At 40.3% G+C, this 134111-nt stretch overlaps 5 protein-coding genes across 13 annotated transcripts; 2 read left to right on the top strand and 3 right to left on the bottom strand.

Moving 5' to 3' along the window:
• Positions 1-1799: 1799 nt before the first annotated feature.
• Positions 1800-18574, top strand: rcor2 (REST corepressor 2). Its single transcript, XM_042512534.1, has 14 exons — positions 1800-1999; positions 5933-6058; positions 9776-9832; positions 10926-11006; positions 11328-11380; positions 11532-11693; positions 11806-11930; positions 12911-12977; positions 13261-13500; positions 13890-13967; positions 14285-14342; positions 16052-16119; positions 16414-16575; positions 17856-18574. The coding sequence occupies exons 2-14, from the start codon at positions 5935-5937 to the stop codon at positions 18201-18203; spliced, it is 1623 nt and encodes a 540-aa protein (XP_042368468.1). The 5' UTR covers positions 1800-1999; positions 5933-5934; the 3' UTR covers positions 18204-18574.
• Positions 18575-26410: 7836 nt separating this feature from the next.
• On the bottom strand, positions 26411-90374 carry mark2b (MAP/microtubule affinity-regulating kinase 2b). 9 transcript variants are annotated; one of them, XM_042511954.1, is made up of 22 exons: positions 89478-90374; positions 89055-89115; positions 66719-66886; positions 64839-64892; positions 63046-63094; positions 62749-62814; positions 62277-62347; positions 60937-60993; positions 59107-59343; positions 57929-58048; positions 56759-56861; positions 56453-56565; positions 55987-56061; positions 55597-55654; positions 54392-54540; positions 52416-52510; positions 47309-47452; positions 39122-39388; positions 35229-35255; positions 31123-31161; positions 30315-30424; positions 26411-28873 (listed from the first exon to the last, which is right to left on the bottom strand). In XM_042511954.1, the coding sequence occupies exons 2-22, from the start codon at positions 89103-89105 to the stop codon at positions 28524-28526; spliced, it is 2403 nt and encodes an 800-aa protein (XP_042367888.1). In that variant the 5' UTR covers positions 89106-89115; positions 89478-90374; the 3' UTR covers positions 26411-28523. The 9 variants fall into 9 exon arrangements, with proteins under 9 accessions (XP_042367888.1, XP_042367890.1, XP_042367893.1 ...); XM_042511956.1 differs by lacking the exon at positions 89478-90374 and having other exon boundaries at positions 31123-31158; positions 89055-89471; XM_042511959.1 differs by lacking the exon at positions 89478-90374 and having other exon boundaries at positions 56023-56061; positions 89055-89471.
• Positions 90375-97500: 7126 nt separating this feature from the next.
• Positions 97501-103765, bottom strand: LOC121962310 (kelch repeat-containing protein). Its single transcript, XM_042512547.1, has 13 exons — positions 103567-103765; positions 103082-103243; positions 102042-102123; positions 101684-101740; positions 100891-101122; positions 100688-100786; positions 99873-100004; positions 99580-99767; positions 99159-99355; positions 98965-99059; positions 98729-98783; positions 98352-98449; positions 97501-97888 (listed from the first exon to the last, which is right to left on the bottom strand). The coding sequence occupies exons 1-13, from the start codon at positions 103626-103628 to the stop codon at positions 97647-97649; spliced, it is 1701 nt and encodes a 566-aa protein (XP_042368481.1). The 5' UTR covers positions 103629-103765; the 3' UTR covers positions 97501-97646.
• A 4919-nt stretch (positions 103766-108684) lies between these two features.
• Positions 108685-114765, top strand: cct7 (chaperonin containing TCP1, subunit 7 (eta)). Its single transcript, XM_042512163.1, has 12 exons — positions 108685-108751; positions 110488-110571; positions 110686-110755; positions 110845-110951; positions 111049-111227; positions 111361-111532; positions 112179-112343; positions 112458-112646; positions 112901-112998; positions 113097-113229; positions 113609-113815; positions 113920-114765. Exons 1-12 carry the CDS (start codon positions 108746-108748, stop codon positions 114145-114147), a joined length of 1638 nt encoding a protein of 545 aa, XP_042368097.1. The 5' UTR covers positions 108685-108745; the 3' UTR covers positions 114148-114765.
• Positions 114766-115348: 583 nt separating this feature from the next.
• On the bottom strand, positions 115349-130014 carry hspa12b (heat shock protein 12B). Its single transcript, XM_042512191.1, has 14 exons — positions 129707-130014; positions 128295-128358; positions 127732-127814; positions 127095-127219; positions 126818-127004; positions 126417-126521; positions 126044-126160; positions 124855-125032; positions 121418-121504; positions 120002-120106; positions 119672-119930; positions 119480-119583; positions 117887-118077; positions 115349-117814 (listed from the first exon to the last, which is right to left on the bottom strand). Exons 2-14 carry the CDS (start codon positions 128338-128340, stop codon positions 117338-117340), a joined length of 2064 nt encoding a protein of 687 aa, XP_042368125.1. The 5' UTR covers positions 128341-128358; positions 129707-130014; the 3' UTR covers positions 115349-117337.
• Between the last annotated feature and the right edge of the window lie 4097 nt (positions 130015-134111).

The following is a 134111-nucleotide window of genomic DNA, read 5'->3' as shown; positions in this document are numbered from 1 at the left end:
TCACACATCCACCTGTGCACCCATACGTGCACACAGATGGACGCACGCACACACACACAGAGAAAGAGAAAGGGGGGTGGCGAGAGAGAGAGAACTATTTTAATTTTTCGACATTTTGAATAAAAAAAAAAATATATACCAAGTAAATTTGGCCTAATTATCTGAGTCATTGTCAGTTCACGCACAAAGTCACGCACGCTCACTCACTCGCTCACACGCGCTAGGTTCAATTGTACCCTACTCTCGTGCCCTTTTCTCCACCATGCATACATCAGTACAAGTCTGGACAGCCTGCCTCAGCACAGAGATGCACAGCTGACGAATCCCTCCGCCGACACACTGGCAAGTAGTCCCTAATTTATGGGATTTTGATAGATGGCAGATTAAGAGTCAGTAACACCTACTGTTTGTGCACATATAACAGCGCCCCCTTATTTTTTCTGTTTGAACGAAATTAACTAGAGATAAAAATCATGGTGTAAATTCACAATAGGTAGGGTGAATACTGGTAAAGTGGGACAAAGGATAAAGTGGGACAGTTAAGATTATTCATTTTTATCTTTACGTGTATAAACTTCCATTTCTAGAAATCAACACTGATTTCATCATACACTAGTATCTGATAGAAAAAACTTATTTGGCTATGTCATCATTTTAAGGGTGTGGCACACCATATTCAACAACTTCAAAGTGAACAGCCTTGGTATCGAGGGCTTTGAGGTGAATAATGTTAATTATATATATATATATATATATATATATTTTTTTAATTGATCGATAGTTTGTAAATGTTATACATTTTGTTATTTGATGTTATTGTGAATCAGAATTTTTCTTCTCTCTTTATGTGTTCCTTAAAAAATAAAAAAGTGATATGATAATTGTGTTAAATTAAATAAATATGTTTTACCTGTCCAAAGTTGCCAATAAAAGTGTCTCAATTTGCCTGGAAAATTGTGGTTTGAGGTGACTGTGTGTTTGAGGAAGAGTCATCCATCCTGTGTTTAAGCTTTTATGCTCCATGTCGCTGGAAAATGTTACCTAATGACATTAGAAGTGCCCCAACAGTGTAATTGTTTAAAGTTAAGACATTCCCTTTCAGCTGTGCATTCCAGTAGTCTGGTTTGACTGTTTAATTTTATTTTATTGGTTTTAACTTAGGTAAAACTTTTACTTTTACCAATTTATTGGTTTTATTCTATTTTTAGATCTTTTGTTAATTATAATTAATATGTATAATCCTCTTTTAATTATATAATTTAAGTATTTAGTTTGTTTAATTTTTACATTTTCTATTAGTTCTGATTGACATGTTTTTTTGTATCTCGTATTGCTTAGTCTTCATCTTAATTATTATTATTTTATGAGTTTTTTTTTATTCTAATTGATTTGATTCACTTTTATGGTCAGTTGACGGCTTTGTTATGTGCCAGCAACACATACCTTGCACTTTGTGCTTCCACCTGGAATCAGTTGTGCCATATAAATAAAGTTATTTCTCCATCATAACTGAAAATGATACAGAAGGTACATTCTTAGAAAGTGTCCCACTTTACCAGTATTCACTGTAGTTATAAAAGCTTATTTTTTTCCCAAAGCACATCAGTTAAACATGCAGGTGAATAAATCACTCCATCGTGCCAAATTACACGTTTAGCGACAAAATCAAGAATTAAGAGTAGGCTACAGTTAATAGTTTCACTGGACTATTTTTTGTCAATCCAACCGGCTGGTTGGTTGGGAGAGGCGAACGCATCGGGGCGGATGTCCACCTCACTTTTCCCCGGGTGTTGTCCGCCTCCCCGGCACACACTCACGGCTGCTTCCATCTCTCCATGCAGTTCACTTCATTGTACTGACTGTGCTCATCAATTAGGCGAGAATTAAGCCGTTTTAGATGCAATAATTGTCTTCCGGATCTTCGTAGTGGACTGCAAACCGGCGGACAGAGGCGCAGATAAGTTTTGAGTGCGAGAAAGCGGACAGAAGCGAAACACAGGTACAGTGTGACTGTTATCTCGACTTCCAACTATTAACGTTACTAATGTAACGCGAGGGGTACTAGCCGCAAGCTAACAGGCTAACGTTAGCATCCCAACGACCAACTAGACTTCAGAGAGCACTTTGGAGAGGAGGGAAATGTCGCCTGATATTTATTGTTCCAGAAATTACTCAAGACCGCCCAAACTGCTACCGATTGCAGCTAAACGTCCCGAAAGAGACCGACAACTTGAGTTATAATAATTCAGGGAACGAGTTTTTTTTTTTTTTTTTTTTTTTTTTTTACTCGGTGCCAGCAGCAGACAGTAGCGTCAGTAGTAGTAACAGCAACGTAAGCGTGGGGAAAACAAAAGGACTTCAAAGTCTGACACACATCTCAGATGACTGTTTAGGAAAGATAGGAACATATTGATTTAGCTAGCAATAGTGGCTCCGATAAAGCACCGGGTGTATATCTATCAACTCATGTCTTTTGTTTCATAAGTAATCTATAGAAAAAACAAGGTTTAATAGATTGTAAAATTATACTTAAAAATGAGTCCCTATACTAATAATATGAGTGTACCATTACTTAAATACAAAAAACAACTACAAGGTCACTTTACACTTAGTACTGAGATCCATGAGCACATTATTAGTAACTTTAGGAATGCTATTGTCAATATGAATCAACAATGATGCACCATTAAAGGTTGAACAAGGCTACAAGTTTAGACTTATCATGTATAGTACTGTGCATACGTCTAAGACCACCATAGATTCGTTGTTTTGCCAAAGTTGTGTATATATATATATATATATATATATATATATATATATATATATATATATATATATATATACACATACATATATGTACATTGTCTGTTTATTTAAGATACAAACAAACATGTGCAATGCATTAACATATTAACATACCAAAAAATATTCCCTGTGTGCACTAGTTGTGTCTTGGCAAAGAGAAATAAATGAGTATGATCATAATAACCTCACTAAGGTAGCAAAGTTTAAGATGGCCTTAGACTTTTGCACAGTACTGTAGACCGAATTAAATATAGACTTAAACTCGATTAACAATGTTTAGCGGTACTTTGTATGGGTTGGTTTTGTATAGCATGATCATGATCGTGTCAGATTTCCACACTTTGAAAGTCAATGAGCAAAAAGTTGCTTTGTAGTAATAAGAGGTTGTGAAAATGAATTACTAAGCATACGCATGTGGTTGAGCAATCCGTATTACTACAAATAGACTCTGCCTAGCCGAGTTAGCAGTTATGTATTATAGCTCTTGCAGAGCCTGCCGGTGATCGAGGCTATCGTGGCGGTGTCTGAGGCTACCATAACCCCCTGAAACTCTCTGAAAGTGAACCCGAGGCGGGATTATACATCTAAACCCCAATTGTTGATGTAGCTTTAGCGATTTCACAAAGTGAAATCCATCGAGATAAGTAGATAGAAGTATGTATGCGTTTGGATGATGTGCAGTGAAGTTGCATAGGACAGCTGTTGTAGTCTTGGGGGGCCACCGGGAGCCGCGATAGACAAAGACCCCCAGAGAGCCTCAGACACTTGTATTGTCTAGCAGAGTTTAGTAGATGCGATTGAATCTCTCGGGTTGCAAAGAGTGCCCCTCACCCTATGCAGAAGCATAACAGCTCATGTTTAATGTGCAGAGTGAGAGATTTAAGTAAACCTCGCCTGTCTGTCCTATAACTCCGCCCGTGCTTTGTTCTGGTCGTAGTTCAAGTTAGGCAACAGGAGCTGAAGTTGCTGATGTGATCGGTGAAAGAAAGCAACACTAAGCGTTAAAGAGTGCACACACTTGGTGTTAATACTGCGATCGATGTGTGATATCGGGCTTTGTTTGTGCTCGCGTGTCGTTTGTAGCCGCCCTGTGTTTGTGTACGAGCAGGGAGTGAAGTTGGGTTACTTTCTGCTGCGGAGCCGTGTCCTGAGCTGACCGTCTAGTCTTTTGTGCTGCTGTGAGACTCGCTGGCCCGGAGATACAGAGAGATACACAGGGAGAGAAAACTAGGCTTGGCCACGTAATGATATAGCTCTGATGGTTGATGACACTATAAACGAGTGTCCCCCTCGTGCACAAGGGCTCTCATGTTATCCGTGGCACGTTTTTAGCACGTTGTTTTTCACATGCTGCCACTTGTCAGCTGTGCTGTTGGATTTCCTTAGCATGCAGAAAGAGGAGTATGTGTACATGGTTTGTTAGAGATTGTGACACGATTTTTGTGATACATATTACATCGCAGACTGGAAAATGATGTCAGGCTAAAAATAGGGCATCATATTTTGACATCTTGATGGTGAAATTGAATATGCATAGGCGGAGTATGAGGTCAGAACAGGACAAAAGCAGGCTCAGTTTTGTGTCTTTTTCACCTGTACAAAAACGTCAAGGACTGCAACTAATTATAATTTTTATTAATCTAATGTGTTGTTGCTCAAAGTGCAGCCCACAGGCCACTCAGTCACCAAAACTTTGAGCACCCCTGATCTTATGATTGATCTCTCAATTAATCGGTCTACAAAGAAAATAGTGAAAATGATCATCATCATTTACATACAGCCCAAGTTAACATATTCAGACCTTAAACTTTGTTCAAGCAGCAGTCAAAAATCTAAATACATAGCCTAGAGTTTGTGGTCATAAAAGACAAAGCAAATGAACATTTTTTAGTTAAAGAATTATGTGATTGAGTAATCTATTATTATCAATTCTAATAACCTTTGGTATTTTTTACTATGTCAACAGTTTAGGTTGCTCTGCTACTCTTAATTGTGTTGTACGGCTGCCTGAAGCAATACTCTGATTTGATATGTCAGGAAAGTGTTTCTTGAGCTGCAGATTATACTCTCAGTTTATTGTTCGATCATAAGGTTTATAAAATGTCAGAAAATAGCAAAGGATGGTCAGCCAAATCCAAACGGGACACCTTCTAAAATTCTTTAAAATATTCAGTTCACTTTCACAAAACAAAAAAAACCCAGCAAATTTTAACAATTAAGAAGCAGAAATCGGGATATGATTGACATTTTTACTTGAAAAATGTCTTAAATTATTAATTGTTTAAATCGATGCACCTTGCCCTTCTGCCAGATCGATACCACCGATACTGACATGCAGCCATTTTACTAACCTTGTTAACTGGATTGTATGTTGGCCACAACATGACTGATTCACATAAATTAAAGTTTCTTTATTAGTGTCATTATAAAATGAAGTGTTTCTGCAGTAACATTCACTCAGTTGTGGCGCTGCAGATTTTGGTACTACAGATTTTGGTGCCACAATATAAACACTGGCGTCCTGCTACCTTACATAAAAATAATTTTGAGTATGACAGTGAAGTATACGGACAGTTGATTTGGGTACTAAACAGCCCTCTGTTTGTGGGTTGTGCCCCCATGACATAACATTATATTATTAATTAACTGGAGTAATAAAAAAATATCTTAGTCAATCAGATTGTGTCTGTCAGAACTAAAACATGAGCCTAAATCCAGCAATAAATCAAAGACGGATATTAGCCAAGAAATAGTGAAAAATTATATGCATTGCAGAGATACCAATTTATATCTGCGGAGTGATAATGAGAGATAACGGAGTTGTTGAGAGGGAATGAGTCGTCATTCAGTAAACCAGTGTTTGGAAAATAAACTCAGCTCAAGGGAACATAACAGGATAGCTTCCAAAGTAGCAGCATAAGGTGCTGTTCTACTTTATAAGAGTGAATTGGGTTTTACAGGGTTTCAATTGAAAACAAACAGCAGCCAACGCGCTAATAAAAAACGACTCAAGTGACACTTTATGGGGGACTGAATCATACTTGAGACAGAAACGTTTTTTTTTGTTAATGAATGGTGACGTATAAGTTTTGGAATTTCATTTTCTGGGTCTGCGTGTTTGTTGCAGCCATGCCCTCAGTGATGGAGCGCTCAGGGGCCGGTGTCCTGTCCAGGAGCAGAGCCAAGACTGTAACCAACGGCAACAGCCAACCACACTCTGAGGAGGAGAGCAGCGATGAAGAGCATGCCCATGGTAGACACACACACACACATCACACTGAAGTATTATCTACTGACTTCATCTGCATTCAATTCTCTGGCTAAGTTTTGGGGGATGATCGAGCTATTTAATGTGTGGGATTGCATGTGTAAAGTGTGCTTACAGTAAACACGCATCTCCATTGTACAGATACATCATGCCAGCTGTTCCAGTTGCATTCATTACATTGCTGCAGTGGTTCTTTCGTCCCTGCACACTGCTCTCCTCTGTGCTCCCCTCCGTCTCTCCTCCACCCCCTTCCCACTCTCTTCCATCCTTGTTATCCTCTGCCCACATACACATTTTCCTCCTCCATTCTCTCCTTTACACTCTGACTTACTGATGATCTTTCTTTTTCAAACGTTATCTCACTAAGCTCGTGGATTAAAGATGTCATATTAGTTAAAACAGTTTAAAGGGATAGGTCGCATATTTTCAACCATCGTTGTATCTAAACGTTGATACTCCACCAGATGACGTAAATTATTTCATTTGCTGGAGTTTCTCTGGCTCTCCGGGCTGTTGCTGGAACTGCAGGCTGTACGGCCACATTTTCGTATGGCACGCCAACCTATGCCAGCGTCACCACATACTCAAAGGACACAGAGCCGAGCAAGAGACACACCCGCCCTTCTCTCTGTCTCCTCAACACAGACCAAAATCCGATCAAACGGTAAAACTAGGCAGTGCTTATAGAATATAATTCAAGATTATTCTACTGCACTGCCAATTTCTGGCCTAAAATGTTTTCAGAAATTTATTTTAATGCCCTGGTTAGCCATGATGGTGAGAGTTTGTGAACAGGAAGCGTGCGCCACACTGCTACAGAGGAAAAAAACTGTGATCAGACAGAAAAACTGAGTAGCGCTGATCAAATATAAACCAAAATGTTGTTGCGCATTTTTCTTGCCTCAAATGTTTTCAGAAACATGTTTTAGCTCACCATTCAACTGTGATCATTCAACTGCCACCATCGTTTCACATGGACCATACTACGTTACATAAGGCGCATTGCATTCTGGTAGTTGTAGGTTTTCTACCTCTAGAGCAAAGGCCCCCTCTTTCTCTGTTTTCTCTGGTCATGTAGCACCAATTTCAAAAGTATTTGCATCTTTTTACTGCAGAGACGGCCTTGTTTTATGTGAGGGCCTTCTTTATATCAGTGAAATACTCCTTTAACTGGAATGGTAAGTGAGCGTTCAAAAGGCACTTTACTACCCTGATTCCCCTGTGGATGTAGATCTGAGACTTTGGTCCTCGCCTTGGCCTCCTCCATCACTTTTCAGTCTTCCAGTCAGTCTCCATCCATCTTTCATTTTTTGCCTCCTTTTATGCCCCTTTTTTCCTTTCAACCAATCCTCTTTTTTCTTTACTCATCCTCTTCCCGTCTCCACTCCTTTCTTACCATCTTCTCCAGTTTCTATCATCCCTGTCTCCTCCCTTCCTGTCCCCCGTCCCAGAGGAAACTAATTCTTCTCTTCCTCCTCCTGGTCTCCTTCCTTCCCTGCTTCTCTCATAGTCTCTCCTCACTCGCCGCCTTCTACACTCTTTACCACAGCACTAATTACTTAATGTCTGCCATCCGCTGTCATACTTCCCTCTCTCTTTCCCCCCATCTGTATATCTGTCACTCAGTGATGAACATGCTAAAAAAATTTCCACAATAAAAATATTTTGCATGAAGGTATCTATCATGTTTGTCGAATCTGTTGTTTTTTTCTGCTGTAAAAAGACACAAGTTATATGCTGTGACTGAAAACTTTGTGGTAACCTGATGAAACCAAACGGTTCAGAAACCCAAATGTTTACAACAATTAAGTAAATGGAACAAGCGAAGACTGAAACAGTCAGCAGTTCCTCGCTTTTAAAACCATTCGAACCACAGTAATTTCAATAGTTGATTAAAAACAGTCTCCCTGTGTGTTTCTCACAGGCTGCCAACTTGAAGATTGTTTGCAGTCTTGCAAACTAATTACACATCCCCAGGGTTTCTCACAGTGTTTTATTGTGGGGGGTGCCTCACCTCGCCTGAACTAAAAAGCACTTCTGCTAAAGAGCTTTTTTTTTTTTTAAAGATGTAATATTAGGCTTATTAAGTGTCATGGAAAATAAGCAATGGCACTACTTTACACAGCAAAGGCAGTGTGTTCAAAAGTAGAGACGATTGTTTAAACATCATCTTGTATGACTGCATTAATAGTGAGATGAAATGTGTCAGGATCTGCCTGATTCAGATTGGCTAGCCATTCACTGATTGATCACATCACATGTTCGGTCAGCAGTAATTAATCAGAGAAGCATGTCAACTACAAAAAAAGGTCGAAACAAACAGCCCAATCAGTCTCAGTCAAGTTCTTGGCTGTCCTTGGTTTCACAAATAAACATCAAGACTTGTCAGAGGGTTTTAGCCACCGTTATGCAGTTATCTGGCTTTTGTTATGCACCGTTCATCTGTTTTTAACAACAAAATGAGGCACCACGTGAGCCAGTAATCTGCGTTTAACTGACAGAATTGGGAAGAATGCGTTCAGGTGACTGATGCGCTGACAGGAGTAAAAAAGGAAGTAGTCTGTGTAAGGAGGCAGGAGTGGTTCATTAGTCACAAAATACAGGAAACTGATGTTTGGAAATGTGTAAAACCCAGCATAATTTGAACTGGTTTAATGTACAAATTCATCATGTTCTTTTTCCTAAACATAGCCTACATAACTCTACTTGCCTAAACCTTACTTTTGTTATTTTAAGTTAAGTGTGTAACTTTATTTGTGGGGCGCTAATTTGTTATATATACTAGCTGCTTTAAGTGATATACGAAGCGTTGTATGAGAATTCATTAGTTTTGTGAGTGTTTGGCATATTTGTAAATAGATGTTTTTCTCACAAACTACAAGGACTGAATTAGCTCAGATTAAAGAAGTATTTCACCAATATTAAAAGGGCCCTCACATAAAACTAGGCCTTGTATGCAATAAAAAGATGCAAATACTTTTAAAATTTGTACTATGTCACCAAAGAAGAAAGAGAAAAAGGGTGCTTTTGCTCAAGAGGTAGAAAACATACAACTACCAGAATGCAACACACCTTAGTGCTCCTGCTAGTGAGTAATGGAGCAAAGTCTACCACAGTGAATCTACACAAACTACCCACATTGTTCTGATACAAAACAGGTTGAAAACCTGCGAAGTATCCCTTTAAGTAGGCTGCAACTATTATTTGCTCATGTCAGATATTTAATCAATATCTTGGCAATTACACACCTTGGATCAGGCTCGGTATTGGCACATACACAATGTTAATGGACTCAGATTGGGATCAGGGCCAAAAAAAATATTGATCGAGACATCCCTATTGGATAATGATCGAGATAATACAGTAATCTGTCTCTGAAAAAAAAGAAGTAACCTGGCTGTAAGTCCACTTCTAACAGGCTTTGCTATCACAAATGCAGAGCCTTAATAGAATAAACTATTAGTGAAGCCTGTTAGAGAGCAGAGCATGTACTAAATGGAAGATAATTATCGCACTTAGTTATTTACTCTGACACACCAGAGATGACTCTCCTTCTGTCTTTCCTATTATCTGTCTTCCTCCAATCCAGTCTGTCCTGCTCTGCAACTTTTTGGGAAATGCACGGGAACGCTCGTCCCTCATCCTCCTACAGAAAACTCATGTTGGTCTCGTGTGTGTCTCCCTCTGTCTCTCTCTCTACAGACAGCATGATCAGAGTGGGAGGAGACTACCAGGCTCAGATCCCAGAGTTCAAACCAGGTAAGCTGAGAGAGGAAAGCACAAGAGAAAGGGAGATGACAGAGACGAGTTAAAAAGGGAGATGAATAGAGAGAGAGCGAGGGGGAGACATGGAGGTGAGGAGGAATGTGGATGACATTGAAATGGAGGAAGGAGGGGGAGGCAGATGATGAGAGGAATGAAGGACAAATGACCAGTTAGTGTCGTCCGGTCTCTTCAGGAAATGGAGAGAAAAAATTGCAAAGGTTGTCCGTGTTCAGTAATAGGAATTACAAAAATAGTGACGCTTAACAAAAGAGCGATGCTGCCTCCACACAGAATGGATTGACAGACTTTTTAAAAAATGTGTTCAATAATTCTGCACTAGTAATGACACCGTGCAGTGAAAGGTTTCTTTTGAGGTAGGTGTCAAGTCTTTGTTTAAAAAATAAATGGTCGCTCTGCAATATTCAAACTCTTTATTTAATTAATCATATAGGCTTCATCATTTTTTTCTGTCATTCAGAGCAGTTTGTAGTGATGTTGAACCAGAACAAAGCAAGGTTGTCACCCTGGATTTTGTTTTGTTTGTTTGAATACAATTTAACGAGGAATAAAAAAAAAAAAAAAGTTTTAAGAAATTGAAATTGGGCTTATTAAAACACCAGTACCTTGTTTGAGGAGTGGTAGATGAAAAGTGGCTGAGCGCTGGGAAAACATCATGGATGAAGTTGCTCCACAGCCATCAGATCGCACCAGATGAGGGGAGAAGCAGGGAAAGCAGTCTCTCATTTAACATCTGGATTTTGGCAGGTGTTGAATTCCCAAAGCGGCTGACGTGTCGATCGTTTCCCCCGCTAACAAGGTGGTAGCCAAAGATGGAGCCTAGACAGGAGAAGACATTGAGGGGGAGGAAGAAGGCACATGTTAATATGAAGTTTGCAAAGTAGACGATCAAGTAGATGAGAGGGGAGGGAAAAAAAATGGAGATGAAAGAAAAGGAGGTGGGGGAGAAATAAAAGAGGGATTCAATACGTGTGTGACCTCAAATATTATATGGATTTAACTACTAATTATTTCTATTTAGTGCTAAAAAAGACACTAAAAAAATATCCCTGTGGGTTCTCATTACCAGACAGTCCAACCCGCTACAATGAGAAGGACCAGAGGAGCATGCTGGTCTGGTGTCCCAACAGTCAGCTTTCTGATGCAATGTGTAAGCTCAGCCCACACACACTCACACACACACACACACACACACACACGCTTGCACAAAGCTACCCACCTCACTTTACATTCAACGTTGCAAGCCCAACAGTGTGACCTTCACTTTACCGGTTATATGCTGACAAGAGAATAGCGATTAAAACTTTGATTCTGTGTGTTTTCTTCTGTGCACTCATTTTCTCTGACTCTCTTGCCCTCTTTGTCTTCATCTCTTTCATTCTCTTTATCTATTTTTCTTGCACTGTGTCTTCTCATCTTAAAAGGATATTTCCTCTATTTTTAACCATTTATTTCTCTCTTCATATCCCAGTGGACGAGTACATCCTGATGGCTAAAGAGAAACACGGATACAACATGGAGCAGGTATGATGGACCGCAAATTTACGTACAGCAAACGACATTTTCACACATCAAAATGTATCAGATGAAACACTTTTCTCTTTGTGTCTGTCTCCTCTGACTTACCGCTGTCCCTTCTTGCCTGACCCTGGCTTCGTCCTCTGTCTTCTTTCAGGCTCTGGGCATGTTGTTATGGCACAAGCACGACGTGGAGCGCTCGCTCGCCGACCTGGCCAACTTCACCCCCTTCCCAGACGAGTGGACAGTGGAGGATAAAGTGCTGTTTGAGCAGGCCTTCAGCTTCCACGGCAAGAGCTTCCACCGCATCCAGCAGATGGTGAGAGACTGGGGAGAAAAACACACACACTTGAAAAGAGTATTTAGTAAACAATTCAATGTAATTTTTTGAATTTGACACTCAATTAATTGATTGGCTTGTTTGTGTTTAGCTTCCAGACAAGCTGATCTCCAGCCTGGTGAAGTACTACTACAGCTGGAAGAAGACCAGGACCAGGACCTCCGTCATGGACCGACAGGCCAGGAGGCTGGTCAGCAAGAGAGAGAAAGATGACAGGTAGGAGATCCCATGAAACTTTAATGATCCCCTGAAGGGGAGCGAGACAGGCGGAGAGACGGACAGAATGAATATTGGAGGAAGCAGTGAGCAGGGAGGAAACATGAAGTTGTCAGAAAGTGCTCCTCTGAGAAGTGACATTTACAAAGCTCCGCTGTTAAATGACACTCGATAATCATGTTGTCCCGGGAAACAAAGAGTCCCATCGTGAATAGAAATGAGATACTCTGATATTATTTTGTTTTTAGTTGACATTTTTGAACATATTAGAAATATTTATGATGAAATAGTTTTAATTTATACAAATGGAAGGGACAAAGCTTAACCATGGGTGTGTTAAGTTACTTTCATGCCTCTGTGCTGGCAGTAGCCATGGCATTATGTTTTTAGGTTGTCCGTCCATCCGTCCCATTCTCGTGAAAGCAATATCTCAAGAAAGCCTTGAGGCAATTTCTTAAAATTTGGCACAAATATCTACTTCCACTCAACTATGAACTGATTAAATTTTTGTGTTCAAAGGTCCCAGACCTCATCCGTCTTGTTTTTGTAAATCCAGTATCTCAAGAACACCTTGTGGGAATTTCATCAAATTTGGCACAAACGTCCACTTGGACTCCAGAATGAAGTCTTTGGAAGATGGTGGTCCAAGGTCACTGTGACCTCATTAAAACACGTTTGAAGCCATAACTCAAGAGTTCATACGCCAATTGTGACAAACGTCTGCACAAATATCTAATAGGATATGATGGTAAAGTTCTGATATTTTGTGACATCAAATGGTCAAACGTCATCTTTACTGTGACATCATAATGCTCACCATTATTGGCCATTATTCGACATCATATCTCAGGAACAGAAGGGGAGATATCTGATCAGATACTGAAATGGTGACACCTGTCATAGGGTGCTCACCCTGAAACTGTGCTGCAATTTGACTGACTCAACTGCAAGGCGGTAATTCTGTTTTTCTCTTCTTGTAGTAACGATGAGATTGAGGAAGGAGACCCTGGAAGTGACAGTGACTTTGAGATCGACACTAAAAAAGAGGTGAGTAATAACAAACCCAGCAGTGGTCGTTTGACTCACAGTAAGTGTTTGTGCATGCTTATCTAAGCACATTCTCTGTGTTTTATTAGTTATGACTTGCCTGAGGAGATCAGCCTAGCCAAATCGATGCTTTTTCTATTCTTCAATTTCAACTTCATTTATTATACATAAATGTTATGCCGCCCTCTTGAATTGCTGTCGTAAAAAAAAAAAAGAAGAAGAAAAAAAAGGTCTCATTCTGATAGACGTTTCCGACATTTGTGTGACTTCTCCGTCCACACAGGCCGTGAAACAAAACCCCAACAGCGCCAACCCAGACAAGGCGACCCCCAGTCGCTCTGGGCCGGTGAAGAAAGAAAACATCGGGGCGCAGTACCGCCACCACCCGCTCAGAGCTCGCCGCAGGCCACCCAAAGGCATGCACCTGGAGCAGGCAGACATCATGTCGGTATCAGCCTCCCATGATGCCGGGGTGTTGACTATACGACAGCTGGACGCGCAGTTGGTGTCACTCAAGAGACAGGTATGTATGAGTCATTTCGCTTTACGTGGCATCTTTTGTCAAGTGAACGAGAAAATGCCCTTAAAATAAACTGAGGATCCAAAAGCTCCTCTGGGGGCACTTTTTTGAACAGCAACAGGATTTGAATGACTATAACTATGTATCTGCCAAAAAAGGTGAAAATTTAACACCTCCTCCAGCTTTATGGAGCAATAATATATTAATAAATTGTCGCCTTTTTATGTGACAAATAATGAATTCTGTCCCAGCGAGGAGTTCATTTGTTTGTTACTGTTAGTACGAACATTTCACAAGCAGGTTCCAACAATAGAAAATGAAGATTTGCTCCAAGAAACCATAAACTTACCACACTGTCCCTTCTCTTTCCTCCCCTACACCTTTTCTCTCAGGTTCAGTCCATTAAACAGAACAACAGTAGTCTGAAACAAAGCTTAAGTGAAGGTCTCGACACTTACAAACCTGCTGAGGTAAGTGTTTTTTTGTAAAGCTCTCTTTTTTTTCCCACCCTTACATCCTTCATCTTTCCCCCTCTTTGATTTTTGTTTGCTGCCTGAATTCACTTCTGTTCATCTTTGATCACTCTTCAGTTTGTCCCTCCTCTCCCTCATTTCTTCACCCTGCACTTACCCCCGACTCCCTCCAGATATTATTTCACCCCTTGTGGGACTGAGATTAGTCTTAATCTGCCCTTTTCTGTCTTGCTGTCATTTTCACCCCTCTCTCCTTTTATTTTTTTACCTCCTCCCTCCCTTGTTCTCTAATCTCTCCCCTTCCTCTCTGTCAGCCTGCCCCTAAGATGAACTCTCGTTGGACCACAGAGGAGCAGCTCCTGGCTGTGCAGGGTGAGTTAAGGCTGCAGCATCATCTTCCTCCCCTCTTATGGAGTCACCTCAGGTTAAGGGTGCTCCTCTTTCTACCTCACACTCACAGGCTGAAGTTAGACACATTAATATTCATATTTTTCGACACAGAGAAACTGCCATGTCAGTACTGTAAAAGCACAACACTGACAGACGCAGTCCAGGAGATATCCAGATGAAAATATAACTGAATCAGCCTCTGTGGACAATCCTAAATCTGCTTAATGTGGGAAAGCTAGATAAGTCACATTTACATTTTTAAGTTATCTCTCTGCTGAGGTTGAACTGTATTTCCGTATTATTCCCTCTGTAGTGGGCTCAAATTATCCTAGAATGCAGCATAACTAAGTGTACGAAGGTGGACAAGTACCAGAAGATAAACCAGATAAATGGCTTATTCTGTGACAGAATGATAATTTTACCATCCGACACGTGACCGTAAAATTCCACGTCCGGCTCGTAAGTCTAGCAACTCACTTGCTTCAAGGGAGCCACCTCGCTTCTTTCTCATCTGATGCGTCATACAGATCTGTCACTGTTCACAGTTCAGTGGACAGTTTGCTGCAAGTTTGAGAGCAAAGTGGATAAAACGGGGTCGTTCTTAATGACAAATAACTTTAGCCTCCGTTGTTATTTGCTAACTTCTCATAAAGAAAACAGTTTGTAAAAGGGGCGATTAAATTAACTTTGGGCGAGTAGATTTGTGACCCACCTGCCTGGCAGAGCAAGTGAAACTCATTCATTTTGGCCCCTGCCATTTGCAGGCATTATGTGTTTCTATGTATGTCTCATTATTGTACTGCCCTTCGTAAAATCACGCAGCTGAAATAAAGACGAACTACTGCGGCTCAGATTCCAGCTGTGAGTTAAATTAACTAAAGTAAAGCAGCTACTGTTCCAAATCACTGTCCGCAGCACTTTGTCAATTACAGAGACACTGTTGACTCATACAGGAGCGTTCACGGCTGACGAGGATCTGCATTGTCTGTTGACACAGACGCAGAGCTCTGCATGCCACTACAACCAACAGCCCAAATTGGTGTTAAGTTCTGAATGACCGATGCGAAATCGGACGCATTTTGCTGCGATAAAGTAGGAACTAAGCAGCTGCTGTCAGTGTGCATTTGAGCACAGCGTTTAACCCCCATCAGCTGCAGCTGTGTAAGAGAAAGAAGACACGAATGTGTGCGCATGATCGAGAGTAAAGCAGGACAGGCCGGGGAAAGAGCAGGTGCACTCAGCCAGCCGACCTCAGATGAAGGTTAACAGAAAACGCACGCATCAACAAGCCCGCTCACTACATTCACTCCTCCTGTCTCTCCTCTCACACACGCTGCTCAGAGAGACGCCGTTTCTGTAGCCAGTCAATAGCTGTTGTTGCTGTTTTTTAAACTCTTTTGGAGGGCATGTTAACTACACTGCTTATCAAAGCCACAAACTGTAAAAACAGAAATTATTGCATTTTCTAATTTCTGACAGTTCTTGAACACATCAGAGACACTGAAATTATGTTTAAATAGAGCTTGAATGTTTGAAATTCGCTGGGCAAGTGTGGCATGAAAAAAAAAATTGGGGGGCCCTTGAAAAGTCATGGAAAACTCTTGAAATTGTGTCCATGAAAATGAGTGAGAACCCTGGATTTTGTTGGTTTTTTTTTTCAACTTGTCTCTTTCTTCCTGTCTCCTCTCCAGCTATCCGTCGCTATGGTAAAGACTTCACAGCCATCGCTGAGGTGATCGGGACCAAGACACCAGCTCAGGTGAACCCTCTCAAATCTTCGAGATCCCCTGTGTTATTCTGACCTCAGTCAAACCCTCCATCCATCCAGCTGTTCACTCTCTGTGAGCTGCCCATCAGATTTTCATCTCCTCTCCATCTCCCTCAGCCCTCAGTCTAGATAGGCATTTTAATTTATAGGATAATCACAATCTCCATCATCCCTCCTTTCATTTGTCTACTGACCTCCAGTCTCCGCCTCCGTGTCCTTGAACGCAGCACATCTCTCTGCCATCCCTCACTTTTTTTTCTCTCCCGTCTCCGCTCATCTGTTCAGGTGAGCTCCTTCTTCGTGAGCTACCGGCGAAGGTTCAACCTGGACGAGGTGCTGAGGGAGTGGGCTGCCGAGCAGGTGGCCACCAACAGAGACCAGAGGGACCCCAGGAGGAGCAGCGAGGAGATGACAGCTGCTGCAGATGGAGGAGCCGAGGAGGACGAGGTGAGCCGTGACAGAGGACATAAGGAGCACAATTAGTTATTCACAGTTGCTAATCTTGCAAAGCATCGTTCAGAACAGAACCGTTTAAATCAAGGAAGCTGCCTTAACAAGTCAGTCAAAAGTCTCCCTTCTGCAACACAGAGGGAGCTGATCCAGCCTGAGAAAGGGTTAATGATGCTCTGAAAGTAAGCTGGAGGTGCACAAATCTTCTCAAAAGCAGAGCCAAAGTGAGCGGTTTATCAAGCAAGCAGCATGTTGCAGATGCACGAAGCTTCGTGGGGAAAAACTGAATCTGCATCTCATCATAGGAAGAGGCGTGAAACTTATAAAGGATAAAAACCAGTTAGGAGTAAAAAACTACAGCCTGTCATAATGGAAAAATGGTTTAACTTAGAGGAGGAATGAAAGCTAGAACTCCACATCATGGTTGTAACAGCAGTTTTGAGGCTCATTAGTGCTTAATTGCCATACAACACACGTAGAAGAGTAGAACTTGATAAAAAAGTCTGCGTCATTAACAAGAGCTTCAACTAAATGCTGAATCACAGAGCTCGCGTCTACTGTGGCACATCTTAAAGTGTCTGCTCTTGATGACTGAAATAGATGAAACCACCGCGGCTCCTGAGTATTCTGAACAGAAGGAGCAGGTGGTCGTAATATTTAGTGCTCTGGTGTGTCTTAAGCTGAATGTGTCTCTTCTTCATCACAGCGCCAACATGACATCTGTCTCTGTTCACTTTCCCCTCTTTTTCCTTTAACCCTCTGAGGCCTGGATCGACATCACTTTTCTTTGCGCTGCGTTCAGAAGCCCTCACAAGTTCAAAATATGGGGAAAAAGGCGAAGAGCAACTTGGCAAGAAGTGCTCAGCAAATTGCAAGAAATTACTAGATTTGGAAATGATTTTTTAAAAGTTAAGGAATAATGTCCCCAAAAGCATATTTATTTTAAACAGAATTATTATTTTTAAGCACTTTTTAAGTCATTACCTTTTTTTTTTTACCCTCCCCCTCTTATTTTCTTGGTAATTTCTTCTCTTTTGCAATGTTTTTTTGCTGATTTTTGGTTCATTTCTTCCTAAATATCCCACAGCCTTTGCCTTTTTTAAAAAAAATCAAGCCAATTTGCGCAGGTTTCAAAGGGTTAACTCTCCTCTCTCTACCTTGTCCCTCTTTTTTGTTTTCTCCCAACTGTCTGTCTTCTTATCTCACTTCATCTGCTGTTGTTGCACTGTTTACCCTCCACCTCCTCACCTCCATCTCTGCCTCCTCCCTCCCCTCAGGTCAAAATGGAGGACTCTCCCTCGGATGTCGCCGGCGGCTCCTCACCTCCGTCCTCCACCCAGACTCCCTCCTCCCTTTCCCAGCCTCCTCCGCTGCTGCGCCCCGCGCCTCCCTCGGCTCCGCCCAGCCTGCTCCGTCAGCCTCCTCCTCTGCAGACGCGCCCGCTCCAGAACCGAGCGCCCCACAACCACCCTCCGCCTCCTCTCATCCGGCCCGCCGTGACCACCTCGTCCTCCTCCAGCGGGAGCTCCAGCCTGAGGGCCTCACCTCCCAGCTCCTCCTCTGCTGCAGGGCAGATGCCTCCGTCGCTGGTCGGCCTCAAAGTGGAGCAGCCCAACTCACACTGATACACACACACACACACACACACACACACACACACACACACACAGGAAGAGAAACACACACAAACACACAGAAATTAGCATGCAAGCAAACACACAAACACTCCTCAGAGAAAATTCATTCACCCTGTAACTCCGTCATTCCTAGCCTTTGTTCCCGGGACCATCACATGACCACATGACCACATGACCCACTGAACATGCTCAGGTCCCTACGGTGACATCACAGCTCCCTAAAATACAGGAAGAGTGTGAGGACCGCCCCGCAGGTCCACTTAGTAAGGCAGTGGCCTGAAGCCCCTTTACTGTTAACAAACACCTACCTCCAGACCATCTTCCTCTAACACACACACACACACACACACACACACACACACACAAGCTAGGAACTCAAAACAAACACTACCTGCACACACACAAACACCTCTGCAAAAACAACACAAAAAGAGACACTGGATCATCAAGCTGTTGAAAAAAAAGCCATGACCACCAAGAACGAAACCCACCTGCTCGTTTCCATGGCAACTGCTGAACATCTGGATTGCGGAGGAGTGCGGTTGAACACACACACACACACACACACTAAATATATATATCTATCTATACTGTAGGTTCCACTGGGCAGGTACAAGTCAGCCAAACAACCTTCAGGAAAATCAAATAATGAAAAGACGAGAAGGTCAGAAGGAGAAGAGTTTCCCACACGTGAGCCAAACCTGCTGCTCCTGAGAGGTCACGTAGATTTAGAAAGGAGACGATGTGAAGAAGCCTTTTTCCTACAGCTTTGCTTTAAAACCCTCAGAGGAGCGAGAAAGGTACTTTTGCAAAGAAACAAGGCTTCGTACTGGAAGCTGAGCTATGAGTTTACTGTTATGGCTTTTAATAGTTGAAGCTGTGGGTTCAAAAATGAAAAAAAAGAAAAGAAGAGTCTCTCTCTTCTCTCATAGCCATGTATTATTAGTATTAACTGGAGTGATGTTTTCCCTTTTTTTTGACTAGACTTTTAAAGTGAGCCCTAGGTAGGCAGGTAGTTCTTGTAAGTAGATTAGACAGTGTATACTTTATTATTATGATGATGATTATTGAGTGAGCACTAAGGAGAAAAAGAGCCTTTTTAACACACGTGACTGGACTTTGTCTCACATTTCAAGAAGCCACAGCTTGTTTCTCACTGGCTCGGTGTTGAAGTCCTCACTGCTTTACTGTCTCGTTACTTTGGAGGAATATTTTCAGTCGTCAACCGCTAACACTGGTCGCAGAGGAGAGCAGCTGAACTAAACATTAGCCTCTGAGGAAAACGTGCAGAGGACAGACTTTTAAAGCAGATTTATGTGAGGGGACACCTGACTTTCCTGACCTCTGATACACTGAGAATAAAATGCCATTGCTTTAGACGTTTATTGTAAATTGGCATGTCTTCTACATGTTTGACAGGATAAATAGGAAAACAAAAAAGGAATAAATTGGCACTTTCTTGCTGAAAGTTCAACTAGAACATTGATAGCACTCTTGTGTCTGTGTGATAAATATGAAGCTACAACCAGCAGGCGGCTAACTTAGCTTAGCATACACACTGCTAACGGAAGGAAACTGCTGTCCAAAGGTGCCAAAATGTACCTGCAAACATCTCTGAAGCTCACTAATTATATTTTGTTTAATCCGTACAAATATGTGTGGAAGACTTACAAACTAGATACATTTGAATTAGTAAGCTTTAGAGGTGCTGGTAGGTGAATTGTGTCACTTTTGGATAGAGCTAGGCTAGCCGCTTCCCTCTGTTACCAGTCTTTATGCTAAGCTAAATTAGCCGACTGTAGGCAGTAGTTTCACATTGACCATGCAGACAGGAGAGAGGTTGTTATCTCTAATGATAAAGTGTATTTTGTTACCAAAATATTGTACAAACTCATTCAACATTTGGTTTGTAGAACCAAACTAGCACAGTTTGGTTCAGAGAATTCTAGTTCAGCATTTTGTTTACCAGCATGTCAGATTCATTTCTATATTAACGGATGATAAAATGTGATGACAACTCTGTAAAGCCATCCAAGTTTAGTAACGGCAGCTTTATTTTTGGTAGTTTAAAGTCCTGAGAGAGGTTTTAGAGGTCAAAGTAAATCTGAACAAAGTAAAGGTGAATATTTTAGCTGTCAGAAAATGCTGCTCACAGCCTCTCAGTCCTATCACAGAACTAGTTTTTTGCCTCTAGTCGAAATCGCTGCTTGTGTTCAGGGCTTGTGGTGATATCAGGCACCCTCATGAACAAATGACTGAATGATATTCCGCTGTGGTTATTTGTGATTTCTTTGTAATCGTCATCTGCCCGACTGTCCCCTGCTGAATCTCTCTCCATCGTCTAGCTGCCTGTGTATCACTGCCTTTTCAAGCAGATCTGGGATTTTTTTTTGCGTCTGTTGTGTAAACTGTGTTCAGTGCTTCTCCACTAATTCAGGCCTTGAGATGAACGCGGCACTGAGCAGGAATCAAAGCGGCCCATCACACGTTTGGCTTTAAAGTGGCTTGCCTTTTGACTTTGCTTGGACTCGTTTTCTTACAATAGTTCCTCCAAAAACTGCTTGTGTGTACTGTATGTGAGAAGTTGTTTACATTGTGGAACTGTTTGTGTTTGAAAAATGTTTTTTTTTTTTTTTTTTTTTTTTTTTTTTTAGAATAAAGAAATGACCAAATAACACAGCCTTAAAGCGGTTTATCTACACAGACTATATTGAGGTTTTCTGTGATTTTAGGGTCTGGATCTTATTACGTTGGGATACATTTTAGCTCAACAGCATGAAGGAAACTGTTACCTGTGAGCTTCATGTGCACATCATTCTGGTTTTAAATGCCAAGTCTTGTCAAAACACCATCTGTTGACTCCCAACAGGTTCGGCCACCTGCAGCTCCCACATTCCTGAGCGGGGCTTTACCTGCATACACGGCTTAATGGGATACAGTCATTTTAACACCTTATCATGATTGAAATGCCTTCTCTTCACGGTCAATCGTTTATAGGTTAAAACGTTTTTTTTGCTTTTACTTAACATTGATACGGTAAATGTTGATAAATGGAACTGCACACTTGTTTAGACAGGTTCCCTGTAACCTCGCTGTTACTGCGCAAGTCTGTCTGCTAATGGCTACAGACGCCAGAACGTGAAGGCGTTTAAGGGTTTTTGAGTGACCTGGTATACTTTGATGTTTTTAGGATTTTTTAGCGATGTTTATGATATTTTGAATTACATACTACAGTATGAAGTTTTTTTTCTAGTTTTTGAGTGACATACTATAATATGTTTTTGATTTTTTTTTATAAATGACACACCATACTATGACATTTTTTAAAATTTTTTGAGTGACATACTATACTTTGATGTTTTTATGATTTTTTAGAGACATACTATATTATGGGTTTTTTTTTTAACTTCTTTTAAGCGATGTAGTATAGTATGTATTTTTTTTTTCAAGTTTTTGAGTGACATACTATAGTATGATGTTTTTATGATTATTTAAGTTCCATACTCCTCTATGTGGGGTTTTTCTTTTCTTTTTCTTTGCAACATACTATACTAAGGCCCTTTTTATTATATTTTGAGTCATACTATAGTATGACATTTTTATGATTTTTTAAATACCATACTATAGTCTGATATTTGAGTTTTTGAGTGATATAGTATGACTTTAAATGATTTTTTTTGCAGCATGCTATACTATGAAGTTTTCATGACTTTTTTTTGAGCAGCCATAGAATACTATGAAGTTTTTTAGGACTTTTTTTGGCGGCATACTAATTATGTGATGTTTTTAGGACTTTTTGAGTGACATACTATAGTATGACATTTTTTACACTTTTGGGTGACATACTATAGTATGACATTTTTTTATTATTTTTTGAGCGCCATAGTATACTTTGATGTTCTTGGGATTTTTTGGCAGCATATGATACAATGACATTTTTGATATTTTGAGTGACATACTATACTATGATAATTTTTGATTCTTTTAAGCGACATAATATAGTGTGATGTTTTGTCGAGTTTTTGAGTGAGATACTATAGTATGATGTTTATATGATTATTTAAGCACCATACTCTACTATGACAAATTGTTGGGTTTTTTTAAAATGATTTTTTAAATGCCATACTATAGTATGCTATTTTTGAGTTTTTGAGTGATACACTTTAGTATGAATTTTTTTTTAGGATTTTTTGAGTGACATACTATACTTTGATGTTTTTATGATTTTTTAGAGACATACTATATTATGGGTTTTTTTTTAACTTCTTTTAAGCGACGTAGTATAGTATGTTTTTTTTTCAAGTTTTTGAGTGACATACTATAGTATGATGTTTTTATGATTATTTAAGTTCCATACTCCTCTATGTGGGGTTTTTCTTTTCTTTTTCTTTGCAACATACTATACTATGACGTTTTTAATTATATTTTGAGTCATACTATAGTATGACATTTTTATGATTTTTTAAATACCATACTATAGTCTGATATTTGAGTTTTTGAGTGATATACTATAGTATGACTTTAAATGATTTTTTTTGCAGCATGCTATACTATGAAGTTTTCATGACTTTTTTTGAGCACCATAGAACTACTGTGATGTTTTTAGGATTTTTTGGCGGCATACTATATTATGACATTTTTTACACTTTTTGAGTGACATACTATAGTATGACATTTTTTACACTTTTTGGGTGACATACTATAGTATGACATTTTTTATTATTTTTTGAGCGCCATAGTATACTATGATGTTCTTGGGATTTTTTGGCAGCATATGATACAATGACATTTTTGATATTTTGAGTGACATACTATACTATGATAATTTTTGATTCTTTTAAGCGACATAATATAGTGTGATGTTTTGTCGAGTTTTTGAGTGAGATACTATAGTATGATGTTTATATGATTATTTAAGCACCATACTCTACTATGACAAATTGTTGGGTTTTTTTAAAATGATTTTTTTAAATGCCATACTATAGTATGCTATTTTTGAGTTTTTGAGTGATACACTATAGTATGACTTTTTTTTTTTAGGATTTTTTGAGTTACATACTATAGTATGCTGTTTTAATGATTTTTTAAATGCCATACTGTAGTATGATATCTTTACCACACATGTTGGTAATTAGATGAATTGCAAATTTGTTAATTTGCATAACTACAGTTAAATAATGGCAGCTAATTTTGTGGCTCGCTCTTTTAGCGGTACACTAGAATCTAGTTTTATTATTTTAGTTTGGATTGTACTACATATTATATACTATATTATGCCTATTGCAAAATAAAGTTTGTCTCCACTGGGAACTTGGAGCTGACAGGCAGTGAAGTGGAGGGTATACACAGTCATACAGGGTGCACCCACCAATCAGCCATGTGAATATACACCCACTGTCTCCTTGGTAACGTCTCTTTACGCAAAAGTAGCAAAACAAAAATGCAGAAATACTCTGTCACAAGTAACAGTGCTGCATTTTAATTTGAATTTAAAAGTATTACCATCAACATATACTTTAAAGCAGCAAAAATAAAAGTACTCTTTATGCAGAATGTGGCCATTTTTTGGAATTATATATACATATATATATATATATATATATAATTATTGATGCATGATGTGTTCATACTTAAATGTTGCAGCTGGTAAAAAGGGGGGAGGGGGACTTTAATTAGTTTATATTGCTCAATTTGTATCAATTACACCATAATTTCTTAGTTGATTATAAATTATATTAATAATCACAATCTGTAAAGTAAAAGTACAATATTTGCCTCCAAGATGGAGTGGAGTAGAAGTACAAAGTGGCATCAAATGGAAATGCTCAAGTTAAGTACAATACTACAGTAAAGCAAGGCTCTCACAATTTTAGACAGAATTTAAAAACTTTTCCATGACTTTTCAAGTACCCAAATGTATTTATTTTTCCTTGCTATACTTGCCAAGCGTTCTTTCAAACATATCAGTCTTTTGAAACATTATGTCAGCTAGCTGCCATTCATAAAGGGGGAGACGAAAACAGGTGAAGGAAATTAAGAAACACTGTCAAAATTGACAGCTACTGAAAATAAATTTGCCATTATGTTACATGGACATTATGCAAAGAAAGAAATACTGTAACAATTTCATTACACACAGCAAAAATCAACGAGTTTCCCAAAACTTTCAATGGTTTTTGCAAATTACATGACACTATAAGACCTTCTGCTGTGGTTACTTGGTGGCTCAGCAGGTGATTAACCTTTTTTACAGCAGAGATTTTAACATGTCACAGTAGGAAAAGCAAAGCTAAATATTCAGTAAAATTAATGATACCTGCATTCATCTTAAAGCTCTGGCATTATCCATGCTGGCTCACTGGGACACTTCTGAACTGAGCCATCGTTAATGTTATCAGTGTCACCTGTGCTTTTCCCAAAATGTTTGCTCTGAAGAGAGTCCATCCAGCCGTGGATGTTGAGTAAAATGAATTCAAACATACATTGCTTTTATGCTGCAGAACAACAAACATCCTGCACAGGAAGTGCTGTCAGAAACGATCATTAAAAAAAAAGATATACTTACATGTAAGTGGAGCAGCGCTCCTTTGATCCTCACGAAAACTTCATGCACACCTGAAAGTGACCCACTTGTAATTTCCACACAGACTTACACACCTGCACAGGAAACAGTAAGTTAACGCCCCCTTCTGCTGATGTGGAGCATCATTTGTGTCTCAAAAAAAAAAAAAAGAATTTGGACCAGCAGCATGTTTTTAACTTTATGCTGAATCTGAAAATCATTTTTTACAGCCTTTGAGCTCCTGAAAAAAATACTGTGGTGAAAGCTGTTGCAGCAATTCATAAGTTCCAGATATTCAAGCAGTTATATTCAATAATAATAATGTTTATATTCATAATATCTTAATATTCATTAGTATTAATAGTAATAATCATAATATTCAAGCAGATAATCTTTTTTCTCTAAAGGGTGTTAAACTGATACTTAAAGGGACAGTTCACCCCCAAATCAAAAGACAATGCACAAACTTTGTTGTGAGCAGTTTTATTTTGAAATTATTTTCTTTATACCAAACTACGTCTGCAAATCGTTTCACCGCACAGGAGAAAGTGTGCATCTACTAACAGCTCACATTAATGTTTTTATTTTGCTCTGTCACAAGCATGAGCCGCTATGAGTAGATGCACGTCGCCCTCTGTGCAACGATACAGTCGGTGGGTGTAGATCGGAAGAAAGAAAATAGTTCTAACATAAAACTTCTCACAACAAAGATTGCGGATTATTTTGAGCATCTGGGTCATGATTTCTAGATAGACACATTGCTGTTGAATTTTTCACGTTTTTTTGCTGCAGTGCTGCATTGAGTGAGTTTAAAACAAATATTTAAAAACATGCTGAGCTTGTGAGAAAACCCTGATTTGTTGGGACTGTTGGGCACAGCGGGGATGTTATAAAGAAGGGAACAACCGTTGACTTCCACTGACCCTGCTGAAGCAAAGCACTGATTCTCCGCGACACTTCAGGACTGCGTTCAATCACAACTTTGAGGCCAACATGGAAAAGAAGAGCTCAAAAACTCTGAACATCATCACATCCCTGAAACCCTCAGACAGACATGATGAGAGCTACTAAACAGACGTCGCTATGAAACTTTGCCAAGAGCATCCAGTCATCTCATTTCTCTTTCTTTTGGCATCATGTATTTCAGAGTCAGACTATCATTATATCATTGTTTTTATTACTATCATTGTAATTTTTCATCATTTCATCTTTGCACAAAAAAAACAAACAAATAATACATTTTTTCAGGAGTTGATCACCCCTCCCAACCCCCAAACCCACCACTACAGTTACAGTTTGCTCAAAACACATTTAAAATCAATGTAAATTACAGCAATGTAAAACAAAAAAATAATGTAAAATAAAATCAACCCTGAAAGAGATAATATAACAGCAACAGCCAGAATAATAATTAGAATCCAATACCCAGCACCTTAATACAATGATCAACTTTTAAAAGAAAAAAATCTGACGTATTAAAAACTGAAAGTAAAATAATAAAAACGACAGTGTGTCATTGTGAGAGAAAGAACAGAAAAAGTGTTAAGTTACAACCAGCTGACGGGACCCGGCGTTGTCCCCATCGCCACCTTTCTTTAACCCCCGCGTGTGCGTGTGTGTGTGTGTGTGTGTGTTTGTGTTTCTTCTGCTTCGACAAACTGGAGCGTCGACGTAAAAGTGAGAGAAAGGAAGTGACGTCTTCTGGTTTTGAACGTGAACTCTGATATGAGAACGTTTTGGCGAAGAAGTCTTTTCTCTCTGCTTCAAGCCATTCTGGACCGATAAGGCCTTTAAAAAGAACAGACAGATGAAAAACAAAAGAAAAAATGGCCGAAAATGAACGAGCAGTAGTCGTCACCACCACCACCAACATCTTTAAATACACCGATAACTGCTGTCTGCGCTCGGGGCTGGGGTTTAATGCGATACACTGTGTTAAATGTGTGTGTTAAAGGTGCACTACACCGAAAAGGCAGCAATGATATGATCCGACGTGACCCTTCACACCCCCCGTCCACCCTCCCCTCCCGACCCGAAAAAATCCAAATCTGTACAAACCCAAAAATTTCCAACGACACAAAAATATATTATCAAATCAAAAGTAGAAGAAGAAAATAATTCACCATTCGTTGTCGTCGTTGTCGATTCTTCCTTTTTTTTCTTCCTTTTTTTTCTCTTTTTTTTTTCCAGTGATCTTTTTATAATACACTCACACACACACATACTGTTTGTTACATACTCCAAAGACACCGTTTTTGTGTGTTTGCTCTTTGGGAACACGTGTAGCAGAGTGGGGATGGTGAGTGGGTGAGGGGGGAGGGGAGGGGGGGTAAGAAATGCGTCGGTTCAGGGTTGACATTCTGGATATGAAGGCGTGATGCCAACCGAAGTGATACCAACATAAAAAATAAAAAGTACAAATAAAATCATTCGAGCATTTATGTGCTGACAACAAAAAAAAAACCCAAATTTAAATCTACAAAGAAAGGCAACGTAAAATCCATCGACAACAACCCCCCGTCTACGAACTGTCCTTCCCTCCCCAGTTTGCCTCTCTTTTCCAGTGCACAACTCTTTTAAAAAAGCCATAAAAGAAGAAGAAACTAAAAATTTTCAAAAATAACAAAAGTACGGATTTGAAGGGAAGCCCGAAACAATCGACACCGAGTCTGACTGGACTCCTCGGACTTGAACTAAAAATGAGGAACAAAAAGGGAGTGAAGAGGCGAAACAGATGGATGTGTTTGTGCTGAGTTCAGTTTGAAATTAGAGGGAGAGGCGGTGGTGTGTGTGTGTGTGTGTGTGTGTGTGTGTGTGTGTGTGTGTGTGAGAAGGGAAGGGAAGGCGGTGAAAGGATGGATCAAGTGGATTTTTTAAAGTTCATTTTGGGGCAGGAGGGGAGGTTTTGGGTGGGCAGGTGGAGAGGGTCCTTTAACCAACAACAGCAGAGTTCCTCCATCCAAAGTCCATCTCAAAGTGTGTGTGTGTGTGTGTGTGTGTGTGTGTGTGTAAGAGTGTGTGTGAGTGTGTGTGAGTGTGTGAGAGTGTGTGAGAGAGTCAGTGGGCTTCAGTGACCAATAGTCCTGGCTCAGTTGGAGTCCATTCAGTTTTGGAGGAGATCAGATTCAATCAAAACTCCGTTTGAGTTTTCCAGCAAAAGTAAGGCTCCGCACTTCCCGTCAATCATCGCCACTTGTTAGAGATTCAGAGAGAAAGGTTTTTTTTTCAGCCATTGCTCCGCTCTGTGTGTCCTCCCTCCCACCCAAAAAACACCTGGCAGCAGAGCCGTGCAGAAAAACTGAATAAATAGCAGGAAGAAGTGACAGGAGTGGTCAAAGTGATCAAAGTGTGACTACTAAAAAACAGAGAGCAGATCGGACATGCAGAAGAGTGGAACGTCTAAGTAGAACGTGACAAATAAAAAAAAAAAAAACAGCAGGGAAGAGAGAAGACCTCGGTCTATAAGTACTTCACAACTCAGCTCAGAGTTTCTAGTGGCAGGGCCTCGTGAACTTAAGGAACAAAACTTCTAGAAAAGAAACGTTTTCTAGTCTCAGAGAACCAATAGCCCTACGTCAGACCTTTGTCCAGATAACAATCGTGTTATTTTTAAAGTGATCCCGCCCTTCAGCTTACCTTCTGACCTCCACAGTTCCCCGCCCCGCTTACAGCATCTTCATCCTCACTCCCTTCACCCTCCCTCCTCCAACCTCCTAATCTCATCTCTCCTCGCTGCTCCTCCGCACTCACAGTTTGAGCTCGTTGGCAATCTTTGAGGCAATGTTCTTGAAGGCGATGGACGTGCCTGAGATCCGTTTGAAGCGCACGCCGTTGAGGGAGAGCCGCGGCAGCTTGCACACCTCCATCTCCCACTGGACGAAGTCGTCGCGCGCCGGGTTGCCCGACACACACAGCAGCATGTAGCGCTCGCGCAGCTCGTACTCGCAGCTGTTGGAGTCGAGCACCTTGCGGATCTCGCGCATCATCTCCATGGGCTCCATGGACGACGTGGTCTTCATGGACCAGGTGAAACGCAGCGAGCGAGGCTTGGCTGAGTCCTTCTGGCTTCCGATAGCCGGAGGGGTGCCGGTGCCACCTGAGGGGGGAGGAGAGGAGAGACAGAGTGGTGAGAGGGAGAGAAATGAGAGTAATGAAGAGACGAGAGAGGGAAACAACTGATAGATCCGATAAGAGATGAAAAATTACAGAGCGGATGCGAGAGCCCGAGAGTCATGAGAGGACGTGACAGAAGACAGGAAAAGAGAATTAAGTGACGAGGACAACGATGGGAGACGAAAGCAAAAAAAGAAGAATGAAAAATGATACATATGAAAGCCCTTTAAAACAACAGCTTGGGGACATTTGATGTGACGTGTTCGCCTGACATCACTACATCAAATCACAAATGTCGACAGACTACTGCGCACAGAGATGAGCTGTGATGGTGGAGCATCAATACGTCATATAGCACAAAAAGTTTCACTTTTAGCTGCAGCCGTTTCAGTCGTACTCCAAAATGCCTCAGTGGCGGTCCTCTTTACTAAGCTGGGTTCATGCTTGCCTTAGCGTGCCTGATGCAAGGCAGCCAAAAATGAGGTCATCACGAATTTTGCATGAAGTGCAACATCAATTTTCTTGGGTTGTGTTCAGGCGCCTTTCTCAAATTGGTTTTGAAAAATGGGTAAAGGGCGATGACCAACCTGGCAAGAATGCCACAAGAATTGCAAGAAATTAGAAAACGATAAGAAGAAAATTACCTTAAAATAGTTTTAGATGGGAGGATTATTGGAAACGTAATGTAAGGGGACAATGTTCAGAAAATTTTTATTCTAAATATAATACTTGTATCATTATAGTTACGTTACAAAAAAAAAAACACTTTCAGCACATTTTAGGTCATTTTCTAGTTTGACTGACTTTTTTAACGCTTATTTTATAGGTCATTTCTTTTCAAATATCTTGTTTAGTTGCTCACTGCCTTCTCCCCATGGTTTTGAAAGACATCAAAACAATTTGCTCAGGCTTCAGAGGGTTAATATTGCACTTTGAACAGAATCCTTTAATGTTGTTAATAGTTAAGTCTCTCTCTACCTGTGAAAGGTCAGTCTATCAAACTCCACAACAGACACTCAGCTGGCCTGAACTCTCTGTCAGAGGTCCCAAAATTTGAATGAGGATAAGACACGGGTCCTTATCATCGGTCCTGAGTGTTTAAAAGACCCTGCAGCCGTCTCAAATTTTTAACTCAAGCCAAGTTTGATAGTGATTATTTAGGTGTCATGCTTGATTCTTGGATCTCTCTGCTCCATGGTTAGACATACTTTATGTCAAAGTGCTGAGAAATGGTTCCATTTGCACTACTCTCACCTGAAGTTGCAATAAAGAACCATACTGTTTTGCAATATTAACCACAGTAACAAGATTGTTATTAAATTGGAATATTTGGAAAATTCAGTTGTCATCATGTAATGTCCTATCACTGACCTGTTTATGCTTCCATTGACAAAATTGAAAAATAGTAATAAAACCCATCATACCAGTGTTACCAGATCCTGGTGAGGAGTTGTTCTCATCGTTGTTGGAAGAGGAGGAGAGAACACCGCCAGACGTCTTCTCTGACTTGTCCACCGTGCTGCTCAGCATAGACCTGGGTGAGGGATGGGAGGGTGGAGGAGAAGCAGAAAGGTGGGGGAAGACAAGAAGAGAAGAAGGACAGATAAAGAGATGAGAGGACAGGGTAGGAGGAGACAGAGCAGGGGGAAGGGAGGATGAGGAAGAAAGAAGAAGTGTGAATTGAGAGAATTATTTAAAAGTAGAGACAAAAAAGGAGGAGGAGGGAGAAATGGAGTGATTGAGAGGAAGAGGGAGATGATGAGGTCGTGGAAATGAATGAAGACAAAGCAAAAAAAAAAAAAAAAAAAAAATTTAAGTACCCCTTTGTGTGTTTGTGTGTGCATATCTTACCAAAACGTGTGTGTGGATTTTCATGTGTGTGCAATGCTGTAAATTTTGGAGTCTGCACACAAACACACATTTGGGTACTTCATTTCTGATTTCCCCACACACACACACACACACACACACATGCAGGTCCACCTCCACACCAGCACTCTCATTCTCTGGGATGCTACCATTCACGTCTAATCTCCCGTCCCCTGATTGGTCAAGCCGTTATCACCATCACCAACCAATTAGATCCCAGCTCGGCCCCCCCGCCCGTCTCCCAGCCATTCACAACAAGCTCAGAGATCATCTAGTGATTGGCTCCAGGCTACTGATTGGCAGGCGGTTTTGGTAGAGTCTGGGGGGTTTGTAGGGGTTTTTTCGGGCTGCACTGTATCTCACCTGCTCCCCTCATCCCGACCCTCTCCCTCATACGGACTCCTCGAGAAAAATCAACACAAGTTTAGTCTTTTTGAGGGCTTAGGGCAACAACTGGACTCTTGCACAGATAGTAAATCAGCTGGCTGGACAAAGTCACGCTGCTCGCCATGCCTGCCTGACTGTTCCAATCCAACCACGTCGAACATTGATGCCAAATCTCTTATTTCCACTCCAAGTGTTCAAAATTAAAGCCAGAGCCACCTGATGACTTCCACAGCGCAGATCCCAATGCCAGTCCACTCTGAGTGACCATTATTTCACAGCTCCTCAACGTGGAGACGTCACGAGCGTTCAGTTAGTCAAAAGATGAGTGCAGAAAAGCATGGAGTTGCATCAGACATTTATAAATCTATTACTAATTTATGTGTTCAAGTTCTTCATACGTTCTTAGTAACTACTGCTTTCAGTGTTTTAATCATAAATGCCAAATGTTTGAAAATGTGGGCATGTGTCTCAGAGTCGACAGTATTCATGCTGTTTACAATCAAGTGAAAGAGAGAGAGTATCTGATGATGCTAGCCAATGTAATTTGATTATTGGGTCTAATGTCATCAGCGTAACCTTTTATAATTCGAGGTATAGCGTGTTTCTTGTGGGAAAAGTTATTAATTTACGGCACAAAGGAAGTGCGTCAACCATTGTGCAACCACAACAGGGAGAGGATAGTGTTTTTGTTCTCCGCAGTAGATATCTCCAGTTAAAGAGTATCAATGGAAGTTCTTTGTGGTTGTTACTATGCCAAACAGTGGAGAAACAATCAAAGTAACCGTGGAAACTGTGGTAGTTATCAGGCAAGTTTGCTCTTTAACAAGCTAATTTTGTGGTTTCATTCAGCTTACTATACTAAAAATACACCTGGCAGTAAATAGGTCTAAGTATTTTGTAACAGCTAATCTCTCTGTAAGAACTACTTTAGCAGTATTAGTAATGTGTGCAGCCTACTTTAGTCTAACTCATAAAACTATACTTCAGGAGAGTTATGTTATAAGTAGGCCAACTTGTGCAAGCAGCTGGATGAGAAAAAAGTGATGGGCAGAAAAGAACAGTTGTGAATAGAATATAATGCCCTGGCACTAAATTGAAAGTATGGACAAAATCTAGATAGCTCAAAATGTAATGGATAATTAAAAAAGGAATTAAAGTAGGTTAAAAAAGTTGAAATAGAATGGAACGGCCTGCAATAAATTGGGCTCTGATAATAAAGAATATGGGGAAAATAAGTGATATGGAAAAATCTGAGAGAGTGTGGCTTGAAATGGCTTCCAAAAAGTGGAATGTTGCCAACAAAATTGAGTGTTGAATGGTATGGAAGAGAACTGAATGGAATGGCTTCTAACAAAATGGAAAGTTGTTAACAAAACAAAAAGTACAAACAACAAAATGTAATATGAAAGAATTTGAAACAGACTGGAGGGGGCTGGAATGGATTTCAAAGAATGGAGTGTTCTGAACAAAAATGAAATGGAACAGTTTGGAACAGAATGGAATGGTTTAGAACAGAATGGACTGGCCTGAAATGGAATGGGTTCCAACAAGATGGCCTGTTTGACCAAATTTAACACGAAACAATTTAGAACACAATAGAATGGTTTAGAACAGAACTGAGCGGCCTGGAACTGAATGGATTCCAACAAAATGGAATGTTGGGAACAAAATGTAATATGGAACATGGATGGAATGGGTTAGAACGAAATGGATTGGTTTGGAATGGAATCCAACAAACTGGAATGTTGAAATGGAACAATTTGGACTGGGATGGAATGGTTTGGAACAGAATGGTCGGCATGGTGAGGGCTTGTCGTGCGGCTAAAGGAGGTTAGGAGCATTAATGATCCCAGCACTGCATTAAAACCTTTATTAGTAACAATGGACCTTCACAGAGGCTTTTTGATAAAATCCTACGTAACACAAAAGTAACACACACACACACACACACACACACACACAGAGATATTCTTCTCTCATACCAGCAGACGAGACTGAAAACACACAAAACTTAACGGAGAAAAGCAGACAACAACGAAGAGCCACAAAGACAGACGACAGCACAACACATGCAGACAATGGAATGAAAATAACACATACACACGACAAATTCAACAGTTAATGATCTCAAATTCATTCTATTGTAGGAAAAGACATCAGTCCTGTTTTGCCCCATATATATAAAAAAAACCAAAAACAAAAACACGTATAATACCTTCTGCAACAGAAATACGGTTAAACATGTAGCACATGGGAAATGACAAGTGGGAAAAAGTTACGCAAGGCAAATTGTTAAACAATATAAAATTAAGTTATTTATGCCATTTTGCATGCTCTGTATGATTTGGCTAAATATGAAGGGATGCAGAATGGCTCCATAGGAGAGGTACAATGACATCAAGGGAAAATAAAGGAATGATAACATGATTAAGCAAAATAAATCTCCCTTTAGTTATGTAGGGAACTTTTCTTACCACTACAACAAGCACAGTACATGTATGCAACTTAAATCTATTTATATGCTTATAAACATAACTCATTCGCCCTGTAGTTATACATATATCTTTTTAAGATAGATTACTTCTCCCTTTCATATGTCAATTGTAATGATTTATGAGGTACCCTAAATAGACCAAAAGCTTTACTGCTTCCATAGAAAAACTGAGAAGTAGTTTATCAAAACACTGTGATAATAAAATAGTATTATAACTTCTAACCACCAGGTGGAGCAATGGTCCAGATCCAGATTACAGGAAAATTGCTCTACCTGCTGGTAAAAAGCAAAACACACACTCAAAAGCAAGTGTGTTTGAGAGAAATGTGCCTGTGAGATGTGTGTTGTGCCGCATATTCATGTAAAATGTGTCTTCTGTGTGTTCTGCGTTTAGTGCAAATATCTACATGAGCATGGAGATGAGGTGTGTGTTTGTACATGTTTGTCAGTAAAGATGTGCATATATGTGCATCAAGTGTCATCGGGGTGTGTGTGTATGTGTCCACAGCATAAAGGTCTTTTCCAGCCAGAGTAGGTCAAAGCCATCCAGTTCTGTTGCTGCTGCTGTTAGAGAGCCAGTGCCAGAGTGAGGACAGAGCGATGAAAAGAAAGAAAGAGTGCAGCCTCCAGAAAAAGAGTGCAGCCTGAGAAAAACACTGCAGCCCCGTCCCTCCCGGGTCCTCTCCTCCTCTCTAGCTCCATCCACAACTACAGCCGAGGACTTCTTAATACTAATGACTTTCCCTTGTGGGATGATGACAAACTTGCACCAAAAAATTAAAAAACACGACTCTAACTTGAATCTCGTGACCAAACGGATGAAAGCAGAGAGGTGAGATGGGTGGTAGTTTGGTAGGTGGCGTTAGATTGTTTAATGGTTAGCAGCGTTAAACAATGCTGGGTAAAGTGACACAGCAAGGCTAAAACAAAAACACCTGCTGATAAGAGATAATTAAAATAAAATATATTTATTTGATTATTTTAGTCTCCCATATGTGTGTGATCATGGGGTGACAGTTTAAATCATTACATCACCAGTTATAAAAAGGACGTTACCTGCATCTGAGGCTAAGAAGGGGTTAAGATTAGAAAGAGAGTAGTTTGATCTATTGCACCATTAAGACTCGACCTAAATCTGGGATGCTACAGGGGGAATATGGGCTCACACACACTCTACCTGCTAAATAAATGGAACAAAGAAGGGTTTGAGGATGAGGTGGGTGGGAGGGACGATGGAGGGACGGAGAGGAAGAAGGGTGAGGTGTTATTGTGCTGCGTGATGACGGAGTGATTGAGTTAAGTGAGTGGGTGGCTGGGTGAGGGGGAAGTTAGTCAAAATAATCAAATAAAAAAAAAAAAAATGGGCCAAAACACGGCACTCAAAACCAGAAGGCTCAAAAAAAAAGGGGCCAACCACAGAAAAAAAAGGAGGAAAGATAAGGCTCAAGGCACAAAAGTAAGATTTCAACAAAAAAAAGCTGCACGAAACACCAAAAGGGGAGGAAATATATATATGTAAAATATATATGAAGAAGAGAATATACGTATATATCAAGGGGTTATATTTAACGTTGGGGGTGTTGCCTACCTTCTCGGAAACCTGAACGACAGATTTCTACAAAAACAAAAGAGGGATAAAGAAAGAAAGAGAAACAAACGGATATATAAAAACGTATAGATTTATGACTTTCCTGTAAAGACAAGCTACCCTCTAAGTAGCAAACTTTAAAGGGGTAGTTTGGATTTTTTTTAAAATTTGGAATTGTGTGAGGCACTTATCCGTAGTCAGTGTATTACATACATTAGATGTAAGCTGGCCGGAGTCCAACAGCAACAAAACGTATTTTAACAACCTGAATAAAAATCATTATTAGTTTAAGTGTGCTCTATTGAGAATATTTTCACTGCTCTATCCTTCATCAGTAAGCCCATTTCGACAGGGAAACTGTTAACTGCTTCAGATTTCCATCTATGCTCTCGTCAAAGTAACCAGACTCCATTGAGAAAAACAGTAATTTAAGCTCGCTGAAAACAGGAGCTGCTGGTCTACTGCTGCCTCCATCAGTTCATTAGTTTCTGTTAGTGTGACTTTGGTAAATCCCTACAGATGGTTTTGGAAGCCAAAGTCACACAATAACACAAATAAACTAACTGATCAAGGCAGCAGTGAACCAGCAGCTCCTGTTTTTAAGCAATGTTAAATCACTGTCTTTCTCAATGGAGTCTGGCTTTACAAAACAGCGATATAACAGCTTCATTTTCCCATTGAAAATTGCTGTCTGGCTTTAAAGTAAAGCAGTGAAAATGCTCTCAATATGACGTACACTCAAACTGTTAATGACTTTATTTTTAGGTGGCTAAAATAAATTTCGTTGCTGGACTCTACACAGCAAGCTGCTTAGCTTCCATGTCGGACTCTAGCCTGCTTCTTCAAACTTGGGGCGTGCCGACTTACATCTACTGCTTGTGATACATTATCTTAGGATAAATACCCCATATAACCCCACTTCAGAAAAATCGGAACTATCCCTTTAAAGCAAACTGTCCAACATGAAGCAGGCTCATTTGGGACTGAAGCAGAAAGTAACATTGAAATAATCAAAAATAAACAACAAACAAAAACAAAAATCAGTGTTACTGTGTTTAAATGCGGGAATTTGGGGAGTGAATGTGTTAACAGACATTATTAAAAATGTACACCAGAACATGTCAGAAGGAATTAAGGAGCTCTGTGGGAAAATTCCATTAAGAGACCCTGTTTGAACACAGTCACCCCCGCCTCCCCTCCCCTCGCAATATAAAATGAAGCGCTCCTCCACATACAGAGCAGTCCTGGGTGATCCTGAAAAGAAGTGTTGGTGAGGTGAAAAGTTTAAATGTGATAAAAAAAAAAAAAATGATAAAAGGGAGAGAAAACCACCTCCTATATGCACACAAAGACACAAATGAAAATGCACAGGTTAAGCAACAACTTAATCTTTAACACACATTGAGAAACTTAATCTAGCCAACACACACATGCAGGCACACGGATGTGTTTGAAGGACGGAGAAACATCACTCTCCAGACCAAGCAGGAAAATGCAGTGGTGAGGTTATGTGATATGTTAATAAAACACCGCTCTAGTGTATATATATATATGTGTGTGTGTGTGTGTGCGTGTGGTCAAAGCACACAAACGCAACATAATCTCTCTGTCTCTACCACCTCTACTTCCTAAAAGCACGCCAAGTTGTGTGTGCATGTGTGGCGTGCATGTGTGTCAAGGTGTCCCCACTAGCGGTATTTATAGTTGAGGGAAAAGTGATATCTCCGGTGTAACCATGGATACTGTCGCCACGGAGCTACAGTATCTCTGAGTGGGAGGCCTAGAGAGTGGCTGTGCCTGTACCTCCGCCTCTTACACACACACACACACACACACACACACACACACACACACACACACACACACACACACACACACACACACACACACACACACACACACACACACACACACCAACTCCCACACATACAGGCAAGACACTCTGAACATTCTCCATGAATGTCAAGCTTAAAAATACCCTAAATACGACTCATCCTTTCTTTCTCTTCCTTCCTTCCTTCCTTACGTACATTTCAACACTTGTATTCATTAATGAACCTCCGGGACTGCGAGGTGACACAGGCGCAATGACGAAAATGTCACCTGCTCCCTCCGCTTGGCTCACTGGGCCCTTCCTCTCTCCGTCTCGTTCGTTCCTGACACCTTTAAACCCTCACTTCCTGTCACTTCCTCTCCTCCACCAGTCTGACGGCGGCCTCTGATTATGATATGCCAGTCAGCCTCGCTGCTCCTTTTTTCATACTTCTCTCTCTCATTCTGACTCAGACTTCACCACCCTTCATATATCATTTAGATCAAACAGTGAAATTTTACCTCTTTAAAGAAATGGCTCAGCCTTTTTTTTACATGAAACTAGTGGATACCAATGGGTTTGGTGAGAAGTCGTCTAGCTGTCAGAAGACACTGTAGTCAGAAGTCTCTTTTACACTGCCTCTTCAAGACTGGAATATTGTGCTATTTAAAAGGAATAATCGCAGAATGCAGGAACAGAGTTGTCGCGTCTTTAAGCCACTGTGAAAGGTAGCAACAGCGCCAAAACGGTGTCTGTAGTCTCTTTTGCACTGCCTGTTCAAGGCGGCAATAATGCGCCGCTATGCCACATCGCTGTTCTGTATATAATGTATGATCCCTGAAAGGGGGAACAGAGTTGTCTCGCCTCTGAGCCGGGAACAGAGGTAGTAACAGCCCCGAAACAAGGTGTAAAACTTAAAGCGGGACAGACATCACAATGGGTGGGGCCAGTGGGACGACGTGTCATGTGTACGACACTCCATGGGTGATTTAAAAAAGTAGCTTTTGGCAAGTAATTCAAAGAAGAACAGCGGCAGTAAATGTCTGATGTCTGATTCTGGGAGCTCTCATTGGATGGTAATTTATTGTAATTTTAATTGTATAGAGTTGTTGTATAATTTTATGACCGTAACTTACTCGTTACCTCGCTAAATTGGACGCACTTGGACGCAAAGCATGTCTTGTACATGGCTTTCCATGTTGTAACTACGAACTCATGAGTTCCATTTAGGCAGCATAAAATGATGCCACCGTCATTTGGTTGTGTGTTAAAATGCAAAGAAACCCCACGGCGCGAGCTCTGTGTTAAAAAACGTCTAGGGACTACTCCTGGTAAATACTACATTAGTCAGGTTTTTCCTTCTCTTCCACTTTTTTAGCCACAATATACTATCTGTACCTCACTGTATTTACACAGCAGAGTTGGATCAAAGCTACAGAACTGACTCCATTTCCACAGATAATTTAAAAAATCTAAATAAAACAACTTAAGCTTTGATTACAACTAGATACCCAGAAGAGCAGTTTTAGTGCTGCAACCTGCAGTAGAGGACTGAGATGAAAACTGGGCCAGACGGGGAACCAAAACCAAAATTACTCCTCAGTCACCACTGCTCCCAACAAAATTATAGAGGAGACACAGCTGTTCCCTTCCTCTCCCTTTCTGCTCCCAGCAGAGTTACAGATCAGCACAAGTTTAGTGATAGGGATGAGATGAGACCAGCCCCTTTAAAGAAATACTCCAGTGATGACATGGACGTACGGTGCGTCGTTGCCGAGAGGAAACGAGCACATGAAATGGCTTGTAACGTAAACCTAGTCATTTTCTCTTTAAAGCTGAAACCTCAATACTCAGAAAAAGCTTCAAACTCTATTTGTGCTGCAAAGTAGCTGGATAATAAGTAGAGCAGCTGCTACCACACTGCTCTGCATTTACTGTGAACTTTCTTCTTCTGCCACAAATCCTCTCCTGTTCTATCCGTCATGCTGCTTCCTTTCTCTTCTCGCCGACACTGCAAATAGTATTATGCAGAGTATTTTCCCACTTTCCCATGCTCCTGCCTCTCTTTTCCGCCACTCACCTGCGTACAAACTTGGATGTGAACTTGCTGAAAATCCCTGTGGCGCCATGTGTCCTCCGGGCCTGGCTGTTGCCATGTGACAGCGATGGGGACGCGGGCCCGCCGGGGTAGGCGGAGCCCTGCTGGTCCCGGGCACCTCGCTGCTGGCCCGCGTGGAATGTGCTGCGGATGCCCACCCCTCGGGAGAAGTTGGTGCGGTCTGACACAGCGGCGCTGCTGATGTTGTGGGCAGATGGTGAGGCACCGGGCGCCCGCTGAGGTGGGGCACTATGGAGGTGGTGTGGGAGGAAAGAGGAGGGATATGGAGGGAGGGAAGGTAAAGAAAGAGGTGATACAGAGGAGGGGAGGGTGTAGGAGAGCAGAGAGGTGGATGTGGAGAAGATGAGAGAAGTGTGAAAAGATTGGAGAGGGATTGGGAAGAGGTTGGAGGGTGTGATAAGAGAGGAGGCAGAGAGGAGGAGGTGCAAATGAAAGGAATTCAGGGTGACGGAGATTGGACAGGAGATGAGGGAAGAGAAAGCAGCAAAAAAGTGCAGTTTGAAAGGTGGGGAGGATGGAACAAAAGGAAGAAAGTTACAACAAGAGGGGATGAGAGTGAAGAGGAGGGATGTGGGGGAGAAACAAACAGTTAGCAAACACCAGTAAAAGAAAATCACTTCCCTCTCAATTGCTACTTACCTCAGTGTAAGGTCATATAAGTATCTATGTCTGTTCAACCTCTGTTTGCCCTCATGTTTCATATAATCCCTTAAATCAGCCAAGTCAATATTTAGGGCCACATCAGGTCAGGAAACACACGCAGATACACACAGTTAATCCTCTGTGCCTCGACCGTAGGGCAAAGCATCACAAACCTCTCTCACAAACACACACAGAGACAACGACACACCAACATTTTGCACACAAACTATTCACTGAGCTAAAAGCTTGCATTTGCTTTGTAAGCATGTGCGTGCACATCTTCTATGCCGGTGTGCAGCACCAGTGCACCTGCAGCAGATGGCAAACATAAACAGAAACAGCAAAAGCACACAAACTGAAAGACAAAGACAGAGTAATAAATGCAGAAAGTGGAAAAAATAGAGATCTCACTCAGTTGGACCATTCACTGTAAAGAGGCTGCAATGGGACTGGAATACCACATAATACAAATGTTGCACGTGCAGGATGTGGTTTCTCTCATGTGGGCTGTCAAAATCATTATTCATATATAAAATTAGGAAAGGCATTATTTAATAGGCTTATGCATTCAGGTAAATGCTTCAAAACTAGTGACCGAAAAAAGCTGAGTTTCAGTTTTTCCTTTATCTCTCATGTGCAGTGCAATTTTGCTCTATAAGACTAGACATCGAGGTAATATTTAGATTTCAGGCAAATGAGATTTGTTTCTCAAATCAGATCTTTCAGACAGACTGTCTGCACTGTTTTTAACAAGTGATCAGGTCAGACTTGTGCGTCCAGATATCACTAGCCTATCTGATGTAACGACGAAGGCATCAGTAACTACGAAGCGACGCTGGTGGCGCAGCTTTCCAACATGAAAGTACGAGAAATGGAGGTCCATCATTTTGGCATTCAAGCAATCACGCTGCCAAGCTGTGGTTCAGAACTCCTCCGTCGCAAAGCGATAGCAGACAGTTTATTTTGCTGTGTGTCCACAGACTCCTGTTCTTCATGTTGTCCTCCACAGCGTTCATCAGCACTCTCCGTCCCTCTGAATTTGATGTTATGTGTCATGTTGTGACGCAAAAGACGCTTTAAAATCAGATTTAAGTGGCCAGAGTGTTCAGACTGAAGACACATGGTAGTAATCCGATTGGAATTGTATTGTAAACCACCGCTAAATGTGGTCTGGATCTGATTTGCAAAAGTCACATTTAATGTGTTTTTTTTCTTTGCTGTCCAGACTTTGTAAAATTAATCTGGATATTCAAAAATACAGATTTGGACTAGCAGTCCGAACAACGCCTTAGTCAGTAACAGAATTTTTTTTTTTAAACTGCAACTGACCCATAAAAGAAACATGCTATTACTGCCAATCTGTAGTCTCACATTATGGCAGCTGGTCTGTATCTGTTACTATGTGAAACATTACATATAAAAAAAGAGAGACACAATCCAAAATCTTGTAGTTCCCACATCTTTTGAAGATGGGTAGCTGAAAAAATGTTTTTTTCTGATTTTTAAGGACAACGTGGTGTTTTCTCTATGGGATAGGGCGGGACTTGAATAGTGTATCTGCTGGAGCAATCTGTAATAGTCAAAACTCATCTCAGTGTGGGATTTATTAGGCAGTCCCATGCAGACCTCTAATACACTCAACACTTTATCAAGAAATGCTTTCCGGTGAAGTTTATTGTCTAACTGTCTGATGAACAGCTTCATCGGATCCTTTTAATTTGACGTGGATGTGTTCAAGTTGTGCACGGATGACAAACACACAGCTGTTCTATGAACACAGAGGCAAGGAGAGAAAGGCTGGATCTGACAGGTTAGTGGGAACCGGTGTGACATATTCTAGTTATGAAGATGACTGATTGATTGGGAAAGACTACATACTGCAAAAAGGGAAACAGCTGTAATATTTTCAAATATCAACATATAAGGGCTTTCCAAGGTCACTTAAGGAAAGATTAGTTACGGACTGTAAGTATTCCAAAGGTGTGATATTAGGCGCTGTTGCAAGATGTGGATGGGGGCTGATGTGTTTTCATGGTGCAGCTGGATATTTTTCAGTCTAAGCATGCTTGATTTGCATATTGTAGACAGCACCTCTGGGTTATACAAATGTGGCTGCCCGTGTGCAGCATCACTTCATTGCAGCTCGTCATCATGAATACTCATGCAGAATTTCAAACATTTTTCAGAAGGGTAACTGGGGACAGCTGGATAAAACAGGAATGGGTAGGACGTCACGGCACAGATTATGTTCTGAGAAAAAGGTGCCTATTCCTCACTTAGGGTACAGTCTATGTGTTGGAGCGGTACCTTCTCTCCAGCGTTCCCAACCAGGTTCTGAACAGCCCAAGCTCACTGCTGAACGACGCATGCAACAGAACGAGACTTCAACATAGAGCAGACAAAACCACTTACAGCCAGAGGGCCACCTTGACATTTGCTCTGTTGGTATTTTAGCCTGACATTTAAGGGGGGCGAGGGGGGTAGTGTTCACTAGACAACTGTCACAGATAGGGTGGGGGTCTCTGAGGCTGAGCTGATGTGTCACTTGCACAGACAGACAGCATTTAGAGGGCAAGTTTGGTATTTTTCAACCTGTTTTCCCATGTTTTTGTATCTAAGTCTATTGAGTGAGAGGCTACAATGTGACCACTCATTGCATGTTTGCACCATCAATTTATGTGCACTGAAAGTGGTGGTTGTTGCCACTGAAAGGCACAGATTGTTATTCTAAGTGTCTGACAGCTTATGGAAAGGGTCCGTACAGAGGTACACCTTTTTGGAAAAGAGGAAGATCCTTTTCATTTGATCAAAACGGCAGCTGCAGCGGCCACAGGTTCGATTCTGGCTTGTGGCCCTTTGCTACATGTCTTCCCCTCTCTCTCCCCCTTTGACAATTAATCACAAGCGATCTCCTGTCCTATCCAAAGGCGAAAATGCCAAAAAATGTATCTTAAACAAAAAAAAACCCAGAGCACTGAAATTGCCATCAGCTTGCCCACCAGACTCTGTTTAAAAAAACCTGTCATTTTATCATGGTAAATCACACTTCAGTCGACAAAAGAAAAATTTGCAACTCGCAACTTCCACTGCTCAAACAATCACCAGCTCTGGTTTTGTTGAAATAAACTCTCAATTCATGCAGTTAAATGTGAAAATATGTTGTCTCTATACACGCTTAAATCATTTAGTTTTAAATGGAGCCTGTGAGTTTGGCAACAGCAATTTCAAGGCTGTTTCTGGTCAAACAAAAATGATCTAAGGTCTGTCTCTAATGTTATGAGACAGAATATGAATCAAAGCCCGTCACTGACAAAAACAAGCACTTTTAGTTCACGTACACTGATGGTGTGAACACGCCCTGAAATTTACAGCCTGTTTTGCAGCTGCAGGCTTGTCACTGAAAACTTTTAAAAACTGTTATTTTTATAAGTCACTTAAACACAGAAACATGGGAAAATAGGGTACAAGTTGAAAAATACTAAAAAAATTAAAAAATTTAAGGTATCTGTGAAACATATTCACAGACCTCCCACTGTATATTGTGACACATGGCTGGCAGGGGAAAATATAGGACTAAAACTCAAAAATATCAAAGTAGCCCTTGAAACAGATGCTATCAAGCAGGCGAGCTAAACAACAAAGCACCACAACAGAGCACACACACAAGCCAAGCACACAGACAGCAAATACACACAGATGACCAACAAGACACGGTCGGGTCATTACTCCATTTCTCTCATTCAGTGAGACACACCACAGTTATTTGGTTAATAGATGAAGACGGGGTTTTCCCGGGCAACTTCATAACTGAGGTGGGTTTACATAGCAGATTGAGGCTGTATAAGAGAGCACTTAACAACCTTTGAGAACAAAAAACAGAGGCTGTGGGAACCTTAAAAGGGACTCCACTTCTTTAAACGGAACTGAAATTCTCTTGATCAAGCCAGGGAAAATCCTTTTGTCGACAAACACGACATGCCGGAAAACTAAATGTACATCAAGCACATTAATCATCAAAATACTGACACATGCTACAGATTGCACAGATACATTTTCACAATAACATGCACCAACACAACTATCACATCTGCGTTTAGTCTGGTTCTCCCCAGAGCACTTCTGAAAAAATCTTTTTCTCTAATACCATTTGGCAGATGTTTTTTGGGATGTCTTTATGAATGTGATTAATGATTATGACAAGTGTAACCACTGCTGACTATCCATCTGGATGGAGAGCGCCTTCGCATACATTAATTTAAACCATTTCACTTCAGCTGTTATTTTCCTAAAGTAGTGACCGTCACTTCCTTGAATCAGCATGATGGTGATGCCATTCTGCCTCTGACACAGCCTCTCACTAATGCAGCTTACAGCTCAGAGACTTACCTGAAAATGTCAACATTAGTCATTTTAGATGCTGAGTAATGTTTTTTTACCTAGAAAACTCTGCTAATATTACAATGTCAGTCCCTTGGCTTGTAAGCTACAGTCAACAGATCAAATCTGTTTACACTGTGCCCCTGGCGTCCTGGTGTCTTAGAAGCTAAAGGGAAGTTTCAGCAAAAACATTTCTCTTACTTTTCCTTCCCTAATGAATAAAACAATATGAAGAGATTTCAGAACTTTGCGAAACCTTTGGGTCATGACTTAAAGGAGCTGTATGTCACATTTTGCGCATATCTTAAGTCCCTTTTACACTGCCTGTTCGAGGTGGAAACATCATGCAGTGTAATGTTTTGACAGCGTGTTATGAGTGCGAGCCAGGAGCTTGTTACCCTTCGAGCGGAGGACAAGATCAGCTGCCGTATTAAAGACAGTAAATTATTGTTATTGAGGTGTTATGCCATTGTTAATGTTTAAAAAGCGACGCGTATGTTATGTCACACTAGAGGCAAGACGTTAAACGTCCGTCGTGCCTCTTTTATGTTTGACGGATGCCGGCTTCTAAAACCTCTCTCTCTCTCTCTCTCTCTCTCACTCACACACACACACACACACACACACACACACACACACACACACACACACACACACACACACACACTTTTGTGTATAAATGCAAAGGCACTGTAATGAAATTACTTAGCTTGACGTAGCTGCCCTTAGCGTAACCTCTGTGTAAAAAGTGGACTGCAAATGGACATGATAACACCACTATATCTTTACATTGCAAATATGTGTTTGCTGCTATTATAATGCTTTGAATGTTGCATACAGCTCTTTTAAATGAGAATGAAAAAAGACAGAAGGTACATACTCAGCACACCTCACTGTATACAGCAAATAACCACCCTTGTATAAAGGCCCGGCCTGCTGCACAATTTATCAACTCCTGAGGCCGCTGCATGTGGAAACTTAATCCCTGCTCATCCATAAAGGTCTCTTTTCTGAATATGTCTGTTTGTTTGTTATTCAAGTCAGGAAACCAAACAAGTAAAAAAAAAAAACAGCTGTCTGTTGGACGTACAGTACAGTGAAAAACCTGCTCATCTTGTTCTGACGCTCTGACTGCTCAGTCATAGTTCGCTGGGTAGCGTGAGGTTTGAGAGTGTCTGATTGGCCAGAGACAAGATATGTCAACACTGAGTTTAGCTTGTACAGCTTTCAGAGTTCCACAATCTACTTCCTGGCTGTTGCTAAGTAACTGGTGAGTCGATGATAGGTAGCCTTAGAAATGCTGGACATCTCACTAAGAAGCTGTTGTAGTGGTAAATATATACCAGCTTTCATGGCCATGTGAGTGAGTACACATACATGGAATTTGACTGCTGTATTTTGCGCTATCGATGTTCAAACACACAAATAGACATACAGTTAGACATATAGGTGGATACTCAGAATAGTGTGTTGAGTCACAACAGTAACTCAAAGCATTTCTTGCCTGCAGATATGGGGGTGTCATGTTGTCTCTTTGCTGCTACACTAAAACTTCACTTCCTGGTTCTGGCCGAGGCTATTCAAAGACGGCTGGGACACGCTCTTTTGAGGGGTACAGCAGACAGCGCTACAAATAAAGAGACCATGTACACTCAGGTGCTCTTCATGTGTGCTATTTTTAGCCTCCTTGGGTTGATGACAGAAGTTTTTGGGTAAGCTCATATGGAGGGAGGCTGAACATTTTCATATACAAAGCATTTTCTTGTCTTTTGTTAAGGATCTTTTCAATATTTGCAGGTATTGTTACTCTCAGCCATATCTTTCTAAATATATTTTGAGTCAAGGCTGACTGAAGTTTAAACAAGGTCTGACTTTTCAACTTCTTTTTAGGGCAACAATTTTACTTTTCTTGAAATTTCCTTATCGAATAAACCTCTTTGCAAATGTACGTCTTTTTTTAATTTGTCATTTTTCTTGATAAACCCTTTAACACCTGGATTGACATCAGTTTTTATGTGCCGCATTCAGATGCTTTTAACTAGCATTTAAGCCTGTGAAACCTGAGAAAATTGGTTTGATTTCTTTCAGAATTACGGGAAAACCTATAACGAACAACTTGGCAATGTCCAACAAACTGCAAAAAAATAGTGAAAGGTGACAAGGAAATGTTCTAAAAATTCGCTGGAGATTGTATGGTAATTTTAAAAAGGAATATGGCGGTGCATGGTGGCTCAGTGTAAAGAGCCGGTGCCCCATGCACAGAGGCGGTGTCCTCGCCACAGTGGCTGCGAGTTCGATTCTGGCCTCGGCACGTAGCTACATATTGTCCCCCTTTCACGCTTGGTCTGTCCTATCAATTAAAGGCATAAAATGCCCATAAAAATAATCTTTTAAAAAATTTCAAGAAAACAGTTTTTATAATTCTCTTAATTATATATTTAAAACATAAAAGCATTTTTTAGCACTGCCCGTTTTACTGCTTATTTTCAAGTTATTTTTATTTGTTACTTTTTACTGATTTCATGCTATTTTCTGGGCCAATTTTTCTTGCGGTTGCTCGTTGCCCTCTTCCCATGTTTTTGAAAGAAATCAAGACAATTTGCTTGGGTAACAAAGGGTTTAAAGGCTATTTTAAAGCAAAAAACTATACAAATATGAGAATAAATGAGACACACAAACTGTTGAAGCAGGAGAAATGTGTTAGGTTTGCTCATGTGAATGTGTATGTGAGGTGGATGTTGGCAAGCAGAGCAGTTTGTGTTAAGTAAAAGAGCTACTCTTTAGGGAGGAAAATCAACCTCTATGATCAATTTCACAATTAAGGGGGAGAACATATTGGCAACCAGGACACTGCTGTGTGCCAGGATTTATGTAAAAAGGAATAAAATGTAGTCTAAGTGTTGTTTTTTCAAAATTATTGGTATTTCCCTTTTAAATGGCAGTGCTGCAAAAAGCCAACAAATCATTTCATCCTTTCTTCATCTCTCCTTTTTCCTTTTTGCGAGTTCTTGCGGGAAGGATGATGATCTGTGCTGAGTAAAGTGGTACGTGTTGAAAGGGGCTGAGGGAGCTGTGAGCATGTGTCTGTGAGTGTGTGTTTGTGTGTGTGAGAGTGAGTGAGAGACTTGCCTGGGCCGTGGTGCGTGCAGGTCAGAGGGGCATGGATGATTGGAGGAGGACAGGGACTTGTGGTGTCGGGGACGCGAGGAGGAGGAGGAGGAGAGGACGGCAGCGGCCGAGGCAGTAGAGGCGCGGGAGCCCGGAGTGTTTAGGCTGGGAGGAGGGGGGAGGAACAGGAGGAGTGCCCCGCCCAACGCACACACACACACACGCACGCGCACATACAAAAACCCAGACACACCCACAAACGTGACCAACACAGGATGACAGACAGTAACACAATCAAACATACATACGAGCATGACGCATACACACATTCACACACAGCGGGCGGGGTTTGTGTGTGGGTGGGCAGGGAGGTGAGGTGGAGCATGGTTAGCAGCAGCACTTATCAAACACAGTAAGGGGGGAGGGAGGGGGGAGGGAAGAAGAGAGGAAGTAGAGACACAAAGAGACAACACACAGAGCAAGAGGACACGAACAAAGAAGAAAAGTTGGTCTTTTTCGCTGCTAAAATTGCTTCATTGTGGTTTTACAAAAAGCAATCACAAACCCAAATCAAAAGCCGACTGTTTGTGTGCCTTTATGTTTTCATGTAAAATCGACCCGATACAAAAGGCAGAGCACAAAAGACCAACTTTGACACACACTTTTCTATTGGCTACAAAGACTGGAAACACTCTCAAGACAAATTACATGGACAAAGTCAGTTTATACTACTATACTACATACTGGAAAAATATATAACTGGCATGGTTTAAAGCTGTTTGGTATTATGTAAAATTAACTTCAACCGTATTTTTCATACAAATTCAGTTTCAGTGCGTAAATATATTTTTAAATATAGTAAATAATAATGTACATACAGTAGGGCTGCATAATATGAGGAAAAATGCAATCTGTGATAATTTTGTGGAATACCCTGATAAAGATATGACCTGCAATATACAGAACAGGGTTTCTTAGAGCCTAAGATTTAAGACTTTAAGACTTTTTAAATGCCACCTAATGCTTACAATAACCAAAATTGGAAAAACTACCAAAATACTTCAATCATTTGATTCCCATCATGCCAAGTTTAAACATTTTTGTGTACAATACGAGCCTCTTATGCAATGTCTTGTACTGACTCTTCCTCCAATGTCTTGGCATTTTTAAAAGTTTGATTTTGGACATCTAATAACTAACTGAGGCCTTTTGAAAAAAAAAAATGTATGAATTCAATGCCTTCCAAGACTTTTTAAGCATCCAGGGGAACTCAGACCGATATTAAAGCGTAGTCAGTTCTGTTGTCCTGCTGCTCTCAGTATGCTAAAATACAAGAAATTGCTCGTTGAATTAAAAGAAAATGAATAAAAATAATTCCACATATTCTTTTTTAAACAAATTGACCATTAAACTGAACACAATGACACCAATTAAAAAGAGGATAGTTACTTTTTTGAAGTGCACTCTTTCAATAAACTCAAAAAATATTAGGCACAAGCTGACATTGCAATGAGAATAAAAAAAAATAGATTGTGCAACCCTACTGTACAAATAAAGTATGATTATATACCATATATTTTATAAAGTATTACTATTTCAGACACAAGAGCTGAAACAATCAGCTGATTAATTGAGTGACAAAGAAGCAACTTTTTTTGAGCATTTCAGGAAAGTCAAAACTCATATTAATATAGATATTTGCTTGTTTTTTAATCTCCAAACTCGTGATAGGAAATTAAATACCTTTGCAATTTGGCCTGTTGGTCCGAAAGATAAGCAATTTGATATCTGCAAAAATCTGAATTTTCAGATATCTATTTTACTAATAAAATGTTAAATGAATTAAGCAAATTATCTGCAGATTGATTCATCATAAAAAACAGCTGTTAGTTTCAAACCTACAAGACAAACACTTAAAATCTGCATTAAAACCAATTATGTTTTGCTCTTTTAATGAACAGCTAAGGTGCTTAAGTTTTTCATTGCGAAAAAAAAAAATCAGAAAATAAGGCTGCTTTCACTGTCCTGCTATGAGATAACCCCCTGAACTCTGAACATAAAGTTTTACGTATTTGACCCGTCTCCTGTTTTTTCAATCCTTTATTGTGTTCTGTTAACCACATCTGTAACAAAGAACAGTTCACTGAATGAATAACTACAATCAATAACTACACCGGCTATTTCCTGAAACCCTCTCTTAATCAACGAGGTTGCCACGGGCTACAAAGCTCCACACATTACTGACAGCTCTAACTTGACTTTATCCACACACAGAAACAAACACAGTAAGAGACAAGGGAGAGTGGTACCAGAGGGAGAGAGATAGATGAAGAGAGAACAGAGGAACGAGCGACTAGAGAGAAAGAGAGAGAGAGAGAGAGAGGGACATTTATAGAGGTCAACCAAACAGCTGCTAATTACACAGAAAACAAACACATAGCCGAGAGAAACACACACTCTTTCTGACTAGGATTAGCGCGGCTAGTGATGGAAAAATAACTGCATTCACTGGACAACCCAGTGTGTGGCAAGAGTTTGAGCATGTGCGCCATGTATGTTTAAGCTTGTGTGTGTGTGTGTGTGTGTGTGTGTGTCAATGAGTTTGTACATGTACAGCCTCAGTGTGTGTGTAGATATTTCTGTGTTATGTGTAAGCCTATTAAGAGGCAAGTACAGGGACCATATAGTGCCACTAAGAGTTAATATTCCATCACAAGTCCTCCTAATCTCCTTAGAGAGAAGGGACAAAAAGAAAGAGAAGAAAGATTAATATAAAGACAAGGAGGAAAGAAAAAAAAACAGAAAAGAGGTGCCAAGAAAATGTGAGTGACTTAAGATCCATAGGGACAAGAGCTCAGACGCAGATAAAAGAACACCAAACGAAGAAAATTAGGAAAAGACGGAAAGGGATAAAGGAAAATTGGGGAAGGGGTGGGGGTGTAACAAGTATAAAAGCCCAAACTTCAAAGCATTAATGATGATCAAATGAAGTAACTTTCAAATCAAAGCAGATGACAACCACTAAGTTAGCAGAGCCTACCATGGACCCACATAGCTAAAAAAAACAACAAAAAAACCCCAATGCTGTCTCAAATGACCACATCGTCACTTTTAGTGCAAAGACCGAAAGATGATGAGAAAAAAATGGCAAGATTTCTTAAAACTTTTAGTCTGTGTATTAACTCAACTGAATGATTTTACCACATTAGAAGCAGGGCACTATATTGGGAACGAGGGGGTCATTTGAGACTGATTCATGAACAGGTAATAAAGCAGTAATGACAATGAACACTGCATTGTAGTAGGGATTATGCCTTAATGTTTAATGAAGAAGCACACAAAGCATATGGCTGGTTAGGCATGAGTGAAGTGTGCGTGACTGTATGTGCGGACGCGCTTGAGGAGTTTTCAGCACCAGAGATTTACAAACCCCGGGTGACAAACTGGTCGACTTCAACCGACACCTAAAATTAACGCGTGAAGATGTGCCTTTATGGCCTCTGAATGGAGATTTAAAAGTCTGCAGTCAAATAAATCCAAACCGGACAAAAACTTGTTCGCAGTGGAATAATTTAAAAGTGGTTGAGGAAGAAAGGAAAGGTGGAAGGATGAAATGAGAAAGGAAAAGAGGGAGGGAGTATCACTATCCTTGATACCACAATCTAACGGAAGTGGAGTGAAAAAGAAGGGAGGTTGATTTGTGGCTAAACCCAACAGAGTGCCCCGGGGATGACACTTTTGTGTAGTCCAACCCGCAAATCAGCGTCGCCCTGGTTTCCTCGTGAAAAATCCTACAGGACTTTTCCTCTGGATTTTGAATCATTGGCGAGAATAAGCTCTGCGGCAAACAAACATTTATGATACTTGCATGTTTTGTTCAACAAGATCTTCACAAATGGACACCACTTTTGTGATTTTTGAAGCTTAAATGCAATCTCAAGAGGTAAACGCTAACATTAGGCTTTAAACAAAATGCACTACTGTTGCATCGCCATCGCTACAAAGCTGAAAATCTGTTGGGTGGGGTTTGCTGTGATGATGCTCTGTAGTGTCATTTAGCCACTTATTAGCAACTGCCTGTTTTCAGACACATAAAAGCTTCAAAATCCATGAGTGGTGTATTTGGTTCAAGTTTTACGTCGTAGAACAGAACAAGAAAGTCTTTCAAGCTTGTGTTAACCACAGAGCTTTGTCTACTTCGAGACAAGGTAACCAGGAGTGCTGAAATGCTAACTCATTTCCGTTTTAGGACTCATTCCTGGGGCACTCTATGATAGACTTTATGCCATTTATTTCATTTTCTCAAAAAAGTAATCGTTTTTTTAAACTGTGTTGTGTTTCTTTTTCTTTTCCAAATTTGATTTTGTATATGCAGTATATATTAAAAAATGGTGTTTTATAACCTTGTGTCAAATGGGCCCAAAAAAGCATGACATAGAAATAAATAAAAATGATTGAATGAAGATTATTGCCGTTTTAGCCTTCTGTTAACCGCTGATCTGGCGTTGAGCAAAAACCTTGATTAAAAATTGTATTTAATTGAAAAAGTGCAATTTGTGAAAGGAGAAGAACAGAAAGAAGAAAGTTTACAGGGCGAATGAGATCTCTGTGTGTCAGTAAGTAAACCTGCTTATGTGAAAGCGGGTGTGCGAATCCATCGAACCCTGCCACTGCTCTGACTGGCAGTCCTCCATCAGCCCATCATGGGTAATCTGTAATCTACTGGAGGTTTGGCCTAAATTCCCAAGGGAGCCTGATTTCCTTGTCCAGGAGGGCTCACCCCACCCCAGGGGGAAAGCTTGTGGGCCTCCCTGAGCCAGCTGGCAGAGCTCTGGAGAGTACCAGCCAAGGTCTGGGATTCAGTCACTGAGACAGCTGTGGCACCGCTTCATTCACAAACCATGGTGAGTGTGTTTATATTATATGTGTGTATGTGTGTGTGTGTGTGTGTGTGTGTGTGTGTGTGAGGGAGCTGCGCTGCCTCACTGCTTCTCCTTGAGTTGTCAGTGACATGAGAGTAAGAGTGTGTGTGAGAAAGATTGGAACTGTACCTGCCTGTGTCTTTTTGAAAACATCAGTCTTTTAAAATTGTGAGTTTGTGTAAATAATAATGTGTGTGTGTGTGTACCTGTCCTTGCCGTTCTGTATGCCCTGGCCCAGCGTGGCTCTCTCAGTCAGAGGAGAGTTCCGACTGCGACCGGTACCGGTGGACAGGATGCTATTCTGTAGGGAGAGAGGAATAAAATGAGAGGAATGTTGTAATTATTGAAACGTTTAAGATTGCGACAGAGTTTAAGACAGGGACAGGCCACTGCAGTGGACAGTGCATTAAAGTTGACCAGTTATTACTGGAACAGCCTTGAGCAAGCTTCCCCATCAGCACAGGGTCCTTAATTGCCTAAAATGAATTAAAGCTTCACCAAATCAGGCCTTAAGAATACTGCCTGTAAAAAAATGTTTTCGTGGCTTGTCAAAAAGAACTTCATACAATTAAAAATGATCGTTCACTTTCATTTCAGTATCCTTGAATGGTCTTTTAAAGGCTCTGCACACCCACACACAGGTGTGTTCCTTTAAACTGACACATCAGCCATCTGCTCAGGTTGAGGCTGGGTGGAGCTATGCTGGGAATTACACAATGTCACTGGAGTCCACACAATAATAAAAATGATAAGTTGCCCCGCCCAAACAGGGTGTGACGACGTTAACAAGAGAGTGACAGCGGTGTCAGTCAGCGTGCATACGTCCACACAGTCCAGAGAATTAAATGAAAACAGCAGTGCAGATGTGTGGACTTTAAATTTCATGTATGGCTTTCTGCACAAAATGTATGAAACAATTTCAGTTAGGAGACATGGAACACATTTAAACACTTTCGGTCACTTATATATAAAAAAAAAAAAAAAATTCAACTTGAGATTTTAGCTTTATACTTGAAAATAATTGGATGGTCTGTTTTACATTATATCACTTGCTAAAACCGTGGCCAGGCACTACTCAGTTAGTGTTTGACAGAGCTGGATGATAGTGAGAAAATACAAAAAGGCATTTTCACAGGACATATTTTAACATGAGCAGTAGGAAAAGCACAGGTGCAACAGTGTCGGGCGTCTTGGTAGTGTGGATTCGGGCTCACTTTTATGGCTTAGTGGGAAACTTGGATAGAGAAATAATTTATTACTTGCAACCTGTGTTTTTCTTACTATGACAAGTCAAAATGTGATAAAGTGGCAAACAAAATGGCATAAAGTCTGTGTATTACTAATGCATTTAAGATGGACATAAACAGTAAGTCCAAAATGATATTATTTAACTGTAATGCAGTCATGAAAAGTGGAAAAGGCTTCAGTTACAATGACAAAAGACTAAATCAGATGGTATAAAAATAATCCAGCATAACCTTGAACATGAGGCACACCTCCAGTTTTGTAATTCAACTTAGTTATATGGCCATTTATTTCATTTGTTTAATCAGTAACAAACATTTGTTTTGATCTTTGGACCATCATGATAATACGGCTGATATTAGACGTTTAAATCATTATCATTAGAATCTGCTGCTGACTTTTATGCACTTGTCCATATTATTACACTAAGTACAAAGATGACTGCGGAAACTGTGTATTTACAACAAATGCAGTGTGTATTTTGTCTGCGAATCTGTGTATCTCTATTTGGTAACACTGGGGAAGTGGCAACCACAACAAATCAATACGCTCAATTTAATGTGCTTTTGATGGAGACTTTGATTGTTGCATAATAGGGGTGTAAGTCACAAGTTCCTCCACAATATGATACTATATCATTTCTTTGGACAAAGACGCCTTGTTTTGTGATATCACAAATGCCTCATACAATTTCTATCCCATTTAATTCTGATCAAAATGAGACAATATCAGTAAATATCCTCATTGTGTCTTGTTTTTGGCTGCTTCCCGATGTCTGCCTGGCACTAAGTTGCAAGCACTGTTCAACTGTTTAGGAGGGAGGTGTCATCAGTGATATTGCATCTTTGATCACTGAATCAATATGTCGATCCAGATCAATGTATCAATGCACCTCTATTGCAAATGTTATGTGAGCAGTGTTGGTGTTTGATCTTACAGTGGAGGGCGTGGCGCTCTTCTTGCGGTCAGAGGAGACCAGAGGACTAGCCGGCACCTTGTTAGTGGAGCTGCCCGATGAACCTTTCCTCCCAGAATCCTCCCCTGCAGTCCGGTTGTCTGATTGACCCCTCTTAGAGTAGGAGGAGCCTGGAGAAAGAACGAGAGGGAGTGCATCAGTAAGGTCATCACTTGTTGTACTCGAACCTTAGACATCTTCCTTTCCTCCCCATCTGCACCATCCTCTGCTCTGCCACTTATTTGTCATTTCTCTGTCGTCACTCAATTCTCAGTTTTTTTTTTTTGTGGGTTTCTATCATCAATCTGCTTCACTGACCCTCCACACTGAAATCAATCTCATCTTCTTTCGACTCCACCCTCTCTCCCTTCTACTGTACATCTACATCACTCAATCCAACTCTTTCACTTCAACCTTTACGTCAATATATACTGTCACCTCTCAATTGTTATTCAGCTCTTCATTTTCTTTTTTCTCTATTTTAAGAGAATTGCATACAATCATAACATTGCCAGTTTTTTGCCGTCAATTACAATCTACAGCAAAAAAGATACATAACTGAAAGATACAAGAACTGTTTTTGATACAATTCAAACTGTTTTAAACCAGCATTACATACTCTGCAGTACTCCTCTTTTTGTTGTTGTTTTTTTCCTTTTTAAACCAGAATATATATTTAAAAAGTAAATAAATAAGTAAATATAAGATAAAACCTCTATATATTTCTATACATATACATGCATACACTCCTACATGTATACGAACAACATATGCCCATGCATACATACATTGACACGCATGCATATATAAGTATAGATACGTGTACACACACACACACACACACACACACACGTTCTTTTTCAATCTACTCTGCTTCGTCCCCCTCATTTCACCGCATGGTTACAGAATCTGATACTTCCAAAAAGTTTTTTGGGACCTGAGAGAAACTTTTCCTTATATTATTTTCCTTCAGCTTCAGTATGCCAGGGCTGGAAACCATCTCAGCATACATCAGGATTTAAATCACACTCACTCTTTTTTAGGAAGAAAATTTGAAAAAAATGTCTTAGTACAATGTGCTGGCACTGAGCTCCTGATAAATGACCATCTCAACCTGATCCATCCACATCTAACCCTCTCTAACACACCAGCTTCTCCCCCTCCTCCCTGTCACACACCAATCTCACCCTGGTCGGTGGCTCTGCGGTTCTGAGGCTTCTGGTTAGACGACACACTGCGCTGTACCTTAGAGAGATGAGATGGACATACAGGTCAGTGTGGCATTCTTCACGTCAGTGTTTACACACATTGGGATGTAAGTAGAAGCTGCATTTACAGCCGCTGTTTATCTTGAGAGTCATTCGCGTATGAAACAAAATTTCAAGCATCTGGGGAAGGCAGCGGCTGCTGTGGTTCACATGTACCTGTACGGTAACCTAAAAGTGACCTACATCAGAGTAGATCCCCAAAGTGTCTTTGGTAAAAATAGGAGGTCATGTCAGGGCTCTTGTGTCACTGGCTGGAGTTGGGAGACCTCAATATGTGTTAGCAGCAGAAGTTATGTGTTCTCATTGTACCTTATGAGGCGGGGAGGGGGCGTTTATGTTGCTTACATCACATCCTGGCCGGGGCTTGATGCCACTTTCATCCAGCTGAAGGAGAAAAAAAAAGGATCTTAATATGCGAGCATCAGGAGGAGGCCCACAGAGACTGCGATGTGGGTCCAACAAACACAAAGAACTAAAAATAGACCTTGAAAAAAAAAACACGCTACTGTTATTAGAATACTGAAATGTTTTGAGCATGAAGATATAATTATGTATATATATCAAATTCAGAGATGACAGCAAATTGTATGCTCTGGTGGCTTGTATGCAAAATAAAAGTGAAGCCCTACATTTTGTTGTATATAATGAACAGACGGGAGCTGGGTAGTTTGGCAGTTTACTGTATAACATGCGGCTTTGAGAGCTCCAATAATAACAACTGGCAAGGTACTGTGAAAAAGCAACGGTGTGTAGGTGTGAGAAAGAAAGAGTGTACCTCAGAGTTCCTATAGTCCAGTAGCAGGTATGTAGCCATCACATCATTGTACTTCTGGTTCACCAGCGAGTCCTGAATCTCCTCCTGAGAGAATCCCATCTGCAGCATGATATCTGCACACACACAAAAACAGTGCATCATTACAACAATAAAATTCCTGCAGGTCCATTATTCCCCATAAGTTAAATTATCTGTGTGTGTGTGTGTGTGTGTGTGTGTGTGTGATAACATCTGTACTGAGGTGTGCCTGTACGTGGGTGAAAGAAGGAATACATTTATCATTTCTGAGTGCATTTCTACTCCTACCTGTCCTCCTGGGGTCCTTATAATCTGGCTGGGGTTCGATGTAGGGTTTGAGCTCTTCGTCCTCGTGGCCCACGTTCATCCACCGGTCCCTCATTATCTGCTGCTGGAAGAAAGCAAAACAAACGGTTACAGGGTGACATGAGATGTCAGAGACAATAGAGGGAAGGGAGAGGGAATGGTTAAGGAATGAGAGCGGAGAGGAGAAAAAAGAGAGGGTAAAGAGATTAGTACAAGAGTCACTTCAACACTAACTGACAGCACAATGAAGAGGATGCAGCAGTCAGCTAAACATGATGAAATTAATTCTACATTATTCATCTGTTTACTCCACTAATCTTGACAATTATTGTTTTTTTCCTTGATGGGCATAGCAAGGTGTATTTTATCTTCAATATGCAAATGTCTTTTTTCCTGAAGAAGCAAACCAGGGGTGTGACCTTTAATAAACAGGCTCTAAAATGAAGGCACGGCTATGCTGATAAAAACAGAGTGTGAAGGGGAAAAGTGTGGAAAACTGAACGATATCAATCTGCTGGATACATAGAAATGTAGACTTTATGGCAGGTAAAAATGTAACAGAGACAGGACTGAATTCTGACACTGAAGCTGGATTTTTGCAGAGTTGCCATTAAACATTTAGCGGATCCAGCAGAGACCGGGGAATCCAAAATTAGTAGCAGTACTTAGTTTTTAATCCAAATTGTTAATGGGAATCTGGTAAATGGCAAGCAATACTTGTAAAGTGTAATTACTTTTACCCCAACCTGATTTAGTGACTCATAACTCCCAAACTAACAAGTATTTACTATGCCTTCAAAAAGAACTTAACACTTCAGCAACAAACTCGCATACAGCTGCTGAAGCAAGTCCAGGTGTTCAGAATAGTACTGTATGTGCTACATACACCATTAGAGCAGCAAATAATTATATAACAATAACTGAGCTATTAAGAGATGGACAATTCTGGTTTTGTTTTCAGTCTGCAAATTTTTTAAGGTTAAATAAAAGATTTTAGATCTTGTTCACTTTGAAAATGAAATTTAAATAAATATAGATCTCACCGCTACAATATATTCAAGACGCTTTAATGTTTTGTATTTAATCCATGTGATTTATTTTGTGTTTTGTGTGTGTGTGTGTGTGTGTGTGCGTGCGTGCCGTGCAGCGTACCTCGAGGCTGCCTCTTTTGGAGGGGTTCAGAATGAGGAACTTTTTGAGCAAGTTCTCGCAGTCGGTCGACATGTAGAAAGGAATCCTGTATTTACCGCGTAGCACACGCTCTCTCAGTTCCTGTAGATGGACAAGTGCATAAAGTCAGCAGAAGATTCTAATGACAATGATATAAACTTCATTCACCTGATAAGTCTCACTGAGATTTAAAATGTCTTTTTCAAGAGTGACCTCAACAAAAGGGCAGCATAAACTTTGTAAAAACATAAACACAAACAGACAAGTACAACTGCCCACACCACAAATAAGCAAACTTAGCATCCAGTTAAAATACAATACAAATACATAAACAAGTGCAATCTTCTAAAACGATTTTAGTTACAATTTGAGAAGCAATCACGTTGACATGTCGACTGACTTAGACTCCCCCAGCTCAGACAATTTCTTTTCATTTCTTTTATAAATTATTCAGAGAAGAAGGCGCAGCATATTTAACGCAATATCTGTAATATATTGTTAGAGTGAAGGCCACGTTGGTTAAAATTTTAAAAAACAAAAATGTGTAGATGTTGCATTTTTTTTCACCTGTGCATAAATTTGACAGATTTAAAAGAATAGCTTTTATTACGGCATTAGAAAACAGTCCTATGTGTTAACTAAGTAGTAAGTCATGTAGGTGTTAAGCAAAACTCACACGGCAGGAGGTTGTGCACAGCTACAGTCGATACGGCTGGATGGCAGTTTGCAGGCATGTTAATATCAATATCATCACATTCAATGTCATATCGCCCACCCAAAATGTGTCTGCACTTCCAGAGTGACTCATGTGGGTACTGACTGAATGCAGAGTGTGATAGGTGGTATGAATAATTGTGAATAACGATGGTTCACAGAAAGCATTAAATCCTCTCTGTTTGAAAACAAGCAGCAGGTTTCAGTGGCTGTTTGGTGCATCACACCACCAAACCCCAGCTGAAGACAAAGTACTTGGGCTGGCAATTAAACACTTTTACACATTCACTCTCTCTCTCTCTCTAGTTTCTGCATTCTGTAGGGAGGAAGGAACAGAAACCAGCAAGACAAATACTACAACCACCCACAGAATACAGACATCCTCTTACATAATACACACACACACACACACACACACAAAAAGCACGGGCTCTCCTCTTCCTGACCTTGAGGTTCTGTCCATCAAAGGGCAGCGAGCCGCTGACCAGTGTGTAGAGAATCACCCCCAGGCTCCACACGTCTACCTCGGGCCCATCATACTTCTTTCCCTGGAAGAGCTCCGGGGCGGCGTAGGGCGGGGAGCCGCAGAACGTGTCCAGCTTGTTCCCCAGAGTGAACTCATTACTGAAGCCAAAGTCTGCTATCTTGATGTTCATGTCTGCGTCCAGCAGCAGGTTCTCCGCCTGCAGACAGATCGAGTGTGGGAGAGAGAGGAAAAAAAAAAAAACATAATTAAAATGAAGAGAGCAGGAGGATGTGAAGGGAAGCAAGAAATAAAGATGGAGAAAAAGAGAGATTATTAATATGCTGGGATTCTATTTTCTGAATACACGTGCCAGGATATGACAAACAAATGCTTAATATTTGCTTTGTGTAATATGGTAATGTGGTATTTGATTTTTACCACATATAGAATCTCTTTTTCCATTTTCCTTCCTCCGCAGGAAGGTCAGAGCCACAGTACATAAAGTTTAAAGCTAGCCTGCACAACAAAGTTTAATAAATAGGCCAGCCTGTCATCCAGTGTCGGTGTAACAAAGATTTTTTCTGACATGCAAATGAGTTTGAAGATAATTTATTCCACAGACAGTTGTCTAAAACACCTTTCTCTGGGAAAAAAACTGCTGGGTGAGAGAGGGGTTTTTCAGAGTAATGGCCTGAGGCCTACAAGAAGCACACAATGGGCAAAGTGAGCTGCCACAGTTTATTCCTGTGTGTGTGTGTGTGTGTGTGTGTGTGTGTGTGTGTGTGTGTGTGTGTGTGTGTGTGTGTGTGTGTGTGTGTGTATTTGTGCATTAAGTACAACAATGACATCATCTCCAGGCTCTGACCTAGGAAACAAATGAACACCGACTTCTAATTTCTTTACCAACAAATTTAATCATCTGTAGCTAATTAACTAACACTTTGTCTAACAACAAACTTTACCACCGCCAGTGCAGTCTACACAGCAGTATAAACCTCATGTAGAACCCGATTTGTTTTTTTTTCATCCAAACAGAGTGATTTTAGTCTCGCTGTGAAATGCAGTCGCATCAAAATTTGCTCTTGCAGTGTTCAACCTGCTTGAATTAAGCCTGTGCTGGATTTCACAATACAACCCACAAATCAAGTGTGATTAGGATAATGTGCTGGATGGTACAAATTACAATAATGAGTACTGTCTGTCCTCCAGAAATCTTATTTCCCATGCTGCCTGTGTTTCATGACCAAGTGTTTCATGACCTTGGTCAAGGCACTGATAATGTTTATTAAAAAGCCAAAAATAACCATAATTGGTGAAAAACAACTTTGAGAAAAGAGGTTCCTGTATGGTTACTATGACAGTAATCATGATAATGTCTTGTCTACAGGTCTGCCTGCTGGCACAGTAAGAGGATTTACAACTCTGCATAATACCAGGGTCCAAAATGACCTGGAAGCATTAGACCTGGTGTGTTTCATTTTTGGCACCAACTGCTTCAAAGACAGAAAATAAATGAGGAGACAGAAGGAGAGGATGATCCAACACAACAGGACAATTGCACAGATACACAAGTGTGTGTGTACAGATGTACGGGTATGTGTGTTTAAGTCCTAGCACTCGAGAGGAACATTATATCATCTTTGTGATTAACCTCTGGGTCGCCTGTTCATGGAGGCAGGATTTCATCTCAAAAAGTCAAATCCTAAAAAAGATTAATGTGGACAGAGAGAGAGAGAGAGAACACTTGCTTGTGCTCTGACACTCAATTTTATTAATGTGTGTGTGTGTGTGTGTGTGTGTGTGTTCTCACCTTGAGGTCTCTGTGTACTATACACTTCTGATGGCAATACTGCACAGCTGACACAATCTGGAAAGTGAGAAAGTGAGTTAAAGGGGGAGCAGGAGGGGGAGAGAAAGAGATGGAGTGAGAGAAAGCAAAGATGGACGGGTTGAAAGGAAGTAAAGGATACTGAGAGATCTTCATCAGGATTTCATCAGGAAGCAATTATGAGGAAGTACTAGGGATACAAAATTTAAGCCATTCCCTTAATTGCGTAAAACTGAATGACCAATAATCCGTCATTTAAAACATTAAATGCAAAATGCATTTTTCCCCTTTTAAAGCTTTATTTTAACAATTGACATGGGTCATTTTTGCAGCATGACCCCAAATACATGTATTGGTAAATTAAAGGAATATTACACCTCCCAAATGACTATTTGTTTTTCAGTGACTCAGCCCATGTAATGTTGAATTCATGAAAAAAAGACTGTCTGACATGCCTCCAGTGAACCAAGAACCCAAAAACTGAGATAATTCTTGATAATTTTTAAGTTATAGGTGTCCACATTAAACAACAGCCACACTATAAAAACACATCCGTTAACAAACCCTCACACAGCTCATGCACTGTAATCCAAGTCTCATTTATCCAGTCATGTTCAGTACTTCTCCAACAGACAGCCCTTGACAACGGGGAATTGGTTTTCCACTGCCTCTATAGGTTAGTTTTTTGTTTTTTTAGTGTTAATTTGGTGAATTTGAACTAACCCTTTAAAAGTCCTGCAATAACATAAACTAACTGATTCATAGACCAGCAGCTTCTGTTTTCAGCAAGGTAAAGTTCCTGTTTTTGTCAATGCACTCTGGCTTTGAAGAGAGCATACAGAAGTTTAACTTTTAGTTCAGTTCCCCGTCAGAAAAGGCTGTCTGTTTGGGAGGCACGGAGCATACGATTAGATAAACCAGACTTGTATTATACTGCACGAACTGTGTATGAGTATGAGAATTTTCTCAGTTTTTGTATACTTTGTTTACCCTGGAGGCCTGCGAGAAAAACAAAGCCTCTTTCAGAAATCCAAAGTCACACATGGTGAGTACTTGAAATACAAAAAGGCAATTTGGGAGCTGAAGTGTTCCTTTAAGTACATATTACTTTTTTTTTTTAATCCCAAATTTTATTTAAATTAATACAAGCCTGTTCCTCAAAATTGCAGCATCTGCTTCCTCCGCCACTCAACAACTGATATCAAAGTTATAGATCTCTAAAGAGGAAATGCACTTTAAATCTCAGTTTTACATGCTTAAAACAACAGCAGCATGTACAAAATTACACGCACAAATTAGCATTTCCTCCAACACACACAAACCTGTCTGAATTTGGCACGGGCTTCTTTCTCCTTCATCCTACCATGGGCCACCAGGTAATCAAAGACCTCTCCTGGGAGACGAGAGACAGAGGAGGAGAGCAGATTTAGTGTTGGAATCTGATACTTGTCTCCTTAGAGCCAGAGTGTTGGGTCATGGGGACATTAAACTAAGTTTTGTCCTTTAAGAATAGTATGGGTACTTCAAATGAAATACTTAGAAAAACAAGCTATTTTCAAATTCACAATGTCAGTAATTTCCAATCTCAAGGGGCTAGAAATGGTCAATAACCAAAGAAAACTACACAAATCAAAAAAAGACAGGATTTTTCTGATAACACTTTGGACAATGTACTGACAAAAATTCTGAAGAGGCTGTACATGAAGAGCAGAAATGGCATTTTCATTTTATTTGATTCTAACATACAGAGTGCCAAGCCTCAGGGGGAATGACTTCACAGTGACAAGCACTTACCTCCACTAGCGTACTCCATTACGAGGTACAAGGTCTTCTCTGTCTCTATCACCTCAAAGAGCTTGACTGGAGGTGGAGAGAGAGAGAGGCAAAACAAAAAGCAAAGTGGAGGGAGATGGGGCAAAAAGAAAAGGACAGGACAGCAAGAGTGAAAGCAAAAATAAAGAGATAAGAGAGAGACAGAAGCAGAGGGATTATTACGATTCGGGTTGACTACATGACCTTCAAACACCACAATAAATTCTGGTGCTCAGGGAGTGACGACAGAGTCGAAACTCACGTTTCAGTGTGACTCACCTATGTTGGGGTGATTCAACATCTTCATGATCCTCACCTCCCGGAAGAGCTACGAGAAACAAGCCACACAGAGTGCCGTGTCACAAAACGCTATCATATTTAGATTGCTATTACTTCTCAGCGTGAACGTGTGTGTTGTTGTGAATTACATTTATATTCTACATGCTTATGTGTATATTACTATTAATTTGTTTCGCATGTATGTGTCCATCAGAATCGCAATCTTATCTCTGTTAATGCAAAAACTCCAGAATCAACATTTGTAAAACAACATTCACTTCCTGTTTATGAGCATGTGGGTCAAATTACTTGAAGGAAAGCAAAAACTAGCAGTTCAAGCAATACCAGTTAAAATCCTCCAAATTCTGGCAATATATAAGATTTCAGAGTTAAACAAACAATGCTTTCAGCATCTTGAAAACTCCGGACACAAAGCACTAATTCATCCAAAACTAGTTCAGTGCCATCCCGTCTCTGTCTGTGGTTAAGGCGTGAACAGACGCCTCTCACTCATTACAAATGTATTTCCTCTGACTCAGCAGATCAGGTCAAACTATGCTTACATGCATCTTATCCAGAAGGCGCTGCTAAAAGCTATCCCTGAACTATTAAAGTTATAAACAACCCAAAATGCAACACTCTTAAAGGAGCGGTTCAGCAAAGAATCAAAAGTACATATTTTTCCTCACACCAAAACAATCCCTGCTGATAAAGAGGTACAGGTGAGAGGAAAAATATGCTTTTGATGATTTTTTGGGTGAATTGTCTTATCAAAGTAACAGCTCAGTGTGTAGTGATTACTCTGTTACAAGTATTTGTTCTACTCAAAGACATCTGTTGTCCTTGAAAGTAATACAGGCCACTATTTCAAACAAAACTTTAACATTAGTGTTTGCCCTACCATAAAATTGGAGGGGGAACCCAGGCCTGCCTGACTGACGATGATTTATTGATGTCATTAATTTTTTTTTTTTTAAAATAATGAATACCTAAACAGATATTAAGAAACAAACTTGACATTTGAGGTTGACATAGGGTCATTTAATCAAGTATAATTCAAGTATTGTGTTTCTGAATGTTGTGTTGTTATTTCTGTGTAAAAAGATGATCTTTTTTATGGTTGTTTCAAAGACTGCGCCTTTTATTCGCTTCAGCCATAGCATGTGAAGCTGCAGCAAGACGCACCCCAAATACCCAAACAACCCTGTGAGACTTGATGCGGGATGATGTCAGGAAATCCCTACCAATTTCGGTCCTAGTGTACATGGATTTGTATCTGCATTCGTCTTAAATTTGACGTAGGAGTGTCTAAATGTGTTAGCATTTATCACTGGATTTATGTGTTGCTCCTGTCAGTGTCTTTGTCATGTCTTACCATTTTCCTGTCATGTGCTCTGCATTTGCACACAAGTGTGTATTCTATGCCTTATGTCTGTGGATGCCCGAGTGTTTGGTGTGTGTGTTGAGTGTGCAGGCATACAGGGTTAGAGAGTGTGCGTGTAAGTGGACAGACCCCACCCTGCCGCGATCAAAAGAAGTAATTGCAGCTTGTTTCCTGTAATTAAAACTCTCTCTGAAAACTAGACCACTTCAGAAAGATAGAGACAGACAGACAGAGAAAGAGAGAGAGAGGGGAAGGGAAAGAGAGAGGCGGACAGAGAGTGAAAAGGAGAGAGACACGTGGTGCAGGACGAGTGACTTGAAACTGACTTCTGAGAACAAGGATAAGAAGGACGGAGGTTTGGATTTTGCGCCTGTACGCGCACGTGTGTGACAAAGAGAAAGAGACCCACCTTCTGCAAACTGGAGGAGTTGAGCTGTGTCTTATCAATGATCTTTACAGCCACCTAGAAGTGAAACAACATTTATTATTAACACTTTTATTCACTGATTGCACTTGCTGCGGTGGGTTTGACACATTCCGCTAACCTGCACAATCACAGACAACGGAGCAAACACACATACACACTGCTGTCTTTTTGGACACATCACACACACAAAGAATGATACAATCACACAGAATTAAGTGATGAACACACAATCACAGCAAGTGACAGTTGCATAATAGGGCAGTGTACATAAAGAGACACAAACCAAGCTGAAGCACGGTTCATAACCATGCCATAATAAGGTTTATGGGTCATAATCTCATAAAAACAGGGAAGATGCAGAGAAAGTGATAAAAGCACAGGAAAAGACAGAGAAAGAAATAAGAAGAAAAGTTAAAATTGAGAGAAAGATGGGAAAGATTCAAAGTCATATAGAATAAGAGAATTGTTAAGAATTGTGTCTTAACAAGGACACAGAAAAGGGAGGTCCACTTCTTTCTCCCATATCTGTCCTTCACTGTCAACTAACTCCTTTCTTCCACTCCTCTTTCTGGTTGTGCTTGTCTGTCTGACTCTTTCATGCCCTCTGACTCTCCCTTGTTTTCTTTGTGTGTGTGTGTGTGTGTGTGAGTGTGTGCCAGCGAGTCACATGGAGTGTTATCAGGGTGTCAGGCACAGAGCTGTCACACATTGACAGAGCCCGCCCACCCCTCTCTCTCCCGTTCTCTCTCACAAACACACACAGACCAAGAGTGTACTTGACTGGGCCTCAGACAGACCCCGGCATGGGCTCACTGCAGACACAGCTTTTCCCTTAAAGGGACAGACCACTGCGTTACATCACATCTGGAATTCACAGTGAGCCCGAGACATTTAGGCTTCTCCATTCAAGCTGACAATGGCGATCTAATCTTACGCAGCAGATGTACTGTCTCCAAAGCCATGGGAGCTCAGGATCAGACCACACCTGCTGTGTATCGCAGCGTGAACCTTCCTCTATCCTCAGCAACCAGGAAGGAAGATTAGTCTAAACATGTATAGTGTTTTTCTGCTTTTTACCATCTTGGCTAATTAAAGACATATGATGCTTCTTTTCTACTTAAAATAGTCTTCGGTGATAAAACAGACACTGGCTGAGAGACTTGGAGTCCATTTGTCGCTTATATTAGTTAACAGTGTAGTCAGATTTCCTCGCCTGCCAACAGTTTCTGAGGGATTTTTACTTTGTTTTAAGTTGAGCGGTCAAAGAAGTTTGGTGTTAGATTTACTTACTTTTCTAGACGAAGGCTTAAGGTATTTTCAGGGAGTCTACAACTATCGGACAGTTAAATCCAATGTTTTTTAAGACCTTTATCAAATCATTTTTAACCAAATTTTGAACAGATATTTGGACAAACCTTTTTGGAATTTGAATAAATTCCCTCAAGGTGTTACTGAGATATCACGTTCACGAGAATGAGTGATGGACAACCAAAAAAAATATTACCTCTGGCCACGGCTACCGCCAGTGCAGAGGCATAAAAACAGACATAAATTAAAGATGAATATACTAAATAAGAATGTATGGGGCAATAAAGACCTCAAAATTTTGAATTTAAGACAATTTAATTACTTTTAACGTCTTAAATTTCAAAAATTGAAGTGCAGACACCCTGTTTATCTTGTCTTTCGGAACAGGCTCTCGCAGCATTTCTTGTGTTAGTTATTAACAAGCCAGGAAGTTGGTAAAAATAAAAGTCTAAAGTTCAGACAGTCGAGGCGACTCTGTGAGAGGAACCTGAGGATAGGTCAAAGCTTAAAATGAAATCTTGCACTTTTGTGTGTGTGTGTGTGTGCGTGCATACCTCTTTTCCAGTGAGGACATGCCGTGCCAGTTTGACCTTGGCGAAGTTGCCTTTGCCGATGGTTTTTAGCAACCGATAGTTACCAATGTGCGGCTGGTCATCTGATGCGGTCGTGGCGACGGAGTTCCGACATCGCGGCATGCTGGAGCGACCAGATGACTTGGACTCCTGAGAAGAGAAAAGGTTTTATGTCAGCATTAGGGGACTTGATGACATGCAGGCAGAACGTAATAAAAGCTAACATTAAAAATGTGCCACAGAAAAAGTGAAGTTGTACGTTCCAAAATTCTAGCACCTGTCCTGAACACTTAAAATTAGACTCATTGTCTTTATAAGCTCGAAATATCCAGTGAATACATGTCCCATAGATACAGAGCCTTTAATTTCATGTCAGTGTCACTGACTGCCCGTTTATCTCTTAGAGGAGCAGAGCCTCATTCAGCCACATCAACGACACAACTAACAACAAACATATTCATAATATGCTTCAAGAGAAAATGAGGTTGGGTAACTCAATACACACCTCATCAACATGGATGCAACTTAGACAACAATGCGTTTAAAGTCACAGACACAATCTCATTAAAATTCCAGCTTAAACAGCAAATGCTGTGAAAGTGAATCTTCAAAGCATTCAGGTCAGTCAGTACTATATTATGATGATGTGACTCATAACAAACAACACTTTGTGACATATTTATGTAGATTTAAAATTCACTTATACGCCAATACAAAACAAGTACAACAAAGCAACTCACTGTTGCTACAATTTTCAATGAAAACTATGATATTGAAATTTATGAAAAAGAGTTTTTAACTAATAAGCATCCAAGTCTACAGTATTCAGTCGGGGTATTACAGATTATGTCCAAATGCCTTTTTATTATGTATAAGATACAGTCAGCAGAGAATTGATCTGGATCTGCATTATAATGTGCTAGCAAGATTAGGATGGAAACTTGGAATAGACAGTTAATATAGACTGGGCTTTCCCAGGCCTACGGGGAGACTTTAAGAGCCAATTAAACTGCAAGGTACCTGGATTTTGTAAAAGAAACAAAAGGTAAAGAATCTTTGTCATTCAAAAAACTTTTATAAGAAAAATAAAGTTTTTTAAACAAATCTGAAGCTGATACTGAAAGCTGCACAGTAAAATTAATTTTCATAAACACCATTTTGGACAAAAAACAAACAGGTCTACTGCTTTCTCACAGAAAGCTGCAAATAGCTGAGGAGCAAAAGCACTGATTACAAATAAGTGATGTATAATATTAGCAAAGTTACTTTAGAATCATCATTTTTTTGCATGGTCAGACTGACTAAACTTGACTACCACTTATGGTGATGGCTGTATTTGTAACAATTACATGTATATCTTTCCTTTGCTATTCCATATTATCACTTAATATTTAGATATGAGCACACACTAAAAACAGTCTGATAACACTGGTTCTCTTGTGTCAAAAAACGCTGAGGTTAGTCTTGAATTTCAAATCAACACTGTTTTACAATATTCATCGTTTGGGCTTCGGATGAATCAAGATATAAAATAGTATAGTACCCCTGGTTCCCAGCTGTAATCTGAGGCCTCTTTTACACTGCCTGTTCAAGGCAGAAATACTGCACTGAAATGCAGCCCACCGCTGTGGGGACAGAGTTGTCTCGCCTTTGAGCCTGAAACGGAGGTAGTAACAGTAACGTATTGAGGTAAATTTAAAAGCAGCAGCTGGCAGGAATGACGTTTTGGCAGCGTTTTATACGTGCAACCCACTGCTGGACATTTAAAAAGCGCTAGCAGCAGTTATTGGCTATCTCAAAGAAAAAGAAAAATGTCTGAAAATTTGGATAACTATGACGTTTGGGAACTCTTCACCCTACGAGCATAAGAAAAGATGAGCCGCCATGTAAGAGGGGAAGTAAATGATTGTTTTGACCATGTTATGTCATAGTTATTGTTTTATAAGGGCTGACGAGGCGTATGTTGTACGTCACACTAGAGGCAGACTCTGTTGTGTTTAAATGTCTCTTTGCTTCCATGATGCTGGCGTGCTATCTAAAATCACACACTGGAACGTCATGATGTCGCCCTTGTTTGGTTCTAAGTGAAAATGCAAAGGGGGCATAAAGAAGGGTCTTAGTCGCGGCCCTATAGTGCGGACTCTGTGTAAAAAGCTTGTGTGACTTTAATTTGAACCCAAAAGGCCAGTGGTGTGTTAAGTTATTTTAATAGTCTCTTTATATGGCAGTATGGAGTAAAATTGCTTCAGTTCATCTTACAGCAGACAGGAGGTCTTTCGAGTCATACACACACCCACAAAAAGAAAACAAAACCTTGCTGTGCTGGCAAGTTTTGCATGGTTGGCAACGGAGATTAAGTTTCAACTCCAGGAAAGGGTCGCAGCAATTGTGTGTGTGTTTCTGTGTGTGTGTGTGTGTGTGTGTGTGTGTGTGTGTGTGTGTGTGTGTGTGTGTGTGTGTGTGATCTGAGCGGACAGGTGACAGGGATCAGGGTCAGAGGAGAGGACGACTGGCTCCAGGGTGACGAGACGCAAACACACACGGGGCTGTGACACAAACACCAGCGCATGGACACAAGAACACACACTAGTGCGGGCACACAGACATGCACACGGCGGCATAAATCACACACACCTCTCGGAGACTTGACACCAATGAGAGAGAGGGTCCGGTGAAATTCACACTGTTGGTGTGGAGTGAGGAGGTTTGCACAAATCATCTCTTTCTCTTGTTCTAGACGAGTCATTTTATTCACCTAATTATCTCTCTCTCTCGCTTGAGCAAATTAGAGGCCCTCTCTCTGTCCCAAATTACCCACAGACCACAGTTTTATCAACATCTTCCTCCCTCTGTTACCATATCTTGGGCCATGGGAAACAAGGATAACCAAGATTACTTCATTGTGCTTGTGTGTTTCTTGCTCCAGATGGTATGATCTAATGTCTGCGTCTCAACCGCCCCCCCTCACATCCTCATGCTGACAGTGCAGACCCGCACAGTGTAATAGGCCAGATTAAGCTTTAACACAAGCGGGGGAACTGGGATTAAAAACAAATGACAGTTGCATTAAACCCGGAGGACAGGGGAAGGTCCTCATGTGGCCCTCCGCGAGGGGGAGGAAAATGATTTTTATTTTTGGATCGAGTGGGAGAGGGGGAAAGAGGACAGACAATATGTCGTATGGACACTATTCGAGATGAGACTCAATCTCACCGTACAAAGCTGATTTCTAGATCAGCCGTGCCGTCCTCACAGAGGTCTGTGTGATCTAATTCCCTCTGTCACTCGCTCAGCTTTGAATTGATCTTGCCAGAGTACTGCTGTCCAAAATAGCGCCTGGAGGTCAAATTTCACCCGCAACAAAACATTTGTGTTTCCTAAGGGCTTCTAGAAAGGAATAAGGCATCCTTTTTTTGTTGGGAGAACATGTGCAAGTAAGTTTACAAATGAAAGAAGCAAAAATTTTAACATTAAAGTACCATTTATATACAGAGACACAACACATGGGAAAATAATTTAACTTTTGCATTTTTAAATTTGCATAATTTTATATAGGCCAGCCTCTAAAGATGATTAAATTGGTATTACTCCTGTTATCAGAGTACAATAGTAATGCTAGTAAACTGCTTTCACAAATGGGACAAGTGTACATACAAAATGACACCTTGTCATTTTTCCTCGGTGCATTTAAACGCACTTAATAATCATGTTACGGTTGTTTTTTGGGCAATAACCCGATTTCTTAAACCTAATGTAAACCAGAAAATAAGAAGCATCTATAATCACGACTTCCCCAGATAAATTTCTCCAAGAAAGTTGTAATTTCTTGACCATGTGTGCATCTAACCAGCTTTGTAATTGGCTTTTTAAATGCACATATGTGTATGACAAGGACCCGAGACAGCCAAAGTCTGAAAGGAAAGGGCAGAGCTCGTGGATAAAAGCAAAGGTCACTACATGTGGTGCTGCGTCCTCATTTTCAGGGCCCTTTAAGTTACAGCCTGATCAAAATTGAAGCTGACACAAAGTAGCCTCTAGAAGTCCAAATAAGTCTGTTCCCATTGCTGGACAAATGATTTGTAAAAACTTGGACACGATTGTTTTGAAAAGTTACCACAATGCACGTGAACGTGTTGTCTGATTTCCTGCATAACCTGATTTCTCAGAGTAAACTGGTTGTGTTGTGTGCTGACAGACAGGTGAAGTTGTCAATGGCAGTTCTGACTGTGACAACAATAACGTAAAGCCTTCACAGTCTTTAAAATGTAGTTAATTGCAAGACAGTACATGAGATGTAGATAGTGATATGCTTATGAGCAATAATCTGACAATGTTTGAAGACAACAGCCATCCAAAGGACTTCTCTAGCCCTTCACTAAGACAAACAAACAAAAACACCTAACCACATAGGAAATGAATTGCCTAATCAAGGCTCCTCAACAAATGCATGACCTATGAGGGGGAGGATTTTTGTGTGTAACTGCCAACTAGGACCTTTCACATGTTGTTCCACATGTAGAATAAAAACAGATTAAGAATTAAAAAAAAACATTTTTTAAAAAGGACAAAATCTTTAAATAAAAAGACAACGACAGGGCATTTATACACACACACACACACACACACACACACACACACACACACACACATATATATATATGCACTGTATTAATACAGTTGAAACAGTTAATCTTGGAGATAATGAGGTAATACAGGAAAAAAAAATTTTTGGATAATGCTCTGCAAGTTCAAATGTGATTATTTTCTCCCTTCAAGGACCAAAATTAACTTTGGGGTCTATCTGTCAATGGCTGTCAAAGTGAAAAAAATGCACTGGCCAAATTATTTTCCACAGGCCATAAAACTACAGAGATACCATGTCATTAAAAACAGGGTTGGAAATACAGGAGAGCTACATGAGGCTTGGCTCCTCTGAAACAGACATGAGCTCCCCAGAAAACCTCATTAGGAGAGATTTAGGGGGAAATCGTAATATTGTATTTTTCGCGCCATTATCTGTGTCTTTCTGTTTAGATTTTCCTGTGAATGTGTTTCAAACATGGTGTTTCAATCCTATCTATTCGTAGGCATTGACACAGTTTGATGCATATGCTGTAAGAGTAGCGTACTCCTTTAAGGGATAGCTCTGTGCGTGGTGTGGGTGTAGCAAAAGTGTGGTTGAGAGAAAGAGACGGTGGATCAGAGCAGACAGGTGTTCACTTGGGGGCTGAAACAGAGCAGAGAAGAAATTAACAGTTAAGTTGTCACGTGTTGGTGAATTTACAGTGTGTTTTAGTGATCTGAGTTTGTAGTGAAGTTGGCCTATTTCAACTATCAGTCAGTAAATAAATGAAGTCAGTGGCGGCTGACTTCATTAATTTTTTTACGTCAATGTAGATTTTTATCTGCATTCGGAAAGTTGCGGGTGCTAATTTTTGACAATGCGCCTCCTTTTTAAAAAACTAAGACAAATAATTCACTTACTTAAATGAAACTTGACCAGCCAACGAGGACGTGCACAAGCTTGGTCAAACCTCACTACAACTGGTATAACAGTCAGAACACAGAGAAAAACGTAGTCTAGTATACTAGTCTTCAAAGGGATCATCCACTCTAGTAGTCAGTAGCGTTAACTTATAATTTAGTAGTTTACTGACGTTATATTTGGGACCATTGTACACTTGAAATTCAAGCGTGTTTCCTCCGAGTTTTTCCCCCTCTTCCACAGTCTCCAACTCTTTAGTCTTCCTTCTCTCCTATCCTCTTTCATGTCTGACTATTTTTGTCTTCTGATTCTTCCTTCATTTTTGGGCAGCTGCAGGCTCGGCAAAACCCCCCTCCCCCAAAACACACACACATACACATATCCACCTCTCCTCTCTCCCCTCAGTTATAATTATAGATGTGTTGGAGGACAATAAGTGACATCATTGTTTTGTTCTCACATTACTCTGATGCTGCGTGCGACTCTTGAATACTAACTTGAAGCTGCAAACATACAAAGTTAAGCAAAGAATTTATCGACTTAAGGTTCCAATGTACTCCAAAGGAAATCTATTTGACATATTCACCAAGACTGCCAAACTTTAGATGAACACTGAGCTGAATGTGTGGTAGTGACATTCATGCCAGATGACAGAAGGAGGGAGCAGAAATAGTAAATTTGAGGCTCACGGGCAAAAGATACATACATGTAACCAATCACATGACACTGTAATCCACTTCAAGTGACACTGAATTGGGAACAGTGAGCAGAGTTATCCAAAAAAAGTATAGGAAGTTTGTCTCGCCAGCATGTACTAATCATAACAGTAATAGACGTATGCAGGTTGTAGGCAGAAGTAGACAAGCTGCTATTATGGCAGTAGCGCCTCACTTATTAACCTCCGTCACCATATAGTCACCATACGCTAGAAAAATAAAGGTTATATTTTCTACAAAACTTTTTCAGCCAATAATTATTTATTAATTAACATTACAACAGCTTAATTAATTATTATAATTATTATTGTACAGTCATTACATTCTGCAATAAACATTTACTTCATAATAAGTTAAAGCAAAAAAAAAAAAAAAAGCAGGGTCTGAAATTTAACATGTCACCAGCCAAAAACTGGTAAAATATGAAAGCGGCTGCTGAATTTGCTTCAATCATGAGGCAGAAAAACATTGATTATATATTCCCCACATTGGCAAGCAGACCAAAAAGTCCATTTACTTTATTAATAAATGTTAAAGTAATGTTTAATATCCGAATTAAGCAAAACACAATCTGCTCTGAACCTGAGTTCATCAGCTACCGTGTTTCAAGCCCCTCAGATGGGGGTCAGATTTTCTTATCGCTCTTTGCCTACCGTGTGGACAGACCATTAGTATAGTGTTTATATCCGGCCCAGAACACCAGACCCCCTCCCGACACACACACACACACACACGCAAAGTGAAAACTCACTGACAAGATGTTTGCAGCTGAGAGCCATTTACTGCCACACTGCAAACACAAGCATGTGCACATGACCAATACACACACACAAAGCATGTAATGTTAATCCAGGCCAATGCTGGTTGTGTTTTGACTCAAGCCTCATTATCACTGACCTTTACTAATCTGAGTTCTGGGAGGAAGCCACTCCGATACAAGCAGATGGAATTTTACACAGCGCGGTTCAGAAAGTGACCCTAAAGGAGAGTCGCTTATGACGTGCGTGCTGTTCACTACTATCACAACACAACCCAAACACTAAACCCAAAATGCAAGACAGGCAAACATAGGCAAAAATGTCATCAACGACAGGAAGGCAAAGCAGTGGTAATCAAAGAAGAGAGCTTAAAAACACACTTTGGAAAATGAACATGACAAAGCAGGCTAAACTGAAAAACAAAAGATTACTTAAAAGAATAACGAAATGCTCTCTTCAGCCCTGCTTACTGCGACGCCAGATCACGTCGATCAACTATCAACTTTAATCTGATCAGCCTTCCAGACTATTATTCTCGCTGTTTTTCACCCAACTGAGTAGACTGCCTCACCTTACATGACCTTATCCTGAAGTGACAACTGAATATTACATTTGTCTCCTATCATTAAGTTTGTCAGACCGTGTTAGAGGAGCTGAGCCGCTTTGTTTTTAGTGGGCAACACAGAAGGGAGAAAAAAAAGTGTAAAATATGTCTAACCATTTTGTGTGTGCTTTTAATTGATAAAATATGGGGTATAATTACACAGACCCATTATTACTCCAATTACACACAATTAAAATATGGTGTGTTTGCTGCCAAATCCGGCAAACAACAAACTGATGTCTCATTGGCAGCTATTATTATAAGCTGTGTATGCAGATCACTTTTTTAAATGCCACATCACAACCTGCTGTGAACCATTAAGTATAACACTGGTCCCTCTCATTTCAAGTAATTAACTGATCCGTCCCTTCCTGTCTGTGGACAACTTCAGTTTGTTACAGACTCAGACTAAGGGCTTGACAGAGCACTGGAGACTAGGACTGCAAATTGTAACACTTTCCTTAATCATTTAATCAGCAATGGCTAAATCATTATCTGAAAAAAATACTGCTTATTTCAAACAATGCCTGATTAATTTTAACCTCAGTCAAAGTTCACAGCAACATGTTGCATACATTTTGACATCATTTCATAGCCTATCAACTAATCGAGTAAATTTGATTAAATTCTTAACAACAATCATCAATGAATTGTTATCCCTGAAGGCAGCAGGTTATACCTCTACACTGCACTCTATCTTTGTATTTCAGATTGAGAAGTCAAATTATGGCTAAAGACAGACAATTATAACCTTTGGGGAAATCCATATCAAACTTAATTAAATTTAAGAGTAACGAGCTGAAAACCAATTCATGAGGTTACATTGGAGGTCTTATTATGTGCACACTGCCAGAGACCATTTCTAATTTTTTTAAAGGCTCTTGCCTGATATCACAAAGAATTATCAACATACCAACAAACGTGCCGTTTTTTTAATCTTATGTGTGAGTGTGTGTGTGTGTGTGTGTCCCTTCTATAATATTCTGTGTCTCCTCTCTAAATTCTGACGCTTTGGCGGGTCTGTTAAAGAGGAGCAAGCGAGTTTGTTTTGCCTCAGCAGCAGTTTGAGTCACGCGCTGGATAACCGAACCGGTCAGAGCTAATCAGATCAATGAATAAGAGAAACAGCTGCTGCAGAAGCAAACTTTTAGACTAAGCACAATGAATGGTTAAGTTTCACTTTCACTGTGCCTGACATTCTGCTGCTCCATCTGTGCCTAGAGTACACCCTGTGCTCCGACAGTGTGGTGCGGTGCATAACTGAACGGCATATATTTTCAACAGCGCTCCAAATTAATAGTCCAGCTCAAAAATAGAAGATCAATTCATGGTGGCAGATGTTTTGATCTTGGCAGGATGCAAAAAAAATAAATGAATGTGTGGGAAACCCTCACTGTTTATTTAAACCAACACATACATATACATATATACACACACACATGTATATATACACATACAACAAAACAAAATATATGTTTATATATATATATATATATATATATATATATATAAAAAAAAAACATGTTTTGTTGTTTCTCCAACAATTAAGATCCTTACCAGATAAACATCTTTGGTTTTACGGCAATTTCATTCAATAGCACTGTGTTGAATTTAATCACATCTACACAAACTCTGTGGAGGGTTTCGGCTACACATTTACACTGACACACAATACTAATTGTTAGGACAGAGACACCCAGAGTTTATTAAAAGAGCTGTTGTAATGTCAGCTACATGTAAGCTTCATTTGACGTGTCATCAGTTGGGGAATGTGTCGGCTCTAACGAACCACCTGCTGTAACTTGCCGGAAAGATGAGAGCAGTTAATGAGAGCATGATTCTCATTAACTGTACTTGTGTCAATTCTTTTTTTTTTTTTTTTTTGTTAATTAATGCTGTCCAAATGGGCTTTAACTTGACCGAAAGGGTGCTAATACTGAGAGAGAAAAAAGCACCTCTTATCCTTTACTCTTATGCCCAGCAGCATTGCTGTTCCAATCATGTGCTACTTGTAGCTCTATAAATTGATTTTAAGATTGTATGATGGTATTTTCATTATGTATATATATATGTGTTGTGTATGGTAAAACTAAGGCAAAAAAACACAGATGGCTCTATGTAGGAGAGAGACCGATGAGACAGGTTTTTTGCCTAAAAACAAAAATGAAGTCAGTGTGCTCCTTAAAACTATTGAAGAAAAATTTTTTATATTAAATTCTTAAACTTAATTTAACTCAATTCAATATTTTAATGTTCCCTCTCCATTTCCACATCCAGCTAACACTAAATGTGAAACAAACACACTCAGAACAAACAGGGGCTTTATTGGATACATAACACAACCACATACAAAAGCTGCTGCATTATACTGAAATTTGTGGGTGGGAGCAGACACACACACACACACACACACACACACACACACACACACACACACACACACACACACACACACACACACACACACACACACACACACACACACACACACACACACACACACACACACACCTCCCGACTCTAGGTCGTGATGGCTGTGTTGCCATGGAGATTTGTCGCTTGCTGAATCCTGCCCTCTATCTCAATGTTGGTTTTCTATCACTTTCATCCTTCCTTCATTTTCTCTTGCTCCCTCCCCACCATTCTTTTCCCTACTCTGCTATTCATATGTTTATGTTTCTATTTATACTCCTCTTTAACGCCAAGATTGGTTTCCAGAGGGGGAAAAAAACCACGACAGAGAGAGTTTGTTGAAGGGTGTAGTGTGCAGTATCGTAACATTTCCATACAATGGCATATCTGACAACAGTCCAAAAAAAATCCAAATTAAAACAGAAACTATAAATTGTTCTCTTTCTAATCACCACATTTTGCTTGCTATACGGTATCTTACATTTAAACACCTATTATGGCTGCAACTACAGCTACTAACTGGAACTACTGCAGATTACAAGGAACCCCAAGCAGGGAATAACTCTGGGAAGACTCAGTGAAACAACCGCTCTAATGAGAGAGAAATTAAAAGGACACAAGTTAAAAAGCTGCCCAATGCCAAAGAGAAACCTTACTGCACCTGTTTGGCAGTTTGTCTGATTCAACCCATAATGCAAAGCCAGTTAAACAGGACTGGGTTGTGTAGAGATTTGCATGAATATATTTTTGGCAAAGGATGGAGATAAAACGAACAAATGCAGCCCTTTTTTCACTATGGTCACACACATACAGTAACAGAAACATTTGAGTTCAAGTTTCTTTTTCAAAATTATGTGACTTATGTTACTTTATGTGCACTCAAGATGATGATTTTCACAAGGCAGAGGCTGTCATTGGACCCATTTATAGCTTTAAAGCCCAGCAAAAACACAGTCTGTGACTCACTCTAGTAAATGTCTACTGGTGACAAAGCAGAACCTTTTTTCATAATGCATGTGTTTAAGTAATAAACGGTAAAGCACTGATATAGGCTGATGTGAAAAGGATTTTCACATCTTAAGAGTTTTTAAACATTTAAAGGAACCCCTCCTCTCAAAAATGTGTTATTATGTCTCCTAAAATGCCTGATCTTGACTAAACTGACTGAAATCTTAAGTTTTTTTTACTAGAAAAGTGCTTTAATATTTCTCTCAAAATGGGATGATGTCTGTGCACTTACAAAAATCTGAGATCCAGGCAAGCTGGATAATGTAAATCAGTAACTTGAAAGCCAGTCGCTGTCTAATATGGAAAACCCGTAACAATGGGGAAGCAAAATTCAACAAAGCACCGGCAAAGAAACAAGAATCCTCCAGCACAGAGCTAAGGCGACAGACACAGCCCAACACTGACAGCTTGTGTAAGGGCCTGCTTAATATTGGTTCACAGTGTTTTAATCATAATTTAGTCAATTCCTTACTTCCATGTTCCACTGTCACCTCTACTGCTGGGCAATATCTAATATATACAGTACAGACAGTATGCATACTAGCCATCCAAACTCTCCACACACACATGTAAGGCTAAGTAAATTTGAGAGAGGCCCCTTACTTTAGCAAGGTGGTGTCACGCTGAGTCTCAGTTTGCTGTGAATGTAGCATCGTGTGTGTGTGTTCTGTTGAACTGGATTACCCTAACCTCCTAGGTATGTGTATATGTGTGTGTGTTTTTTGCATGTGCGTGTGTGTGTGTGTGTGTGTCAAATCAATTCAGAGCTCCTGTTTGTTCTGTTGCTGTCACAGTTGGGACACGCTGCGCAGCACTTCCTTGCGTGCCCTCGTTCTGCTGCTATGCAACTGTGCGTGAGTGAGTGTGAGCAGCAGTGCATGTGAGCCACCAGAGTAAACAGGTCTGTGTAGCTTTCACAGGGTGGCTGACTTGAAAAGCTGATGAATGCATGTATGGATAGATTGGGTACTGTGTTTCCCTCAGTGTTGTGTAGTAGAGTCGGACCACCTCACTGAAACAAAGGCCACAGCCACCAACTTAATGGAAATAAAAATAAACACCAAAGGTAAAAAAAAAGGCGTCATTTCATACAGGCAATGCCATAAACTGGCTGTTGTTTAAGCGGTCATCTAGTGGCTTATCACCTCGGCTACACAATTTCATGTGGGAACCTGATATAGTGGCTTGGAGAGTAAATGAATGGCATAAAGCATTTATTCGACAGTAAAATCACAAGACAAGTGCCACTGTTATAAGCAAAGACTCATTAAGTTTTGATGTTTTATGTGATTACAAAGCCCAATTTGTTTTTGAGGACAGACTTAATCAAGTAACTGGGTTCAAGTAGCAAGGCTGTAATATCTTTTGGGTGTATGCTCCATTAATCAAAGACAGGGTCTAATTAGCCTGATCACAGCACTTTGCTTATTACTGCACAGTTTCCGTAATCTGGTAATTCCCGTTTTATATTCAAATCTATCCAGTCATAACGTCTGCTGGAAATAATTCCCTCTGAGAATATGTAAGCATAACACTGTGAACGAACAGTTAGCCAGCCACGCTCTTTGTTCACAACGAAACTGTTAAATATGCACTTCTGTTTGGTCCTGTAAACAAACCACTGTTTTTAAACAGAAAACCCACATTTTCTATTGTGACATTTTCAGGAAATTACATACAATATAGGTAAAAGCAGGTGGGTTGTTATTAACGACGGTCATTTCGCTGAAACTTTCAGCTTCCTGACGATCCCCCTCTAGTCAGCTGCCACCTTGTTTAGGTTTTGAAGTTAAATGAGGAGGTATCTTAGAGAAGAGCTGTCAAAAATATTGATTTATCGATTGATTCTTAATATCTGAAACCGTTTAAAACGCTTGCATTTTTGATACACAGATACCAACTGCACTTTCTCACTCCAATTGCTTACTACAGTCATTCTGCTGTTCTCTGCTACGTAGTCTTGTTACATCTCAAATAAAAAAATCAAATTGCGCTAAATGTCTTTTTTCCATGTGGTATCAAAAACTGTAACAATAAATACTTTAAGATATTGTATCAAAGTTAGGAATTTCAGTATTGTGACAACACTTACTGCATAGATAACACTTCAATTCAACTTCAAGAATCAGGTGCACCTTGTTTGTTGCAGTGCTGTCAAAGCAAGCAAAGGGAATTAATAGGGCATCTGACAAATGTTTGGCTCAAAACAGTGAGCTACACAGCACCGCCGCACTCACAGCCAATAAAAAAAAATGCAATCAAACTCATTTTGTCCCTACTGCTCTCTCATGTCACAGTCACTTTATTTTTTTTTTTTAAAATAAAGCCTTATTCCATTTGTCCTCGGTCATCAAGATCTGGACCTGGAAATGTGCCCCGCCCCCCTTTTTCTTTTTTTTTTTTTTTTTTTTTTTAACAGAATTCCCCCCTAATTTGGGTTTCCACTTCGTGATTTGAAACCCAACTAACCGGATTTCTGAATCAGTGTGACTCAGCAGAGATCAGAAAGTTCCCTCCAATGGATGCAGCTAATCCTGCAGGGTACGAGTGGTTAAAGGACTCAGATTAAAGCCACAGAATCAAGCTGTACAACAGTTTGGGCCACTAAAGCATTTAAATGATAACAATAATACATTTATATTATTAAAGCAATACTTCACTTAACTTTACTGTAACTGTACTTCATACTTGTTTTACATTATAAAAGAACTTTGTTAAACTTTATTATAACCGTAGTTTATGTAACTGTTTTTATGACAGCTACATTTTTGTAACTGTAGTTCATTTAATAATTTTGTATTTTAGTAGTTTACAGTAGGGCTCAACAGATTATCAGCTGGCTGATTATTGAGGCAGATATCTGGCATTTTGCCGATAGTCTGCATCAGCATTTTATTTTAAAGCTCTCTGATCAATTTAATTAATTAAAAAGCGCAAAGACAGTGTCAACATGGGAGAGACTTTTACTTTGTTGAAACCTCAGGGAGCTGTTTTTATCAATTCATTTTTTATTTAAATTTTCACCTGACTATTAAAAAAAAAAGTTGAGAGAACTTGCTGAACATGAAAAACTTTTGTTAAAGGAATTTTAAAAAAGTTTTGTGATTGAGTTTGTTGTATTCCAAATTCCTAATATTGACAGAAATATTTTAACTGTTATATATATATAAATATTAATTATAGGTCTCATTAAGTACTATTAATCAGTATCTATGCTCGAAAAAAAACGACTTCGGTTGAACCCTAGTTTAGAGGAGATTTCAAAATTTAGAGGAGATTTCAAAATTTAATGAGTTTTGTTTGGCTTTTATACCTGGAGTTCCGGTCGACACTTAAAAATATTGTGATATTATTTCAAAGCCATGTCGCCCAGCGCTTTTTCTTCCTCTATATGACAATTAAAAGACCACCATCTAAAACAAAACCCTGCAGCTTGGGGTCAGACATCAGAACACTTTATCACAGGGAAAAATCCAAGTATTCATTCCAAACTGATATCAGATGACTAAACAGAAAGAGGAAATTACATCGGAGTGAGAAAGAAATCCACACACCTTCACCTACATGACGTCAAGCCGTTCAGATCACAGGTCTACAGTTAGCTGCCACACCTTCCGCTCGGCTCAACTGGAAAGGCCTGTTTTACCCTGCTACCTCAGACAATCCAGCACAAAACACACACACACACAAAGCACTGAACCTTGCTGCATTGTTGGTTAAACACCGAGGCAGCACCTGCTTGTCCTATATTTAAGTGTCGACCGGAACTCCAGGTATAAAAGCCAAACAAAACTCATTAAATCAAAGCGTGATTTCGAGCCAATTAACAACTAACTGTGTCCTTAAATGCAGGAAAAAATGAGGGACTGAGAGCATGTGCTGTGTCTGTGCCGGAAAGAACAAATGTGAATGTGATGGAGTGTGTGTGTGTGTGTATGTGTGTGTGTGTGTGTGTGTGTGTGTGTGGCAGGTTCTCTGTTGCTAGGGCCCTGGCTAGCTTTGTCTTTCTGTTCATCTGCCTAGTGACTGGTCTGGTAAGGAAAGAGGCATAATTTATGGTTTCCTGGGCGTAACAGCAACGAGTGTGTGTGTGTGTGTGTGTGTGTGTGTGTGTGTGTGTGTGTGTGTGAATGCTATAGATTGCTTACAAGATGACTCACTCAAGAGGAGCATGAGTAGGGACAGGCAAAAAGGTGAACACTGGAATATCAAAACACATCTTCACAAGCATACCTTTGTCAATAATCTCACATATTCAGTGTTTCTCTCTCATCTATATTGAATTTCCAGCTCAACAGCTTGCTGGGAGATTCTCTACCAGGCTTTCACACTCCTGAGGTGTCAGGTGGAATACATCTAACTGTGTTTAGCTACACTCATATTTCCAATTCTGTGTTTGCTTTGTCTTGTGTTGCTGTGGTGCTTGACTGCATTTTGAACCTGCAACCATCAATGTTTTAGTCGTGGTGCAGGTTGAAAAAGTTCAAACTGGAACAGAATGGAAATGAAGGCCAAGGAATGACAAGATTTTTTTTTACAAAATGACATGGACTTTATGAACAAATATATGGTTACCACCCCAAAAATGTTCCCACACCAACAATGGAATTGTGGCTTCCGAAAATAGGGAAACCGGAGAACAAAATCTGCAAAAAAAATGTGATAGTTTGGTCCCAGAACTCTTCCATCAAGCAGGAGGAAGTTACAGCTCAACAGCCACTTTCACACACAGTTTCATCACAATTTTTCTCAACTTCTTCTCTCTGTGTGGTTCAATTTCTCTTCTTTCTTTGTAACTCAATAATGTGGCTTTTTTGTTGCCAATTCTATATTCACCACAGCCATTACTTTCCACGTCGAGTTTCAACGTTACAACGCGTATCCTTCTAGACTTTCTGACCACTGGAGTTGTTATTACGAGTGGGATGCTCTTTGGTGTTCATCATCACACATCGAATGAACATTAGCTGTCAAGACACACATTTCACAGTAGTGTTGTCACAATGCTGGAATTTCTAACTTTGATACAAGATCTTGAAAAATATCAATATTCAAGAGCACTGTTGATAAAATGGGGATAAAGTGACATTTTAGGAAAAAAGGTTAATACAAGATAAATACATTAAGCTATAACATGACATGACAACTTCTCTTCTCTTCTCTTGGTTAGTAGCAGAAAACAACAGAATGACTGCAGTAAATATTAACAAAAAGCTGGTATCAGCGTATCAATACTGCAGAAAATGAGGATTCAAATAGTTTCAAAAGGTGCAAATTGATAAGTATTGATGAATCAATATCTTTGGTAGCATTATTTTGTAGTTCCTTTGATCCTAATCTGTGTAGAAGTCTGCTAAAAAGCAAACATGGATGCAAACAATACACAATTTAAAATTCATCTTTGCAAATATTCAACAAGAAAGGAAAACCACACACACCAAGCACAAATGTTAGAGCTGTAGGACACACACATAGCGCTCTGGTGAGAAACTCTGATTGTAAACATGCCTTTCGTTTCTTTAAGAGCTGCTGCATGAAAGTCGAAGGCTCGAATCATCAGTCAGAGACCCTCAGCTGATTGAGATAGCTTCAAGTTGAGCAGTCTTTTTTTCTGTGCAGTTTACTCCTAGGGCATTTTGGTCCCCAGATTTTGCAGCGGAGTGAGTGCTCTTGACTTTCACGCTTCTCTTTGTAGCTGCGAACATGCTGCAGTGGTATGACGGGAGCAAGAGGCCGCAGCAAAAGGTGAGGAAGTGATGAATTTAGTTAACAAGATACAGTCTCTATAGCTTTTGTTTATATCTAGTGTAAGAAAACAATGTTGCACATTTGCGATCCATCGATAGTGCTGAAGCCCCACATTCAGTATCGCTCCACCTCCATGTTCATTTGTTTTGGTGTCGTAAATTGAGTAGGTGCCCTATCGACCACGCAGATGGACGCAAAGTATAATATGTAGAAAAATCTCAAATGCTTGACAGTTTACCTGTTCAAATTTCTAAATAAAAAAAATCCACACCAATAGTCCAATATTTGCATTGAAAAGCCAAATCTGATGTGACTGGCATAATTCTGGGTCGGTTACAGACCAAGTTCCTTTGAATGATATTATCCTTTTCAGTATTTTACTTTTAAGTATTTAAATATTGAGCCCTCTGCTCTGAACTTCTGCCACCTGTATATGAAATGACTATCAGATGAGTCTCCTTGTTTCCATCTGGTACCAAGCTCCACAATAAAAATGTAACTGTCCTTGCTTTCAACAGGAATCCCACACATCCCATCCCTGCTTTTCCTGCTTGATAAAGTAGCATACACACAGGACAATGTTCAGTGACGTAAGTTCGCACATGACAGAAGTCATTAATTTGGTTTAAAAAAATGTGTGCATCCCGGTAGGTGACCTAAATGAAAGCTAGCTTTCTTAGTGTTTTCTAAGTTTCTGTGAGGCCTTTACTAGAGGACTCAGGTTTGGTATACCTCAGGCAGATAAAACAGGCCTTTCATGCCTTCATATGGGCCATCTTGTAGTTTGTACTTTATTTCCTTGTTCCTGGTTTAATTACCTTTTGGAATGGAGCATCCTGTATAGATAAACCCTTTGGTATGGCCAGAGTAAACATTACAATCAAGTAAATGTAGTTGAGTTAATTTATCGTTTTCTCTACATGACTTCTACAATGAGGAAATAGTGCTGGGACAAATTAATGGTTCGAATCCATCACGGTTCTATATGGGGAGTATCCAGCTTGCTCGGCTAGTGTGCAACTACCCAAACAATGAAATGGAGGATGAAGTAACAATTGAAGAGGCAGACCAGTATTTCTGGCTGCATTAGTCTGTCTTTTCAGAAGATGTGGCTCAATGAATAGAGAGGGAACATTGTAAAACAGGAAATCAGACAATCAACTGATCATGTCTGGGGAAGTGGACAAAGAGAACAAACCTACAGCAATGCAGAGCCCAATTCTGCACCAATTCACTGCAAATTTAAGATCAAATCATTTCTGTGACAAGATAAATTCTACTTTACTGTATTTCTAATAAATCTGCTCTATCACTCTATTGAGTACAAACTCCAGGTATTCAAGGTCTAACTGGTGTCACACTGATAACAAGTGTCACATTCAAATAAGTTCCTCAAACTCACAGCCAGCTCAAAACCTTGTGTGGCAACACGTCCGATCAAAGCTACTCAACATATCTGCCATTTCACACCGTCAGACAGATGTCACGAGTCACTTCACTCCAGTTAAAAGCTCTTTTATGAAAGGTGCCCGGCAACTGTGTATGATGATAAGATGGTAGTTGGTCCAGGTCTGTAACTTTTGCAACACAACCCCCCAAAGAGTTTTATAACCATCTGCCTTCGTTTGTCTGCAATTTGTAAAAAAAACACTTTCTATTCAAGTCACATAAATCACCATTAGGCCAATTTCACATCAAAATATTAAAAGAAAGACCTTATTCAAACAGGCGAGCAGTCTTTTTTTTTTTTTTGTCAGACATAAGGTGAGAATATTTAGAGAGTATTTGTTTTACCTAGCGACACACAGACCAATCAGATCAAACTATACATCTCAGACAGGAACAGCGACAGAGATGTCAACACTTGACCCGTCTTCATGTCCGGTGCCATTTTGTCCTGTATCTTGAGACCCGACACCAACAGCTTTCTATACATGGCCTTTAAAACAGACTGCGTTTGTGTGACAGTATCCATCCGTGACCTTTTGCCTACAAACTCAGTTAAGGACTCGCCATGACCCCTAACTTTTTCTCTTACACCCCTAAATCATTAGTAGGTGCTGTAGGATAAGAATGCTTTCAAAATACCACTCCAGCAAAACAACACAGGAGGCTGTGTAGGTGCAGGAGCGTCGCTAAAGGCTACACAAACAGGACATAGCAGGACGTTCAGATCGACAGTTATTAATCACCAAGGTACAGCACTTTGGTTTTATGCTCTTTAACCCTTTGAAACCTAAGCAAATGGACTTGATTTATTTCAAAACTATGGGGAGAAGGCAGTGAGCAACTTAGCAAGAAAAATCCAAAAAAACAATTGGCAAGAAATTAGAAAAAAAGTTACAAGAAAATTACCTGAAAATACACAACAAAGGAAAAAGAAACAAAAAAGACCTTAAGAAAATGCTAAAAGGAGAGAGCACGTGAGAGAGAGAATTTCAAAAATGTTTTTTTTCTGTAAATTAATTTTAAATACATAATGATAACATTTATATTTTCCCTATTTTTTTCTAAATCTTATCACCCCCAGCTAATTTTAAGGTCATTTTCTAATCACCTTCTACTTTTTTTTTGCCATTTGCAGGACATTTATTGCAAAGTTGCTCGTTGCCTTTTTCCTGTGTTTTTAAAAGAAATCAAACCAATTTTCTCTGGTGTCAGAGGTATAAATGCTTGTGAAAGGTGTCTAAACACAGCTCAAGAAAACGTATGTCACTAAAGGGGTAAAGTGCACAACTGTGAAAAGTTATTACAGCAGTAGTATATCTGCCTCCCCATGAATCCAGCAGTGAAGTTTGCCAATATCGAAGGTTAATGCTCACGTGTTGGTACAAGTGTGTGTTCTATCAATGTGTTCGAAACACACCAAACTTCAACTATGACATCAGCCTCAAGCTGGATATGGAAAGGTCCTCTGTGTGTGTGTGTGTGTGTGTGTGTCAAAGACTTATATAACCACCTGTATTGTTTCTGACCTCTGTTCCAGGTAAGGGTGTAGCCATCTAAGAATATATGTGCGTATTTATTTGCCTACGCCTATCTACCTACCTACCTACAAGGCAGTCTAACTGTCAATCTGCTGTCCTGTGTACCATAATGGACGCAGTAATCCACTGTGTGAGACAGCCCAGCGCACACATGACACACGCTAAGAGATCATAGTATCAAAAGACCACTTCTGTCAGCATTTTACTTGTACAAGGAGCAAAGACAGACAAAATCTTTGACCCCTAGAATGCCAAAAGGTTTTCCTATTGGTTGAGAAGCAGGTCTGCTGTCTGGACAGCTGTGCAGCTGCAGTTTACACACCTGGGTTGGACTTTTAATATTTCAGGAAAAAAACTGACAAAGGCTGCAGCTCTTGGGACAAACTGAAAATAAATACAATTTTAAAAACGCTCCCCCAGTTTATGATATTATATTTCTTAAATCCTTTGAAACCTGGAGTGACATTACTTTCTTGTTCTACTTAAAGACGCCTTTCACAAGTATTTAAACCTTTGAACCCTGAGCACATTGGTGCAATTTCTTAAAAAAAAAAAAAACATGGTGGGAAATCAATGAGCAACTGAGAAATGTTCCACAAATTGCAAGAAATTACTAGATTTAGAAAAGTATTAAAAAATGAAAATAAAAGAAGCAAGGGTAAAATATTTATAGAAAAAAAGAAAAAAGCTAGGGAAAACTATAATCATCAGAATTACAACTTTAAAGTTGTGTCACAGAATTATTAGATTTTTTAAGCACTTTTTAAAACTTTCTTGGGTTTATTGGGTTATTTGTTTTAACATAATTTCATTTTCTTGTAGTTCTTACTAATTTCTTGGCAGTTTCTTCTTTCCTTGCTCATTGCCTTCCTCCTGTGTTTTTCAACAAAACAAGCCAATTTGCCCAGGTTTCAAAGAGTTAATGGCCACTGACAGTTTCATAAACATTTTTTAACAAAAATGTTATTTATGTGTGTAAATTTGTTCTATTTATGTTGCTACACTCAACAAAGCTACAGACCAACTGCTAAAACAATACACCACACTAAACCCTCACCGTGGCTACGTTCACAGACCTATAGATACTCAAGCAACACAAATATAGAAATGGCTTTAGCTTCACACACATATTGACATCATCCCCTGTCAACATGCAGACACACAAATGTTTCCATCCAGCGCTCACAAAAGATTTTTTCATCACATGATGCTCGTCAACAGCTGTCCAAGTAATGCAAGTCATGGTCTGTATCAGAAACTATAATGATTTTCATGTGAGCGTGTGCAGGTTTTTCATTATGACAATGAAACTGCAGATAAAACTGTCAACAAGATTAAGACAGATGCTGTCTTGGAAGCAAGGGCTTTGTCCCAGCCTTTGAATAATGATTTATAGAGCACAGGAGGGGTTTCTTTGTCTTTAAAACTTTTAAGCACAATACCAAATAGTTTCTCTACTCAACTGAATGGAAATATGCTTACTTTTTGAATCTCCAGGCTTTGAAATCCTTTGAAATTGTGATAGGTGTACTAATGGAATGGAGTTTATAATGTGTTTAGAAATCCTCTGGCCTTTAGATGCGGGTCAGTAGATTTAGGTCAGAAGAGGATATAATGTTTGTGAGTACCTTCAATCACCCTCTGTACCTGCACAGCAGAGATAATAATTAAAACTTAACATCTGGAAGCCAAGTTTAACGCCTCTCTATAGAAATCTACATCTGTTCTGGAGCCCTTGACATACAACTTTTTAATCAATCAATGATCAATGTCTTGTTTCTGTATAGTCTGCAGTTGCACAAAAAACTTACAAAGACATTTGTTTTTAATCTCACAGCCACCACTGTTTTGTTTTTTTCTTGCAATAAAAACCAGCGTGAACTTGGATTCCCCTGACAAGTTTGTCCTGCACAAACACAATGCAACTTTTTCTCCCAAAAGACCATCACTGGAGGAGATGAAAAGGCCATGCTTGCACTTGAGAAGTCAAAATCAATATTGTATATTTAAAGAAACCAACATAAGACAGCAAGCCTCCAACAAAAGTCAACCTTCTTCTGTCTTAGGAAAAGAGAATTTCTAGGAAAAGAGAATTTCTTGATTTGAATTTCACTTCATTGTTATGACACTCTACAATGGATTAGCAGTGTTTCCAGTGGCCAACAGTACATAAAGAACACGTGTCACACATGGACTATGTTTAAAATAATAATGCACAGGGCTGATTTGTGGGTGCCTGGCTTCTGTATTGTCAATAGCATTCGTGTGGGGCTGTCTGACAGGGTTGTCTATATTTCAACAGGTCAAAGTACTGAAAAGTCAAGCAGGAGGACATGCCCTAACACACAGACTAAACAGAGACCTAAATTTATTCTTCTATTCTGCAAAGAGTGGGAAATCCAGTGTGAGTGCGTAGGCAAGCTGGTGAATCACTGCTGTGTGGCAAAGACAACAGAGACAGAGAAAAAGCAAAGAGACAAGCAGAGACTGTAGAAGGCCAAACAGGGCCTCGATTCACAGCAGATACGAATTTCATTTAAAAGGACATAAATAGGTAAATAAACATATCATTAATTTGAAGAAATATCTTAGATCCTTACCTGCCCGGTCGAGTTTTCAATGACTTGCACCAGTGGGGGCCTTGTTGACATTTTTGAAAGACTTGAAGTTGCAAAAAAGGGGAAAGGAACAGTGAAACAAAAACGATTTTTCAGTGTCTATTGTGCATTTAAAATGTGTATAGCTGATGGCAGACGAAAATTTCCAACAGATGTCCAGCGCTAGCCAGCTAGCAGCACGACAGATAGCCCGTGAATCAACAAGTTGAATCCCACATCAGCGGCTAGCCGAGTTAGCCAGCTAGCTAGAAACTAGCTAGCAGCAACCGCACGTCCCATGTTTGTCAACAAGCAGAAAACGGGAAAAGGCAAAATGTCCTCTTTAGCTTCGGTCTTGGTGTGAAAACACTCACTTTCGATTAACATGTATCAATGTCGACGGTGACCAGTGAGCTAGCTACCAACCTGATGCTCTGACGTTCTGGCCAGCTAGCTATTTGCGCTAGCTTGAGGAAAAGTTGGGGCAATGGTTGTATCGAACAAGACAAGGTTCAACTAGGTGGCTAGCATGCTAACCTGTACGGTTGCTAACTAACGTCTGAGGAAGCCCCGACTGTCGCCGAAATTTACAACAAATGTTTCTCCAGCGTCGTTTTCATAACGCAGTGTCGACGCCTGTTTTTCTCCCTTTGTGGCAGAGATGTTTCCTTTCAGGTTGGAAACCAGGTCCGAGGTCTGCAAACTTTCAGGCCAAAGTTATTCCCGGCGAGGTCTCGACCTTCCGAACTCGTAGAAAACAATTGAAAATGTTCCCAGCGAGATATCCAAGGTAGGGTATCCAAAAAATAAAAGCAGCACCATGTAAAATGGTCACATGGCAGACGAGAAACACGAATTAATCTGTTGCGCTAGCTAACTGGCTGGTCAATATTAGCCCATGTAGCTAGCTAACGTTAATTCAGTGTTTCTTTGGAGGCAAAGCTAGCTCGTTAGCTTATCCTCCTGCGGCCGCAGCGGCGGTGACTGCCACAGAGCAACCCACAAAACTCAAAATCCACGGAAATCACCGGCGCTCTTCCTTGTGTTGCGTGATTGGAATAAGGTCGTTCAACAGTGCTGCACTGCAGTGTGGCGATATACCAGTCCGTCCTGTCGGTACACCGACTGCTTTTATTCCCGACACCAGCCGAGTGAAGGAGGAATCATCAAGTTGTAAAATCCATTATCGCTTAACTGGGGTTTTCTCGTTAGGCGGTGCGTGTCTCGGGCGACAGGGGGAGAGAGGCGAGGAGCTGCGCCCGATTGCAGTCTATGCGCACGATCCTGCCCTGATACCGGAACAAGCTCGCGGCAACATGGCTGCTTGCACCACGACTGAGAGAGGAGGATTGGAGAGGGAGGGGGTTCGTTCTGCGTTCGGCTCTACTCGGCTTTTTCCGAGCCTTTCCTGGTGACCGCGATTCCTCCAGGTTGGGAAGTGGCAGGTGCAGAGGAGTGTGTTTGCAGCTTCATGAGCATAGAGCCCCAGGGGGCCTAAAAGCCCCACACTCACTTGGGTGTGAATTGCATTTTGATAATTTAATTGTTTGCAAAATTCCTTCCACTTATGTAGGCTACAATATAGTCTGGGAGCTGCAGTATTACTTAATTGTGTGGCCTTAGCTTGTAAGGCCCTGTTAATAGCTGATACATAATTTACCTGCCAAATATGGCCCCTGATAGGGTGCCCCTGACCCTCAAACAATTTCTAATTCACAATAAAAATAAATTAATTTACACTGGTAATTATTTTTGTGCTTTTATATAGCCTAAATAAGGTGCCAGAGTGCATAAACAGCATTAAAATAGAGCTTATTTATTTTTAAAAAAGGGGCGAGTTGAGGATCCCTCGCACATCCAAAAGATAAGGAGTTAAGCCTCAAATGTCCTGAAATCCTAGCAATGTCGTGAAATCCGAGAAAAATTCTAAAATCCTCGGAATGTACAGAAACCCTAGAAATATCCTAAAATCCTATAAACTTCTTAAAATAAAAAAAAAGTCCTGAAATCAGAGAAACATCTTAACATCCGAGAAATGTCCTAAAGTCCTAGAAATAGCCTAAATCCGAGAAATGTCCCAAAGTCCTACAAAGGTCCCCAAGTTATTTCCAAGAAATGTCTTTAAATTCTGGAAACATGTATGGAGCTGCTGCGACTGGCCCCTGGCCTTCTTTCATTTTGCAAATGTGGCCTCTAAGCAAAGCACGCTGAGTATTCCTGCTGTAGAGTGTCTAAATGTAGTTCCAAATTTTTGCCCTGGAGCCCCCAGAAAAGTTAATGCACTCATGCTAATGACATACACTCTATAAATAATACATTTCTAATAATTAAAAAAAGGCCATGGAGTCAACACTGGGGGACCAACTGAGTCCGAGGGTCCCTTCATTACCCCATACATTTCATATTATATTACAGTCTATTAAGCAAGTACATCCATACAGGATACTCTCCATGCAATACATGAAAGCCATTACTGTCTAAATGAATTACACATGCAGAACAACATCAATGATTTACACTGCTCTCAGCCTTCATGTGGCCTATCTGATAAATACGATGTAATAAGTACATTTACGTGAGTTGAATACGCCCATGAGCTGTGCTCTGCCTGGGTACGGCAACACCACTTGGTCAAACCACATGCAGAACTGCAGTACAACGTAATACTTTAACCAATGGCAAAGTTTATTTCTGAATGTGATTACATTTGCTATTGATTACTTTTGAAAGCAGTGTGTGGTTGCCTGCAGAATAGCCTTTTTTAAATCTATAGGACATTTTTGGCATATTTGAATATTGAGGGATGTGTGTGCCCCCAGTATATTATATTTACAACCTTGTAAAAATAAAAAAAGTCACTGTAATAAATGTGATAGACTGATATTACATGTAAATTACTGAAGATCAACACGGATCCTAAAATTTAATCTTCGATTATATATTTATTCATTTATTTTTCATGCAGCATAGTTGTTGCTAGTGGTGATGATTTCAGGGGCCCACAGAAAATCCAGTATTTGTTAACAGTGACCAGAATCCCCAACAACACCAAAGCAGCTCAGGCGTTTTAAGATTTATTTAACTTACAACATTTGTATGGAGACATATCATATTTTCCATCTTTCAGCATCTCTCTGAAAACTCCACTTCTGCAGGGCAAACTCCAGTTCACATGGTATCTACAGGAGCTGCCAGATACTTTCACAGTGCAGTCACATCCAGATTTCCTTTCACCTGTCACACACTTATTTTTCCCTTAGGGGATTCCAGTTCTATATACAGCATTTAAGGCAGCCTAGGTCCCATCAGAGCAAGAAATGGCTATTGTTAACACTGAAGCTGTATTTTAATCATTTCTCCATTGAATTCCTCCTTTTTTTGTTAACTGAACAGAATTTTAGTGGAAAATATAATTCCTTTTTCCATGATCCCCATCATTTTACCTGAATGTATCTGAGGCCAGCAGCCAATTTTAAAACCATACTCCATTGTTGTTGAATTATGGGTCTTCATCGCAATCACAACAGCAGAAATCAAGTATCACATGTAAATAATGTGACTGTGAGACGCTGACAGCCGGCATACACATTTTCAAGTTACTTAGCAACAGCCATGGACTGATGAAGACAATATGTCTGCCATTGGAAGTGGCGATCGCTAAACTCTGTCAATCAGGAGGTCTGCAGAGACCGGTCACACTACCAAATATTCACTGTTCACACAATGCAAGGATGTTATGGGGAAAAATAAAAAAGGAAATGAAGGCGGTATGAGAGGCTTGTTAGTAATGACCGGGACAGAATCCAACTGGCAGGATTTCCCGATGAATCAAGGGGAAAAATCACATCCCTGATGATGGAGGGAGCGTCCACAGGGGTGCAAACACTGTTGCAGGAGACAAACACCTTAGATTTCAATGCACAAAAGTCTACTCGCATGATTAATAGCCTAGTTACTGTACCAGAGGGAATCACTGGGTCTTTCTTGTAACTTAGCAGTTTACACTCAAACCAATCCAACTGACTTGGCAGAGCGTGTCCTCTTTTTCTGTCAGTTTATTGGAGCATTTCCAATTTGATATTAGATCAGAGGCGAGCAAATATCTCCAGTATTGTACATTTTGGGAGCGGTGGTTTCTGGAAAATGTCAAATATAATTCACAAAATTATCCTCTATGTGAACTCAATGACTCCTTTTTTTGAAGATTTTACATGAGCTGTTTAACTTTGTTTGTGGGGGAAATGTGCTTAAGTGTCGCCATCTGCAGGATGCTTCAATACATTACACTGTGTGCATCTATTTCTAGCTAAAAAAAATAAAAAATAAATTCAAAAGCAAATCCTCAGACTATTTCCTACAGTGTATCCTGTAAAGATTTGAATGAAAATGCAGTTTTCTGGCTGCCACATTTTCGCCTCACAAAACATTTGACACTCTGAGCAGGAGGTTGACGTGTAGATGATATGAGGGTATTTTTAAGTCTCACTGGATGAACATTAAAAAAACATATCAGCCTTTTTATCTCCAGTCTCCTATTTCAGGCTGCCAACTGTATCTGGCCAGATTGAGGCAGTAATGACAGTTATTTTTAATATGTAGCCAATAATTTTCTCTGTAGAGGCTGGCATCCTACATGCACCACCAGACTGCTGATACATCACTGTCAAGCTGTCTCTCCAGCTTTTTTTTTTTTTTTTTTTTTGCATTTCACTTCATCTCGACAAGAATCTAGTTCACTCTGTGGCAATTCACACATCTTCATCACTGTGACACCAGATGAACACAGCATCCAAATCAAATTCTCTATCACGCTGTCACAAGTACGATGTAAATGCACTGGAGCATGAACCAACCAGCTGTTTCACTTTTAGTGTGCCTTTTTTTTTAACTTTATCGGGGAGGTTTGGGAATAACTAAAGCAGTTCTTTACAATAATACACTTTTTAAAAGTAGAAATGAGCACAGAAATCTTCTTTTCTTTCTTTTTTTATGTTTGGTGACGTCTTTTTAAAGGCATATTTCTCAAATTTAGCAGACTTTTTTTTCTATCTTTTAACATATTTACTGAGGAGTCCACAAAGAGCGTTTATTGCACAAAATGCTGAATATCGTTATTTCTAGAGTGTAAAGATCTTTTTTTTAAACTTCCTTTATTCACCATAAAAATAACCTAAAATTACAGGCGCACTATAATGCATTTGTATATGTACATAAGGCATGGGTAAAATGAATATAAATCTTGTATTGCAGTGTATTTAATTATATATCAAACTAACAAATTATATCACGATAGGGTATAAATAATTAATTTGAGTCAAAGCTAATTAAAATACTTCATCAGATTGATGCAAAAATTATATAAAAGGCCCAGCTAACCCTCAAGGGTGCAATTATTCAGTTTAATTAGACTTCTGCTCGGGTTGAAGGTGTGCGTTGGACTTCATGGGTTAAAAAGAAGGACAAAGGTCTAATCACAGGGTCAGACAGGTCAGTCAGGGACAGGTCTTATCAGGTAAATACACTGAAAACACCTGTGTAGGCAGACCATAAATTATATAATGTCATAAAGCAGTCATGATCATTAATTTGCACAATTGTTTCTACTACCAATTTACAGCAGATTTATTGTCAATAACTGCTAAAATACCAGCTACAACACGCTGGCCGTACAGGACTCCTGTCACCCTGAGTCGGCTATAAAACCTCGGGGCGTTTCCAGCTGTTTGTAGCAACAAACTGGGTGTTTTTTAACGACACATCAGGACATTTCTAGCAGTTTTTGTGTTAATAAAACTGGGTTTTGTGTTTTAAACAGAGCAGCTGGGAGAGGAAAGGTGGAAGAGAGAGACATGCAGCAAAGGGGGAGAATCAAACTTGGGCAGCTAGGACTCAGCCTACATGGGGCACACACTGAGCTAGACGTTGCCCCAAAACTGGGTATTTTTTTAACATGAGGTTGGGACATTTTCAGTCGTGTTTCTGGCGACCAAATTAGGTATTTGGAGACAAAACGTGATCTTTTCCAAACCCTAAACAAGTGCTTTTGTCCTAAACCTAACCACACCTTCACCACAGTGTTGTCACAGCACTAACTTGAAAACTGGATGTAAAGAAATGTAAAGTTTTAACATATTTGCTACTTGTGACACAAACAAATTTAACATATCAGTGTTTTGCTGAAATGAATGCCAGCATTCAAAATAGGCTGAATCTTTACAGATTGTGGCACGATCACAGAAGGGGCCACATGATGTTATTTATAACAAAAATATCTCAAAATAAATACATGGATTCAACCACGTAAGCTGTAATTACATCTAAAATAACAAAGACGTGTTTAGCAGTCCATTAAACACATTGCATATTTTGTGATTTGCAGAGAAAGAATCGAGTGGAAAAAAAACACACGTAGCCTTCAATACTTAAAAGGAAATGAGTGAACTGATTTTTGTTTTCGATTGGAGCCTTTTTTGGAAGCCACACTTTCCTTTGTATCACCAGAGGAAATGCCACAGTGTAGGTGAAACCAGCTTTGTGGTCTCCAATGGTCTGTTTTCTAGTAAGAAATCAAAAAAATGTTTAACAGTTTGCCACAAAGCAGACAGTATATATATGAATGTCGTCTGTGGATCCTTATTTCAGATTCTTATCACAGATTTCACAAACAAATGTGTCCTTGCTTGGTCTTTGTCTCATCTTTTTAAAACTATTCTTCAGGATTGTTCTCTCTTGAAGTGTCTGCTGTGAGGTAAAGGAGGCCAGAGTGACTTTATGGCTGCAGGACTGCATCTGTGTGATGATGATCCTGATGATTGATGATTTCCTCTGTGAAACAATAAATGCTTTTAAAGTCAAGAAACTGAACATCTAAAATCTGTCGCAGAGGTTTTTACCATGATGATCACCAGGTTAGAAACTTATCTCCAGGAAACTTTCAAGGAAATTTATCAGACATGTATATTTATTTTAATTTCTGGCATCATCAATAAAATTTAAATAATGTTAAGTTTCTCAGTTCCTCTAGTACAATTTATGCATTGTTTTTTATTTTTCACTTCTTTACCTTGTCACGGTTTGTAAATATGAATGTCTCAATACACTATATATATATATATATACACACACTACATAGTTTTAGTACATTTATTTATTTTTATTTTTTTCATACAATATTTTGTGTGCAGTCATCACTATTTCTGCATTTTCCTTTACAAAAAAAATCTGATATTTTTTATCTGTTTTTATGCTTTTGTTGCAATGACACAGATCGATAAATCTGATTTTACTTTTTGAACGGTAGAAATTTCTTGTTTTAGGATTAAGTTTTTGTCATGATTTCGGCTCTGGGAGATGAGCGAACATGCACTGAATGCACCGCTCGTTCATGCATTAAATAACCGAGCGTTGACTGACTTGCGCGAGAGGTCGACTGTATAATCCAATGAAAATATTAAAGTTAAAAAAACAGCCACGTTCATGACACCATTATCAGCTATTCAGCAGAAAAGAAGATAATCCCTCTGGAGATCCTCTAATCTTTTATTAAAATGTCTCCATTTAGCTGCGGCTCTTTAAAGATGGCATCAGCGTCACTCAGTCTGGCATCAGCTCGTGCTGAGTTACCGGGCCGGCAGGGATGTTACTAATGGGCCTTTCCGTTTTCAGTGTCAGTCCTCATTTTTATTACACCGGTATAAAGTTTACTTTACCGTCTTACGTCACACTAAAAAGGCGGGTTCATTATTTTGCAAATGGAAATCTGTTATAGAAATTGAGCTTAACTCGGATCACGGCACATGTGGCTTACTTTTTTTTTTAAATGTTTAGATTTAATTTATCTTTTCTATTTTAATCTATTTATTCTATTCTGATTTTTGTCTTTGAAGTGTTTTGATGTGAAGCACTTGGTGCATTTAATTTCTTTCTTGTAAAGCACGTTGGGCTGCATTTCTTGTATGATAGTGCTATACAAATAAAGTTTATTATTATTAACATTAATTTCTATAATTGAGCAAAAAAGGATAAGATAATGCTTAAACTACAGTGTAAAAAAATCAAATGTTTATTAAAGACAGAAGCCAAGTGCAAATAAACGGCACAGAAGCATGAATTGAGATTTTGGAAAATACTGTGATTTTGAGCACTTTACAGCTTCTCAGAGGCAACATGTCAAACATCTGGCTACTAAAAAGCCCCAACTATTCATTTATTAAAGAGAAAGAATGAATAAAATATAAGAAAATGTACATTTTACCTGAGAAAGAAGTTGGAAAGCTTTTAACTATGTACATAAAAAAATGAGTTATGTCCTTGTAAACAAAAACTGTTTGAAATTTTGAATGTTTTCAGCCAAGATAATTGGAACCACAAGGGGAGAATGAGAAATGCCCAAAATGCACCCCTTAAAATCCTCTAAAAACCATACAAGAATGAAGCAAGGGCTCACACACACACACACACACACACACACGCACGCACACAAAAAAAGGAAACAAAGACAAACTTTAGGAATATAAATAATAAAGGATCTGTGGGGGTGTTGGAAAAGCTTCACGTTGAGTCAGGGAGTGAGGATTCACCTCTGACTCACTCTCTTTAAATAGCGCCGAGCAGTTCCTCCACAGCGACAGTCGTCAGGTCGGAGTAGAAGTTGCCCTCGTTGTCTCCGCCTCCGAACACCAGCAGGGCTCTGCTGACGGAGCCCGCGTCCATATCCACGTCTCCGTCCTCCTCTGAGAAGCGGTGGTGGTGGCCGGCTGTCTCCATGGTGATGATGGAGTGCCCCGCCCTGGGAACGGAGAGCTGAGGGAGCTTCACCTCCGTCCAGCTGTTGGTGTCTGAACCAATCAAACATACACACAAGGGACTCTTTTAATCATGTGAAGTCCATATTATAATTACTTTATTATTTAAAAATCAGAAGAATTGTTAGTTGCAGCTCTAGTCAGAAGGCTGGTCCACATACCAAATCACTTAATGTGCCCATGGCTCCCATATTCACTGTGTAATTTCTATTCCTTTTTATACTTTTCTACTATCAGTCTGGGTTATTACTTTATGAGAAACTGACAGCAGTAAGTGTTCAATTCATTAATGTGTTTTTAAAATAAATAAATACATTTATTGAGAAATAGTAAACATTTCCTGGTTCCATCCTCCTCAAATTTGAGGATGTGCCGCTTTTCTTGATTTTATTTTCTCCCACCACTGTAAATTAAAGGGTGGAGGACTTCATCCTAGGTTGTACTTTGTATCCAAGTGTGTATTCGTGTGTGTGTGTAATTGTGAGTTGCCTCTCACCTGTGTCGAAGACGAAGGTGTCACAGAGAGCGTTGTTTCCGTTGTAACCCCCGTGGATCAGGAACTTTGTGTCTGAGAGCACAGCACTGCCATGCCAGCTGGAGCGCATGCACACACACACACACACACACACACACACACACACACACACAAATACACAGAAAACACAAAAAAGAGCTGCAAATGAGACTTGACATTGTTTGAAATTTCCTGATACCAGTGCAGAAATAATATATAAAATAAATTTTAAAAATAATGAATCTGAGCAGACAGTTTTTGACCAAAGCTTCTGATACATTTTGTTTGGTACACAAGTGTAGCTGTGTGTGTGTGTGTGTGTGTGTGTGTGTTTTTTTTTTTTTTTTTTAGTTGTGTACCTTCGAGGAGAGGGGGCTTTCCCAGTTGTTTTCACAGCAGAAAACTCCATCAGACCTAACAAACACAACATTTTCATTTTAATATGCATGCATCGTATGTACTCTTCACCTCTATCCACAATGTATGTGTTTTGTGTGATACTGTGCATACAATAGATATGTGTGTGTGTGCGTGTGTGCGTGTGTGTGTGTGAAACCAAGATTTTCCCATAAAAAGCAGCAGGTGTGTGTCTTACCGAGGTCCAACATGTACATGTCATTGTAGCAGACGGGAGTGTCCCATCCACCAAACACATAGATCTTCCTCTCCTGCATCACACACGCAGAGTGACTGAAAGAGAAGCAAAGAGGGAGGATGAGACAGGGACAAAATGTGTGTGAAAAAAAGGAAAGACGTGCTGAAGATGACTTTTGGATGAAACCATCTCACCCTGAGCGGGGGGAGGGCTTGTCGCCAGTTACAATGGGCTGGTACCAGATGGAGAGGTGAGGGTCGAAGATATACAGTGAGTCACTGCAGCCGTCGGGTTCTGGGTTTGGACGCGGAAACACTCCTCCCAGCACAAACAGCTCTCCCCGAAACATACTGCAGCTGTGGTAGGCCAGAGGAGGGACCTTACCTTGAGCCTGAAGGAGACGAGAGACGTGGAGGAGGACATGAAGAAAGAGGACAAGCAGGAAAAAAAAATTGTAGAGTTAAAGAAGAGGTATGCGGTTTTCTGGAAGGGGAAAAAAAAAAAGCCCTGCCACTGTCGCTCTGTGAAACAGGTTGCTAATATTAATACATGAAGCAGCGATCTGGTATACACACACACACACACACACACACACACACACGCACACGCACACACCTCCACCATTGTCCACTTCCAGCTCTGAGTGTCCAGGATGTGGACGTCATTGAACCACTTCTTGTTCTTCGAGCCTCCGAACACAAAGATCCGCCTGGAGTCTGGGTCGTAGACGGCCGTGTGGCCGATCCTGGCCTCAGGTGTTGGACCCTCTGCAAGGGTCTCCGCTGCAACCCAGGACATGTCCTCTGTTGGACAGAGACGAGAACACTCTGACATGCGCACACTGGAAACTAAAATGAATCTGGAGCCAGATTGCAAAAACGTTTGTTTGTTGTTTATGAGTGACGGACCCGTGCAGAGCTTCCACATGGGATCTTTGCAGAACTGCATCCTGGCTCCCTGTCCTCCGATCACAATGGCTGTCTGAGCATCGATGGGACACACAGTCTGACCCCAGCGACCTGACGGGCTGAGCAACGGGGCTGCAGGAAAACCGGAGATTCTTTAAATGAAGAGTTAAATTCTCACACACAAGTCCAGGACACAAGTCTAAATAACACAGAACAACATAAACAACACAAACGCTGAAACATTTTACAGATAACATAACGTGCACCACAGCCTGTCCAAGTGTATGTACACGTAACGGAGTATAAAGTGAATTTAAGTTATGAAAAATGCGGTTTTATTGTTTCCTTTGAATACTGAGCATTTTACAGTGTGATCTTACATTGTTAACCCTTTATACTGCTACATTAGTCAGCTCTTTTTTGTTGTTTTGATTGCTAATATAAGTTTTATAGATGTTTTTTGTGTAACTTTTTGGCGCAGTTGTATTCTGGCGAGCCGCCTTGCGTAATGTGACCAGCACTGTGCTGCAGTTTTTTAAATCATCCATCTCCTGGTGTAAAATGCTTTGATTTTGCATGTTTAGGAGCAGAGGGGCAGATTTCACTGACCAGTGTCATATTATCTTTTGCAGCGAAGAAAAATGCTGGTAACAGATTTCTACTACTTGTTATCTGTCTTTGCTTCATCCACATCCATAACACACACAGAAAATATGATTCCGTGAACTCAGCAGGGAAACGATATGCACCAACGTCCCAGTGATGGGACTTAAGGGTGAATAAATAGGACGAAAAGTGAAGATGTAAAAACTCACTGCTCTGTGTGGGAGTCTTGGCCTGCCTACTCTTCGCCCTGGCTGCACCGTGAGGAGGTGTTCTTCCCACAGTCCCCTGCTCCTCTCCTGCTCCACTGGCTGCAAAGAAGAGAAAGTAAAGACGATTTGATACAAGAATGAGCACACGAAGACATGCAGGACAATAAACGGTAAAATCATGGTATTAGACTCGTCTCTCTCACCTGTCCCCTTCACCTTTGTTGAATCTCCTCCGTTACTGAACAGCTTTTGGCCTCCTTTAGTTTGACCTCTGGCTTTCCGCACAGGCGTGGTCTTCTCCATGGTGCCATTTGGACACACGTTCTCTTCTTCCTCTCTCGTCATCATCTTCTTCTCGTCACCGTCTCCCTCTGACACTCGCTCTCTCTTCCTCTTGCCGTTGAGCTCCCGGGCTGCGAGGGGAGCCACGGTGTCCTGCGGCAGTCAACAGTCTGCGTCATTTATCATTCAGCAAAGACGCATTGTTTGAAATATGATTTCAAAATTGAAGTGGAAAAGAAAGGTTTGCTGTTACAGTGGGTACAGCGGTTCAGTGGGTCTGGCTTTTTGCAAAAGCTGTTGTTTTTAAATTAGAGAAACAGAGTCCCGCCATTTTTTTCAGCATGACATGTGCGGTCGAGATAGGTCGAGAAAATTGTGTTTTGATAATTATTTTGACATTATACCTTCTTTTACTACAATTTCAAGGTCTTTATCTGTCACAACCGTGGGTAAATGCAAATGTATGTTTTGTTCAAGCTTTCCTGATTCCATTTCAAAATAAAAGCCCTTCTGACAGCGTTTCTGTCAACAGAATCCTTTCATTTGTTAACACAAGGACTTTTATTATGAAATATATGCAGGCCCATGCTTTTAATTTTTACAAGTTCCATGACTTTTCAGGTCCAGAGAATGTGATTGTGAAATTCCATGACTTTTCCAGGATCTCCATGACTGTGGAAACCCTGTTTTAAGTATATATTTCACACAGATTACCTTTGGTGTGTACTCCTTCACCGACAGAAGCACTGGCTCTGACCAATCTGCTTTTACCTGAGGAAAAAAAATATCCAGAACTGCAATCTTTTTTACAAATAGACTTACAGATTTTTACTTTATTAAAGGGATAGTACAGATTTTCTCAAGTGGGGCTGCATAGCGTATTTTACCCACAGTCAGTGTATTGCATACAGTGTATATACAGAGTACAGAGTACCAGCATGGAAGCTAGGAAATGTACTGCTGTGCACGGCGAATAGTAGCAAGACGTATTGTAGCCACCTATAAAATTGGGCAATGGGCAACTCCAAGTATGTCATTTAATCCTGGAGGTTAGGGTTTGTCAGATATTTACCAGGTTTCCTCCTTCCAGGGTGACATTAAGTGTGACAGTGTTTGTCCAGGTTTCCTCTTCCCACTGTTCCCATGACAGACACCTGGAGGACGTTAACATTCACAGAAAGCTTACTCAGTTAATCAGATCATCTATACTGATCAGTGAGAGACAGTAGATGTCCAAGACTCACAAGAACATCACAAGGCAGACAACTTTTACTATGTACAGGGTTCCCACACATTGTCACAGACAAAATTTCAGAACTTTTCATGACTTTTCAATGATCCAAAATATTTTCTTTCTTGAGCCACTCATCATATAAGATAAGATTTAAACATATACGATTCAAACTCTGTTCAAACATTGATTCAGCATCCTGCATGATGTGTTCGAGAACCATCGCAAATTTGACAATCCAACAATTTCAGTTTTTATAGTTACTGGCTGTGATAAATGGTGTCACTTCGGTGATTTTTAAAGAAAATGTGCCTTTCAGCAATATAAGAAAAAAAAAAGCGCCAAATTTCTGAATTGTCTATAAAAATCGACAAAAAATGTTTAAAAGGCAAAAAAAAATTTTTTTTAAATATATATCTCTATAAAAAAAACTTGCCATCTTAAAAGAAAGATATATTCAAATATATTGGAAGCTTTCTATAAAAACTGCCAGAAATAAAAAAAAATCCCCAAATGTTTGAGTTCTGTATAGAAATTGCCAAAAATGTAAAGAAAAAACTTCCTCAAAATGTCATGTTTTTCGTAAAGACAGGAAGCCCCTTTTTTAAAAAGGAGGAAAAATCCGCCTTGTGTGTTTTCTTTAAAAAAAATGCCATTTTCTATGGGTTCACCGTTATGTTATTTGAACATAATTTATTACATACAACGCATTTCCATGACAAAACTTTCAATGATTTTTACTAATTCCGTGACCTTTCCAGGCCTAGACAATGTGATTGTGAAATTCCATGACTTTTATAGGTTTTCCAGGACCGTGGGAACCATGTATGTGAGTTAGTAGTTAAATTCCTATTATAGAGACATGATCAGAGTAAGCTCACTTGTTATACGGAGTCAGTTTTCCGATAGTGATGGGGAAGCGGTCAGCGTCGTTGAGCTCCGCGTTGACGCAGATCCTCTCCCCCCACGGCCCGCTGCTGAACAGCACCACCTGCCGGACAGTGGCGGGAACTGCAACAGACACTCTGCACGAACCTTCAGCACTGGCACGGAGAAAAACAAGGAAAATAAAAAAAAATTAATCACTCACATTAGAGAAAACCTAGGCTAGAGATGTCAGGGTATTTATTAGCAAGCGTTCAAATCAGCAGGGATGCTAACAGACACCCCCTTCGTTATAAACACGGCTCATTTGAAGAGGCGCCAAAGAAAAGCAAACGTAATGGTTAATGGCCCGAGCTGGTGGTAACGCTATTTAACAACGCTCGAGCTTCAGTTGAGATACATTTAGGTTCACATAACGTTAAAGTGTCAGGGTGAGCAGCTAGCTAACGTTTCTGTTAAAAGCAGTCATCGTTTGACGTACCTCAGCAGCCTTTGAGGCGGACCGTTTACTCCGAAAACCGCATATACTCCAAAATCTTCCATATTTGCGTTGTCGTCCGGCAAAGCCGTTTCCTGTTACAGCTCTTCCTGTTATCCAATTTTATTTGTTTTACGATAAATACCAAAACAGCGATATTTCTATCACCCTCTTTTCAACATCTCCCGCCACACAGATGTGTACAATATCTAAACTCCGCGCGACTTCTCGGTACAAGCGAGTGAGCGCCTGTTTTGTTGTTCAGAGTAACTGCACGGGCGGAGTCTACAGTACGGAGTATGCAGCTGGACTGGAGCTCCGCCCATGTAGGACATGCTGATATTACACCTAGCACACTTTGGGCTTCGACTTACAAGCCGCAAGCCAATCAGAGGCCTGCATTCAGCACTGTTGCGAGACGTCACAAAAAGCTGCGTTCAAGACCATTTTTCACCCATATGTTGTCACCACTGCTAAATTTGGGGCTATGAGGTCATATTTTACAACATTTTGTAACTGCACTGCTATTTCTTATTATTTCATTAATTTTGATCACTTTTAACTTATTTGTTTTAAAAATACAGTTTATATGAACTCTGTTGCTTATTGCCACTACATCTTATGCAAAGTAAATTTCATTAATTGAAAATAATAAATAAATGAAAAAAGGCAATAAAGCCAATATATCACATCATCAAATGGTAGAAGCATTTTGATTTGGTTTACATAATCAAGAAATTGCTTCCAATTTGAGCATATAATTCTTATAATTTAATAATTTCTTAACCCTGTTATGAGGTCTAATCCTACACAAGTGCTTTTAAATAGCCTATTTTCAAATAGCAGATTGGCTTGTTTTTCCAGCAGACTTAAAGCAGAAATTAAAGCTCAAACACACAGAAAATGTATGCAGAAAGCACACTATATTCACTAGGGTAATCTGTAGGCATGTGGTTGGTATTATTTTTATGCAAATCGACATCTGTGCTGTTAAATGTTTTCAAAGGCAGCCGCTTTTTCAAATGACCATACAACACTGAGCAAGCGAGCTGCCCTCAGAGCGCCACTCACACCGAAAGGTTTGTTACAACTACTTCGTTTTATGTTTATTATTCAAAGAAAAATGATCAGTGTCATCCACAAATGAACTACCTCCAGCTTTGCTTTTGTACTTAAACCGCAAGAATGACAACATTACGTTATCTAATGTGAGATTTGAAGGCTTAATGTCATCACTGGATCTTTCCTTCTTTGTTTGCAGTATGAGCAGATCCACTGTGAACTCTTCTTCTTCTGCCTCAACATATTTCTGGTCTGATTGTGATCCTTATGATGATGGTGCTGAAAAATTAGGAGGACCTTCGGCTGGCCTTCTCATCCTCATGATCACTCATTGCTTTGAATTCCTCGTCGGCACTCCATCCAATCTCTGGCTCGTCCGTCACATCTTTAAGAAAAGGTCAAAGGTTGCCGGCATCCTTCCTGCAGACTTCTTCCCCTTCCACCTGGCCCTCACCCAATTGTTGTTCTTCTTGTCCCTACCTACATTCGTTGCCAATCACTATCAGTGGAAGAATGCGGATGTGGGGGTTCTGATGACTTTTCTTACCTCCATGGTGGTCGTCCTGAAGCCGCTGCTCCTCTGCCTGGTGTGTGTGGAGAGGTACGTGGCTGTGGTGCGACCCCACGACTATCTACGGTAAAACCACACACAAGATGGAGCATAAGACATATTTTTTGAAATAGTTAGTGTAATGGGTTGGTTAATACGGTGTGGCTCTGAGGGTCAAAACACTACAGCATTTCAGGAAACACTTCAACATTTCAGAAAACAAAATATAATTTCAGAAAACACTACAACATTCCAGAAAAACCATGCAACATTTTAGAAAACACCGCAAAATTTCAGAAAAAACCATGCAACATTTTAGAAAACACCGCAAAATTTCAGAAAAACCATGCAACATTTGAGAAAATACTACATTTCAGAAAACACTTTCACATTTAAGAAATCACAACATCTCAGAAAACTAAATATCATTTTAGAAAACACTAAAACATTTCAGAAAAACCATGCAACATTTTAGAAAACACCGCAAAATTTCAGAAAAACCATGCAACATTTTAGAAAATACTGCAACATGAAAGTAGTGCAGTGTTTTCTGAAATGTTATTTTGTTTTGTGAAATGTTATTTTATTTTGTGAAATGTTATTTTGTTTTGTGAAATGTTATTTTATTTTCTGAAATGTTATTTTGTTTTCTGAAATGTTAAAGTGTTTTCTGATATGTTGTAGTGTTTTGATCCTCAGGGACACCACAGTTAAGTGCAGGAACATCACAGTCGAAACATTTGGAACACAAGCTACAACCACAGGAACATATTCACAATGACTGACAGCTTCTATCTCAGGCAAACCCACAATAACTCTTAGAGATTTGATCATTTGTAGTAAAGATGTGAAACATTCATGCAATTCTCTCCGCTCCTTCCTGCCAGGTTCAAGGCACGTCGGTACAGATGGGGATGTTTGGGTGCTGCATGGTGCATTTACATCACCATGTCTGTAGCTGCTGTCGTTCGCCGCTCCGCCGTCACAGTGTGTTTGGTGTTCCTTCCTGTTCTAGCCATAGACACCTTCTGCAGCCTGTCTGTACTCAAAACACTAACAAAACCTCCACCGGGGGACAGAACGGTGATGGAGAAGAAGAGTGAAGAGAGGAGGAAAGGAGGAAGGAGGGAGGACAGGGTGAAGGAAGCTGATGGGAAGGGAGAGATGAATACCATGAAGAAGAAAGCCTTCATCACCATCGTTGTTATCCAGATTGTCCTCCTGCTCAACTACCTCCCCTTCATCGTCACCTTGCCTATGGATGGACGAGTTCCAGGTCGGACCCTGAAGTGTCAGTACTGGACGATGAGCCTAGCTGCTACAATCAGCTGCAGCTACCTGCAGCCTCTGCTCTACCTGCACAGACTGGGCCGGCTGCCATGCACCACCTCACAGAACGGCTAGTTCAACTCTCAGTATGCACTGATGTTTTGTATTTAGAGAGTTAACATCTATAAGCTTGTAAACCTTTAAAGCACATGTAACACTTAACACCTGGATCTACACCAGTTTTCTTGTGCTGCATTCAGACGCCTTTCACAGTCATTTTAACTTCTAAAATCTGAGGAAATTGGTTCGATTTATTTCAAAAACTTTGGAAAAAACATGATGAGCAACTTGGCAAGAATGTCCAGTAAACTGCAAAGAATTAATAAAAGGTGACAAGAAAAATATCTGAAAATGATGCGGGATGGATTATTAGATATTTAAAAACATATCAAAAATTACTTTTTTTTTTGCAAATTTTCTGGTAATTTTCTTCTAACTTTTTACAAATTTCTTGAGGGGGGGCCATTTATTTTTCAGGGCCATTTATTGATAAAAATGGAATAGCAAATAGGACAAAGAAAAGGCCAAATGCTGCAAATAAAACTGCATTTTCAAAAAGATTTTTAGATATAAATATGATAGATTAATTCAAGAATTCACTGATTTTTTTAAAATAACCATTTTTTAAAATGAATTATTTACTGATGGATTAATATTTGATTTGTCATTTATCAGATAATGAATTGCTTTGTTATGTTTTCCATTTATTTATAGATCAATTCAACATAATGCAAATGAATGCATTAATGCATATTTTAATTGTACAGTTAGTTATTAATTCATTGGACGTTTTGTTACTTTTTCCACAACACTTATGGTCCTCCATATGCAGGTAGAAAATTTGTATTTTTGATTTTGGGGCGAACTACCCCTTTAAAGACCACTTGGACGCAACCACATCATTCAAAACAATGATGTGGTTCAATTAAAGTTATAATCTCTGCTCCTGCAAATACACAGTGCAGCTGGATCTTTGTAACTGTATAAAACGCACATCTTTAAAGCGTGCTAATGTGCTGTTTTTTCCATCGCAGAATGCAAAGCCACAGACTGCATGCCCAATGTGACATTAATGGATGGAAACATGAAAATGAGCTCACACGAACTCTTTGCATGTCTGAACATGTTTGCGTGCTGGCGACAATTTTCCACAACGCAACGCAAGTGTCAGAAAATTTGCCTAATAATATACATCATGCTATAAATGAAAACACTGACATGGGGAATTTGTTTAACAAAAACAAACATCTCAGCATGATAATAGTGAAAATACATAAGGACACTTTCAGGAGATATTTAAGGACATTTGTGTGGAGTAAAACTCAGAGAAACTTTGTCTAAGGTGGATATGAAGACCAAGCAGGAAGAGCCATTTATTAGAATATCCATAAGACGTCTGGTCAAAATGCCATGATATCGATATTTCATAATACACATTATCCATGCCTTCTGTGGGAAACAGTTAAATTAATAAACTTTTTTTTCATGTGGTTGTTTATTTCATATCCCTTTCATGCTCTGCTAAACTGTTTGTTAGACATCATTTTAAGTCACTTTATCTCAATGAAAAAAGCATTAAAGCTAAATCATCCTGATTGAACTATCTCTACCTTTGGGTTTAGGTATGTTGTGCTACTGAAATCCACTAGGTGTCGATACGTCTTCAAACAGTCTGCATTTTTAAGTTCGCCTCCTACAGGAAGTTTCTAACAAGAAAAGTCAGATGAGACATGAAGGCTCTGTGGTGAGATTTTTAAAGATAGGCATATTTTTTGACAGTTTCCAAAAATCTTACTAAACATATTTATGTAACTTTACACAAATATAAAAGTCTAACAAGGGTTTAAGCTCAGTTAATGTAGCTAAAAATGACTATTTGCTATAAAATAAAACACTGGAATGATGTCTTCCAAAATAATGGATAATAATAGATTCAAGTAAGACCTTATTTTGTTCAAAAGAATTTACGTTTAGAAAACTGATTATTTTTTCTCCTCCAGCCAATGTAACACCACATTGCTAAACTTTATACAGCAATTTTTTTAATCTCTGTTTTACAGCTATCATGACGTGGGCTTGCTTATAAAGAAATCTACTTTGTGTAAATGTGTAAAACAAAAATGTTCATATCGTTGACAAAACGTCGCATCGTGTTCTTGAACGTACCTCGGGCAGCTCTTGATTTCGAAAAGCATTGTGGGATGGGATGCCGGTGGAAAGCTTCTCGAAGGAACTGCAAAGATGATGGTGAGTGAGTTAGCACTAATGCCCGAACATAAATGTCTAATCCATGTCCATCCTTCAGTTTGTCAACGGATATTTGCACCCCCACTATTCTCAGTTTAGATTAGTCCCCTTTGGCGTAGTTTGGAAGCAATTATTTTGTCAAGATGATCTTTAATAACGGGTTTATTGTCAGCTAATCCGTTAGCCTCGCAGGATACCCGGCATCAATGGGCGTATACGATGCTAACGGGGATGCTAGCTGACATGTTACCGTTAGCTATTGATTAAAGATGAACTACGTTTTGCAGGCTACTGTTTGAGATCATAATTTAGGATTGTTCAATATAAGTATTTGTCTGTCACATGCTATGATAGCGTCTGCCATTGCAGCTCTGTTGGTTAGCAGGTTAGCTGCTTTGTGTTTAGCCTCTTTGTATGAGCTGCTTTAATGTTATAAGAAACATGTCTGACTATGTAGCTAAAGAGTTGTCTGCTTTCATTAAATACCAAACAATTGGTCATTCGGCATCTGTATTTGTTTATAGATTTGGTAGCCATGATTGAAGACCGATGCAGAGTAACAAAGACATGACAAAGTGAATCAGTCATTTGCTAAAATATGCTAGCTCATGTTAAGAAGCTAGTAAATAAGTACATAATCTATTAAAGTCTACTGTATGTAGGCTGCTACTGTGTAATGTGTAATATTATTTGCAGCTTAAACAGAAATGTGTTTTTTGACAATGTCTCTCATATCTGATGCGTAACAAAAGCATCACAGCCTGTATGTATAACCTTAAATGGTCAAATAATATAACCAGAACATATAGACTGTGTTCATAAGCTGAGGGTATGGCTCGGTTCAATATAATATTTAAATATTTTTCAGATTTTGTGGTATTACAATCAATGAAGATTTAAGCAAAATTCCAACATCCAGTACAAATAAAGTGTGCTGCACATTTTTGGTTTTTATTTGATAGCTTTTAATGTGCCAGTGTGATGAGTTTTGACACCAGAATTTTGCAGGATTACAATTTATACATACGATGATCTTGGTTTGAGCTGCATGATTTGCAAAAAAAGATCAAACTGCAATTATTTTGACGGTTATTGTGAGTACAATATGAGTCGTGATTTTGTCAAAGTTAACTTTTGCATTGTGTTGTCACTGAAAAAAAATTGCTAGGATCTACTCTGTACCAAAAAAGCATTTATGTTTGCGTCTGGAATATGATATGTAGTAAGGGGCATCTCTTTCACACCACCATGCTTCTTTCATAATGATAGGTTATGGCGCATATGGCCTGTATCAAAAATCAGCCTGGATCACTTGGCCATATTGTGATTTTGATAATATTTCAGTTAATTGTGCAGCTCTTATCACGATGATTTCACCAACACAACATTGATCTATTGCTCAGCCCTAGTTTAATAAAGGAAAACAATGTTGTTAATGTTGCTTTTTGCCATTTGTTCTGCATCTGAACTTGGTTACAGTCGAGCTTCTTACTGCTTCCACTGATATTCTGTGTTGTGTGATGATCAGGAAATTGTAAACTATGGAAACATAACTGTGTAAGACAGTTTTTTTTTTTTAGATAAACAGGATAAATTACAATAGTATACCTGGCCTATTTTAGTGATTGGTTTGGCTTCAACTTACTTGATTTTACTCTCTTTCCTTCATATTTTTCTGTTTGTCTTCTGTCAATAACCTTTTCTTCCATCTTCATTTTATCCCCTTTTCTCTCCAGCCCACACCGGTTATCCTGCTTAAAGAGGGGACAGACACGTCTCAGGGCATTCCCCAGCTCGTCAGTAACATCAATGCCTGCCAGGTCAGAAAAACAGCTTCTCCAACCTTGATTCTTGTGTCATGTTTCATCTGTGCGTGTTTACCAAATGTACTTTAAATCAGCCTAAAAGTACCTGTTGGGTTGTTTTTTTTCCAGGTGATTGCTGAGGCTGTCAGGACCACCCTCGGGCCCAGGGGGATGGACAAACTGATGGTGGATAGCAGAGGTGAGGATGGAGGTAGATAAGGTTAAAAGGAACGGATTGCAGGATGAATTTCCCCTTACCAAAAAATTGTGATTAATTGTGTTTTCCAGGAAAGGCCACAATCTCCAATGATGGAGCCACCATCCTGAAACTGCTGGACGTGGTCCACCCTGCAGCCAAAACCCTGGTGGACATCGCTCGCTCCCAGGATGCTGAGGTGAGAACGTTGTTTTAAAGTTTGGACGCATGAAGACGTCAAAACGCCGTGCAATAACTTCACATAATCTTATTTCTGTCTTTGTACCCCCCCTCAGGTCGGGGATGGCACCACCTCCGTCACTCTCCTGGCTGCTGAGTTCCTGAAGCAGCTGAAGCCGTACGTGGAGGAGGGTCTCCACCCTCAGACCATCATCAGAGCGTTCCGCACCGCCACCAACCTCGCTGTCAGCAAGATCAAGGAGATCGCCGTCCCTGTGAAGAAAGACGACAAGCAGTAAGTGCTCCCTTCCGTTAAGTTATTTACATTGCAGCTACATCAAATTTGAGATTTGAACTATCCTTTGAGTATTATAACAACACTTAAGTTGGAGATAAATTTGGCTTGAAAAAGCTCTTCTTCCTGTCAGAGAGCAGAGGCAGCTGCTGGAGAAGTGCGCGGCCACAGCCCTGAACTCCAAACTCATCGCCGGTCAGAAGGATTTCTTCTCCAAAATGGTGGTGGACGCCGTCATGTCTCTGGATGAGCTGCTGTCTCTGAAGATGATCGGCATCAAGAAGGTTCAGGGAGGAGCGCTTGAGGTTTGTATCTTTACCAAACCTGCGTCTTAAATTGTTTATTAGAAGACATGACAGCAGCTGTAGGCAGGTTTCCATTAACCCTCAAATTGGGCAAATTGAAACAGCAAATATAAAATACACCAAATTGAAACATGTCAATAAAAAAAAAAAAACAATCTCCCATTTATTGCAAAAAGTTTTTATGTTTACATGAGGTGGTATTTAAGGTGACTGGAAAAAGCCATATTTCGCAAAACTGCAATGGAGACACTTTTTCAGGAATGATGCAGCAGACGCTACAGGAGCTGTTATTGCAGCGTATAATCTTCAAAAGTTGAGCAGATCATCTGGAAGTTTTTAATCCACAATTCCTCTGTGGAATGTGCTCGCATAACACGCCTTCGTCTCCTTTAGTTGGAAATAATGAGGGCTAGTGCGGCGGTTTCTATAGAGATAAACCTACTAATGTTTTGAGCATCCATCACCATGCTTTTTAGAATGTTATCACAAGAGGCACTAATGAGTTGTGAAAATCTGTAACGGAAACCTGCCTAGTGAGAAGTTAGAGAAACGAGTGAATGGGTCAGTCGCAGAGGATTTAGGCGAAGAAATAAGAGTTGAAATTTAAAAAGTGCAAATCCATCTATGTCATACTCTCATTTCACAGGATTCCCAGTTGATCTCTGGGGTTGCATTCAAGAAGACCTTCTCCTACGCCGGCTTCGAGATGCAGCCTAAACGCTACGAGAATCCAAAGATTGCTTTGCTCAATGTGGAGCTGGAGCTGAAGGCTGAGAAGGACAACGCCGAGGTCCGCGTGAAATCTGTGGAGGTACGAACACCACAGCACAGCAACCAGGATGTGAAATAAATTAAGTGCCGTGAAATGAGTTTCTTCCTCCCACCCTGTGATTATATTTAACCGTCTCTGCTCTGTTCTCTGCAGGACTACCAGGCCATTGTGGATGCAGAGTGGAACATCCTGTACGACAAACTGGAGAAGATCTATAAGTCAGGAGCCAAGGTGGTTCTGTCCAAGCTGCCCATCGGTGACGTGGCCACCCAGTACTTCGCTGACAGAGACCTGTTCTGCGCTGGCAGGGTGCAGGAGGAGGATCTGAAGAGGACTATGATGGTAGGACACAAACACACTCTGAATATTCCACATCTTTGAACCACTCAGCTGTATTCCTAAAAGATGAAGCTGGATTACTAGAATATTTGCCAGACTGTTTGCACCAAACTCACTGAAAATTGTCAACACATTTGTTTTTGTGACAGGCCTACAAAAATATAGTTTGTTTCAATCCACTTGTGTGTTGCAATCTCACATTTCTTATGTTTACAATGATCTTTATCAAGTTAAATTGTGTGTAATGTGACTTCTAGGCCTGCGGCGGCTCCATCCAGACCTCAGTAGGCGCCATGACAGACAGCGTCCTGGGACAGTGTGAACTCTTCGAGGAGGTCCAGGTTGGAGGAGAGAGGTAAAGGGATGAGTTTTAGTCTTTTGTTACTTACGGAGAATTAACGTCTTTGGAGTAAACCAGGCGTCAGCTCACACGTCTCACGTCTGTGTCTGCAGGTATAACTTCTTTAAGGGCTGTCCGAAGGCGAAGACGTGCACCATCATCCTGAGGGGCGGAGCAGAACAGTTCACAGAGGAGACAGAGCGATCGCTGCACGATGCCATCATGATCGTGCGCAGAGCCATCAAGGTCAGTCGACGCATGGAGTTTAAGTGTGTGTGTGTGTGTTTATCACATGCAGCCATTATTGGTACATAATGTCATATTTATTAATAGCACTGTGTTACTGTTCCTTCACCTGTATGACTGGTTGTGTGGAGGTTTCCATCTAGTTTTAATTTTTTAAGGGTTTTTTTTTTTTTTTTCAATTTGGAAACGTTTCCAATTCTTGATGCTAAATAAAAAAAATTAAAAAATCAAACTGAATAATGCTTCTAGGTCCAAATCAAATCATGCAAAATCTGAATCAAATTGTAGTCTCACTGGTTAGTATTAAATATTCCAAAATTTTGATTAGTCTATCTGTCAGCAACTGACAGCAATAATCTGACTGCATTTCCATTTCCAGAACGACTCCGTCGTAGCGGGTGGAGGAGCCATAGAGATGGAGCTTTCCAAGTACCTGAGGGATTATTCCAGGACCATCCCTGGAAAACAGCAGCTGCTGATCGGAGCGTACGCCAAGGCTCTGGAGATCATCCCCAGACAGCTGTGTGACAACGCTGGCTTTGATGCCACGAACATCCTGAACAAACTGCGAGCCAAACACGCACAGGTGGGAAATAAAACGCGCTTACCTTAAACACAAGGCTTTGATTAAAGCACATGCATTTTATGGTCTGTTTGACTTTGTGCGCTCCGTCTGTCGTCTCGCTGCAGGGCGGCATGTGGTACGGCGTAGATATCAACAACGAAGACATTGCAGACAACTTCAACGCCTGCGTGTGGGAGCCGTCCATCGTGCGGATCAACGCTCTGACGGCGGCGTCAGAGGCAGCCTGCCTCATCCTGTCAGTGGATGAGACGATCAAGAACCCACGCAGCAGTATGGACGGACCGCCCGGCGCCGGCAGGGGCAGAGGCCGCGGCAGACCCCACGCTCACTAAGAGAAGCAAGAACAGAACCTCATTTTAAACTGGCGTTAAAATCCAAATGCAGGTAGAAGATTGTCTTCAGTGACCGTCAGGTTAGTTTTACACACAGATGCTCGTGCTGGATGTAGCTTGGCAGGTTTGATGTGCATTTGGATTTGAATTCTAGATAAAATTTGGTGTTTCTGCGTCAGTCACATTGCAAATGGCAGGTGTGGAGAAACAAATAAAAGGGGGGAAATGAGAAGTTCATCTGGCTGTTTCAAGACTTTTTTTTAAGATGGCTTACATTTCTTGTGTTTTCTTTGTCACCTGTTGTTTTTTCTTACTGATGTTTTCACTCGTTGACCTCGAGCACTGCATCTTTCCACGTGTAGCCATTTAACTGAGACGTTACACTGAAATAGTCCCCCCTTGGTTTTGAATCAGACACTCCTGTCCCCTCAAAGTTCACTCTTCCTCTGACCTGAAGCAGCCTTTCCATCATTTCTAATCTGGTTTTGTGTTCTGTGACGAACTGATGTGTAACATGGGAAGTAAAGCACTGATAGGATGTTGAGCAGTTCATCGATAAAGCTGTGTGAAACTATTTATTGGACCATTCTTATCAATAAATTCACAGCTGAAATCATACTGTTGACTCTTCATACGTGTGTTAATTTCAATGGTATTGCGGCTTCTAAATAAGTTTGAAATAGCTGCCCACAGACGCCATGGAATATGACCGACTGGCTGTATTTGGTTACTTCGGTTACTTGTTCATTGACTGCAGGATGTCTGAAGAGCTGCTGCGTGATGCTGAACTGATTTGTCAAATGCAATCAAAATACCCCAAAATAAAACAAGCCTTTCCAAAAAACAGTTCAAATCAATGGGGCAAAAAAACCAAACAAACAAACGAACCAAAAACAAAACAATTTATCAAACAGTAAAACAGATTTGACCAAAAAACACTGTGGTTACAGACGACATCCTCCAAAGCTTCTTCCCAATTAACTAATCACACACCTGCTTTCAATGAGAGGATCATGAGATGCCAGTGATGTGTTCAAGTGATGCTCCAAAAAAATGGGAAATTATAAAAGCTGCTAGAAATGGCTAACAAGTGATTTCCGGGTTCCTGCAGATCCTTAAAAAGTCTTAAAAGGCATTTAATTCATTAATCTAAAAATACAGCCTTTAAATGTATTAAATCAATCGTTCAAAAGTCTTAAATGCTAAGGAATAGTAAGAAATATGTTTTTTTGACATGCACTGTAAATTGTAAACATGTAAAATGTGCAACTGAAACTACTGAAAATTTACAAAACGCCTCCCATAGTAACGTAATGCAACAACACATCATACATCAACCACATGCAGTGAAATGACAAATGATAAAGCTGCAAAAGAACTCAAAAGGTCAGCATGGCGAACATGGTACAGTGGTTCTTAATCTTTCTCCCATAAGGTCACTTAACATGAACTTAAACATGAATACAGTTTATTACAGCATACGTAACATGACAACACTTTAAGCTTTAATGTGACTTGGCACAATGTTTTAAGGTTGCAAAGTTAAAGCTCCTGCAGAGGATCACTTGGTTAAAAAATGTACAGACAATACAAAAGAACAACAGACAAAACAAAACAAAAGAAGTGAAGATTTTAAGCTTTTAACTGCGCTGTCTTGCCTGTCGTGCTCCATTGGCGGAGTTTATTCAGTTGCCATGGTGATTGCTCACATGTAATGACCTTCAGTTACATTTTAACATGTGGTAACTTCTAATGAAGACTGTAGTGTTGTCACAGTACTGGAATGTCTAACTTAAATACAATACCTTGAAAAATATCATGGTCAATACAATCTTCGACAACACAGGGAAAATTACCATTTAGAGCATAATTATTGATTTTTTTAATGAAAAGTTTAAATATAACAACGCCAAAACACGATGACTTCTCGTGGTTAGTAGCACAGAACAGCAGACCAACTATAGTTATCAATAAGAGAGCGAGAAGGTTTAGACGGTCCAACAGTGTCAAAACCGCAGAAAATGAATAGTGATTTAGGATTGATATATAACGATAAAACAATATTTTTCACAACACTAGAAGACTCCTGAGCAATCTCCATAATAAGCTGCTAAAATCAGAGATGTGACTTAAATCACAGAGAAAGGCTCGTAAGTGGACAGTGAGTTGAAAACTTGTCTTCTCTCTAAAAATAAAACCCCAGTGGATCAAATTGGTTTAAATTTTACCATTTTGTATGCAAAAAGTAAAGAATAACCTGGAAATACATGTTAAACAGATAAAGCTCTTATCCAAATTTGCAAAGAAAAAAATGTCTTGAACTGTTAAACACTACAGATACTGAACAGTGAACATAAATGGTGACGTACTTCGTAATAAACATGCAAATTCTGCAATAATGCCAGTCCTTGTAATGAAGGATTCGTAGTTGTGTTTGACGCATCCCAAGAGCTTTTAACTTCCTGTATGATTTCCACCTTGTAGTTCAGTCTTTTGACCACTAGGTCACGCACAAGCACAGTCACATTAGAGCAACAAAGCTTCAGTCCAAGTATTTGTATCAACATCTCCTCTTGGATTTGGAGAGTGAAATAGCATTTAAATGAGGTATAAGACCAGAGCTTGTGAGATACCGTTGAGTTTAATTTAATATATGAGGGAAGAGCCTTCATACTTAGCAGTTAAGATGAATGAATCTTAGTCTAGGTAGTACAAAGAACAAGTTGAAAAAGACCACAGACAGGTTAAATTACTAGAAGGTATCTATTCGTTGCAGCGGGGATGTGCTCCCAGCCACCAGCTTCTCTCCTCTGAATATTTTCTGGGCAGGAAATGTCTGTGACGGCATTATATGGCGTGACATGACAAACTCCACTGAAGGCAGACACGTTTTCTTTTCTTGTCCATAGAGGGCGTCTACCCTTCAGGAGACTTATTTGTTTAGGAGGGTGTACTCCTGAGGGATGGAGAGTTTTTAAACAAAAAAGTGCCTCTCGTTCTCTTTTTATACTCTAATGAGTAAATTTAAAGCCCAAATTTCTCAATTACAGGATGTGAATTTCTTCTTAAAATGCAAAGTCTCAAAACAAATATTGCCCACTCCCAAAGTACCGCTTTATCTTCAGTTATCATCCCTAGAATCAGTTTTTTTCTGTGACTTCCGATCCCCGTCTCCACTTCCTGCTCCTCCTCAATTAGACAGGAAGTCTATGGAAGCCCGCACGGAGCGGTTAGACATGACGTCAACGGCTGTGACTTTGATCTCCGTGTCTCCAAACTGCATGGTCGCTCTGATCTCTCTTCTCTCCGGGCCTACTCCTCCCACTGCTCCTCCCACTGCCCCCGGTGGTGGTAATGGTTCCGGTAAGTCCAAAGTTATCGTCCCGCATTTCCTGACTCCGGGATCGGAGATGTACGTGACGTCGTCCGTCGCGCTGCAGTAGATGTTGATGATGATCTTCCGCTGGCCCAGACGAGCAGGCGTGTAGCTCCGCCTCACGACCTCGCCCAGGGCCACCGACTGGTCCACGCAGACGAAGCGGTCGAGGATGTCGGTGCACCACTCGCGACCGTCTTTGATGAGGAGTTTGTCACGAGGGTGGCGTCCCTCTACGAACCGGTTCAAGACACCAACGCCATAGATCAGGGGGCATCGCCGCACTCTGACCTGGGAGACAGAGGTTGTTAGAACGTGTCAAAGAGCTGCTCCCTTACTTACAGGTGTTTTCTGAGCACTTACCACAGTGGGATCCAGACCGAAGAGCACGGCACCTTTCAGTATGGTCAGTCCAACATCATGGGGGATGATGATGCGACATGTACGCCCCAGCGCTCTCTGGACGGCTTTCTGCAGCATGGGCGACTCTGCAAAACCACCAACCAGAAAGAGAAAACGCACACCGCGCACCTCCGGCTTTGCCATCAGTTCCTCTGTCAGCCAGAGAAAAGGAAGAAACAGGGAAGATCTTTCAAATAATTTCACTTTATGGAGAGTATGACATGAATTTCTGTGTACTTGTACTGGATGTTTCATACTTCCACTCTTTGTCATATGATGATCCAACAAAAGCCAACAAAGCCAAATGCTACAAAACCAGTCCCTGCTGGAATGTGGTTGATTTAAAACAGACACTCCATTTTTCTGCTCTTTCTTAGCGAGGCTTAAATAACAAACCACCATTTAGATTCACACTGTCCAGGAGGAGCTCACTCAGTGGACAGTTTTGGCAACGTGTCCTCCTGTGAGGTCAGGGGTTTGGGCAGTGTGGGAGAGCCAAAACCATAGACTGTATAAAAATAAGGGACACAGCCACCATGATGTCACCAATTGGTTTGTGGACCCATGGTGACTGTATTTGGATGAGAGGGTGCAGCTGTGGAGAAGCGAGGGGTGGATCTATCCGAGAGCCCGAGGTGTGACCCCTTACAGACAGCCTGTGTCTCAAAGTAGCTTTCCTCTTAACCATGCTTAACTTTAATGCTGTTCACACAGGAGACATTACAAATAACCCACAAGAAAATACAAAGTAGTCACCTGCCAGTATTTTGCTATTTTGCTTCACTTGCAGCACTGTGAAGTTGAACAGTTGCAACAGTTGTTCACTGAAGTGTTTTGCTCACCAGCAGGGATGCAAATTCAAGAAAACTACCTATTGACCCAGAGGAGCGTCTGGCACTTTGTCTGACTAAAGTTATTGTATAGGCTACCATAAGCTGTTTTATTGAGTTTTCTTTTAGCAAAATGCTCCCAGATAATTTGTATTCCCTCTGGTAAACAGGCGCACATTGTATATATTGAGGGCTTTTACTGTGAAAAGTAAGAAAGCAAGGAGTGGATTTGGCATTTGCTGCTTTAAAAAGAAGTAATAAAGTTTGCTGCCTTGGTTCTGATTATGGAGCCACTTCTAAAATCTTCTTTAATTAGCACAACATGATTGGATAATGTCTTTATTTGAGGTGCAAAACTAAAAAATATTGATTGTTCTGAGAAGAAATTTAGTTTTTTAACTGTACAATATTGGCATTCTGTGTGAAAGCATTCATGACGGATGCGTGATATAAAAATTGACCCCTGCCTGCAGAGTTGTCGTGAATGTTGAAATTAGCTATAGAGACCAAAAGCATTTTTGTACCAGGCTGTTAACATGTTTATTTCTGCTGTAAAGTTGGATATTTTAACATGAGGGTCTATGAGGACTGAGTGCCTTCTGGAGTTAGTCAAGGAACTGCATTTTTCTGGCTTCATTTTTCAGAGTCAGTGGTTGCTGCTTGGTCACAACAAACCCCGTGTCTGCTGCTCTAGTCTGTAAACGTGTCTTTGTGTGTTTCTCACCAATGTGTTTCACAATATTGGCGATGGTGGGCTGGAAGAGCTCGTTCATGGCTTCCTGTGTCAGCCGCAGCATACCTTGAGATGACCACTTCACTATGTTCATACTGACACACACAGGCAGAGGAGGAGAGTTTACATCTTTAATGTTACAAACAAATTGATCCATTTTATAATTAAACTGCTCACACTCACTTGCTCCTCCTCAGGGCGGCCTCAACACTCTGGCCTCTGTGTCTCTTGTAATAGTCGATGAAAGAAAAGGGCAGGGAGATGTTGAGGGCGTTGGCCCTGCCCGGCGCCGCCGTCCGTTTCCTTGCCTCAAATGCGATGGTGAGGTCCACCCAGGCTGCTGGCCGCTTGGCTTTGAAGCTCTGGATGAAGTCCTCACCGAAGATCTGGCACAGCATGGCTTCGAAGGCCAGGTCTACACCCACAGCACCGTACGGACCACCTGGAAGAAAAACTACAGCTTTGGAAAACTGTTTCTGTGTGTGTATTTCAGCAGATTGTAGAGTTGTGTACCTGAAGCTTTGTAGAGCTCTTTAAGTGTTCCCTGTGGCTGCTCGATCTGATGAACTGTCAGGTCAACTGTTCCTCCTCCGCAGTCTGCAACAATATACCTGTCACCTACACAAAGAGAGTGCACAATTTTAATACTTGCAGTGTCCTCGGAATGCTAGGCTTTTTTTTAAAATAAAATCTGTTATTTTGATAAACTTGCTATCAGTTTGATTTCAGGGCCAGGAAATATTTCAGTCAGTATTGTAAGAACATGTTTCTCCTAAATCTGCAGGAGGAAATTGTGGACGATCGGTCTTCATTTTTGTGGAATGTCTAAATGTCATGTTTCCAGTGTGTGTGTGTGTGTGCGTGCGTGCGTGCGTGCGTGCGTGCGTGCGTGTGTGTGTGTGTACGTGAGTGTGTGATTCGCCTGAAACTCTTCAACCAGCCTCTGAAACATAAACAACCTCCAGGCATCTGGGATTGCTGCTCTCCCTCTGCGAGCGTGTGTGTTTACGATATGCTCAGCGATACGAGCTAGTTTCGGCTTAGTTACGCCGAGTTCAGCTGACCACACCCCAACCACGCATTACTGAGTGAGAAAGACAAAAAGTCTGAGCAACAAAAAATGAAGAAGAAATTAAAAAAAAAAGGGTCTGACAGAAGAGGAGGACCATAAACCAGAGTTTCTACTTCTTTGGTTTATTTACAGTGCAGATGCAGTGTCCCATGGGCTGGGTCCTTCCTGTGTGCATGTGCGTACGTGTGTGTGTGTGTGTGTGTGTGTGTGTGTGTGTGTGGACAGGAAAGGGAGCAGAAGGGGTGGGTAGGGACGCGTGGCTCCTCAGATTGTCATGGCTCAACAGAGAAAAAAGGTTGTGAGTAAAAACCACAGAAATGTGTGAGTTTGATTATCCCTCAGATCTTGAAACCAGGAAAAAAAAATGGACAATGTGGGCTGTACATTTCGTGAGTAACAGCTGTGTTTGGTAGAGTGACAGACTGGTTGTTGGACCTTTAAAACATATTAGCATTTTATTTTTTATCATATTACAACCCCATTCTTGTTAAACTCAGACTTTTTTTTTGATATTCTGACTTTGTTCTTGTAACATTTAGTCTTGTTCTTGCTCAAAATATTGGGACTTATTCTCAAAATCTCAATTCCCATGTTATAGTAGACAGTGGGTGACAACAACAACAACCACGCTGAACTAGAGAAGAACACAGTGAATGCAGTAAATAAAGCTGACGGTTGGTAGAAATAACAGGGTAGATGTGTCTGCTTCTCTTTGTCAGCCAGAGAGGGTTAAAAGTCAAAATCATCAATATCTCCAACATGTGGGGTCTCTCTTTCTCTCTCTCTCTCTCTCTCTCTCTCACACACACACACACACACACACACACACATTCACACACATTCACACAGAGTCTTACCAGTCTGCAGCTCTGACCACAGCTCTCCAGTTCCACTCTCCACCAGGAAGGTCCTGCTGTGTCTGGATCGCCTCAACTGCTCCCTCGCTGCAACAAACATTAAACATACTTCAGTATTTATGTGTTTGATATTGACATTAAATCTCTGTTGTACATGCACAAAGCATTTATGTCATTAAATCAGTTCAAAAAGTAACAGTGAAGCAAAAGATAATGGATAAATGTTAAAAAATGGTTAAGTTCTCCAGTTCTCCAGGGGCATAGCAAAGATCTCTGGGTCCCAGGGGCACAAGTTGGAGTTCTTGGCCCCTTGAAATATTGCACTGCCCCCCCTTATCTAAACACAACAATTGAACAAGAATTTTTATGGACTCTCTCCAGCTGTGGGCCCAGAGAGTAATCACTACCTTTCACCTCAATGCACCAGCAGCCACGCATTGTTTTAGTAATTCTGTTTAAACATATTGTGTGATCAGATGTTTAGGTTTATGTTTAATGAATGCTCAATGCCGAAACAAAACTTTAAAGGACTAATGTTTTCTTTATTACATATAGTAAGATTTAGACAAGTTTCACAACCAGTGAGGTCATAACATTTACCCACTGAATAGTCTTTCAATTTAATTCAAACAAGAGAAACACACCAAAACGACAGTCTGAATATTTTTGCATGACAGAAGCAATTTGTTGGAAACACTCTCAAATTTCAGCTTTCTCTTCGCTCTCGACATGTTAACTGCCTGACTGGCAGGTTAAGAGGACAGAAGATGGATGGAGGCCAACAAAAACAGAACATGCTCAAATGCAGCTGACAGAAATACAAAACACCTGACAGCCCGTTTGACAGAGCAGATACGCTCATATGCCTCCATAAATGCAAGTGAGCCCATAAAATGAGACATAATGGATTTAAGGTGCAAAATAACTGCAGATCAAAGAAGTGAAAGGAGGATGCTAGACGTAAGAATTTTCTCTCTCGCTTTTAAAAACCCAAACTCTCTGACAGGGTTGTTGTCCTGATGTAAAAGGGTGTGAGTGTGTTGTAACAGGTTTGACAGTCTGGAGTGAAGTGTTTGTATAATTTAGGGAGTAGTGGTTTTTATCATGTTCCCTCAAACCCCATGAGGACTACACACCACGATAATTACAATAAGAGAAAAAGTAAAATAGATTTGTGGATAAGGAAAAGAAAAAAACAAAGAAAGAAAAACAATGACTACACTGTCTTGAAAGCAAATACTCATTCAGTTGTTTTAAGACTGGATGACGCAGGGGGTAATGTATGTGCCTCTGTGTGTGTGCGTCTATGTGTGCGTGTGTGCCTCTGTATGGGGGTGATGGATAAATTGCAAGTCTGGAAACCATTTACATGAAACAGCAGAAAAGAAAATGTATGTGTGTATTTGTGTGTGTGTGTGTGTGTGTGTGTGTGCTAATAATTCCCCTGTGCTATCTTTGGAGACGAAATGAGGTGGAATAAAAGCTAAAGATAGTAAAAAAACACAATCGTGATGCCAAGTGTGTGTGTTTCTAAGTGTGTAAATACCATAATGTCTGTTTGCGCTGTGTTTTGTGTGTCTGCAGAGACCTTGCAGAGTGTACGGCCTGGCAAAAGAAAGTTAGAGGGGGGAGGAAATGCTCGAACGACAGAGGGAAAAGAAAAAGAAAAATAGATGTGAGTGAAGGAGAGGGAGAATGACAGGCCGGGAGGGGGTGAGATCATAGTCTCCCTGCACCTTGTTCCAATTACAATATCCTGTGTATAGTGTGTGTCGTTGTGCGTGTAAATGTTCTTTGTGTGTGTGTGTGTGCGTGTGTGTGTGTGTGTCACTGACTGCATATGTATAAGTGGGCTTGTGCAGGGGATTTTGGACAGCATGTTCGTTCGCTGAATTATGCATCAGTCTCCTGTTTCCCCAGCCTGAAATCTCTCTTTGTTCCTTTGCTGTGTTTTAGTAGCATTTTCCTGTAACTGTTGCAAACACAAATGTTGTCAATGCAGCTTTAATGTAGAGTTGTGACAATATTACAGAATTGTTTCCACTGAGGTAAAAGTTATACCTTTTTTTTAAGAAGTCACTTTTATACACTCCAATAAGCTTTTTGATCCACATGCTATGAGGCTGCAAAGCGATAGGAGTTGCAGGCTGTGGAAGTATTTTACTCCACTGTAAATTCCCATCGCAGTATTTTTATAGCAACATTAGGTCAAATGACTACTTATAATATTAAAGTTTCTCTCCTGGCATTTGATTAAACACCAAAAACTCATGGGCCCAATAAGCCACTACTTGGCAAAAAAGCTCTGACAACCTGCCATGCACCAAATGACAGATAACATACAGAGTGAAGCATATAGCACCTATTGACTCAGATCTATTGATCTCATGATGCTCGAGAGTGCAGACCAAAACATAGCTGAAAAGTGTGTTAATACGGAACTTACATTATTTGGATGGCCAGAACCCAACATCAAATGAAAGCTAATTTTGCTTTGCATCTTCTTGATGTGCAATAGGGAACTGTCCACTTACACATGCACCAAATCAACTCTATAATGTAACACATTATATATCACTGATGTGTTTACAGCTTGTAGCCACTGAATGCTATAAAGTGCTGTAGGAAAAGCAAGTCAGAGGCTCAAATCAGACACTTCCCCATTGCACTTATGAACTTAACTTTGTGCTACAGTTATTGAACCAGAATCTAATTTAAAGAACAGATTGTTGCATATGTTTTTTTTTTTTTTTTTTACAAAGCCCACCCTTAGTTGCACATACAACAACATTTTAAGGATTTTTTAAAACAACCATATGTTTGTATCTTTGACTTTTCATGAAGGAACCAGATATTTTGTAACACAGCTTTTTATCTTCTGACTTAGTGATTTAACCAGAAGAGTTTCATGCAATTGTGCTCTCACTGACAGACACCTAATATTGTCTATGCAGAAAATCAACCCCGGATGCCCAAAATACATTTCTCACTTCACAATAATAGATTAAAAAGCAATATTGCCACAAAATACATTGAAGATATAGAACACCTCATAAAAAACACAATTTTTGTATAAAAAGTAGTTTGTCCACTCCAAATAATAAATATGGGGTCTACAAAGCACTGTGTAACTGAGTACACCCCGCACTCCACGCACACTACACACTACACACACACACACACACACACAAACACACACACACCTGCAGAAAAACCACAAGTAGTATCTCAAGTCAGATCTCTTTCTTTCACACACGCGCACACACATAAATACAGTTTGTCTTTTGCATAAAACCACAATCCCCAAGTGAAATCCAACAACAACATTTCCAGGAACACTGTGTGGTTTTATGCTTGTGCTAATGACAACGTCTACAAGAAGACACACATACACAAAAAAAGCACACACAGACGGACCCACATGGCCTCTTCACTACCTTGTCTGAAGCTGGAGTCGAAGGGCCGGGACCCCTCTGGATCTAAACCATTTGTGATTGGCTGCAAGCTCAGGTCAAGCACCTGATGGAGGCGGAGCTTGCGACAGTAAATGGATGCTGCTTCGGGTTCCAGAGCAATGAGAAGCTGCTCAGGACAGTCAGGAGACACCAGACCAGCCTGGAGGACAACAGACCAACAGGGAGAAAGAGAAAATTTTACAAGCAGAATTTCATTATTCTGCAGTGCTCATAATGGTATTGAGACATTTGGGGGCTGAAGAAGAGAACGGAAAACAGTTAGACATGCTAGCTGTGAAAAAAGCAGTTCACAGACATCCGTCATGCTTTTAGACATGTATGTAGAAACAGCTTGGTGTGTTTATACATGTACTAAGTGCCATTAGGAGGGCAGAGCTGGTATATAAGCATTAGCCTTGATGTATTGGGTGTAAAGTTGAGTGGCTAGAATGATGTGTGTGTGTGTGTGTGTGTGTGTGTGCAGGGCGGGGGTCTGGACACCACTTCCTGTGTTTGTACGCCGGTCTCCCTCATTGTTCACTTGTGATGACATCATCACCAGCAGGAAGCACACACACCCCGACAGCCTCGGGTCGGGAGCCAGCGCAGGGCGTGTGTGCGTATATGTCAGGGTTACATTTGAGTATGTATGCATTAGACTATTAATGTATGAACCCAGGTGAGTGAGGGGCAGATCAGAGATAACGCTGGGTGCGTGTGTGTGTGTGAAAAAATTAAACAGAGAGAGAATGATGATAGCATGACATTTAAAGTAAGTTGGTTGACACAGTTTTTCCCATGCACTACTGCATATGTACCACGCAAGTACATACATGGGTCAGTCTATTCTCATTGATGTGTATTGTGATAGGCCCCCCTGAATTCCTGTCCATGTACACACACTTCCTACAAGTCATTGTGACACATACAGTGTGCGAGTGTTGGTGGGAAGACACACAGGCGGGATAAAGGCAAAAGTGCAGCGTGATGATCTCTGTGTGTGAGAGTGTATGTGTGTAGATATTCCATGGGAACATTAATCAGTGAGCCTTTACCTCATGCTTACTTTGCCTTTCTTTCCATCTCAGTGTTGTTCTTCCTCTCTCTGTCTCTCTCTCACACACACACACACACATAGATGTTACTTAGATGTAACCCTTTGTGTTCCTACCAGGTATGCAGCCTCTCTCATGAACTGTTTGGCAGGTTGTCTCCACACAGCAGGGACGGTGATTACCCATCTGATCTCCTCTCCCTCCAGCACTGATGATGACTGGTCCTTCACCTCCTGAAACAGAATCAGTACAACACCTTCTTTTGTAAAACACTCGAGATGTGAGCTTGAGTCAAAGCAAAGCACCTCATGAGCTACAGCGCAGCATATATTTAAAGTCAGCTCTCCTTTAGCTTGTGAAGTAAAGGTTTACACATACAAACCAGCTCTAAATAAACCACACACATACAGTATATTTAAACAGTGTACAAACATGTCCACAATCGTGAGGCACCATACTGCATTCATAAACCGTGGCTTTAAAGTGCACCTTTAAGGCATGTTCCCTGAAGAAGTGCAAGGCATGAGCAAACACCTCGATGGCTCTGACCCTCCGACCGTTGACCGCCTCAAGCTCGGTCTCCATGGTGAGGTCCTGCAGCAAGAACAAGTAATCTTTCTGATGCTTAAAGTTTTAAATGGGATACCCTAGTATTTATGTATACCAGGGACAGATTTTAAATGACTGAATGTCAAAAACTGAAGCAGAAGAGGCAAGCTATCTTGATTTTTAATCCCTAATTTAGTTAAAGCTTAAAAAACATTTGATCCTACACTTCCTACTATGCAACTGGATCTAGATGTGTAAAATTAGTCTGGATGTATTATGTATTGATGGCCTTCTGCCCATATATTCCACCTTTCTTATCTGATTTTCCTGATCTCTCTTACACTCGTGCTGTGGATCTTCATCTTGAACTTATCAAAGTAGAGCCAGTGTCGGGCCTCCTCTGGGTCCAGGTCATGGTAAAAGTCCCGTGCCGCAAACCCAAAACTGTGGAACCGCAGATCAGGAGTCAGCAGCAGGCATGTTGGACTCTTCTGATTGGCCACCCCGGGGTCCCCACCCTCCCAGCGCCTGAATGGATTAGAGGAAAAAGGTTGAATCAGGTCAAGGGTAGAAGAAAAATAGAGTAGAATTAAAGACAACATACGCACAGACTCTTACTTCATCATGTGGATGGCTTCTGCATCCTGTGTGAAGCTGAACGCGTAGCCACTGGAGGTCGTCCCGAAGTCGATTGCCACCACAACTGAGAACGGACAGGACATCCTGGGTCTGACCTCCACCCTCTGAGAGAGACATGGCAATGAGTCTGAGTTGTAGCTGGTACTGATGGGAGAAGAACTACCCATAGCTCAAATCACTGCTGTGCCTAAGTACCAACTCACAGAGCTGCAAACATGGCTGCAGACTCTCAGAGAAAGCATGGGTGGGATTTAAAAAAAATGCTTCTCACATTTCAGCAGTAACTAGTTTCTATGAGTGGAAACAGTGTAGAATTTGCAAGTTGGCTTGGAGATCTCCTCCTCGACTCCTTTAGTGCCAAACTGTGGATATTTCTTCACCGCAGAATGTAGTCTTTATTGGGCACCTACTTTACGTTTACACTTCACTTTAAACTCAGAGTTAAGTGTTATTATAAACCACTAATAACAGTGAGAAGTGGATGTGGGTTTACAGGTTGTGTTTAGGAGCGCTATATCAAGAAAATAAGTAAGTGGAAAGGGTGTGTAGGAGTGTCTGTGGTGAATGTGTGTGTGTGTGTGTGTGTGTGTGTGTCTGTGTCTGTGTGCATAGTTACCGGTGAGGGTAAGGGAGTGATGGGTGTGATGCTGCAGTCATTCCTAGCAGTGGCAGGCGATGAAGGGGTTGATAAATTATCACCTGGGAGTTAATGGAGAAGACAGGACAGAGAAATGTAACGATCTGCAGCAGTGGCTAAGTATTAAAATCTCATTATAAAAATGTTTCAGCATTGGAAATGCGCCACACGTACTCCACTGGAAAACAGATGGAAAAGCCAAAAATGTGTGTGTGTTTAAAGCGATATGCAGCCATGTGAAAACTCCCTTATCACAAGGAAAGAGCCGTTTATGGCCTGTCATCAGCTGCTAACATGCAGACAAAACCTTATTTCTCATGCACTTGACTTGAAGCTCTCTAGGTTGGATATTTATTATGAACTGGAATGACTGGAATGTCACTGGAATGTGATGTGAGTAATATTCCCGAGTGGGAGAGGGACATGGAAAGGTCAGCGTGTTCATGCTCCAAATGATAAAGAAGGAAAGAGAAGTGAGTCATTTTGACCAAGTTGCCATGGTAATGAAACATAAACTGTACAGTACTGTATCTGTGTCTCACCGGGTATCTGCAAGCTCTCCGCGTCTGGCTGCACCACGTAAGCCATCTTTACAGGAGCCAGGATCTACGGAGAAACACAAACACGATGCATATATAATAACTTATGAAGAACTCTCTGCTTTATGGCTTCCACATGAAATAAATATAGTGCACTAGTGAATAGGGAGCAATTTTGGACACCCCAAAGATATTCTTCGGCCAAAGAGGAAGTAAAAAAGACACACCCAACTGTCACAGCACATTTGAACTTCTAGCTCCAAACTACTACAACTGCTCAGGAGCCAGTGACGGGTTGCATTGGGTCAGTTCCTTGGGGAAGCTTTCTAGTGTACGTTCATGGATCAGAATGCTATGTGGCTATGATGTGCATCAACTGCCTGTCTGTATTAAACAAACAAGAAAATATGTAGACAAGTGAGAGAAACTGTTAAAAGTAACTTCATGAATGATTTGCACAGCTTTCATTCACATTTATACTATCATAAGAGCAAATGTGACGAGAGAAAAAGATATGGAGTGTATCTACTATTCAACCATACATATGAGTATGTGTGTATGCAGTAGTGGGTACCTAGTGTGTTTGTGCGTTGTCTTGCAGCGCTGCTGGGAATCACTGGATCAGTGTGTGATCTGAACTAAGGGAAAACTAAACAGACAAGCGCAATCAAACAAAGCTGTGTTTGTTTAAATCGCTTTCTGTTGAGTGTATGTGTGTGTGTGTGTGTGTGTGTGTGTGTGTGTGCTTGAGAAAGTGAGAGAAAGAAAGAAACCCTAAGTTAGTTTGACATCCTTTCTTTGCGTACATGCATGCAACATCTGTGTGCATTTATTCAAGCATTTGCCTGAAACATCTGAATGTGCATGCATGCATCCCTGGCTTTTCGTTCCCAGCGTCTGTCCTCGCTATTTGATGATAAAACCAGAGAGGATGCAACTCCACGTCTCTGCACTGCTTCATCTCTCCTGCACACACTTTTCTTTTTCCTCTTTCATCTCTTTAAGATCAGTGTGCCGTGGACAATTTACATCCCTCCTTGCCCCTGAACTCTTTTCTTCTCTCTCTTTCTCAGACACACGACTCAGATCAAGCAGGGGATCAGCAGAACAAGCAACTTGGACTCCCCTGAGACGGTGCATTACGGGCACATTGTGCAACACGCTCCACTTTTATGCACCATTAACAGTAGAGCTCTCAAACTTTGAAGTATACGGTAGATTTACTGGAGAGACGGGCATTATTTGCTTGTAACAGAGACATTAATGCAAAAATACTAAGATTATGCAAGTTAACAGTTGAGAGACTAAAGGACAACTCAAAGGACTGCAGACAATACAGGTTTTTACAGATGCCTTCTGCACAAAACTGCTTCTAAAAAGTGCATTAATACTCCCTTTTTTTAATGTTAACTCACCTCTTTGTATGATGTTGCAACACTATGCCCTTGTCCTCTTTTGCCTCTGCAAAAATATTCCAAACTCCGCAGTCTGAAGTTTGGACCTTGTCTCCTGGGAGGACGATGGAGAGAGGAGCAGCAGGAAACTGACTGGATACAATAGGATGCTCTCTAGAAATCCCTTGTTCAGAATGTAAGACTTCCCAGCTGACTTGCAGGTAGTTTTCCCAAAACTGGAATCACGACAAGTTGTCATGGATGGAGAAACGAATTGCAGTTTAAAGAGAATTTGTCGAGTTTTCTCGTCTTCTTTTGAGAAAATCTACACTTTTCCTAATGAGTTGGATTTGTAGTTCTGTCTCTCTGCAGCCGAACTCGCCGCTCTCCGCTCTGCATAGGAATGTCAGAGAAAAGTGGTGACACACACACACACATACACACACGCGAGTTGCAGGAGTGGGAGGGCTGTGACAGCACATATGGGGGGAATGCTGGGGGATTTACCTCACTGGGAAAATGTGTGTGTTGGAGACTGAGGGTGGAGTATTCCTGAACAGGCAGTGAATCCCAGTTAAGTCATCTTGCCCTCTCTATCCCCTCCCACTCCTCCATATCTATCCTTCCTCTGTTTAATTATCACTTCCTGTCTTCCTCTTTGTTTCTCTTTTCATCTTTATGTCTCTTCACATGCTGTGGCTTTCTTTGAATTGTTTTTCGTTCTTTGTCTGCTTCTACTTCTTTCTTTTTAGCCTTTTACTTTTCTTGTTAATGCTCCTGTGACCTTTTCATAACCTTTATGCACACTTTCTAACTTTGTGGACAAAAGCAGGAAGCAGCCAGGTGTGTTCAGTCAACCTAAAACAAACAATAAAATTCACTCCACTGCTCCATTTTTCATTAATGCAGATGTTTATTTGCTTTCCTGTCGAGATTTCAGCTTAACAGTAAAACTGTAGATAACGTTCTGCTCTCTTACCCAATGCCTGTAAGTGTTTTCTTATGCTGTGTGCGTGGATCTTGAGGTCCACATCGATTCTGCGGGGATCTGATTTCTCCCCACAAGAGCTGTGATTGAAAGCATACATTAACCCCTAGTGCCTGCAAACACACACACACACACACACAAACTGAGACTAGCTGGCCCCGCTCCCAACGGGCAGAGGAAGTCAGACCTCTTGAGTGAGTCGAAAGAAAAGGCCCCTGGTATATACACACACATATCCACATACACTCAGTCTCCTTGTCCTGTCAGATTTCCAAATCGAATTAGTGTGTGTGTGTGTGTGTGTGTGTGTGTGTGTGTGTGTCTGGAAGCCATTACCTGGCATGTCTCCCCTTGCTGCCCAAAAAACCAAGAGGCCCCATATGGATTCTGCCATCACCTCTCTCTTTCTCCTCCTTTCGTTCGCTTTATGGCCTCTTTTATTGTTCTACATCTGTCCCCTCTCTGCTTTATGGGCCATCCTCCTCTCTTGTCTCCTGCATCTTGCTTTGTTTAATCTATTTTATTTGATCCCTTGCCGTATTAATTTGTCCAGTTAATTTTCTAATGACTAAAATTAGCAGTCAGGCAGTAGCATTTTAACAGTTTTGCCATTAAATCTGGGCTTTTCATAATTTAGGCGCACTTTGTCTTTATCTGCAGTCGACTACCTTAAACCCACCAGTGGGGTTATGGTCAAGTTCCTCCATCACCCCAGGGACTTAAAACTGTGAAACAGATCTTGAATTGTGGTCTCACCCTTCTCCTTGGAGGTCTAGACACAGGAAGCTCAACGCAGGAAGTGATGAAGTCAGGTGACAGGAAGGAACCCCAGTGTAGCATTCGTCTCATGAATTCCACATTATCTCTGGGACCCTGGAGCGACGGAAACACACCCATAATATACACATGCAGTTGTACACACACACACACACACACACACACACAAGCACAAACACACACACACTCTAAGATACTGTTCTTCCTCCAGATCCTCTAAATAGATCCCAATCTCAGCTGCAGATTGGATGAGAACCTGTTACTTCCTCTTCAGATGGTGTTCATGTAAAAGAGTCAAATAATGAGAATTTTTTTTATTTCTTTTTTGTAAATGCAGTCTGGTTGATTAAATCTTGTTGACAGCTTTGCAACTATTTTAGTGCATTTTAGTGCTATTTTAGTGCATGACTGCATGTTAAAGCATCAGTTCAACATTTAAGGAAATACTTGCTCTCTTGCTGAGAGTTAGATGTTAACATAGGCCCTTTTCACAGGAGACATTTTAGCTCATTGTAGGAGGAAAAGCACAGGTGTTACTAATGACACTAATGAAGGCTCTGTTACATTCAAAAGTCTTATTGAGAGTGACAGTGAGAAAGCAAATACCAGGACCCTGAAAGCAAAGCAGCTGAATGGAATTCAGCCATCGTTAATTCCATTATGTACACCTGTGTTTTCCCTCCTGTGTTATGCTACAGGCTTACAGCCAGCAGCCGGCTAGTGTTGCTAGCACGAAGAGTGTAACTATGGGTAAAAAAAGCTAGCCTGGCTTTGTTCAAAAGGAAAAAAATAACAACAATAAAATTAAATAAATACAAAAATCCATACACCAGCACCTCTAAAGATCATCAATAAACAGAGTGGGACTATGTCCTCGTTTAAAAAGTCACAGGTCTCAAGTCTTTGCGTTTAAGTCCCAACTTTAGTTTTGAGTGCAAAACAATTTACATGTGCTAAAATATAGGAATAACAATATTACTCTTGCAAAAATCATTAATGCTTTTTAATATTTGCATATATTTGTTAAAACGCTACTTTTCTGTATAGCTAATGTTGGGTAAGCATTAGCTAGCTAACCATGTTGATGTTAGCATTGACTTACCGTTCGTTGAGCTAACGGTGCTTTAAATGTAGAGCGATGTTGAAAGTTGTTGCATCTCTAGCTATAATTTTGGACCCGCACAATTTACATACTGCAATTTGATTTTTGTTGACCACCACATATTCTTTATATGGGAACAAAATTATCTTTGGTATCATTTTTTCCAGCTGCCATTCAGTGACTAACATTATTTTTTTAATTAAACTTTATTCAGAAGATTGAATAATACACTATCAAACATTACAGAAAGCACAAATCGTCAAAAAGAGAAATGACCGACTGAAAATTACACAATAAAAAAAGCAAGCAAATAAAATAAAATAAAACAACAAAGAGACTGTTAAAATCATGTAGAATATAAATGACCAAATAGCAGGTTAAAATGATCTAGGGTCGATATACTTTTCCTGTTTATAAACATGTTGAAGAAAACTTCATTAAACTAAAATTTTTTTAAAAACTTTTAACTTTTTCAAACAAAGGTGGCTACAGGGAATTTCATATTGATTTATTGGTAATGAATAGCATTAACACTGAATTCAAGAAACAAAGGGAAATTAATTAATTCATGGTACACTTTTTAAATAACATACTTTTTAATCTTTTGATTTGGGGAAGGTTTATTTTTAAGTCAAGAGGCTCAGGAGTTACTGGTGAATAATTTCACCAGCTGAGCTGAGCTGCAAATCTTTTTTAATTTTGTTGTGTCTAAGATCATCAACTTTGTGATTTAATAAAGTCCAAGTGGCACTAATCTTTTATGTTAAGCTGAAAAAAAACAGTCCTCTCGTTTAACTCTCAGCAAGAAAGCAAATAGGCATATTTCCCAAATTGTCAAACAATTCTTTTAACATAAAACTATAATGCATATGTTTGCAGGCATGTTTGTTCTGGGTTTTGTGTGAATTAGTCAGATTAGATATAATGCATAATTCGTGAGCTTTTAGGTGCTGGTTTAGAGCCAGGCTATCTGTTTCCCCCTGGTTGCAGTCTTTATGCTAAGCTAAACTAACTGACTCTTGCTTTATATTTACTATACAGACAATATAATAGTATGAATATTCTCATTCGCTGTTTCTAAGGTCAAGAGTGAATTGTCAGACTCAGATATGATGATGTTTTGGCCTTTCAAACAGCAGAGACAGATGCTCTGCACAATCACATTTTATTTGGAAAAGTGTTACTTTGCCCTTTTCTGTCTTTGAAGTGACTAATATTCATGAATATGCAGATCCACTCACCCTGGTCTGGTATTGTGGGTTATGAAGTGGTAATAATTATGTAACCTTCAGTAAAACATATTGTCTTGCACAAGAACTGCATGACTTTTTGCACCATTTTTTCAAAGCAAACATGTTAAGCACATGAGGGGCCTGGAGTCTGAACATGCGAGTCCAAAAAACACAGGGGAACCATTAGAGGGGGAGCAGAAATATCGGCATGTACTTTGTGCCTCCTTGTTTTCTTTAAGGCTTCTGGAACAAATGTGTAGCGGGACTATATTGCCATGTTCTTGTTAAAATCGAACATACTGTATGCAGGCCTGTTGCTTATTGGAG

Source organism: Plectropomus leopardus, chromosome 23, assembly GCF_008729295.1.
Source record: "Plectropomus leopardus isolate mb chromosome 23, YSFRI_Pleo_2.0, whole genome shotgun sequence".
Classification (NCBI taxonomy): Eukaryota; Metazoa; Chordata; class Actinopteri; order Perciformes; family Serranidae; genus Plectropomus; species Plectropomus leopardus.
Note: the sequence above shows the minus strand (reverse complement) of the source record. Positions and strands in the feature narration are given on the sequence as shown.

Excerpts from the sequence above, each read along its gene's own strand:
- rcor2 (XM_042512534.1), top strand. The coding sequence starts at position 5,935 with ATGCCCTCAGTGATGGAGCGCTCAGGGGCCGGTGTCCTGTCCAGGAGC. Across the intron at positions 12,978-13,260 it reads AGATCGACACTAAAAAAGAG|GCCGTGAAACAAAACCCCAA; the intron begins GTGAGTAATAAC and ends CCGTCCACACAG. Across the intron at positions 13,501-13,889 it reads TGGTGTCACTCAAGAGACAG|GTTCAGTCCATTAAACAGAA; the intron begins GTATGTATGAGT and ends CTTTTCTCTCAG.
- mark2b (XM_042511954.1), bottom strand. The coding sequence starts at position 89,105 with ATGTCAACAAGGCCCCCACTGGTGCAAGTCATTGAAAACTCGACCGGG. Across the intron at positions 60,994-62,276 it reads CCCGTGCCAAATTCAGACAG|ATTGTGTCAGCTGTGCAGTA; the intron begins GTTTGTGTGTGT and ends CTCACTTTCCAG. Across the intron at positions 56,862-57,928 it reads CCAAAAGAGGCAGCCTCGAG|CAGCAGATAATGAGGGACCG; the intron begins GTACGCTGCACG and ends GCTTTCTTCCAG.
- LOC121962310 (XM_042512547.1), bottom strand. The coding sequence starts at position 103,628 with ATGGAAGATTTTGGAGTATATGCGGTTTTCGGAGTAAACGGTCCGCCT. Across the intron at positions 100,787-100,890 it reads AACAAAGGTGAAGGGGACAG|CCAGTGGAGCAGGAGAGGAG; the intron begins GTGAGAGAGACG and ends TCTTCTTTGCAG. Across the intron at positions 99,060-99,158 it reads AAGCCCTCCCCCCGCTCAGG|TCACTCTGCGTGTGTGATGC; the intron begins GTGAGATGGTTT and ends CTTCTCTTTCAG.
- cct7 (XM_042512163.1), top strand. Across the intron at positions 110,572-110,685 it reads GTAACATCAATGCCTGCCAG|GTGATTGCTGAGGCTGTCAG; the intron begins GTCAGAAAAACA and ends TTTTTTTTCCAG. Across the intron at positions 112,344-112,457 it reads TCCGCGTGAAATCTGTGGAG|GACTACCAGGCCATTGTGGA; the intron begins GTACGAACACCA and ends TGTTCTCTGCAG.
- hspa12b (XM_042512191.1), bottom strand. The coding sequence starts at position 128,340 with ATGGCTTACGTGGTGCAGCCAGACGCGGAGAGCTTGCAGATACCCG. Across the intron at positions 127,220-127,731 it reads TCACTCCCTTACCCTCACCG|AGGGTGGAGGTCAGACCCAG; the intron begins GTAACTATGCAC and ends TGTCTCTCTCAG. Across the intron at positions 126,161-126,416 it reads TCAGGGAACATGCCTTAAAG|GAGGTGAAGGACCAGTCATC; the intron begins GTGCACTTTAAA and ends ATTCTGTTTCAG.